Source organism: Canis lupus, chromosome X, assembly GCF_048164855.1.
Source record: "Canis lupus baileyi chromosome X, mCanLup2.hap1, whole genome shotgun sequence".
NCBI lineage: Eukaryota > Metazoa > Chordata > Mammalia > Carnivora > Canidae > Canis > Canis lupus.
In genome coordinates, this window is record NC_132876.1 from 31,465,875 (window position 1) to 31,599,861 (window position 133,987).

The following is a 133,987-nucleotide window of genomic DNA, read 5'->3' on the forward strand; positions in this document are numbered from 1 at the left end:
TTAAAAATTGAGTCTGAAAAAAAAATAAATAAAAAAATAAATAAAAATTGAGTCTGTAGCACAAAGTGGACAGTTACAGGCAACACCCTCAGGTACTTGATGTCCTGGAAAGCAGAGCTTTGGAGCTGAAGGCAAGCCTGGGTTGACTGAGGAAAGGGCATCTCTTTTATGGTGTAGAGCTGAACTATTGGCAGAGTAAGGAAAGTGGGGAGGAAAGAGTCAGGTATAGGCTCAGTCTTTGGGATTGAGAAGACACCTGCAAAATGCTTTCCCTAAGCTTGCTTGGAGTCAAGTAACTCTAACTTAAGAAGGCGAGCCCTGCCTCACATTTTTTCACAGTCCCTCAAAATGCTTATTTCAGCTTCCACCTGCCCTGCTGAGATCTGCAGGCTATCACATTGATTGTTTTAAGGGTGTTGAATCACTCTTGCATCCCAGGGATAAATCCCACTTGGTCATGGTGAATAATCCTCTTAATGTACTGTTGAATCCTATTGGCTAGTATCTTGGTGAGAATTTTTGCATCCATGTTCATCAGGGATAGTGGTCTATAATTCTTTTTTTTTAAGATTTTATTTATTTATTCATGAGAGATGCACAGAGAGTGGCAGAGACATTGGCAGAGGGAGAAGCAGGCTCCATGCAGGGAGCCTGATGTGGGACTCGATCCCAGGACTCCAGGATCACACCCTGAGCTGAAGGCAGATGCTTAACGGCTGAGCCACCCAGGCGTCAGTGGTCTATAATTCTTTTTGGTGGGATCTTTGTCTGGTTTTGGAATCAAGGTAATGCTGGCCTCATAAAACGAGTTTGGAAGTATTCCCTCCCTTTCTACCCTTCGAAACAGCTTTAGTAAAATAGGTATTATTTCTTCTTTAAACGTTTGATAGAATTCCCCTGGGAAGCCATCTGGCCCTGGACTTTTGTCTTGGGAGGTTTTTGATAACTGCTTCAATTTCTTCACTGGTTATTGGCCTATTCAGGTTTTCTATTTCTTCTTGTTCCAGTTCTGGTAATTTGTGGGTTTTCCAGAAATGCATCCATTTCTTCTAGATTGCCTAATTTGTTGGCATATAGTTGCTCATAATACGTTTTTAAAATCATTTGTATTTCCTTGGTATTGGTTGTGATCTCTTTCATTTGTGATTTTATTGAGTCTTTTTTCTTTTTAATAAGACTGGCTAGGGGTTTATCTATCTTATTAATTCTTTCAAAGAACCAGCTCCTGGTTTTGTTGACCTGTTCTACAGTTCTTCTGGTCTCTATCTCATTGAGTTCTGCTCTAATCTTTATTATCTCTCTTCTGCTGCTTGGTTTAGGCTTTATTTGCTGTTCTTTCTCCAATTCCTTTAGATGAGAGGTTAGCTTGTGTATTTGAGTTTTTTTTCCCTATTTTTTGAGGGATGTTTGTATTGCGATGTATTTCCCTCTTAGGACTGCTTTGCTGTATCCCAAAGATTCTGAACCCTTGTATCTTCATTCTCATTAGTTTCCTCAAGAAGTTATACATAAAGCTACCCTATGACCCAGCAATTGCACTACTGGGTATTTACCCCAAAGATATTGATGTAGTGAAACGCCGGGACACCTACACCCCAATGTTCATAGCAGCAATGTCCACAATAGCCAAACTGTGGAAGGAACCACGATGTCCTTCGACAGATGAATGGATAAAGAAGATGTGGTCTATAGATACAATGGAATATTACTCAGCCATTAGAAATGATGAATACCCACCATTTGCTTTGACATGGATGAAACTAGAGGGTATTATGCTGAGTGAAGTAAGTCAATCAGAGAAGGACAATCATCATATGGTTTCACTCATACGTGGAATATAAAAAATAGTGAAAGGGATTATAAGGGGAACTGAGTGGGAAAAATTAGAGAGGGAGACAAACCAGAGTTTCCTAACTCTGGGAAACAAACAAAGGGTTGTAGAAGGGGAGGTGGGCGGGGGGTTAGGGTAACTGGGTGATGGGCACTGAGGAGGGCACTTGATGGGATGAGCACTGGGTGTTATACTATATGTTGGCAAATTGAATTTAAATTTTAAAAATGTAAAATAAAATGAAATAAAATAAAATCTTAAAAAAAAGAACTGGCATGATCCAGGCATATGCCCTGGGGGTCTACCTTTCTTGAAGAAAAAGGTACCATGGCAGCCCAGGTGCTAACAGCCACATTTGACATCAACAAAATAGTTTAAAAGGTCAGTGTTGCCCAAAAAGCAGGACGGGTAAAAGGAAGGAAGGAAGAGCACGGTTCTTTAGTGTTAATGCAATGGGCCCTCAGTGGCAACTGTGAGTATGGCCATGAAGAGGCCAGTAGATTATCATTATTACCATAATTTGTTGACTACTATACATTTTCATCTGAAAGAAGACAGTTTTGGAAAGTGGGGAGCACACCATGAAGCTAGACAGACTCGGGGTTGGATCCTGGCTCTCCCCCATCTCTGCCAGCTTGGGCAAGCCAGTGCCCTCATCTGTGACATGAAACACTCCAAATGACTATCAATATTTAACTACATAGGAAGTGGTGGGTCAGCTTTTTTGGGGCCTGAAGCTCATACCATTTGGGTTAAGTAAGTTTTTTTTTAAAGTGGAAAATTAGGTATAATCCTGAATATCTATTTAGAATGTTACAATAAATGACAAGAAACTACAAGTTTTAAAAACTGACAAAAAACCACAAACATTACAAAATATTTAAAAAACGTTCTTTTTCGTTATATTATCTGGTACAACTCCTTGCTACCTTTTCTTTTCCTTTAAATATTTTATTTTAATTCAATTTGCTAACATATAACACTCAGTGCTCATCCCATCAAGTGCCCTCCTTAGTGCCTGTCACCCAGTTACCCTATCCCCCCCACTCTCCTCCCCTTCTGCAACCATTTGTTTCCCAGAGTTAGGAGTTTCTCATGGTTTGTCTCCCTCTCTAACTTTTCCCCAGTTTCCCTCCTGCTACCTTTTCTATATTTTTTTGCCTGAATCTTTTGATCACCTCTTTGTCTGAAACCACTTTTGTACTATAATGTCTACAGAGAGAACAGGGAAACAATTTAGTTTTTCCCAAGAGTTTAGAAAGTTTTCTTTCGGTTTCCCAACCCATCACTGATTGATGTCACATAGATATTCTTGATTATTGTCAAATTTGGGAAATCTCTATCAAATCTCAAATATCAAATCTCTATCATTTCTTGTATATATAAGCTCTAAGATTCTAGGCTATGTCAAGTTTTTTTATGTAATGACTAATCATAAATAAGCTCTAGAATTACTGCTTTAAAAGTGTTCCCACAAGTCATTTCTACACTGCTACAGCCACCAATAACTTAACTACATGCAGAAGTGATAGCAAACCACATAAATATATCCTGCTAACCCCAATTCCATGCATCTGAAACTCAACTTCTCTTTGGTTGGATCCCCAAAACAATAGCTTCAGCAAAAACAGACCTTTCCATAGAAAGCAAACAAAGGCAGAAAATATTGAAGGAGCTAAAGTATTTTCTCGGTTGGATGAAGATAGAAAAACACTCATTTTTTTAATACATCTTGTGTTTTCACAAGTAGATTTAAAGTTAATAAAGGTATTCCCCTCCCATATACGTTTTAAGTAGTCTAGAGTTGTGAATTCCATTGACAGAATTTGGAAAACCACACCCCAGAAGAATGAAGCCTCAGATGAAACCTGCTGGAGCTAATCTAAGGCAGGAAAGCCTTCCCCACCACTGAATTCTAAACCTGTTCTGTGGCAAAAAGACTTTCTAAAGGAGGACAGCAAAGACAGAAATCCTAAAGGAAAAGATGGGACAGATTTAACCATACTAAACTTAAAAATATCTATGAGGTTAAAGCAAACAAAACCAAACAAAAAAAAACCTGGGGTGGGGTAGTATTTGCTACTCATATTATGAAGGATTGATAGCCCCAATACAGAAATCAATTAAAAATGTCAAAGCAATAGGAATCCAACAAGGAGAACTGGCAAAGAACATGAACAGGCCATTAACAGAGAAAGAAATACAAAAAGGCAAAAATTGAAACAACTGGCAAGGAGTTAGGAAAACCAAGCCCTCTTACCCTGCTGTTGGGAACATAAATTAGTTCACCATTATACAGGGCTATTTGACAATATAAAAATAACACTAGCATTTATAAGGACCTTGCTCTTTGCTAAGTACTCTGTGGAGGGCTTTGTACTGATTAACCTATTCAATTCTCTCAGTTTTACTGATATTCAATGTGCATCATTTGTAATAATGAAAAACTCAAGACCCTCAGATACCCAACAGTAGGGCTTGATTAAATGGATCATGGAACCTCTATACAATAGGATTGAAATGATCTATATTTACTACATGCAAAGCTCCCTAAAATATAATTAATTTAAAAAAAAAAAAGCTACAGAAGAGAATATATGATATACCATTTCCATCGTATAAGAACTGTATGAATACTTGTCTACCTATGTATACATATATAGAATAATCTTGAGGATATATACCAAAAGGATAACAACAGTTGTTTCCAGGTGGTGAAATTTCAGATGATATTGATTTTCTGTCTTATTGTTTTCCATTAATGCCTTCTGAATCTTTGCTATCACTATTCCTGGACAGCAGGAATAAGGTCAGCTTGATGGGCAGAGACCCCATGCTATCACAAAGAGCTCCATGCTTACAAGAGCTCATGTTTGTTTAATACTCTATTGTCACTATTTTGAAATTCTGAATAATTCATGAATAAGGGACCCCACATTTTCATTTTGCACTGGATCCTGCAGATTCTGTAGCTGGTCCTGTCAGGAGTACACTTTGCCTCTTCAGCTGTCATCCTGAAATGTGTTGTTCTGCAACCACCACCACTGTGAGAACTTGCTGTTTTCATTTTCCTTCCTTCATGCAAAAAGGAAAACTTCTGGGCAAGGAGGCTTTTGACTCATTTTTTCCACTGTCAGGAGGCTGATCAACCCTCTCCCTGGAAGAGGAAGGAAAGCTTCTAAGGACCAACTATTTTTCTTCCCGATTAGATTTTAGCTTTATACTCTCTCCCAGCCCCCAAATGGATGGATCACGAGTATCCCTTCCAGTATCTGCCTATACCTTACAAAATGCCAATCCTTGGGCAGCCCGGGTGGCTCAGCGGTTTAGGCCTGCCTTCGGCCCAGGGCATGATCCTGGAGACCCGGGATTGAGTCCCACGTCCGGCTCCCCGCATGGAGCCTGCTTCTCCCTCTGTCTGTGTCTCTGCCTCGCTCTCTCTGTGTCTCTCATGAATAAATAAATAAAATCTTTAAACAAAATTTTTTTTAAAAAGCCAATCCTGGCAGGGGAGAAACCTGTTCTGCTGAGTAACACAACCAATCCCAGCAACTACTCCAGCATCAAACACATATGCGTACATTACCTATGTTAAAGTCTTCAGGTATTCAGTAATGAGCCCGTGACCATAGCCATGAGATCTCCTTATAGTTTATTCCCATCAACTAAGCTTTTCATTGTCAGAAAGTTTCGTATAATCTTCTATTTGGAGATTTCACTGTGTATTCCTCCCTTTGGATATTTTGTAAAGATTTTTTTAAAAACTAGCCACTCCCCCCTTCCTAAGAAATCATGCTTTTGAAATGTTAAAATATCTTTAACCTCCTTTATCTCTACCTTTATTTCCTATTTCTTTTTTTTTAAAGATTTATTTATTCATGAGACACACGGTGGGGGGCGGGGGCAGAGACACAGGCAGAGGGAGAAGCAGGCTCCCTGCAGGAGCCCGATGCAGGACCCAATTCCGGATCCTAGGATCACGACCCAAGCCGAAGGCAGCTGCCCAACCTCTGAGTCACCCAGGTGTCCCTTGTTTCCTACTTCTAAAGCAGTATCTACTCAGAGGAAAGAGGGTCACAGTCCTATAACGACTCAATTCCCTTAAAAACAGTGATTGTGACATCTTATCAAAAGTCATGAGGTCAGGGCACCTAGGTGGCTCAGTTGGTTAAGGGTCTGCCTTTGGCTCAGGTCATGATCTCCTAGGTTGGAGCCCCACATTGGGCTTCCTGCTCAGTAGGGAGTCTGCTTCTCTCTCTCTCTCTCTCTCTCTCTCTCTCTCTCCATTTGCCCCTCATCACTGCTCGTTTTCTCTCAAAATCTTTTTTAAAAAGTTTCATGAGATCAATTTATATAACAACCACCAAATATTTTATCTGCATACTATTTAATCATTACTTCAAATAAATCCAGTTAACTACATAAGCATAGAAATCACATCTCTAAGGAATTCTTTTGGTCCAAATATCTTCTACTATTCTTTCTTACATGACAGTCAAAATTCCAGTTCTTGAGTTATCTCTGTTGTCCCATACTTATCATATAAACAAAAAACATCCAATTTTAGATATTTTCAAATACACGTAAAAGTATAGAGAACAATGCAATTAAGATCCAGGTATCTATTACTCAGCTTCAGCAATTACATTCTGCCAATCTCAATCATCACTTTTTAATTTTGTTTCTTGATTTAGAGGAAATTTTAGTGGGTTCTCACTAGGAATACAGCCAAATTCATAGTCTCACTTGAAATAAAGCTGTCACCTCAGTAGCAGTTATCTAGTTAGAATCTAATCTAAAAGCATCCACATTCCCAGATTCCCCATCTCTAACCAACCTGTTCCTCGATTCCCACCCCTGAGTTGCAACCAGCATTTGTCCCAGCTAACTGATCTAATCCTTTCTCAACTACAGGAACATAAGACAGGGAGACTTTGAGAATACATTTGTTCATCATGCTGCACAAGAGGCAAAACTGCCTTCTGACCAGTGTATCTGAGGGCAATTCCATTTCACTTCCTTATCTTCTGGAGAGATGAACAAATAACAGCATTAGAACAAAATTTATTTTTCAGATCTTTTGCTCAAAGATCTGTTTAGGGGCGCCTGGGTAGCTCAGTTGGTTGAGCTTTCTGACTCTTGGTTTCAGCTCAGGTCATGATTTCATGGATCCTGAGATTGAATGCCCCTCCCCCTGCTTGGGCTCTATGCTCAGCAGGGTGTCTGCTTAAAGGTTCTCTCCCTTTGCCCCTCCCCCCACTCATGCACACATGTGTGCATGCACTCTCTCTCTCTCAAAGAAATAATTAAAAAAAAAAGATCTGAGGGCACCTGGGTGGTTCAGTGGTTGAGCATCTGCCTTTGGCTGAGGTTGTGATCTCGGGATCCTGGGACTGAGTCCCACATCAGGCTCCCCACAGGCAGCCTGCTTCTCCCTCTGCCTCTCATGAATAAATAAGAGACAGAGAGAGAGAGAGAGAGAGAGAGAGAGAGAGAGAAAGAGGCAGAGACAGAGGCAGAGGGAGAAGCAGGCTCCATGCAGGGAGCTTAATGTGGGACTCAATCCCGGGACTGCAGGATCACGCCCTGGGCTGAAGGCAGATGCTCAACCGCTGAGTCACTGGGCATCCCAAATAAAATCTTTTTAAAAAATCTTTTTAAAAATTTTAAAAAACATCTGTTTAAAAGCATGCCATGTCTATGCATGAGAAAGTGGGTATTAGGCAAAGAAGACAAGAAGAGCAAAGCTTAGAGGGAATAAGATGGAGAATTAAGTTTTGGGTCATGCATGGGAAAGGAAGCAATAGTTCTGGGCTGCTTCTGACACTTGATCTCCTTTAATCTTCCCAACAACTTCAGGTATAATTGAATTCCCATTTTCCATATGAGGAAACTGAGGAAACTCAAACCTCAAAAGTCCTGTGGCTCAAGGCACCCAGTCTGTGAATGCTGAGGGAGGAATTCAATCTTATCTGACTCCAAAGCTGTGCTCCCAACTTAAGTGCTAGGGTTAGGAGCACTGAGCACTAACACAGGACATTTGTCCAGGTTCCCAAGACAATCCCTTTTGAGGCCTCAGCCTGCAAACAAATGCCACTTTGTAATGAGACTTTCTCTCTTTCTCACCAGATGGTCCCCTCAATTCATTGAAGCCTGTGGGCCTTAAATATAAAATAGGCAGATGCATCTTGATTATGATACGGCAGTTTGGTTTTAGTTGCAAGTATTATGCTTAAAATGTAAGAATGTGACTGACTTATAGCATTTTCTTTTTAAAGGATGAGTTGTTTGTGCTTGACCAGCCCAGCCCCTGGATGCCTGGCTTCTCCCCATAACAGACAGAACTACACCCAGGCAGGCCACCAAAAGCAAGAGTTCTGTAGCTATCTTCCTAGGACCAGCCTGCGCTATGCGATGTTCACCCAATCCGTACTGTGGTTGGCCCTTTGTGACCCAAAGAAGGCAGTTCATGCTCTTCCTCCCTTGGCCAGACTAGGCAAGTTGTGTTTCCTCAAGAAGTCCCCAGCTTGCTGCAATATTAACTACCCAGCTCCTTCTTCGCCATCTGCATTTACCTGACCCTGCCTGGTGGGGGGGTGTCAATCAGTATCTTTTCTTCCCCACTGAGTTAGGGGGAAAAAAGAGGTAGCTTTGAAACCTGTTTCTCTCTTACTCACACTTCATATGCCTGTTTTGTCTGTATGTAAAGGCCCACTCACCTATAGCTAGGAAAAACCCTGCTCTTATATCTAACTTTGGAACTGAGAAATCAGTCTTTATTCAGACACACATGCTTCCTCCACAAAGCATGGCAGCTGGGGTGGAGCGGAGGCAGCAGTGAGGTGGCAGGATCCAAGAGGGACAGGGAGGAAGCAACGCTGAAAGAAGAGAGAGGAGCAGTCCCCTCGGGGAAGGGAGATGTTAACATAGGGTGAAGCTGGCAGCAGTAAAGAAGATGAATTCACGATTGAGGAAAAAGGGAGGAGGGACTAAGTACCAAGCACTATGCTAGATGCTTTAAATATGCCAAGGGAGGAGGGACTGGAAATGAGAAATTTATTAATGCTATGACACTAATTCAGACAAGAAGTAACGAAGTACTTAGTAGAATGGTAGCAATTCTACTAAGAATTGAAAAGAATAAGCAAGATTCACTGTGAAGGGAGTTTCAGCCTAACTTACCAATTGATTAGGTACAAAGGTCAGGGAGAAGGAAACCAAGAGAACTTTGGGTTTTCATAAGTGACTGGGAAGATTGGGAACATTAATAGGAAAATGATTGTCAGGAGATGGACATAGGCAAGGTTGACCAATTTGGTTTTGAACCTATCTAATCTTTTAAAAAAAATTAAGATTTTATTTATTTATTTGTGAGAGAGAGAAGAGGGGCAAAGGGGAAGGGAATAATACAAATTTTCAAACATAGAGAAAAATTGAGGAAATAGGATATTGAAGTCCTATGTACATATCAATTACCTAGCTCAACAATCATCAGTTCATGGCCAATCTTGTTTCATCAATACCCTTACCTATTCCTCCTTTCCCCAACTGGATTATTTTGAAGTAAATCCCAGATACATAACACCATCCATAAACACTTCACTAAACATTTTTAAAAGATACTCAACATAGCCACATACAATTATCCTACCTAAAAAAAATTAATCATCAAATACTTCATGTGATCAGTAAGTATTCAAATTTCCTCAATGCTCTATTTATAGTTGATTGGTTGAAATTAGGATCCCCAAAAAAAGAAATTAGGATCTAGGTAAACAGACCCATTGACTGTAAGATTCTGTGTAAAACTGCCGTGTAGACATTCAAGCAGGCAACTGACATTTTGGACCCAAAACTCAATGAAGAGGTAGGGGCCAGGAATACAAATTAGAAATCATCTTCCCGGAGAGAATGATGAAGCTCTTTGAATAAATGAAGCTACTAAGTAGATATCATGGAAGGAGATTATAGCAATAAAAATGGCCCAAGGATAGAACTTTGGAGAACAAGTACCTTCGGGAAGAGAAGAAAGAGCCCTCTGGGATGGGGATGAGAGTAGTTTGAGAAAGAAGTAAGAAATTGAAAAAGAAAACAAGATAGTGATGTCACTGGAGCCAAGAAATGAAAGCATTTACACAGAGGAAGGACCACACAATTTTGCTCACTTAATGTTTTCCATCAAAAGAGTCTTGGGCTAAGACTCAGTCCCTGCTCTCTTGTGTGATTTCAGATATAAAAAACGGGTAAGGGATCCCTGGGTGGCGCAGCGGTTTGGCGCCTGCCTTTGGCCCAGGGCGCGATCCTGGAGACCCGGGATCGAGTCCCACGTCGGGCTCCTGGTGCATGGAGCCTGCTTCTCCCTCTGCCTGTGTCTCTGCCTCTCTCTCTCTCTGTATCTGTCATAAATAAATAAAATATTAAAAAAAAAAATAAAATAAAATAAAAAAAAAAAATAAATAAAAAACGGGTAAGACCAGTCCTTCCAATTAAAAGGCTGTATAAGGATCAAATGAGGATGGATGCATGTGAAGAAGGCCTTTGTTAACTGCAAAGTATTAGACAATTATGAGAGGCTATTCACTCAATAAATCTTGACTGTTTTTATTAATGTGCAAATATAACTTAACTGTTGAATGGAGGATTTAAAGTTTCTACTATCAAAAAAATGCTGAATTTTAAAGGCCATAATTCTTTAAGAGTCTCATTTTAGATAACCCTCATAAGCATCTACTGTGTGCTGGGTACTGTTCTAAACCCTCCACATACCTTAACTCATTTGATCCCCTCAAAATCTTATGAGACGGTATGCCTGGGTGGCTCAGCAGTTGAGCGTCTGCCTTCAGCCCAGAGTGTGATCCCGGAGTCCGGGGATTGAGTCCCACATCGGGCTCCCTGCATGGAGCCTGCTCCTCCCTCTGCCTGTGTCTCTGCCTCTCTCTCTCTGCGTCTTTCAGAAATAAATAAAATCTTTAAAACAAATCTTATGAGACAGGTACTATTATGAACCTTGTTTTACAGATGAGGAAGCTGAAGCTGATTGGAGTGAACTAACTTGCCCCAGGTCACACAGCTAGGAAACAGTTGAGCCAAAACTCAAGCCTAATCTTTCCTATGCCTGAACCTGACCTCTTAATCATAACACCAAAGTTCCTCTTAAAAATACGTCTTGAGGAGTTTCTAGCCCTATGGATTTTGGACTTGCCCAGACAGATCCCACAACTGAGTAAGCCAATTCATTGAAATAAATCACTATATATCTATATCAATCTATACATGTATATGCATATACACACATATATATGAGCATATATGCAAATAATATAAACATAAAAATCACCATTTATGTATGTGTGTGTATATACATATATATAGAGAGAGACAGAGAGAGACAGAGAGAAATATAGTAAAACAAAAATTTAAGGTCTTGAGGGGGTGCCTGGCTGGCTCTGTTCGTTAAGCGTCCAATTCTTGATTTCAGCTCAGGTCATGATTTCAAGGTCCTGAGATTGAGCCCTGTGTCTGGCTCTATGCTCAGCAGGAGTCAGCTTGGGATTCTCTCCCTCTCCCTCTGCCCCTTCCCCCACTCACACCTCTCCATCCCTCTCTCTCTGTAAAATAAATAAATAAATGAAATATTTTTAAAAATTATGCCTTGAGGGGCACCTGGTTGACTCAGTCCATGGAACATGCAACTCTTGATCTCAGAGTCCTGAGTTCAAGCCACACATTGGGCTTAGAGCTTAAAAAAAATTAAAAACTGGAAAAATATGCCTTGGAAAGTTAGAAGATCACCATATTATAACCCTAATGAATTACAGATCTAGGTACTAGGCATCAATACAGCTATCATCATAGAGACAACCGTTATACAGCTCCTGAAGGAAGCACACACCACGATCTATGAGGTTAATTTTGCCCCCCACTACACCCCAAACTGAATCCTAATCAAACAAAGCTTTTAGATTAGGGTTATAGTTGCCAGATTAAATTCAGGAAGCCCAATTAAAATTGCATTTCAGATAAACAACAAATAATTTTCTTAGAGTAAGTATATCCTATGCAATATTTCATATGTCTCATGCATTATATTTGGGATATACTTTTACTAAAAAGTATTCATTGTTCATCTGAAATTCTGTTTTAACTGGGTACTTTGTATTTTTATTTGCTAAATCTGGCAATCCTACTTTAGATCTAACTATCCATTTACAAGAAACACAAAGGACTGAGAAACATACTAATTTGAATACTCACTAGATGTTTGATATTAAGAAATTATCAATTTTTTAGTTGTCTAGTTGTATTGTAGATTTATTTTTAAAGAAGCTCTGATATTTTATAGATACGCATTAAAATGTTTGTGGATGAAATTATGATGTCCTGAAGGTCCTTCACAATAATTTGGAAGGGAGGGAAGTGGAAGGGGTATAGATGTAGCAAGACTGGCTTTGAACTCATGATGTTGAAGCTTCCTTAAAAGTACATGTGATTTTGGGAGATCCCTGGGTGGCTCAGCGGTTTAGCGCCTGCCTTCAGACCAGGGCATGATCCTGGAGTCCCGGGATCGAGTCCCACATCGGGCTCCCTGCATGAAGCCTACTTCTCCCTATGCCTGTGTCTCTGCCTCTCTCTCTGTGCGTGTCTCTTGTGAATAAATAAATAAAATCTTTTTCAAAAAAGTACATGTGATTTTATTATACTCTTCTATTTCTGTGTATGTTTAAAATTTCCCATAATAAAAAAGTTTTTAAAAGAAACAATATCTAGCACAGTAACTGACATACTGTAAATACTTAATATGTATCTGCTGGCAGGCAAATTTTTTTTTTAAGAAAGCTCTCAGATGGCCATCAAATGGAAAAACATTTTGGAAATGAGATTACAAGCATGAATATTCCTGAAAACACAAATGAGATTCATTTAGGGACCAAACAATACTCAAATGGAAACAATAATGGATTTGCCATTATTGGCAAATAATGGGAAATTTGTTTATTTAAGATGGGGAATTTGTTTATTTAAGATGAACAGTTGTGAAAGTCTGAGCAGAAGAGGTACATACATTACAGGTACTTAATTTGGGTAAACATAGAAGACAATTTTTACCCTCCAAAAAGATGTTATGCAGAAAACAATCCACCTTACATTTTCTTCAATATTTACTATTCCAGTGAACTGTTGTGGAAAGCCGTATTAATTTCCCAAAGGCCTTTAGACAGATTTTGAAAATCTGAGTGCTCACATGCAAGTAAATTGCCAATTACTAGAAATTTATGACTTCTCATGCTGAATAATGCATGCACCTGACAGGAGGTCTTTATCAAAAACACAGTATTCTCAGTTTTAAATGCAGTCTTGCCTTAAGCGCTGGGTACCTGAGGACAACCAAACTCAGAAGCAACCTCCTGCACAAGGTGCAGGCTAGTGTGTTTAACGAAGTGTTTAGTGTAGGAAAGTGAAATAAGCTGTTTATTTTATGCTTAATATTTCACCATAAGGATATGCTATAATTAATTCAACCATTCTCTTATTGATGGATGCTTCCCACCTTTGCCATTATAGGTAACAATGCATTTACTCTTCTACATTTACCCTTACATTCCGGTGCTTTAATTTCTGGGCGAGAGATTTTAAGAAGTGGGTTGGCTGGGCCAAGAGAATAAATCTTAATTTTAATAGATACTAATTGCATGTATTTTTAAATTAGGGCTACAATGTAGAATGGTGTAGGGGATTTTTTTTGGAGATTTTTTATTTATTCATTTGAGAGAGACAGAGAGAATGAGTGAGCATGGTGGGAAAGGTCAGAGGGAGAGGGAGAAGCAGACCCCTGGTTAGCAGGTTGCCCGATGAGGGGCTCAATCCCAGGACTCCAGTGTCGTGACCTCAGCTGAAGGCAGATACTTAAACAACTGAGCCACACAGGTGCCCCTGGAATGGTGTTTTAAAAATGCAATCAGTTGGTTAAGGGTCAGACTCTTGGTTACCACTCAGGTTGTGATCTCAGGGTCCTGCTTAAAATTCTCTTCTCCCTCTGCCCCTCCTCGTGGTGTGCTTGCTTGCACTCTCTCTCAAATAAATAAATCTTTATTTAAAAAAAAATTAAAATTGTAATTACCTAAGTAGAAGTCAATCATCTTACTAACTTCACTTCAAATGCTGGGAATTCCTGGGTGGCTCAGTGGTTTAGCGCGGCCTTCAGCCCAGGGCCTGATCCTGGAGACCTGGGATGGAGTTCCACTTCAGGATCCTTGTGTGGAGCCTGCTTCTCCCTCTGCCTGTGTCCCTGCCTCTGTGTGTGTGTGTGTCTTTCATGAATGAATGAATGAATGAATGAATAAATAAATAAATAAATAAATCTTTTTTAAAAACTCAAATGCTAAGTATATTTCAGTTCTGATTTAAGTAGAGAACTGAGTTCTTGGACAACCTCCCATTAACAGTGCCTTTGGTGTTAAAAATCCCATGACTTACTCTGTTTCAGAGCATCCTGTATCAGTACTTCCAGTTTGATATACCATCCTGTACTAGGAAGTGGCATTTTGAATTGTCACCTTGTCAATCTCTGAATTCTGAATTCCATTTCAATCTGTCCTTTCTTAGTTTTTTTGCAAGCAGAGTGGTTCTCTGCACTCCTTTAAAAATGTATTTTTTTAAGATTTATTTATTTATTTACTTTTAGAGAGAGATGGAGAGAGGGAGTGCAAGCAGGGGGAGGGGCAAAGGGAGAGGGAGAGAGTCTGCAGCAAACTCCCCAGTGAGCGGGGAGCCCAAGGAGGGACTCAATCTCACGACCCTGAGATCATGACCTGAGCTGAAACCAAGAGTCCAGCGTTCAACCAACTGAGCCACCCAGGCACCTCCAAAAAGATATTTTTATTAGTAACTTTTCCTCTTTTACTTTTTGTCCCTCTAATCTTGAAGATCCCTTTATTTGCTGTTCTTCAAAAGTAACCAATACTTGTTATAACCAGTAAAACAATGCAAGGATGTATAAAGACAAAGCTAATCATTTCCACCTCAACCTCCTAATGTAATCAATATTAATAGCCTGCTGAGTCTTCCACAACCCTCCCTGCTCATACAAACAGATCACATATATAAAATTCTGTTTACACCAAAGTATAATCTTACTGTCCACATTATTCTGCAACTTGTTTCACCCCACTTTATACATACATATATACATACACATATATACTTATATATGTGACAATGACAATATATAGTATTTAACAAAATATAGTGGAGATACTCTACAGTCTTAAGTTCCTTTCCAGTTCTAAAAATTTTTTTTTGTATTCTTTCAGAGAACATACTACCATTATAATTATTTGTAATGAATTGTTCAATGTCTTTCTTCCCTTCTAGACTGAGAACTCCATGAAGGCAGGGGCCAATTTTGTCCACCCCTGTATCACCAGAATTTAGGATAGTGCTGCCAGGACAGTAATTGCCTAAAGCCTATTTGTTCATTGTTTCAGTGCTTCCTGAAACCTTCAGTCTACCTGAACTGAGTCACTGTCAATACTCAAACATTTATCTTTCCGGATTCAGGCCTGAGAGAGTCACCACTCAATGGTATTTGGATGGAACCAGTTGGCAGTACATTTTAAATATTTGGCTAAATTTGTGTTTAGCCAAAACCCCTCACTACCACAAAAAATAAGTTTTAAACGATCACACGTTTAACAGGGAGTTCTGCACTTGTAATTAGGAAACCTGGATTCTAGTCCCACTTCCAACATTAATTACTGTGTGGCCTTTAGGAAAGTCCTTTCCTTTCCGGTCCTGGGCTCCTCATCTGTAGCTCTAACATTCATTAATTCCACAAATATGTTCTGTCTACTGCGCGCTGGCACTAGGCTAGGTGCTAGTGATACAGGGATGAATAATAACTGCCACGTTTAATGAATGCTTACTCTGTGCTTGGTCTTTTACTAACGGAATCCTATGCACTCTCTCATTTAATCTCCCATGAGTTAGCACAACCGTGTTATTTTCTGTACTTTACAAAGGAGGGAACTGAGGCATAGCGAGGTGAAGTAACTTTCCCAGCATACCAAAGGACGCGGTGAAGACAGGGTTGGATTCCAGTCAGTGGGGCTTCAGATGCCATTCCAATAACCACAGAAAATCCTTGCCCTCATACCTCGAGGAATATTTCTGGGACTTGCATTTTGATCCCAGCCCAGGAATACTGGGTGGCGCACCCTTCCCGTCGACATGAGGGTGCAGCGACGCAGGAGGCACGTTAGAGAAAACAGAGAAACGTGTCACTAGCGCTGCAAGGAGCAAGGCTCTACCTCGATCTCGCGGTTTCCACGCAAAGAAGGTGAAGAGGTGGGAGGTGTCAGCGGGTCGTACGCACGCACGCTTCTGCGGCGTCCCATTGGGTACAGGCTGGCGTGCGGGTCACGCAGGCAAGCCGGGCTTCTCTGAACTCCGCAGGAGGCGGGGAATAAGGAAGCGCGCCGTGCGTGCGGGCCCTTCCGACGTCAGCACGAGCCGGTGGCTCCGCCCCGCTGCTCGCGCCGTCGCAGCGTTCACTTCCCGGCCCTCCCCGCCTCTAGTGAAACCAACGAGAGGACACCGCCTGCATCTAGAGCAGCCCGACCGAGAGCGCAGCCGGGTGGCGCGGGAACGTGAGAGGAAAGCCGTGCGCGGCTGCGCTTTCCCACCCCTGAGCGGTTCTAGACGCGGGTGAGTGCCGGGGTGTGGGCCCGCACCCTGAGCGGACCTCTCTTGGGGGGAAGGCTTGGGCTCTGGCTCAGTCCCAGCATGCTCCACGCGGGGTACCCGGGCAGGTGCAGTAGGAGCAGTAGTTAGCGGAGGGGGGGGGGAGAGGGAGAGTCGCCTGCGTGGAGGCGTTGCCTTGGCCCCTCAGTGGGGTTTTGAGGTGACCACGGCCTCCCTCGCATTTTTGTTCTCCATTTCGTCCTCCTCCCTTTACCATACTCCACCCAGCCACCTTCACCTTCTTTTTTTTTTTTTTTTTTTTTTTCCACCTTCACCTTCTAAAAAGATGCCATCTCAGAAGCCACTCTGGTAGTTTTTGCCTCATTTGTGCCCGTATGCAGTTTAAGTTTCCCTCTCCTCTGCACCAAACATCCTATCATGTGCATCTCCAGTGTTATTTTTTTTTTTTTGCCCCCGCGATGGGAAAGAATCTACTCCTTAGAATAACTTATGTATATGATCCCATTGGGAAAAGTTCTGACATGCATATGCTATTCTCAAGCCAAGAGACTCGTGTGAATTAAAATATACGGGCCAGAAATAATGAAGATTGTTGTACTATGAAATGTCAAAATCCTATGGAAATTACTTTTAGAATGCATCTGATAATTGTGATATTGGGCAGAACTTGTCTTCTGTCATTTCCTTCTTAGAGCTATTTATTGACCAAGTTCTGTGAGTGACACAGGAAAAGCATCCTGCCTCTTTGCCTGCCCTATCCAGGAATTCCTCTGCCAAACTATTCCACATCTTGGCCTTCTAGTAAAAGTCAAAGTCCATTTCCTCTAGAAGAAAACCAGCGAGTGGTTTCCCTACAGCAGGATGCTGTGATGGATGCAAAATGTCAATTATAGTTAAACCCCACATTTTTTTTCATTTGTAGGAAAACAAGTTGACTCTGTAACTCATCTGTTAAATTTTCAACACTATGAGTAGAAGCACTCTTCAGATCATTATTCTGTAATAGAAAAACCATTACACTATTATCAGGAGATATGATTTCTGGCTCAGTTCTACCACTGACTGTGTGACTTTGGGTCAGTTACTTAACCTCTGTGGACCCTCTCTTTCCCTATCTGTAAAATGAGATAAATGATATTAGGTAGCTTTTAAGACTTCTTTCAACTTTAAGACACAAATGGAGAAGTCTAAGTAGCTCAGTAGAACATCCTTGTAGAGATAGGAGACTGGTAAAATCTCAACAGTTGTATTTAATGTTGACTTTTCTTTTAATTTTTTTTTAATTTCAAATTGAAATAGAAGTGTAGACTTTTTCCCTTTTTACTTCCCCAAAGAATAAGAAAATGCCTTTGGAAGAAATAAAAATGTTTATTAATGGTTCCCTGGATGTGCTTGTATTGAGTCCGTTCTCATCCAAATAATTTAACTGTTTTCATTATGGGCTTTTATTACATCAGTTAGTTGGGATACTGTATCACAAACCATTTAGTCTTAGGAACAAAAGAGTACATATTAACATGTATCAATCTCAACAAATTTGCTATAGATGTACTCAAACATCTAAGGACAGCAGCCATCAGTTAAAGCACTAGGTTGTGAACAGAAATGCCAGCACAGATACCATTGGTGATTTGCTAATGGTAGGTGATTTTATCTGTTCAATAAGATTTTGATGTAAAGTCCATTTAGATCTATACAAGTATTTAAATAATATAATGCAAACTTGTGAAATGAAATTCCTTTAAAGAGAATAATGCACTGACCACCTCTGTAACGTTGGTTTCTAGGGTTAATTTAGTACTTAGTTTATTAAATCCCCATAGATGAAGCACAAAAATGGCCTCCCAGAAAATTCTAGTGCATAGAGGTGTTGTTGTAAAATTCCAGTTTATAGAGAACAGTGATCAGATAACATTGGAAGCTAAAGATTCTTAGTCCTCTTGGTACTCTATGCAACTAACTTGATTTCAAACTTGGGAACTTTTTTTTAATGTTAAGAGCAAAATGTAAGTATATAAGGTATACCAAATCAGATCGTTAGACTAATCCTTTTCTATTAAGTATCCTAAGGATCTTTTTCTTCTTTATAGGAAAAATGCTTTCTGAAAGCAGTTCATTTTTGAAGGGTGTGATGCTCGGAAGCATTTTCTGTGCCTTGATCACTATGCTAGGACACGTAAGGATTGGTCATGGAAATAGAATGTACCACCATGAGCATCATCACCTACAAGCGCCAAATAAAGAAGATATCTTGAAAATTTCAGAGGATGAACGCATGGAGCTCAGTAAGAGCTTTCGGGTGTACTGTATCATCCTTGTAAAACCCAAAGATGTGAGTCTTTGGGCTGCAGTGAAGGAGACTTGGACCAAACACTGTGACAAAGCAGAATTCTTCAGTTCTGAAAATGTTAAAGTATTTGAGTCGATTGACATGGAAACAAATGACATGTGGCTAATGATGAGAAAAGCTTACAAATATGCTTTTGATAAATATAGAGACCAATACAACTGGTTCTTCCTTGCACGACCCACTACATTTGCTATTATTGAAAACTTAAAGTATTTTTTGTTAAAAAAGGATCCATCACAACCTTTCTATCTAGGCCACACTATAAAATCTGGAGACTTTGAATATGTGAGTGTAGATGGAGGCATTGTCTTAAGTATAGAATCAATGAAAAGACTTAACAGCCTCCTCAGTATACCTGAAAAGTGTCCTGAACAGGGAGGGATGATTTGGAAGATATCTGAAGATAAGCAGCTAGCAGTCTGCCTGAAATATGCTGGAGTGTTTGCAGAAAATGCAGAAGATTCTGAAGGAAAAGATGTATTTAATACCAAATCCGTTGGGCTTTTTATTAAAGAGGCAATGACTAATCACCCCAACCTGGTGGTAGAAGGATGCTGTTCAGATATGGCTGTTACTTTTAATGGACTGACTCCTAATCAGATGCATGTGATGATGTATGGGGTATACCGTCTTAGGGCATTTGGGCATATTTTCCACGATGCATTGGTTTTCTTACCTCCAAATGGTTCTGACAATGACTGAGAAGTGAAAGAAGAGCATATACGATCACCATATAGGACAGGTATTGTGACTATTTGTAGTAACAACTACATTTTAGTTTGGTGGCACTGGTTTAGTTGCACATTAATGTTTAATGGTACATTTTTAAATAGGGCAGGGTTTTTTTTTCCTTAAAACGCGTGAAAATTTCAAACATGTTGCGAAGAAATGTTTTAAGAATGATAATTTTGCAAATAAAAGATATATTTATAAATATATTTATGTGATAAATTCTAAATTATGAATCTTGGCACATATTTTTGCTGATCGGTTAAGAAAATTAACATGTCTTTTTAGCTTTCTAAGATATGCAAATAAAATCTCTTGTTGTGAATTTGTGAGTAAAGTAAAACTTTCAGCTCTGTGTTTCCATTACTTATAATACTGGTATATGTTCTGAGCCTCTGCAAAGTGCCCATGGATTTGCTTTCTCAAAATACACAACCAAGTAACAAAAGAAATGTTCCCAACTAATGTTAAAGTGAAAGTTGAATTCTTTCCCGGGGAGAAAAAGTGAAAATTACCTATAAAGGTTAATAACTTTCCCGGGAGCTAAAATAATGGCATTCCTCAGCATATACAAGTTCAGCGTAACTCTACTTCTCTATGCAGTGGTCACTATGAAGAATCTATATCAGTTGAGATTTCTTTACTCCTGCTGGGCAAATGAGTTCTCTGGAACTCTCCTTTCAACTTGTTTTGATAGTCTGGCAGTTTCACTTACCTGAGTAGAGTCTGCCCTGGTTTTTGTATACCTGTTCAAATTTTGAGACTTTTCCCATGCTCATAGTTGTATCATATCCGGTGGTTTGGGGTATGGAGGCCTTAACCTCACCATTCACCTTGAATTACCATACCATTTGCCTAATTTCAGTGGCTACCCAGAAGCTTTATCCAGGGGTGAATATAATAGCTCATGTGCTTATAATCGTGTGAAATAATTGGAGCTGATTTGCTCTATAACTGGGGCTGCACATGCTATATTAAAGCAGATCCATAAGTGCCCCCATAGGGTGTGAGACCATGACATTTCAGAGATCAGTATTTCCTGTAATTGGCCTCATGATGTTAATGGTCTCCCACAGATTTTGCAAACCAGAAAGGGGATTTCCTCAAGAGGGCCTCAGGCTTCAAATTATTGACCATCAATGCATAAAGCACTTTTTAGAAATTTACCTGATTTTCATTATTGGGGCTTTTGCTTAAAATGAAGCATTGTTAATTTTAAAAAATAATAAAACCTCTTTATCAAGCACCCTAACATGTGGTCTCATATGCAACTAATACAGATCAAGTCATGTTCAGTGTAAGTACAGTGATAAAAAGTATCTCCCTGAGTATGACACCCAATTTGTGTCACCTTGCCCCAACAACATATTTTAAAGAATTATGCAGTTATCACTTTCAATTATATTAGTGTATCAAGATATAATTTAATAAATATATCGGAGAATGCATTCCATTGTTTGATTTCCTGGGGGGTCCTAAGGTACAATGGCTTTTTAAACCAAATCGATGCTCTTCAGGGATGCCTGGCTGACTCAGTTGGTAGAGCATGTGACTCCTGATCTTGGAGTTGTTTGAGCCCTACACTGGGTGTAAAGACTACTTTTTTTAAGGGGCACCTGGGTGGCTCAGTCAGTTAAGCATCTGACTTCAGCTCCGGTCACGATCTCATAATCCTGGGATGGAGCCCAGTGTTGTGACCCCACTCAGTGGGGAGTCTGCTTGTTCCTCTCCCTCTACCCCTCCCCACCACTTGTGCTCTCTCTCAAAAAAATAAAATCTTAAATTGTTTAATAAACCAGATTGATTCTCAATTGTATTTTTATATACAAGTATTCCTTTATAAAATGCTACTTATCTTAATATGCTGTTTCTTTGAACTTATTTGTACCCAGTCTTATAGATAAAATATGATTCAGTGATACAGAAAATGGTACTACTGAGGTCATGATTACAGATTTGGTCACTGTGTATTCAATAGTCAAAAACTATAATCCTAACCTCATCTGTTATTGGGTAAAGAATTGCAAAGAGTAGAGGTCTAATGGAAATTGATCATGGTTGTGAATATATTTTAAATATGGCTAGGGGCTACCATAGTGGACAACACAGATCTAACCAGTTCCAGAAGTGTGAGACCCACTGGGTGAGATGTGAAAGAGAAAATTTAGGGGCGTCTGGGTGGCTCAATTAAGCAGCTGCCTTTGGCTCAGATCATGGTCCCAGGGTCTGAGGAACCCCACATCAGGCTCCCTGCTCAGTTGCGAGTCTGATTCTCCCTCTCCCTCCCCCAGCTTGTTCTCTCTCTAGCTCACTCTAATAAATAAAATCTTTAGGGATCCCTGGGTGGCGCAGCGGTTTGGAGCCTGCCTTTGGCCCAGGGCGCGATCCTGGAGATCCGGGATCGAATCCCACGTCAGGCTCCCGGTGCATGGAGCCTGCTTCTCCCTCTGCCTGTGTCTCTGCCTCTCTCTCTCTCACTGTGTGCCTATCATGAATAAATAAAAAATTAAAAAAAAAATAATAAATAAATAAATAAAATCTTTAAGAAAAATTCAGCAATGTTTGCCAACCTTCTTCCACAAAGGAGTCCCCCAAAGTTTCATTAAAAAATAATCACTCAATAATTCTATTATCATCAAGGATAAAATATTTAAAAGATAATGGGAAAATTACTTGTTTGGAAGTATGAAATGATGGTATTTATCTGGGGTCTCTACCATAATTTTTTTAAAAAAAGAAAAATCCACCTTTGGGGTGCCTAGCTGGCTCAGTCAGGAGCATGCAACTCTTGATCTTGGGGTCATGAGTTTGACCCCACATTGGGTGTGGAGATTACTTAAAACTTTAAAAAGATAAATCCAACTTTATTCGTGTGGTATCTGTATACTATAATATTCCTTGTATAAATAATTGAGTATCTGTGAGCTCAACACTAGGCCTGGTATTCTGGGGAAAGCAAAAAGAGCCCGAACACATATAATTCATATAGGGAGTCAACCACTTCATGTAAGCTCTGCATGAGCAATCAAACAAGCTATAGTTTATATTAGAATATGGTATTCCTTTTGCCTCACAAGTCCTCAACTGGATAAATACCATATATTTTAACCCACAGAATTCTCATTTCTTTGGTAGTTTTCACGGATTCCATACAAGAACGTCCGTCCACATTTGCTTACACTATTGCTTCAGCAATTTGGCAAAAGCCTTAACAGGAAGAGCAGGAGTGATGGAACAAGGTTGTCCTTAATGGGGTGGGCTTGCATTTATTTTTTTTTTTAAGATTTTGTTTATTCATGAGAGACAGAGAGAGGCGGAGACACAGGCAGAGGGAGAAGCAGACTCCCTGCCTGATACAGGACTCAATCCCAGGACTCCAGAACCACGATCTGAGCCAAAGGCAGATGCTTAACCACTGAGCCACCCAGATGCCTTGAGCTTGCATTTTTTTTTTTGCATTTTTTTAAATGAATGCTTTGATCTAGTGAGTGACTGAGAAGAGACATCCACGTAGGTAGAGTGTTGAATAAACGGGGATGTTCTAATAGAACACTAGTCCTATGTGATTTGAGGGGAAAGGGGAAAAACTGGTCCTCACTTGATGGAAGGGTGAATACTGGCAATATTCTTTTCCATATTTACCACTCTTAAGGCACTCACCACTAGAGGGAAGCTTCAAGGAACACTGCCCATTCTCCACTCCAGTGCCATCCAATAGAAATAGGTGAGCCACATGTGTTTGAAATTTTCTAGTAGCCATAGTAAAAAAGTAAAGACACAGGTGTAATTACTTTTAGTATTTTATTTTACCCAGTATATCCAAAGTATTGTCATTTCAACATGTAATCAGCAGGGAAAAAATTGTGATAGTTTACGTTATTTTTTTTTATTATTAAATCTTTGAAATCCAGTATGTATTTTAGAGTTACAGCACAGGTCTAACCAATTCCAGAAGTGTAAGACCCCCACCCCCCTACCCCAAGGCTAACATGTGAAATAGGAGAAAACTTGGAAGTTTCTTCTAAAAGTCCTATATATTGTTCTGGTTGTCTTGAATACTATGTAAATTGCAACCTGACTTTTAGCAGGCCCCAGGCCATCTCCTTGCACGAGTTTAATCACTGGACCTTCCTTCTGAAAATTAAATCACTGGATCTGGAGCAATACATAGATTAGACCCCTCAGCTTTTTTCCTTAGATTATAACTGAACCAAACTGCTCCTGTCATTAGTTTTAATATTCACTAATCCTTTCACCCATTTATGTTTTGGATATATTGATAGTCACAAAGCAGCTGCTAGCCCTGCCCTTGCACATTATACCCTATAATCTCCCCCACTTAAGTAACCCTCCCCCTTGTATCCTTTTCTAAAAAGATCCAGCAAGGGCTTCTACATGGCATAATCTTTAAATGGTCACAAATCACCTGGCTTGAAGGTGACTAATAGAAAAAGTTCAGACCTCAGGACTGAGTCCAACTTCAAAAGCTTCTCTGCATAGACCCCACTGATGAAGAGGAAAACAGGAAAACATTCCCTCAGAAGCACAAATAAGACACTGTACAAGCAGCCCATTCTTAACACATTCAAATCCTACTCGTATTTTCCCACTGTGGAACAGAGGCTTGGCCAACTTATACTCCTCTCCAATAACTCATAAATAAAGATGGTGATATGACTGGGCTGAGGTTATTTTATGAAATATGAGGGGAGACTTTCTGCAAAACAGGGTTTGCAACCAGGCAGACCTACATTCAAATCCCAATTCTGCCATTTATTAGTTATGTGTCTTCAGGAAACTTCTATAATCCCTCAGGTGCCTTATTTCCTCATTTGTAAAATGAGAATTAAAATCTACCTCACAGAATCATACTAAAGATTAAGCAAGATATTTGAAATAGAGCTTGTGCATATAGTAGGCGCTCAGGGAATGTTATTTCCCTTTCCCTCTTAGCCGTGTGAACAAGTTTAACATTTTACACAGCTAAATATGTATCAATCCTTTTTAATAAATACCTAGATGGTAAAATATTAAAATGTTGATATGAATAACAGCTGGTATTGAATATTCAAATTCATAAGGGACCTCCTTAAATTTTAGGATAACATCTGTACATTTAATCTGTGCCATGCAATAAAACAGTTCTTCCTCAAACCGCTTTTTTATAAAGTATTTTTTAAGAGAAATTCAGATGTTGCTTTTAAGAAGATTAACTTAGAACAAGTTCCCCTTTCATAGCAAATTAGACATCATTAGAGCCCAAACTGCCCAAATTGGTATGGTTTCTATCTCCTCACTTTAATCAAGATGTTTCTCTTTATATAGACAAAAACTACCGCTTAAGAGAGACTCCTGCATCCTCAGTAAATGTATCTGGGCATTTGGTAGTTCAGAGAGAATTGAGTTTGACAACACCCAGGAGCTCATGAGGCCATGTGCCTTCTCTCAGACTTCCGCATTTGGGAGCAAGAAAGGGGAATTATTTTGGAGACTTCTCTCAAAATATTTTACAAAATATAAAATTTGTACCTTGTAAGTCACAATATAAAACAAGTGTGCAAGTCTTTACTAGATTTTGGCCCCTACTATTTTTAAAACAGAATAAAGCATTGCCAGTGAAAAATATTTTCTAGTCCTGTACTTTTTGAAAGCATTTAGGAGACATATTAACTTGATGGGTTAGTGACAGCTGTTGTCCCACTAAATGAAACTGTCTGTACTCTATATTCATATACATTTCAGGTTGAACTTTCTGAAATCTAAAATGCTTACATAAGCAAACTTTAGAAATATCTTAGGCAAAAGCATCCTTTTAATCTTGGATAAATCAACTCTAAGTAACCTTCCAGAACCTACAAGGCAAAAAGGACTCTCCTTCCATCCTACTCATCCTGCCCAATCTGGTCCAGATGTTTAAGTGAACAGTGAATTTTAGCTTTACAAAATTAATTCATCTGCATTAGACCTGATGAAACCAGAATCCAGACCAAGAAGTGCATACAAAATCTTTCAGGTCATGAGAAACTAAAAATTATTGTTAAGACATCAGTATGCAGAAACAGACATCTCAAGCCCTGCTAAGAAGTAAGCAAAACTAGAAGAAAGTGTAGGGCTCCTTTTAAAAGTTATCTCAAATTTAAGATTATTCATGGGCAGTATCAATCCAACATGCAGTTTCATCACAAAATCATCTCATTGGTTTGCAAGTTTCCAAGCCTCAGGGTTTCATCATGCACCAGCATAGAAGGACAACCCCAGCATTTGGTGACAAAGACAGAGAGTGTCCACTTTTGAAATAGAAAGTGGGAAGAATAAAAACAGACTGCCGACCTCAAAAGTCTCCCCACTATGGCTTTCCCTGAAGTAAAAAGGGAACTGAATTTGATTTGTTTTCAAGGCATATGTTTGGAGAAATGGCACTTCCTCCAAGCAAGTGCTTACATGATTTACTACTTATTAAAACAGTCTTTTGCTCACATGCTTGTGAAAATCAATAGAAATTACTTATTTTGCCACAGAAGATTAAATGAAAGTTATCATTCATAATCATGCCCTGTGATAAAAATTAAAATTAGAAAGAAAGAAAACTCCTCTTTGCAACTTTTAAATTTAGAGTTATTTCCCCCTATGGTAGAGTTCTGGGAACACTTAAAATAAACCTGAAGAGAGTGAATGATTAGTCCCCTCTATTCACATATTGGCTAAAATTAAAGTACTTTAAAATTGAGGAATGGAACAAAAGCAATAAAAAATATCATGTGGAAATTATAATCTGTTTTACTTTAAAATGGGATTTTAAAATATGTAAAATAACCCATTTAATTAGAGTTGAACAATAGTGAGGCATATCATTCTCTGTAACAATTAGTTTCAATTAGAAATTATTTCACTAATTGATCTTTTATTTCTCAAAGTGTTCAAGGATAAAATTTGGTATCCTTTCAGTTTTCACTCCCAGAGGCAAATATTAATAGTACTAAGTAGTTTGGATGAACAGGATATTACTAGGAGAATTTCAGTGAATCATCTCCAGTCTATTTTCCCATACATAAATTATATCCTCCAAAAGGCCATCCTTTTAAGCAAACCAACCAATCCACCAACCAACCTGCTTGCCTAATAATCTCAACACAGATTAAAAACTGGTTCTCAATCACATTCATTCACTCCTGTTCTGATGGAATTGTAGTCCAAGTACTTAATTAGTTTTAATATAATATTAAACAAATTAGTGTTATAGTTCATTGTATGTAGTCATTCTTTTACCTGCTATAAAAAGTATAATAAAGTATAATACAAAATATAAAAACATAATACAAAGTATACATTCACATGCATCAGTCTCCATGTTGACAGGCATGATTTCTTTAGGAACTATTGCTGAGAGACTAGGATATTAAGAACAATTATATATAATATAATTTTTACTACCGTAACACAAGTAATAACATTCTAAACATAAGTGTTCTGAAGGGCTTTCCAAATATATGTTAATGGCCTAATTCCTACAGACTATAACTTGAATAAGTTTCTGATTGCTTGAGACCTCAGAAGTGATGGTTATATTGACATATGATGCATACATTTTCATTTTTTCCTTTTGTTATAAGTCAGTTCTAGTGGATACTCCTAGAAATTGGAACATTTTGAGTTTCCTGAAGAGCCTTGAGAGATATGTTCTCAAAATTAAGGAACCTAGATAAACAAAGTTAAAATATTTACCACATTTCGTTTGGGCATACATTCATTTCATGTTCCCATTAACATATAACTGCTACATGATTAATATTCTCATGAACAACAACAAAATACTTATTGTAAGGAAATACCTGTGCAAATTGAGTCTTTTGCCATTCTTATATCTTCTGAAGTACTATGCTTAGAAATACTGTATCCTTAGTAGCTGATTTGTATACGAAGAGGAACTTGACCGGAAATAATCATTATTTGACAAATGCAATATGACCTTCTGTTTGGGGACTATCAAATCCCTCAAACTGGAAACGTTCATGACTACCCCTGGGATAAATCCAGCTGCCTGTTTTGGGTCCAGAACATTAAAAAAAAAAAGAAAAAGAAAAGAAAAGGAAAAATGCAGCTGCCAAAAGAACACCACCAAACCACTATAATAGTCTGCTAGAAGAGGGCTGATCAGGCCTTTATATTACAGCACAATGGGACAACCATCTGAGTTGGAATGCTGAATCATTGCAACTCCAAGACATCTGGATGTTTTTAACCTTCTCACATTGCATACGATCTAAGGAATTTTTTTATATTTAGCTCATGTGTAATCTGCAAATGTTGGTGACTGAAATTGTGGAAAAGCATTAGCAACTTCCCAGTGGCTTTATAAATTGGTATTGGGCTGTCACCATTACCCAGATTTTTTTAAATGTAAATTTACTCACTAGCCTGAAAGCTCCTTAAGGGCAAGGGCCACTTGTGTATTGTTTATCTTTGTGCCACATCACCTAGAGCCTAGCAGGTATATAATAAATGTTCATTGAGCTGAACTGACCTTGGCTAAGTAAGTATGTGTCAGATACACAGAAATGGCTAGATTGTAGGCTAGCTTGACATAAAATTAATTTTGAAACTAAAAATGAACTGAAGACACATTGCCTGAGAGAAAACAGACTCTCCCTGTATTCCTACTCTCTGGAATGTGGGTAGACTAGGTTTCCTTTAAGCATTAAGACCTCAAGAGGCTGATATGCTAGTTTAACCTCTTTGTTTTGTTTTTGTTTTGTTTTGTTTTTGATTTTTTTAACCTCTTTGAATTGGCTTTCCTGCATGACCTAATGTTTAGAAACTGACCAGGCTCCCAGTGTAGAGTGATACCTCTGATTAACACCATGACCTGAGGCCTCAGACCCAGGGGAAGGAGAAAACATACATATTTAGTCCACATCACCAAGGCAACAGAGTCACTGTACCTCAGCATAGTAGGAAAAACAAGCACAGATGATGATGTTAAATATTTTTAAAGTGTTCCCTACACCCACTGTTAACAGTGGTTAGAGACATAAGGATAAATTATTTCAGAAACCAGGCAATTAAAGGTTTTAACTTCTCTAATATGTGTGTGCTTTGTTTCTCATTACTAACACTCCACAAGCAATCTTGGTCAATTAACATTAACCTAGTACCAAAAATAGAGGCTCAAAGTTTGGTTTTGACATCGATGACTCAGATATTCTCTTTTTAAGAATATACGGTGCTACAGGCCTCAAATAGGGTACCTCATCCCTCAAATGGAGAGACATCTGAATTTGAAACCAGTAAGTCATCATAAAATGAGACTGTTGAAGAAACCTACCCTGAAAGATGATTTATAAATGGATTACTGATGAGACTATTTATACTTTATCAGGAATAAATAGTAAAAAGAACAATATACTAAGTTGTAGAACATAATTGTCATGACAAAGGAAAATATTCTACATAGAACTTAAAAAAGGATATGGGAGTAAAATATCAGGGTACCTCCACAATCTAGGAAAGAAAGACTGTGGCAGACATAAGCATTCTAATTAATGATGAAGTAGGAAAAATTCTCTTAGCCTTACACCAGCCCAGATGATATACTCCCTCAAATTTCAACCTTCCTTTACTCTTATCCATGTTCACCAAGGAACTCCCTGTTCACTAATTGTGTACCCTAAGCAGACTTATCACTATAACACATTTACATTCTAATGTGGGCCTCTCCAAGTCTTAAAAGTTCATTAGTGGAAAAGTTTCTCAGACTGAGAGCCAGACCCCGGATCTACAACCTTCACCTATATCTTTGGGGACCAGCTACAACAGCCAGCCAAATGGTCTCTCTCTTTTTACTATCCACCCTCACCTTTCTCATCAACTTCTAACTGTAATACGGATCACCACAATCTTGTAAATGTCTGTATCCATCTGAAAAATAAAATCACATATCATATATTTGTAAACAACCAAATTAAATGGCTGAGACACTAAAACAGTAAGGTCATTAAGAACAAATACCTATTGTCGCTATATAAATTCCCATTTAATTATCATTTAATCTCCAAAACAGCTTATTGTTCTTACTGATACAGGTCCATACCATTCATATGCCATTTATGATAGGAGATACACGTTCTTTGGGGAATACAGTTCTGGGCATCTGTGTAGTATGAGTTTACCCAGCTTCAGGACAGGGCATTAAATAAATTCAACCTGAATCTCATCAAGCCTATATGTTTACGGGTTGTACAGAAGGCATAAAAATAAGTTAAATTACTTTATGATACAATCGACAAAATCCAGGATGTGGGAGAAAACGCGAAGACAAAACAACCAGATAGCTTCAATCATTAATTTAAAGGGGAAAAGACAAAGGAAGAACTTCTAGCTTAAGAGAAACAAATAACCACCAAATGCAATATATGGACCTGGTCTGGTACCTATTTCAAGCAAACCAATGGTTAAAAAAACAAAAGAGGCAATCAAGTTCACTTGTCACATATCTGAACCAGATATTTGATCATATTAAGAAAGTTAAATTGTTTAGGTGTGATAATGATATTTTAGGTGTGATTATAGTTTTTTTAAAACCACTTATATTTTAAAGATACATATTAAAATATGGATAAAATGATATACCTGGGACTTGCTTCAAAATAATTGGGGAATAAGGTGAGAAGGAGTAAAGGAGATACAGATGAAGTAAGATTTACCATGAATGGAAGATGGGTGATGGATCCAGAAAAGGTCCATTATACTATCCCCCACATACTTTCGGATATGTTTGGAATTTTCCATAATGAAAAATTTAAAAACAACAACAAACAAAACAAAAAACACACGCAAATAGAAGGGGCATTTCTAGGGATAATGGGAGAAAATTCCCAGGATAGCTTCCAGCTCCAGAAATAGACTCTCTGGGGCTCAGCCATATACTATCAAGTTCATTTACCAAGTCCTACCCTTCATTTTACATCATTAGCCTAAGAAAAGACATCAAGTTGTCTGAGTTTGATTACTTACCAGATACCTCTTAATGTCCAAGTTTGCTACCCAATTTTAACTTGACTTTAAGAAAAATTAAAATAATTTTTGAAGCTAACAGAATTTTAGCATCTGTTGAATTTATTCAGCATAACCAGAGGTATTGTCTTCATGCTGTCACCCACAGACACAAACACAGATACAGCACAATATCCGTATTTAGCCAAGTGCATTCCTTCCGAGGCTCATTTATATGTCTTCATATGCCACAGCCCATCATTTAAATAATGGATATTTTCAATGCCAATTCCTTTGTTGACTTTCTCACTGTAGAAGGAAAAAAGCATATAAACATATTGTTATGAATTTTTATAGGCTTACTTATGGTAAATATAATTCAAAGTGCATTGCTATTTTGCAATTATTGAGCCACATGTAGGGAATTTATTTATATTACATTAACATTATTGACTACATTAAACTACATTACTCTGCTGCAGTTCCTGTCTTCAAATGATTCTAGTGATCTAACTAGTGAGTCTATAGAAACAAAGTCATGATGTCACCATACCAGGAAAACACCAAAGTGTTACATTTAGCAATGAAACAAAATTAATAGGAGTAATTTGGTCATCAAATGAGTTCCAAAATTTTTCAGTATATTGACTATATTTTGGTAATATGTCTTTAAAATTTCCTTAATATTCTATACCACCAGGTAATAATAGAAAATAAGCACTGTGTGGTACTGAACTATGTCACTGTTTTAAAAACTAATAACAGGGCACCTGGGTGGCTCAGATGGTTAAGTGGCCAACTCTTGATTTTGACTCAGGTCATGATCTCAAGGTCCTGGGATTGAGCCCCACATCAGGCTCCGTGCTCAGTGGGAAGTCTGATCAAGGATTCTCCCTCTCTCTCTCTGCCCCTCCCCTTGTTCTTCCTCTCTCTCTAAAAACAAACAAATAAACAAATAAGCCTTTTAACAATTAAAACATAGGGCGCCTGGGTGGCTGTTTGGTTAAGTGTCTGCCTTCAGCTCAAGTCATGATCTCAGGGTCCTGGGATCTAACACCACATCAGGCTCCCTGCTTAGTGGGTAGCCTGCTTCTCCCTCTCCCTCTGCCTGACCTACCCCCGCTCATGCTCTTTCTCATTCTCCATCTCAATAAATAAATAAGATCTTTTAAAAAATTAAAAAATAAAACAGGCAAGCATCTTTCCTCCCACCCAATTTAAATCATACTAAATAAAAAGTTCCTAAAATACCACATACATACATATAAAACAGCTGTGTTGGCACACGGTTCTTTTCAGAATGCTTAAGAAAGAATGCAATCCCAGAGACTTAGGAAGCCATGGCTTCCTAAGTCCTAGGAAAAATCAGAAATGATGCTTCTGTGCTTAAATATTTGTAAGATGTGGTGTGAATGAAAGCAAATTTCACCTGTAATTCTGCGTTGGTGACCCAGATCGCAAAAGCTAAGGGGGCCTAACATGAGACTTACATATCTTCTGCAGACATCTTCATGACTCCAACACACAGAGCATGCTGTTTTCCTTCTGCCATAATTGCCTGAAAACACACAGCTAAGAAAACTATATATCAAAATGCCTTGGAGAGGGGATGTCAAACAATGATCACATTACTAGTTAAGACACTTTGAACCCTCTTGTATCCTTACCCAGACCATCAACACTCCTTGAGGACAGGGACCTAGCAGAGTCTGTAGGTACACTGTAAATATTCAATAAATGCCTAATGAATGAATCTAATAATAATTCCTGGTTTTTAAGTTAAATGGTAATACTATAACCCAAAGCCAACAAAAACAAAATAAGTCATGCAAAAAGGAGAAAAAAATTCTTGCATGTCTAACTTAAAAACTGAAATAAACAAATATGAATTGTTCTACTGTTTCAATCACTGAATGGTGGTTTTATGTAATAGAAACATTAAAACAATAATTATATCTCCACTCTGTCTTTAAGAACCCCAAGTAAGTTTTAACCTTTCTAGAATGACCAAAATGTTCTTGGTTATCATTTGAAGCGTTCAGAATGTGAAACATTGCAGTACATTTACAAAGTAAAAGTTCAAGAGTACATGGGATCTCTCTCAACTAGTTTTGCAACTGTAACTATAACTATCTCAAAACAAAAATTATTCAAGAAGCAAAGGTTGAGGTGCTGGGAAAATTTTTCCATTTAAGGGAAACTCCAGGACTATCAACCTACAACACTTAGAAAAATCATAAACATAAAAAAAATGGGACGCCTGGGTGGCTCAATGATTGAGCATCTGCCTTTGGCTCAAGTTGTGATCCCGGGGTTCTGGGATTGAGTCCCACATCAGGCTCCCCGCGGGGAGCCTGCTTCTTTCTCTATCTTTGCCTCTCTGTCTCTCATGAATAAATAAATAAAAATCTTTAAAAAAAAATAAACATTAAAAAAAACCTGCCCTCACAGAATACTGTCCTCCATTTTCTCCACATCACTTTCAATTCATATTCATTCGATGTTCTAAAAATATTTGAACACCTATTATACGACCAGTATCTATGTCTGTTCCTAAGATATAAACATATACTTTATACTACCCCTTAAACATAACTGCCACAAGAGGATACTATTCTTTCGAGTACAAGAAACATTTTAAAACCCACTCCAATGGCCTTTGCACTCCAGTGATTTCCCCATTCCTACCGAGTATCTTCTCAACCTGAAGCAAATGGCCACTTTATCTACGACAAAAGAGAAGATACCCTCCTGTCCAGATAGTTGACAAAAACCTTTTTAATCTAGAATATAGCTGCCCACCACTGTAGAAATGAAAATAACCCACAATTATTTAGCTACATCATGAGTTTTAAGGGCTATCTGAAACTTAAACATTTCTTTTTTTTTAAAAGATTTTATTTCTGGGATCCCTGGGTGGCTCGGCAGTTTGGCGCCTGCCTTTGGCCCAGAGCATGATCCTGGAGTCCCGGGATCGAGTCCCGCATCAGGCTCCCGGCATGGAGCCTGCTTCTCCCTCCTCCTGTGTCTCTGCCTCTCTCTCTCTCTCTCTATGTCTATCATAAATAAATAAATCTTTAAAAAAATTTTTTTAAACTTTTTTTTTTTTTTAAGATTTTATTTATTTATTCATGATAGTTACACAGAGAGAGACAGAGAGGCAGAGACACAGGCAGAGGGAGAAGCAGGCTCCTCTCAGGGAGCCCAACGTGGGACTCAATCCCGGGACATGAATCACACCCTGAGCCAAAGGCAGACGTTCAACTGCTGAGCCACCCAGGCATCCCTTAAACTTAAACATTTCTCTTTGAGAAAATATGTTCTGAGGCCCAAACAGCCAACTTAAAAATGAACTTTTTTTTTTTTTTTTTTTTTTTTTTTTTTTTTTAATTTTTATTTATTTATGATAGTCACACAGAGAGAGAGAGAGAGGCAGAGACATAGGCAGAAGGAGAAGCAGGCTCCATGCACCGGGAGCCCGACGTGGGATTCGATCCCGGGTCTCCAGGATCGCGCCCTGGGCCAAAGGCAGGCGCCAAACCGCTGCGCCACCCAGGGATCCCTAAAAATGAACTTTAAAATAAAAGTTGAAGGACGCCTGGGTAGCTCAGCAGGTGGGCATCTGCCTTTGGCTCAGGTCAGGATCCTGGGGCCCTGGGATCAAGTCCTGATTCAGGCTCCCTACAGGGAGCCTGCTTCTCCCTCTGCCTATTATTTCTGCCTCTTTCTCTCTGTGTCTCTCATGAATCAATAAAATCTTTTTTAAAAGTTCAAAAAATAAATAAAAATTTAAAAATCAAATAAAAGTTGGGAATTATCCTTATTTCCCTCTACCCACTTCTTAACTCTACCTAGTACCAAAGCTCTTTTCCTTTTTGAGTGCTTTTACTCCAGTGTATATGGGTAAGCCAAAGGTAAAAGTAGCAAGCTGATGTCCAAAAAAGTGATCCAATCATATCATATATATCCTCTCCATTAATAATCAAGTTTTATACTGTGTCCTGAGTCAGATCACACTAGGCCGTAACTGGGCTGAAATGCAGCCAGAACTCTTTAGTTGTTCCTATTTAGCTTCTAAGATGGGACACAATTTAGTCTCAAGAAATGATGTTATTTCCCACACCTTGAAATGTAACCAGAAAGGTATGAGACAACAGTAACAGTAACCTCCAAAAAAAGTACATCTAGTCTTCTCTTGGACAATAGATCTTTCAGTAATGACAGAAATACTTTGAATATATTTTTCAGCAGTTATAGCCTTGGGAAGGATACAACAATTGTATCTACTGCAGCAGGGTAAAGTTTAGCTCCAGGAGAAGTTAAGCCTGGACACATGATATTTGCTCCACTGAGTACAAATTTGATGGCTCCTTTATCAACTTGCTGGTGTGGCAGGATAAAAGGATCTAGAAGAAAAGAAATACATGACATAAATTAATGAGACTAATGACTCCACAGAAAAAGGCAAAGGACATGAACAAATATTTCTCCAAACTACACTATTCTGACAGATGCAAAAGAAAACTGAAACACCATCCTTCACTTATCAAATTGGTAAATATTTTTTAACAAAAGTAATTCCCACTGCTAGCAAGAGTATAGGAAAACTGGCATTCTTATACACTGCTAGAAGGCTTAAAATTGGGTACAACCTCCTTTTAGGACTACATCACAACATGTATCAACAGCCTTGAAAAGGTTCAAATTCTTTGACCCAGTATTTCTATTTCTACAGCTTCATCCTAAGAAAAAAATTAAAGATATATAATATATTTAGGTAGAAATATGTTCATTGCAGCGCTACTATTTATAACAGAAATAAATTGGAATCAACCTAAATGTCCAACAATAAAGAGGTAAATGACTTAAAGTATATCTATAATATGACTTAAGGTATATCTATAATATATATATATAAAAGAGCCATATTTTTGGAGACTACATAATACTCTTATAAATGTTCATAATATAAAGTTAAGAGAAATAAACAATAAAAAAACTACCAAAGAGATCAGTGGGTGCTAGGGGTTGAGGGGAAAGGGAGGAGGGAGAGGAAGGGACAAATAGGTGGAACAGATGTTTAGGGCAGTGAAATTATTTTGATACTATGATAGTACATAGTGATATTATAACAGTGGATACGTGACTTGCATTTGGCAAAACCCACAGAATGTACAATGCAAAGAATGAACCCTAATGTAAACTGAACTTTGGTTAATAATACTGTATGAATATTGGTTCATCAATCATAACAAATGCATCAATGTAAGGTGTTAATAACAAGAGAAGGCAGTAGGAAGTACATGGGAACTCTACACTGTTCCATTTTCCTGTAAACCTACAACTGTCCTAAAAAAATAAAGTCTACTAATTAAAAACCATTTAACAGAGAGCCCAATTTAAAAAAGAAAAATGGGGATGCCTGGGTGGCTCAGTAGTTGAGTGCCTACTTCTGGCTCAGGTCGTGATCCCAGGGTCCTGGGATGGAGTCCCACATTGGGCTCACCACAGGGAGCCTGCTTCTCCCTCTGCCTATGTCTCTGTCTCTCATGAATAAATAAAAACTTTACCAAAAAATTTTAAAAAATAAAAAAACAAAAATATATGCATTTATATACACACACACACACTACAGGAAATAATTGGATAGAAATACATTAATATACTATCCATGGTTATCTCCAGGTCATAGAAATACAAGTGATTTTATTTCTGTATTTTCCAACTCTCTAGAATGAACATGAATTCCTTCCATAACCTCAAAAATGTGTGTGTGTGTGTGTGTGTGTGTGTGTGTGTGTACTAATAGTTCATAATCTAAGAATTAAAGGATCACTGAAGGATTCAAAACAATGACTGGGGTGGAAACTTTTTAGACCTCTCAGGGCTTTCTAGGAATAATAATAATTGGTAAAATTTATTCACTTTAATGTCTTACTACTAGCTCTCCCACTAGTCAGAGAATAATTTAGTCTTCTTCCTACCAAGATTACAAATTAATTTAAACATGGCTCCAAATTAAACATCTTATTGAAAACAAAGGAACCTGAATGAATGCATTCATACATAATTTGTTTTCTAGTTCTCCATCCTCATTAATAAGTGTCTTTTAATAATAATAATGATGATGATCCTCATCATGATGATAATGATATATACTAATAGTGGACATTTATTGAACAATTACTACATCATTACAATGGCTATCATATATTGAGCCATTACTGTGTTCCAAGCAGCACGTTAGATGCATTATATGCACAGTCTCATTTAATCCTCACAACTCTGGGAGATATAATATACAATATACCCCTTTTCTTAAAGATTTTATTTATTTATTTATTTGAGAGAGAGCACACATGTGTGTACACAGGGGAGGGGAGAAGGAGACAGAGGATTTTAAGCAGATTCCACCACAGAGACTCCTATAGGGACAATATATCCATTTTTTTTAAGATTTTACTTATTTATTCATGAGAGACACACACACAGAGAGAGAGGCGCAGAGACACAGGCAGAGGGAGAAGCAGGCTCCATGCAGGGAGCTCGACGTGGGACTCGATCCCAGGACTCCAGGATCATGCCCTGGGCTGAAGGTGGCGCTAAACCGCTGAGCCACCCGGGCTGTCCAATATATCCATTTTTAAAGACAAGAAAATCAAGCTTAAACAAGCTAAGTGACTTGACAAAAGTGACACGCACTGGGAATCAAACTCAGGTGTCCCTAACTCCAAATATGCTTTTACCACCATATTACCCTGCTTCCTACATATCAATAACTTCACAATGTTCTAAAAGGTTGGTTCCGAGCAAATTATTATTAAATAGGAACATCGGGATCCCTGGGTGGCGCAGCGGTTTAGCGCCTGCCTTTGGCCCAGGGCGCGATCCTGGAGACCCGGGATCGAATCCCACATCGGGCTCCCGGTGCATGGAGCCTGCTTCTCCCTCTGCCTTTGTCTCTGGCGCTCTCTCTCTCTCTGTCTCTCAGTCTTTCATGAATAAATAAATAAATAAAATCTTAAAAAAAAAATAGGAACATCTTTCTCTTCCAACTTATTATGCAAAGGCTTAACATACAGGAAAACCATAGAATAGTTCAATGAACACTTGGACAACATCCACTTAGATCGAACAACTATTAACCCTTTGCTCTACCTCCTTTATCTCTATTTATACACACACAGTTTTTGTCTTTCATCATTTGAAATTTCAGACATAATGCTTCACCATAAGTACATCACCTAAAAATAAAGTCATTCTCCTACATAACCACAGTACTGTCACCATACCTAAAAATTAACAATAGTTCCACAATATCCTCTTATAGCCAAAGCATATTCAAATTTCCCCCCAAGGGTCTAAGAAAGTGTTTTATATCTTTTGAGGCAGAGGAGGAGGGCTTGAATTTTGTTTTTCTTTCTTTTTTTTAAAGATTGTATTTATTTATTCATGAGAGACACACACAGAGATAGAGAGGCAGAGACACAGGCAGAGGGAGAAGCAGCCCCCATGCAGGGAGCCCGATATGGGACTCCAGGATCATGCCCCAGGCCAAAGGCCACGCTAAACCACTGAGCCACCCGGGCTGCCCTTGAATTTTGTTTTTGAAACCAGTATCCAATCTAGTTTCATGCAATACATTCAAGTATTTTGTCTTTGTCCTGTTTTAGTTGAGCAGGAATTCATGTCATCAAAATGTCCTACTATCACCAAATATTTTCATTACTGCTCCAGACCTCTGGCTCCACTGGGTAACTCAAAATTGACCTCTTCTTACCAAAAACCAAACTCATTAATTAAGTCACCACTACTACCTACAGAGCCCACCAGTCACTCCCTTTCTGCCCCTTAGCTAGAATGTCAGAAATATACTGGTTTGAGAAGCAGAAACTTTTTTTTTTTGAGAAGCAGAAATTTTAACTTCACAGTTGAAAACCTCTTGTGCATGAGGATTATATCTCCTTTGGACTTTCTTTTGTAATGTACTCAATATAACAACACACAAATGTAGGTATGTAAGAAACATTATTTTGTTTTATAACACCTGACCTTGGCATTCAACTAACAATAACTGGGACTCCCACAATTAGCCGATGCTTTCCCTTATACAGTGTTATCTCTATGAGGCAAATCCAGATATAAATTTAAAAGGAAGTTCTTACAGCACTTATCACAGTTTGTGAATATATATTCATCTAATTATCTAATTGTCTATTCTTCCAACTAGACTGTTAGCTTCATAGGGACAGGAACAATGTCTGCCTTTGTTTCTCATCATATTCTCAGTACCTAGCTCAGTGCCTGACACATAGTAAGTTCAACAAATATTTGCTGAATGAATGAATGAATGAATGAATGTTCTTTCTTAGCCTTTCTGGAATGCATAATGAGAGAATTTGCGATCTTCAGATTTACCACAAGATGGGGATTCATTTTAGTTTTATATTCCATATCACCTAGTATTAGTAAGTTAACTACCAGAAATCACTTTAAAAACTCTTTTTATATCTTTCCACATCCCCAAATAAATATTTTCCAACAAGACTTACATTTGTGAAGTAACCTTAGGGTTGGATAAAAAGGCCCTTCTCTTTGTCTAAAAAATAGTAATTCTCCATTTACTGTAAGGATTTCTATATGTTCATGGCTGTAAGACAAATGTCATAAAGTAGCAAGTTAGATATTTTCTTTCAAAAATGAATATGCCAAACATCCTTTAAATAACAAAAAATATGAAACATACATATACAAAGATACAGTAACCTCTTTTTAATTTAAATATCCAGGCAAAAAAATCGTTTAAATTGTTTCACCTATCATACCTGTCTAGTAGAGAAAAAAAATGTCAATTTTATTTCACATTTTATTATTTTAATTTCATTGTTAGATAATTCAATAAAACAAATATCTACAGAAAAATATGAAATAAAGTCTGAATAAAAACACTTAACTCTTTGATAAAACAATCAGCACACAAAGCCATATTTTTCAGGAACACAGAGAAACATTTGAAAATACAAATATTGATGTTTTAGAGTTATTCTATTTATCTACTCCTATAATTAATCTACCAATGGTTAATGTGAAAATAATTCCATTTATTATGAGTGCAATCTAATCATACAATATTCAGCTACTCTGAGCTTTACACAGAGAAAAATAAAGACTTACCATCGCACTATTTTGACAGGATCTTTCTTAGGCATGATTTGATTAAGCCATGGTTCAATACCTGGAAATTGTTCTATCAATTGGTTCTTAATACCTTTTATAACTGAGGTTTTCAACTGGATGCAGTTGGACACATTTTCTTTTTCATCAAATCTGTCAAATGATTTTTGCAAGAAAAAAAGGCATTTCTTAGCAGACGTAACAAAATAGCTAAAGGTATTGTTTTAATTAGTCATCTATTCCCAAGTAAGTATTTGGATGTCTAAAATAACTATGAAATAAATTCTTTTAAAATACCATTTCCCTTTAAATTCTATCCAGCACAAAATCAGTGTGTTAATACAGTATTAAAACTGCCATGTATACACAATGGGGGGAGGGCAAGGGGAGGATATGAAGTATATTTCACATTATAATCTGCAAATAGCTACACAAATAGCTTTCCTGGAAAACCCTACTCAATTCTACCCAGAAGAAACAGATTCCCACCTATAACAAAACCCATGTGAAAAAACAAAAGTAAAACAGAACAAAAAACCCTCAGGCGCTGAGACACAAAAACACCAACCCAAATATAACACAGAAAATTGGCCCTTCTAGGCTATGTAATCTGCTGAGATTTTTTTTAAAGTGATGGTGACAATGTTTTCTAAGATCCCTATTTATTTTTGTTCAAAATGTCATGCGCAAAACCCACCTTCCTTTGCCCATGTTCCCCCTTTGCTTTTTGCGTCTACCAAGTCTGGAAGGTAAACCCACCAGGTAGGTTCTCAAAGAATTTTTGTCTTCCTTACACTGAATAGCCTACGGGGCAATCACGCTATTTTCAAGACAAGGTTAATCTGGCAGCTAGGCAATAGGCAGGACAGGCCGCTTGCTTCCTGTCACCCAGACTCCTTCACTCTCATGACCCAGGAAGTCAAGCCTTCCCTTATTCAGTTCATAACTAATAAACATATGGCAGTGAGTGCAGGGCTCTCCTCTCAGCTAAAGAGGATATACCCTTAAATCACAGTGCAAGGATGTGATTGGTAGAACCCTAGGAACAGGGATAGGATTGGGAGAAGGGGCAAAAAAGAAAGAGAAATAAGGAAAAAGAAAATGAGGGTGGGAGGATCAAAACCCGATTGAAGATTAGGGATAGAAAGGTTACAGTGTCGCAAGCTGCGAGTGAGAGCACAGTACTACAGAAAACCTTAGGGAGACAGGATGGTAGGGGCGGGGGAGAGAGAAAGCGGATCTTTGCTCTCGCCCTCTGCCCCACCCCCACCCCCACCCCCTTTGTGAGCAGCCGATGGAGGCCACAGCATGTCCTTACTTCTTGAACATGATCCAAAGTGAAGGGGGCGACGATAGGGAAAGGCTCGGAATGGGGAAAAATTGAATTAGTAAGGGGCCAGCAGATCTCTAACACGAGGAAGGCCGGCACTGACAGTCGGAGCTGTGTCGTTATCCGGAAAGGAAGCCACCCAGCCGCACTTTACGGTTCTCGGTGAAATTTGACTACTTCCGCTCCTCTGAACACGTCGGCGCTTTTGTCGGCCCTTTTCGGGCTACCGAGTCCCCTCCAGAGAGGAGAGCTGGCAGGGCGGGACTAGAGAAGGAAGAAGAGATAGAACAATCATTCTAGTTGCAGGAAGAGAAGAATGAAGGGGGTGGGGTAGTCGATCATATGGCAGTTGCGTCAGTTACGGGTTCCTCAAAGGGTCAAGATTATTCCGTGTTTGGTTGCTATCTGCTTATTGACTTAAGCAGTCTTTCGGTAGGAACGATTTTTGTGTCCTGAGACAACCAAATGGATCGGTGCTTACCGACCACTGTGAACCCAGGCAAGCCTCATAGCATCTTATTAATGTATTCGTGGGCTTGCCAGGTTTAGCAAGCAAAAATACAGGACATCCAGTTAACTTTGAATTTCAGATAAGCAATGAATTTTTTTAGTGTGCCTACACCTCGTGTATTTGGGTATATATACAATATACAAGTATTTGGGACATACTTGTATTTTTTTAAATTTCCATGTTCTCTGAATGTAATTGGACATCCGGTATTTTAATCTGGTAACCACATTCACCGGTCACAGTGAGGTGCCCCCATAGAATTATCAGCTAGGTTGCTGTCCCCTGCCTCACCACCATACCTATAAATTGGGCTGTAACTCAAGGGAAGTAATTTCCCTGACAATAGAACAGCCTCTAGGCAAGCAACACAAGATTAATCTGATTGAAGAGATAACAGTTAAAGAAACACCTTTTACTAGTATAATTTTAAAAAGAGTGAATCCAAATTTTGATCAGCAAGGAAACCGTAGAAAAACTCAAAACCTAACTAAACAGGCACCACCCAGACATTGGAGGGGATGAACACTCGCCTATAAAACACACCAGTCTCTCCAAGGAGCAAATAGTCTATATTGTTACAATCGTAACAAATGCTGTTATGCATTTGAATTGTACAACTAACTCACCTTACCTTGATTCTATGGTAGGAACAATCTTCTGATTATAATTTGGCCTCCCGTGAAGATCTCCCTGACAAGAATTCACCATTTTCAATTCAAATCCTCATGAACAATTGTTTGTCTCTGTAAATTAATAAATTATCATTCTGATTTATACATCAGTCTCTTGTAAATGTCCTTAGCGTGAATCTACATTCCCAGCATCAATCAACTCTGATGTTTAGAATACTGAGTTTATGAACATGCAAAACTGAAGCCCAGACCCCAAGCTGTGGTTGGTGCTACATTGTTAGGCTTCTTGCCAAACAGCTTTCCTCACCTGGGAGCCTGCCATGTAACAATAAATGCATTACAACAGTAAAAAAAACTGTTATTAAGTAGTTTGAGATGAGTGGAAAAAAGATCCCATTGAATCTATACATGATAACAACATAGCAGTAACTATATATTCCACTAGTAAATAAAATTTAACTTGATAGACCCCAAAGTTAATACTTAGATGGAATTTCTACTTTCTTGAGCTACTTGAGAAACCTACTAATTTTAGACTTATTAAAAAGTCGAATATTTACAGTGCTAGAAAAAATAGTTGACTTTTAATTCTATAAAATCATGCATACTCTGTCCAAATTATGACAAATCTCACATGCATGGGAATTGATATATAGCAACATGTACATACATATTTTAGTCTACTTTCATACATTCTGATAATCACAGAAACTGAATCTGAATTGTGACAAATGCCAAATTAGGTCATTAGTATTAATGAGGTATTTAGTTCTGCATGTGTCCATGAATACCTTCATTCATACCCAACCTACACAGATACATAAGCAGGGCCCAACTGCTTATGTGTCACTGCAATGTGTTTCTGGTTTTGTGTTGTAAATGGTATCATCATAAGGTGGATTTTGTTTTTCCAAGATTATAATTGGGGGTTTGCTCCTGACAAAGGACTCATCTTCAAACAAATTATTGATATAACAAAAAATATGTCATAAAAGAAGAACTACCTCAAACTAAACCCCTTCAAAAATTAAAAATCATGAAAAAAATTAAAATAATGGGGCACCTGGGTGGCATGGTTGCTTAAGTGCCTGACTCTTGGTTTTGGCTCAGGTCATGAACTTGGGGTGGTGGGATTGAGCCTCGCCTTGGGCTCTGCATTCAGCACGGAGTCTGCTTGAAGATTCCTTCTCCCTCTGCCCCTCCCGCTTGTGCGTTCTCTGTCTCTCTAAAATAAATAAATAAATAAATAAATAAATAAATAAATAAATAAATAAATAAATAAATAAATCTTTTTAAAAAAGTAAAATAATGAACTTCATTTATTCATGCAATAAGTAGTTATGAAGGCCCTTTATGTTTTGAACATATATGCTCTCTGTGCTGTCATTTGAGCATAAGTGTTCTGTGCAACTTATATGGTTCTTTAATGTACATGCAACATAGCACACAGAAAACCCAAGTCTATCATACATTTTTATAAAATAAATAACCTAGCTATAGTACACATTAAGTGTTTAGCAAATGTATTTGCCTTCTTAAACTTTGGAAAGGATTTTTCAGGGTCATCTTGACACAAGGCTCTAAAATGCTGCCCAGGGAAACGTGCAGTAAGACTACTTTTTCCTTTTCATAAGCTTCCTTGAGCAACAAGCATGGCACCAAAACCCTTGAGCACCCAGTAAAGAGACGTTTCTTTAGGAGCTGGGCCACAGCTTTGAACACTGGAGGAACTGCTTTCACTGCGAGAAAGAATTGGGCCACTGCCAGACCCCCGCTGGGGCTCACATCTCTCAGAATCTACAGCCTGTGACGTCTTCCATTAAGTTCACTTCTCCCACAAACTGCCTCTCAGCCTTACACCTTAGAGCTCTCTGCAGCCTGGCTTTATAACCCCTACAAGGGCACAGCTTACTTAAGAATCACACCACTACCCCTACCACAAATCACTCTGCAGAGCACAGGTGAGAAAATGCACTGGGCCCACTGATGTCTGAATCCTTCAATACTGAGCAATATAAAGAACACCAACAAAACAGCAGCTCCTGCCTCCAGTGCCAAATACAGGTAAATCTGGAGAGAGCTAACAGCCTTCTATGTAGGAGAAGACTGTTAGGACTAACCGTCCTGCCAAAGTTGTGATAAGTCAAACTCACATGCTCATTCACCTCCTTGTTTTCCTCTGTCACTAGACAACATGTAAGCACCCAATCCAACTTATTTACTATGTAATCTTGGACAAGTGACTGGAACTCTGTGCTTGTCTTCTCATCTATAGGATAAAGGCTCTATTTTATGAGGTTGCTATGAGGATTAAATGAGATAATTCATACGAAGCATTGTTATTTTTTTTAAGTAAGTTCTACCCCCAGTGTGTTTCTTGAACTCACGACCTTGAGACTAAGAGTTGCATGCTCTACTGACTGAGCCAGCCAGGCACCCCTATTTTTTGTTACTATTAATTACTATATTGTTACTGCTTTCCCCATGTTTCCCTGTTTCTTCTCCCCCCACCTGACCTTTCACTTGTACCTTAACTTCCAGGTGTTTCTGCTGTGGCTTCTAGAACACCATTCCGTGATTAACAAACTCTCCTACCATCCTCCAGCTCATCCCTGAATATTCATGGATTTTCCATGAGGATAGAACTTCCCTTGCAGCTCTTTCAAGTGAAAGTGACTTATATCAATACATGCATGTACCGAAGAGTCTGGAGGTAAGACAGGCATCCTTTTCCATCCATATTACAACCTCCGGATAATTCTTCCTTTACCCTCAGGTGAAAAACCCTGATTCTTCCTCTAAGTTTCATACTATTTGGTTACACTTTGATACCTTTATTCATTCACTGAAGATCCTGGCATCGGTTCACAGTCTCTCCTCTCCACCTTAGAGTCATTCAACACTGCAAGAGAAAAAGCACATAGTTGAATAAATTGGTACCACACTGAATTTGTAGTTGCCAACCACAAGTGGACTAGCAGTATTCCTGGGGAATCCTTTCCTGCTTTCAGCCCACTCTCTTATTCTCTCCAATGATTATTTCAAAGTTTCTCCATTCTCAAAACTCTGATTCCTCAGTAGCCCCTGCAATCTTACCAAATAACTCATCCCTTAAAGAAAGAAGTATTGAGGTGCCTGGGTGGCTCAGTTGGTTAAGTGTCGTAATTTTGACTCAGGTCATCATCTCAGTGGTCATGAGATTGAGCCCCGCATCAGGCTTCAAACTCAGCATGGAGTCTGCTTGAGATTCTCTCTCTCTCTCTCTCTCTCAAAAAAAAAAAAAAAGAAATTAAAAAAGAAGACAGAGTCTGCACATGGAAAACCAATTTCCTACTACCTACAACTACCAAACTAGGAGTATGTTCACAGCCATCCTTCTACTGTTAAAACGAGAGATATCCCTGGTCCAATCCAGGCTAATTCCTCTGTCTGTGTTCCAGATCTCATTTAAATATGGGTCCTCAATAACCTTACTCAATCTATTATTACCTCTTTCCTATATATTCAACCTCTTTCTCTCTACTGGCTCCTTCCTCTCAGCTTTTTCAAATAAAATACATTATGCCCACATCTTATAATATTCAAATGACACAGAAGTACAATGACAATAATAATAGCGCTACTGAATACTTACCCTGTGCCTGGCAGTGTAGCAAGTGCTTTCACATATCAACTAATTTAATTCCCAGAGTGACTTTATGAAGTAAATGCTACTATTATTTCCATTTTACAAATGAAGAAACTGAGGAAAAAGGACGTTAAGTAACGTGTCCAAGATCAGCAATCTATGAAGTACCAGAATCTGAATTTGAACCCAGGTAGTCACAACTCTGCTCTCTAAATCACAACACTTAAAGTCCTCCTCTCCCCTGTGCTTCCCTGCCCCACTCCACGTCACCGTCCTCAGCTTTTCCTTTGTTTCCCTTCCTTCCCCATAGGTAATAACTAGTGATAGTTTTGCGTGTATCCTTCCAGAAAGTCTTTGGTATATTTACATATATATTGTACATACATGCTTCTTAAAAACATAGGTAGGATCATACTATGCATGTTATTTTGCTTTTTTCACTTTATGGGTGAAATATATCTTGGAGGTTTTATCATGTGTGGAAACAATGCTTTATGGGGGTGGAGTGGGGACTGGACAGGCCTCCAGGCAATAAATAACACTCACAATGGCGCGGAGCTGGGCCATATGCCCTGGTCTCAGGCTCTGGGAACTCTTCAGTATGGCTGGGAGTTCAGGGGGGTCAGGGGTTAGCCAAGACAGGGGCAGCAGCAGTGGGCACGGACTCAGTCTTGCCCTCGGCCAGGCGCCAGCAGGCCAGGGAAGGGGACAGGTGGCGGCGCAGTTGGTCTGGGGCCAGGGCAGAGGAGGGGCTCGCGTCCCAGGGCCTGGGTCTGGGCTCCGGCCGGAAGTCGCCCGCCTCAGCAGCCCCGCGGCTGGGGGCCTACCGAATGCGAATGCCCGAGCCACCCTCTCGGGCTCCCGCTGGCCTGAGTCGCGGCTCTCGCTTCAGGAAAGCCTCTCCCCCGTTCTCACCCGTGAGGGCGCCGGTCTCCAGGCACGTGGGCTCCGTCTCCGGCAGCGGGAGGCTCCAGGGAAGCCGCCTACCGCCCGCGGCCACGCCCTTCCGGTTGCCACGGAGGCCGCCCACGACGACGCAGGCCAGGGAGACTAGCGGCTCGGGCTGGGGACGCCGCACCCCCGCAGGGCCCCTCGCCAGTACCTCGGCGTCGACGACCACGAGCGCCGGCCCGCTGCGTCCCCAGCGCGGACCGTCACGCGCTGCCCGCCCACGCTGACCAGCCGACCTCCAGTGCGCTTGGAGTCCTGCTTGAACTTCCCAATGAACCGCTGCAGGAGACGGGATCTGCTGGTTCCCGCTCTGCCGATCACCAGGGATTTGAAGACGAGGTCACCAGGCTCGACGACGTCGTGGCTGCGTGGGGCCTGCTCCTCTCCCAGTTTTTCTCTGTCAGATCATAGATGAGAGACAATTAGATAAATACAGTTCATTGCTTTCGATGGCTGTAGAACATTCCATAGTATGTACCGTAATTGATTTAAGTATTCTCCTTCTGATGGTCACTTACGAGAGGATTGAAGGATAGGATGGAGCCATAGAACTCCAGTGCTCCTCAGACCTTCCACTGGCCTCTCATCAGGGATCAGGGCCCTGTGCTCTGACACTTATCTTAACCTCAAAGTCCTCAACTGCATCAACAGGAGGTCACTGGGGACCCCATACACATCCCTGCCCCTGGCAGAAGCCAAGAACAAACTCACACTGGGGCTAAAACCTTCTGGAGGTTTTTACCCACTGTCAACAGTAGTCAAAAGAGGCCCAGGGTGGGGCAAATTTCAAGCCTCCCCAAACTTCCTCACTTCTATCTACAAGAGTCAAGTGGAAGCACCAATCACGCAGTGCTCCCTACAACCTCACCATCACTATCTACCTTGAGTCCACCAGGGATTGCTTTCATTATAACATCTATCTCCATTTATGTTAGTCCCATAAGAAGCCCCAGACTCCCTAGCCATCCCTCATCTCAGCCATTCTCATCTTTATGGCTCTGTACACCCCCCATTCTGTCCCCATCGCCCAGCCTGCTGTCTTCCCTTCTCAGTAAATAGCAATTCCACCCACTTATCTTCTTGAGTCAAAAATCATCTAAGTTGTCTCTCTGACATCCTGTATCTAGTCCATCAGCAAATACTATCACCTTTACTTTCAAAATATATCCAAAATCTGGGGAGCCTGGCTGGCTCAAGCAGTAGAATATGTACCACTTGATCTCAGGGTTGCGAGTTCAAGGTCCATGTTGCACCTAGAGCTTATACATTTATTTATATATATAAATATACATTTATCTAAAATATGATCACTTCTCACATACCTCCACCACTGTGACCTAGTCAAATTTGCTATCATCTCTCACCCTGGCTCCCAAATTAGCCTTTAAAATTGCCTCTGGCTTCCATTCCTGTGTCTGCCCCCACCTTACAGTCTACTTTTTACACAACAAATAGAGTGAACCTTTTTTATTTTTTTAGAGTGAACCTTTTAGAACATAAGTCATAATATAGGGGCACCTTTGTGGCTCAGTCAGTTAAGCCTCTGATGTTTGGTTTTAGCTCAGGTCTTTTTTTTTAATTTTTTAAAATATTATTTATTTAAGAATTTTTATTTATTTATTTATTTATTTATTTATTTATTTATTTATGAGAAACAGAGACAGAGAGAGAGGCAGAGACACAGGCAGAGGGAGAAGCAGGCTCCATTTAGGGACCCCGACGCAGGACTCGATCCCGGGTCTCAAGGATCACACCCTGGGCTGAAGGCGGCGCTAAACCACTGAGCCACCTGGCTGCCCTTCTCTCGAAATTTAATTTTTTAAGATTCATCCATGTATATTTGCATGCTGCTATGGTTCATTTATTTTTATTGTATAATATTTCATTGTGCATATGAATAACACTTCAGGGCCTTTGCCCTTTGTTCCATCTAGAATGTGCTTCTCTCAGATATCCCCATGACTCCCTCCCTCACTTTATCCATGCCATTACTCAAATGCCATCTTATCCTAATACTATCTAAAATGTGCCCCATTTTATTCTATCTGTTCTAGCCTTCTTTGCCCATAGACTTATCACTACTATGTTGAACACTCTTACTTTGTCCAGATCCACTCTATGCCTTTCCACTCTGCTCTGAGCCCTGCAACAATAGGCTTCCTTGCCCTCTGGCTTCCCCTTTGGGTTTTTCCTATAAGAGATACCCTCAAGACATAGAAGGGTGGGAGAGACTGAAGTTGTGGTATTTATTTCCCAGCTCCCTCCCTCCTGTGATTTTGTCAACAGCTGCCACACTCCTATCCAGTGAGTCTCTGCTATTACTATGTTTCTCTCCAGGTTCCGGTTAAATTCTCCCTCCTCTTGCCTCTTAATGCCAAGGTGTGGTAATGTCTCCTCATCCCTCTCCCATCTTGGCTGCTTAATCATTCCTTGTTATTTCCCTTAACTGCATTCACAATTTTGTAAATGATCTTTCATTAAACTCATCAATTCTTTTTTTTAATTCTTTTTTTTTAATTAGGTTCCATACTTGCATGGAGCCCAACATGAGGATAGAACTCACAATGCTGAAGATCAAGACCTGAGCTGAGATCAAAGAGTCAGACACTTAACTGACAAAGTCACCTAGGCACCCCTAAACTCAACAATTCTTGTGTTTGAATGTACCATCTATTTTTTGACAGTATCCTGACTGACAGGACTGCCTTACATTAATATTATTTATCCATATTTGTTTTGTTGACGGTCTGTTCTCCCACTAAAATGTAAGCTCCAAGAGGGTAGGGACTTTGTCTAAATCTCTGCTGTATTCCCAAAGTCTAGAATAGTGCTGAACTCATGATAAGCATTCAAGAACTATTTGTTAAATGAATTATTAACACATACAGTAATATATTTAAAGTGCTTAGACACAAAATATTGCTGGCACATACCTCTTTCAAAACAATGATATTTCTTTAAGCTACAAGATTGAAGTTTAAGTGGATTTTTAATTTAATAGCTATTACCAAATTTCCTCCATTCTCCAATAGAAGGAACCTGGGCTCCCCGAAGAAATGGCTGGCTCTAGGATCAGAGCAGGGAAAATATAAGATGAACCTGGGGTGTCACAAATTTTTCAAATTGTCAAAAACTAAACAAGCATACAGACAAAAAATAACCCACAATGGCAGATATGTCAAAGGGATACAGGAGCTAGCTGAGAGTTCCCAATAGCCAAAGTTGGATCAATATGAGCAATAAAATAAAATAGCATTGGATTATAATCCCAAGTATAAAATAGGTATTGATTCATTCACACTGATACAAAAATGTGAATAAATAAACAAAAGGAGAGTAAACAAATCTGTACAGAATTCCAAATAATTTATGTAGGTACTCTCTCAAGCCACAGAATATAATTCTCCACTCATTAAGGGTAGGATGCACATTATGACTTCCTTAAGAAGACCAGAATTTGGAAAGAGAAAAAGAGTAGTACTGAAGAGAAGGAAACTGATACACAATACCTCAGACAGGCAATCAGGCTTCACATCATCAATGGTAAGTCATGCTGATAGCGCGACCTCTGATGAGATGTGATAAGAGTGACACTTTACTTTTGTAGTTTTCCTCCCAGAAATCCATAACCTGTCTACCTATGGGAGATGCATCAGACAAACTCAAATTGAAAGAGAATCCACAAAAAAAAAGAAAGAAAGAGAATCTACAAAATATCTGACCAGACTCCTTAGAATTGTCAACAACAATCGAAACAAGGAGGGTCTAAGAAATGGTCACAGCCAAGAGGAGCTTAAGGAGATATGATAACTAGAGTGCCTAGATTTTGGCTCAGATCATGATCTCAGGGTCATGGTTTCCAGCCCTGAATCAGCTCTGCGTTTAGTGGGGAGTCTGCTCGAGGATTCTCCCTCTCCCTCTGCCCCTTCTTTTCCTGCTCACATGCATGCACCCTCTCTAAAAGAAATAAATACATTTTAAAAATAAAATAAAGTGAAGCCTCCATACTCAGCCACTTTAAAGCAACACATACAACTCACTCATACAGAGCCTTCCTATTCAAGGGACAGGCCAGTCAGGGGGACACAAGAAACTCAGGCAAGCTATATATGTTTGCTAATGATTTGTCCCTTTTTCACTACTATATATGGACAACAAAAGATTACCAAAAATATTTGGAGAAAATCTACAATGTAAAAGAGAAGAACCAAAATGAACAAAGAGTACAGTTGCCCCTAAGTGGTGAAGGGGGAGGGGGAGGGAAATAATATACGGAACAACAACCAAAAAAGAAATAATAAATGGAACAAAACTCCAATTTTTAGATTCTCATTTTGAGGTATATTCAGAATGCATTGAAGGCAGATTCAGAACCTCTATGAATTACTCAGGTAGGTATTAGAGCAAAATGAAAAATGAATCCCCCAAAGAGGAACACTGTGGAATATAAGAAATAGTATTAAGCAAAGAAATAGTAAAAGTTTTAGTTGTCCAAATGCTAGCATAAAAGGAGCACCATCTGAATCAGAGGAAAATATAATTTAGAGCCAAGAACATTGAAAGAGACAAAGGGACATTTCATACTGATATAAAGTACACACAGGGTGCCTGGCTGGTTCAGTCAGTGGAGCATATGACTCTTGATCTCAGGGTTGTGAGTTTGAGCCCCACATTTGGTGTAGAGATTACAAAAAATAAAATAAAATAAAATAAAATATTAAAAAAAGAAGGTAGACTCCATCAAGAACATGTAACAATCATGGACATTAATGCATATGACAAATGAATTAAAGATATACAAAACAAAATGTATTAGAAATATGAGTAGAGGGGATCCCCGGGTGGCTCAGCAGTTTAGCGCCGCCTTCGGCCCAGGGCGTGATCCTGGAGTCCCGGGATCGAGTCCTGTATCAGGCTCCCTGCATGGAGCCTGCTTCTCCCTTTGCCTGTGTCTCTGCCTCTCTCTCTCTGTTTCTCATGAATAAATAAATAAAATCTTAAAAAAAAAAATAAACATGAGCAGAGGAGCACCTGGGTGGCTCTGTCAGTTAAGTGTGTGCCTTCAGCTCAGGTCATGATCCCAGAGTCCTGGGATGGAGCCCCCATATCCAGCTCCCTGCTCAGCAGGCAGTCTGTTTCTCCCTCTCATGTTCCCCCTGCTTGTTCTCTCTCTCTCTCTCTCTGTCAAATAAATAAATAAAATATATTAAAAAAGAAATAAGAGGAGAATAAAAATTTACAAATAACCAATCATGGCGGGGGGGATAGTCACCACTCTTGCTCCCCCTTTCCTCCCTATCCTCCTTCTGTCCTTATCCCTTTCCTATCTTTCCCCCTACTTTCCTCTAAAAAGATATATTTAGCACCTAATATGTGTCAGGTATTGTGTTACATACTGTGAGCACAGTAGCTAGCAAAACAACCTCGGTGCCTGCCGGTGAAATTTACAGTCTACTCAGAGACAAACATTATTCAAATACTAATTCAAATACATGTAAAATCACAACTGTGATGAGTGCTCTGTAGAAAAGGTATGAGAGGTCAGGGCAAGCTTCCTTGCGCAAGTGAAACCTCCCCAGAGACCTGTAAAGTACATGGAAGTTAACTGGATGAGGAGGGAGAAAAGACATTCCAAGCAGAGGGAAAGGATGTGCAAAGGCCCTATGGCAGGAGGACGTTTATTGCATGTGAGGGACAAAAGAGAGCTGGTGCAGCTGTAACTCAGCAGGTGGAGAGTTTTATAAAATGACATTGATGAGATAGATATCATTGGCCAGGCTGTGCAGGGCCCTAGAGGCTATGGTGGTGATTTGTGTCTTTATCCTAAGCACAGTAGGGATTATCGGAAAGATTAAAAGTGGAAAAGACTATTCCATCTGTAAAAGGTATTAGATGAGGGGCAAACATCAAAGCAGGGAGCTCAATTAGAAGATCACAACTATATGTGTCGTGAGAAAAAAAGGTACCTTAGTGGTGTGGAGAGTGGTAGACATCGAGAGAGAACGGAGCTTTAAGAGATGCTTAGTAGGCAAAATTGATAGGGCTTCAGGACGGGTTGTGCATGAAAATAAGAGAGAGAGGGAACGTGGCAAGGATGACTCCCTGGTTTCTGGCTTTTGCAAATGGATGAATGATGGTGCCATTCACTGAGATAGGAACACTACAAGAGGACCATATTATTGTTCTTGGTTTTTAGAGGGAAGAGGAAGAGTTTGGTTTTGAATATGTTGAATTTGAGGCGCTTCTGAGACATTCAAGAGGAGATGTACAGTAGACACGTGGATAAAAATGTTTGGAGCTCAGAGAAAAGCTGGAGATATAAATTTATTAGATATATGAACAGCTGCTAATCGAAGTCCCTGATTTGGATGAGATTTTATTTTTATTTAAAAAAATTATTTAATTAGGGGATCCCTGGGTGGCTCAGTGGTTTGGCACCTGCCTTTGGCCCAGGGTGCGATCCTGGAGTCCTGGGATCGAGTCCCGCATTGGGCTCCCGGTGTGGAGCCTGCTTCTCCCTCCTCCTGTGTCTCTGCCTCTATCTCTCTCTATATATATGTCTATCAAAAATAAATAAATAAATACATAAATACATAAATAAATAAATCTTTAAAATTTTTTTAATTAACTTATTTGACAGAGAGAGAGGGAAGTGGCAGAGGGAGAGGAGGAAACAGACTCACAGCTGAGTAGGGAGCCTGATTGGGGCTCAGTCTCAGGACTCTGGGATTATTATCTGAGCCCAAGGCAGATGTTGAACTGACTGAGCCACCCAGATGCCCCTTAATTAATTTTTTAGAGGAGGGGTAGTGGAAGAGGGAGAGAAAGAGAATCTTAAGCAGGCTCCACACCCAGTGCAGAGCCTGACACAGGGCTTGATCCCACAACCCTGAGATCATGACCTGAGCCAAAAGCAAGAGTCAGATGCCCAACTGACTGAGATTTTAAAGTTTTTATTTTTAAATTTTAACTTATTTATTTGAGAGAGAGAGAGAGTGAGTGAGTGAGAGAGGAGGAGCAGTGGAAGAGGGAGAAGCAGGCTCGTCAGTGAGCAGGAAGCCCATGTGGGGCTTAATCTCAGGACACCAGGATCATGAACTGAGCTAAAGACAGACGTTTAACCAAATGAGCCACCCAGGGGCCCTTAGAGTTTAAAGTTTTTAAATTTAGAGATTTTAAATATCACCCTGGATGAGATTTTTAAAGTGAGAAGGGCTAAACTGAGTTGAATGTTAGCATTTAGTGGTTGGAAAGGAGGATAAGGAGGAACCAAAGAGGTATGAAAAAAGCTGGGAGAGTGATGTGCCAGATAAATCAAGGAAAGGGAATTTCAAAAAGAAGGAGTGGCAGTGTGGAGGTTCCTCAAAAAATTAAAAATAGAACTACCATATGATGCAGTCAATTCCATTTCTGGGTATTTACCCAAAGAAAAACAAAAACACCAATTTGAAGAGATATGTGCACTCCATGTTCATTGCAGCATTATTATTCTTTTAAGATTTTATTATCTCGGGATCCCTGGGTGGCACAGCGGTTTGGCGCCTGCCTTTGGCCCAGGGCGCAATCCTGGAGACCCGGGATCGAATCCCACATCGGGCTCCCTGCATGGAGCCCGCTTCTCCCTCTGCCTGTGTCTCTGCCTCTCTCTCTCTCTCTCTCTGTGACTATCATGAATAAATAAATAACATCTTTAAAAAACAAAGATTATCTCTACACTCAAGTTGGGGCTCAAACCCACAACCCCAAGATCAAGAGTCACATGCTCCACTGACTGAGCCAGTCAGGAGCACCCATTGTGGCATTATTTACAACAGCCAAAATATGGAAACGACCTAAGTGTCCACTGATAGATAAATAGATAAAGATGTGATACACACACACACACCACACACACACACAGGGAAAATAAATAAATAAATAAATAAATAAATAAATAAATAAATAAATTTTAAAAAACAAACGAACAGGGCAGCCCTGGTGGCACAGCGGTTTATGGCACCGCCTGCGGCCCGGGGTGTGATCCTGGAGACCCGGGATCAGGTCCCACGTCGGGCTCCCTGCATGGAGCCTGCTTCTCCCTCTGCCTGTGTCTCTGCCTCTTTCTCTCTCTGTGTCTCTATGAATAAGTAAATAAAATCTTAAAAAATAATAATAATAATATAAAAAAACGAACATAGAATATATTCTTTGCAAATACCCATCGAACATTTTAAAAAAATGAATCATGTATTAGTCTGCAAAAATGTAGAAATCATACAAGTAGCATTCTCCGGTCACAATGCAATAATATTGGAAATTAACGACAGAAAAAGAGCCAAGAAAATAAACACACATAATTTTTTCTGATCAAAGTCCCTTAAATAACAGCTTTCTTGAGATATAATTTATATACTATAAAATTCACCCTTTTAAAGAATATAATTCGAAAGTTTTGGTATATTCATGGAATTGGGCAACCACTGCCACATTCTTATTTTAGAATATTTTCAGCACCCCAAAAAGAAATCCTGTACTCATTAGCTGTCATATCCTATTCTTCGCTTTTCTCAACCCCTAGCAACCACTAATCCACTCTCTATACATTTGCCTATTCTGGACGTTTCATATAAATGTAACTACACAATATGTAGTCTTTTGTGACTGGCTTCTTTAACTGAACCTAATATTTTCTTTTCTTTTCTTTTTAAAAAACATTTTATTTATTTATTGGACAGAAAGAGAGAGCGTACAAGTAAGGGGGAGCAGTAGGCAGAGGGAAAAAGAGAAGCAGGCTCCCCACTGAGCAGGGAGCATGATGCGGGACTCAATCCCAGGACCCCGGGATCATGACCTGAGCCAAAGGCAGAAGCTTCACCAACTGAGCTACCCAGGCACCCCAAGCCTAATATTTTCAAGGTTAATCCACATTGTAGCATCTGTAGCATCTAGCATCCATGTTGTAGTACCAGTACTTCATTCTTTTTTATGGCTGAATAATATTCCATTGTATGGATATGCTGTAATTGTTTATTTATTCACCAGTTGAAGGGTATTTAGGTTATTTCTACTTTTTAGCTACTATGAATAATGCTGCCATGAACATTTGCATACAAGTTTTTGTGTGGACATATGTTTTTATTTCTCTTGGGTGTATACCTAAGAGAGAAATTGCTGAATCTTATGGCAATTCTATGTTTAACATTATGCAGAACTGCCAAACTGTTTTCCAAAAAGGTTGAACTAGTTTATTTTCCCATAGCAATGTATGAGGCTTCCAGTGTCTCTTCATCCTCACCAACACATATTGTTTTAATTATAGCCATCCTGATAAGGCATTTTTAAGACATTTAATAAACTCTTATAGAATAGTTTATTTTTTAAAAAGATTTTATTGGGGATCCCTGGGTGGCTCAGTGGTTAAGCACCTGCCTTCAGCCCAGGGCGCGATCCTGGAGTCGTGGGATTGAGTCCCACATCGGGCTCCCTGCATGGAGCCTGCTTCTCCCTCTGCCTGTGTCTCTGCCTCTCTCTCTCTCTCTGTGTCTCTCATGAATAAATAAATAAAAACTTTTTAAAAATAAATAAAAATAAAAAAGATTTTATTTATTTGACAAGAAAGATTTTATTTATTTGACTTGTGCACGTACAAGCAGGGGGAGCAGCAGGCAGAGGGAGAAACAGGCTTCTCAATGAGTAGGACCCTAGGATCATGACCTGAGCTGAAGGCAGACACTGTTAAGCAGCTGAGCCACTCAGGCACCCCCAGAATAGTTTTAGATTTAGAAGAGGACACAAGAATATTACAGAGTTCCTATAAACCAGCCACTCAGTTTTTCCCAGTGTTAACATTAATCCGTACATTTATCACAAAGTAACAAAGCAATATTGATACATTATTATTCAGATTTCCTTAGTTTTTACCTAGTGTTCTTTTTTCTGTTTCAGTATCCCATCCAGGGCACCACATTATTTTTAGGTAGAGGGAGAGAGAGAGAGATTGAGAGAGAGAGAGAGAAAGTCTGAAGCAGGCTCCATGGGCCTGGATCTCATGACCCTGAGATCATGACCTCAGGCAAAATCAAGAATTGGACAGTTAAACTGACTGAGCCACACAGGCACCCCTGGAGGCTTCTCTTTAAAGTGGGTTGGTATAGAGGTGATAGAAAGGCTGTTCCCCTGAATTCCTGCAAATTGCCAAAACAATTTTACTTCGGCAGCACAGGACTTAAGTGTGTTATTTCTCTCCTGGCCAGAGGTGCTTCTCTTTTTTTATTTTTCCCTATATTTTGTGGAAGTCTAGATTATACATACTAAGGTCTGCTCTTTTTTTTCCTTTCTAGAATCCTACACTCACACAAGACAACTTTGAGAAGCAAAGAGCTCACTTTAGTGTGAACGTTTTGGCTTTAACTTTGGAATGAGTCGAGGGATGGAGGGGCACCGCTGCTCACTGCTCGCACAGAGGCTAAGCTGATCCTTCTTTTCTGAATGCAATTCTTTAATTGCCCTGAGGGACCCCCCTTCCCACCGCTTTTTGTATTCATTCTGAGATTTGATTTTCTCTGGATTTGCTCCATCAATTTTCTCTTGGATGTTTTAGACGGGGCTCCTCCTCTTCTCTTATCAATATGATTAGATCTGATTTCTATCCTCAAGAGATTCTTCACAATTTCTGAACTGCTGATGGTACACTTTCCTTAAATTATGCCACTCTTGGTCCTTTTAAAAGATTTGGGGAGGAGAAGATAGGGACAGAGTTACCAGTGCTTCGGCTCTCATCTTGATCTAATCTGACCAAAGTAATTTTCTTATGTCAATTTGCCTAAGGCAAAGAAGAGTGGCTAGGACTCACTCTGAGAGGCAAGTGGAAAGGGCCTCTTGCAGCCCTGGCTTCTAATTTGGCAGGACTTCTAATTAAGGCCCATTAGAAACCTAGTATCTGCATATCAGTGCCTCTCAGAGAGCCAAGCTGGCTGCTAGCAGTCAGAACCCTCAGAGTAGAAAAATTGCACTCACACACACACACACAAAAGGTGCCCCTCAGGGTAAAAAAAAAGCTTGCCTTTCTCTGCTAATAGGGGCATTCCTGTATGAGGGCTCAAGGCTGGCAGACTGCAGGCTCCTCTCACCCTCCTCCTGCATACACCTTCAAATGTGCACCCTTGTGCAGGACATATCCCGCAGAACCATTTACAGCAAATGGTAGCCTTGGTTAATGCCAACTACAACGCCCAGAGACAAAGCCTCCACCCTCTTGGGCTTCTCCCAATTCCACACATGTACAGGGCTAAGAGGTCAAGTTCAAACTCGGAAAGACTTTGCTCAAGTAGGCTTCCTATGACAGAAACCTTTACTGCTCACTACCCTCTGCCTCAAGAGACAGGCCTCTGACTTCCCTAAGCCCCCAAAGCTGACATTGTAGAGTAGCCAGAGATCATATCTCCAACAATTGGGGAACTATGGTTGTAAAGTCTAGGCCCTCTTCATTGGAGAGAGAGCTGCCACCCTCAGCATCAAGAGGAGAGGTCTTTAATGCAAATGTCACCAACAGACCTTAAAGACCATCAACTGCCACTAGGCCTCTCCAGGAGTTGTCCTCAGAAACTAGGGACAAGACCTCTATTGACCATCCCAGAGTGCCCCCTCCCTCTCCTGCCCTCCACAACCTACCCATTTCCCTAACTTGGGCCATCAACATATCTACCAGAAGTAATTCTCTTGGCAACCCTGCAGGAGGTATATAGATATAGATATAGATATAGATATAGATATACCATATAGATATCCATATGTGCATATATGCCCTTCTGCCTCTCTAATACCATATCCCAGAAATTATCTATATTAACAGTTTGTTGCATTGCCTTCTCAACCTGATAGTATGCTTATGCAAGTATATAAGACAAATATATCTATATTTTAAAACAAAAATGAAGTGGAATTAGTTAATACACATTGGGCTATAACTTGTTTTATTTTCCACTTAATGCATCAAAGATACCTTTCATTTTTTAAAATTTATTTATTTATGATAGTCACACACACACAGAGTGAAAGAGGCAGAGACACAGGCAGAGGGAGAAGCAGGCTCCATGCATCGGGAGCCCGATGTGGGATTCGATCCCGGGTCTCCAGGATCGCGCCCTGGGCCAAAGGCAGGCGCTAAACCGCTGCACCACCCAGGGATCCCCAAAGATACCCTTCAGATGGATACATATAGCTCCATCATTTTCTTTTTTGTGGCTTCATAGTATTTCATTGCACAGATATACCATGATTTTTTTTAAGCAGCCAAAGGCTTTAAAAAAAATTATTTATTTAAGTTGGGGAGGGGTAGAGGGAGAGAGTCTTTTTTTTTTTAATTTATTTTTTATTGGTGTTCAATTTACTAACATACAGAATAACCCCCAGTGCCCGTCACCCATTCACTCCCACCCCCCGCCCTCCTCCCCTTCCACCACCCCTAGTTCGTTTCCCAGAGTTAGCAGTCTTTACGTTCTGTCTCCCTTTCTGATATTTCCCACACATTTCTTCCCCCTTCCCTTATATTCCCTTTCACTATTATTTATATTCCCCAAATGAATGAGAACATATAATGTTTGTCCTTCTCTGACTGACTTACTTCACTCAGCATAATACCCTCCAGTACACCATGATTTGTTTAGCTTTCCCATCCAGGTACTAAACAGGCTCAACTTTGCTTAGCTTCTAAGATCAGGTGAGTTTGGGCATGTTCAGTGTGCTATGGCCACAGACTATTTAGCTCTCTTAGCTTCCCCCATCCTTTCCTCTTCATCTTCTCAACAGAGTCATAGCATTTTTTGGATAAACTATTATGTCAGTATCACTATGATTATGTAAAAATGATTCACTGCTGAGCCAGGTAGTATATTATGCTTACATTTCCTTTCTTCTTCTTCTTTTTTTTTAAAATTTTATTTATTTATTCCTGAGAGACACACAGAGAGAGAGAGAGACACAGGCAGAGGGAGAAGCAGGCTCCATGCAGGGAACCGGACGCGGGACTCAATCCCGGGTCTCCAGGATCACGCCCTGTGCTGAAGGCGGCGCTAAACCGCGGAGCCACCTGGGCTGCCGTCGTCGTCGTCGTCGTCGTCGTCGTCGTCCTCCTCCTCCTCCTCCTCCTCCTCCTCCTCCTCCTCCCCCTCCTTCTCCTCCTCCTCCTTCTTCTTCTTCCTTTCTTCTTCCTTTCTTTCTTCTTTCTTCTTCTTCTAGTTTTTAAGTTTTTATTTAAATTCTAATGAGCTATATTTCCTTTCTTTTTTGAGATTTTATTTATTTATTCATGAGAGACACGGAGAAAGAGGCAGAGACACAGGCAGAGGGAGAAGCAGGCTCCATGTAGGAGGTCCTATGTGGGACTTGATCCCAGGACTCCGGGATCACATCATAAGCTGAAGGCCGACTTTCAACCGTTGAGCCTCCGAGGCATTCCACTACGTTTCCTTCCTTAAGCAACTTTCTCTCCCTGGATTTAATAATTATCTCTCCTTTTCATTTGCTTAATTTTCGATGGTGTTCCATAGAGTTGTACAGTGCATGGCCTGTGAAGTTATGTATGGCAGCCCTGTTTTTTTTTTTAAAGATTTTATTTATTCATGAGAGACAGAGAAAGAGAGAGAGAGGCAGAGACATAGGCAGAGGTAGAAGCAGGCTCCCTGAAATAAACCTGGTGCAGGACTCAATCCCAGACCCCAAGATCACACTCTGAGCCAAAGGCAGACACTTTACCACTGAGCCACCCGGGCGTCCCTATTCCCCTTATTTTCAATGGAGCACACTCCACTATCTTTATTTGTCTTCAAATCTATAATCTCTCTGGTTCATTTTCATTTACTTGTTTTTTAGTCTACTTTAAAAACTTTTTTACTAATAAGTAACATACAGAAATGCACAAATGATAAGCATATAGTTCAATGAACTTTCACAAGCAGAACCGGCCATATCATAAGCATCTGGATCACTCTCTGGTTCATTTTTTACAAATAATAAACCTTTTTGCTGGGGTAACATATGTGAGGAACTTAGAACAGTCCATAGTATATTGTGAGTGCTTTTGCTAGTTCTAGCTAGCATTATTCAGTTACCTGTCAACCTGCTTTCCATTCTCACAAGTTAAGCTTTCATGTAACATTTATCTCTTAGTTTCATGGAAGATGGAGTCTACATTCTGTTTTTATTTTCCTTATTGTTTACAGGTGATTTCTGTACTTCACTCCTTACAAAATTTTTATTTTTTATATAGTCTTGTCTGTCAATGGATAGCGAAAAGGTACCAGATAAAAACCAGCAGCTATTCCTTATAAAAATTCTGAGTACAGGGGCACCTGAATGGCTCAATCAGTTAAGCATCTGCCTTTGGCTCAGGTTGTATTCCTGGGGTCCTGGGATTGAGCCCTGCATCGGCAGGGAACCTGCTTCTTCCTCTCCCTCTGCCCTTCTTCCCTGTTCAGGTCAGGCTCTCTGTCTCTCTCAAATAAAATCTTTAAAAAGTTCTAAGTACAAAAGAATAGAAGACAACTTTCTAAATATAGGAAAGAGTTTCAAAAGCCATGTACCAGCATCATGATCAAGTTCTATCAATTTCAGGAATAAGGTACAGATGTCCTCTATAGTTTTTTGAAGGTTCTAAAATGTAATAAACCAAGAAAATGAAATAAGTTGTATAAATCTAAAAGGAAAAAAGGAAAAAAAAGGATAATTATTTACAGATGATATGATGATATGCATTGAGAATCCAAGAAATGGGGCAGCCCAGGTGGCTCAGCGGTTTAGCGCCGCCTTCAGCCCAGGGTGTGATCCTGGAGACCCGGGATTGAGTCCCACGTTGGGCTCTCTGCATGGAGCCTGCTTCTCCCTCTGCCTCCCTCTCTCTCTCTCTCTCTGTGTGTCTCTCATGAATAAATAAAATCTTAAAAAAAAAAAAGAATCCAAGAAATGCAATTTAAACACTATTAAAACTGAGAAGGCTATATAGTGGACATCTGCTGTTTTGATTTGCCCAGCATTCTTTCTTCCCTGCTTCTAGTAGTAGCACTCCTTTTCATTTGGAGAGCTGTTTCTCTTTCACTGTCCTTTCAATATAGTACTGGTGGGACAGGTAATGATAGTAACTTGCCCCATTGCACCCTCCACAGACCTAGCTCTGCACCTAACCCAGGATGGGCTAATCATAATATCAAACTCTGCTGGACACAATGGCAGCTCCAAAGGGTAGGCATGTGTCCTAGGCCAGAGATATAAGACCTTCCTTGGAATAATACAAATCAGAGGTAAAGAGGTAGCTTTTTCCTTTCTTTGGACATTAAACTGTAAGGATGTGACCCCAAAGCAGTTGGTAACCATGTCTCTATCATGTGAAGGAGTCTTAGAGAATGAGGCAATACAGAAAAGAGAGGTGGAGAGATGAATGAGTTTTATGTTTTTGCTTTTGGTTCCAATCAGGCCCCTGTTAGGCGAGTGGGGTTTCCCATGAAAGGATTGGTCAGATCTGCTGTCAATCAATCATCCTTGAAAACCGTTAAAAGCACCAGAACTCAAGCTTCAGTGGGCAGCACTTTCTTAGGAAAAAGCCCGCGAATTGCTAGCATGCCTAACGGTCTTCGGTGGTCAGTTGTTGTCCGCATTCCTAGCCGTTGGTTTTCTGATGTTAACAGAACGCTGGTAACCACAACAAATCCTGTTGGTCTTGGGGCAGTGCGTTAAAAGCTCCTTAGAGATTATGGAAAGAGGAGGGTATCCTTTAGGAGTTTACTGGCTGTGTGCCTGACTTGGAGCCAAGAGACTTTAAGCCAAGGCTCATCTCTGGCCACTTTAAATTATTTTGTGGTATACTTCTTTTCGTTATTCTCAGACGTTTAAAAGAGATATGTTGCTATAGAAGTTATAGCTTTTATTCACTGGTGATATGGGTAAGTTAGGCAAAAGCATGTCAGAGCCATAGTTACCTGCAGAGAAAATTCTCAGCCAGGTGGTGACCACGGCGTGGAAGAGGGATCCCAACAACCATGGCTCTGTAGTCTGATGAAGAGGCCAATATAGAAGATAGAGACCTGGTTTGGATCATAGTGAGATTGGACTTTGAGACCCTCTGAAATAGCTGGAGGACCCCTTGACCAGGGTCTGTTTGTTGGCCTGGAATCCCCCCCGGGTGGGTGTGAGAGTGGGGTGGGGGGGCACGAGCCATAGTAATTTAAAAGGGCATGGCAGATTTCCAATTTTAGATGTTAGTCTGAACAATTGTGCTTTTTCTCCCAAGTTAGCATTAAATGAAAGAAGAAAACTAAATATTAGACCCGAAACCATAAGGGATAACCGGGAAGGGTGTGATGAGCCAGCCAAAATTGTGAGTATTTTCTTGAAGATATGAAATAGGATGCAATTGATTGAGACCAGAGTCAATGGATCCAGAAAACTAGAGATATGGGAGAGAACTGCTGTTAACCTGAATTCTCTATTTTCTAATGTAGTCCTCCAAAGATGGACCATGTCACAGCCCTCTGAATCAGGGAATGGAAGAGATGATGCAGCCATCTCAGAAGATAATGGTGAGTAAATAAACTAGTAAAAGTCAAATGAGGTGAGGTATCTAACTCTTGATCTCATCTCAGGTCTTGATCTCACAGTTATGAGTTCAAGCCCCACATTAGGCTCCACACTGTTTTGGAGCCTACTTAAAAAAATAGTAACAATAGGGGCAGTCTGGGTGGCTCAGCGGTTTAGCGCAGCCTTCAGCCCAGGGCATGATCCTGGAGACCCCGATCGAGTCCACGTCAGATTCCCTGCATGGAGCCTGCTTCTCCCTCTGCCTGTGTCTCTGTCTCTGTGTCTCTCATGAATAAATAAATAAAATCTTTAAAGAAAAAAATAATAACAATAAAAATTAAAAACTATTATACAATTTTAATACATACAGAAGAATATGTGTGACATATAATTTATAGAGCATAGTAAGAAAACAAACACCCATGAATCCATCACCAAACTAAGAACTAGAACATTTAACAATGCTTTTGAATCTACCTAAGTTCTCCCCTTTGCTTCCCCCAGAGCAATCCCCTACCCTGGATTTTGTTTTGTTTTTTTCCCTTCTATATTTTCTATCCATTGTTTTCCTTAATTTTGAGCTTTACAAAAAAAAATTGTCAATTGCATATATTCTGTAATTATTGCCTTTTTCGTGTAACATTAATTTTGTGATTTATGCATATAGCTGTAATTAATTTTTCACTGTCGTGTAGTATTTCTTTGTGCAAATATACTCCCATTTAGTCATTCTATTAAAGAATATTCTCGGGGATCCCTGGGTGGCGCAGCGGTTTGGCGCCTGCCTTTGGCCCAGGGCGTGATCCTGGAGACCCGGGATCAAATCCCACATCGGGCTCCCGGTGCATGGAGCCTGCTTCTCCCTCTGCCTATGTCTCTGCCTCTCTCTCTCTCTCTCTCTCTCTCTCTGTCTCTGTGACTATCATAAATAAATAAAAATTAAAAAAAAATTTTAAAGAATATTCTCTTGTCATGTTTTGAGGTCCATATCAAAGTTGATACAGACTAGGAACAGAAAATCTGTAGCATGTTTTGAATCACTTCCTCCCTTAGGCCACCACTAAACAGTCTCCATATATCTATTATTAGTACTTAGTATATTCAAGGGCAAAGATCAGAAATTTATTTTTTCTGTAAACGATTACATAGGAAATATTTTAGGCTCTTGCTGGCCATATGGCCTGTCCCAACTATTGAACTCTGTTGTTTTAGCACAGAAGCAGCCACAAAAAATATGTAGATGAATGAGTATGGCAGTATTCCAATAAAACTTTCTTATTTTTAAAAGATTTATTTATTTCAGTGAGAGAGTGCACACGTGCAGCGGGGAGGGGCAAAGGGAGAGGGAAACTCAAGCAGACTGCACTGAGCATGGAGCCCAACATGAGGCCTTATATCACTACCCTGAGATCAAACCCGAACTGAAACCAAGAGTCAGACGCTGAACAACTGCACCACCCAGGCACTCCCCCACCCCAATAAAACTTTATTTATAAAAATAGGCAGCTGGCTGGGTTCATTCAACTGACTGCCCTTTCCCAAACTCTGCTTTAGTTTATCTGGTTCCTGTAGCATTGTCCAGTATTGTGGTCACATGTGCACAAGTATTATCTCACTTCTTTCTCATTACCTTATTTCCCATGCTTATCTCTCCTCATGCCCACCCCTCCACCCCCCCCCCCCCCCAGTTCCTGAACTAGTGGCTCAAAGTAAGAATTATCAGTAGCTACCACTCCAACAGCAAGTAGGGGTAAGTCAGGCCTGGTGCTAAGAGGCCTAGGAATTACTGTACCAGATTTTAGACAGAGATGCTGCCTTGATTTCCCTCAATACTCTAGGGGTTTTGGTTAGGACAAACTATTCCCTGAGAACGAGTTTCCTTGAAGATAGTAAGTATGTCTTAGTCTTTCTCACCTTCAGGATTTAAACCTGCGCCCTGTTTTCCTTCTTTGGGCCCCTTGCCCCCTCCCACTCTTCTTGCCTGGCTAATTCCCACTTACCCTCACAGATTTAAATTGAATTACTTTCTCTGGAAGCTATTATTTTCTCTGGAAGCTTTTTGTAACTCCCCACCTCCACCTTTTCTCTACTCCACCCCACCTTCCTAGGCTGTGCAGGTGTCTCTCTGTGTTCCTACAGCAGCTTTTATCACTCTGTCCTCTAATTGTCTGCCTCACCCACTAGGCCAATTGGGAACTGTTTGAGGGCAAGGGTTGTCTTTGTATACTCAGGGACTGGATCATAAGAGGTCCTCAGGCAAGGCTTGTTTAGTGTTTGTCAGGATTTGGCTAGGAGAGGGAGCTGGTTTCTACCTCTGGTGAAGATCAGCCGTTGATTGAGGGTCCAGCCAAAGAATGGACTAATTGTGATTCTCTAAAACCAAATTGTTGTCTCCTTGAATGTGCATTGCTTGCTGCCGCGTCCTGCCTGAACTGAATCCAAGCTTGGTCTCCTATTAGGCACTATGATTTGGCTCATCACAATAAAGGAGTAGTTTTTTTATTTCTTTTTTTTTTCCCTCTTGGTGAGTGGGGCTCTGAAAGTCTTTTCCTAACTTATCTATTACTTGAGACAATTTTGTGGCATGTCTTCTGCTTAAACTGGAAATTATGAGAAATACCATATTTGAGTTTAGAGAAAAAGTGGGTTTGGTTTATGTCTGTGGGCTTCATGTTTTTGGCAAGTCATTTTAACCTCCTTCCCTGAGCCTGTTTCTCATCTGTAAAATGGGGATGGCACCTGACCTATCTCATAGTGTGGTTATGAGGATAAAATAAGATTGTATGTGAAAGTGTTTTGAAAAACTATAAAATCAACCACAAATGGAATTTTGTATTAGTTCTGTATTCCCTTATGACATCTAGCACCATGCCTTGCCCAGAGTAGTTGCTCAATACATTTTTGTTGAGTGACCAAATGAATTGGCAAGAAAAATAATGCTATTGGTGGGAATAAAGGACATTTAATGGAATCAGGAAAAACAGATCACTTGACAATAGAAACATCCATATGGTGACTAATTCAGAGTTGGGCATTTATGTATAGCCCCAAATCTACATTCCTGATGTCTGGTCTTTGTTTTGCTTATAAAAATATTTAAATTTCTCTGAATAAGCTTTTGGCTGCTGAGATAAACTTAGCCAGATCTTAAATATGCAGCCATCACAAAGTAGGATTGGCCCCAGGCAATACTGTGAAGTCAGCAAGAGGTACTCTCAGAACTCTTTCCTCCCTTGATGTAACTTTACCCCCCTACCACACCCCCCATTGCAATGCCTAGTCCTAGTTCTGTTTACCTCCAGGCACTTAGGACTTTTGTATTATCCTTTGTTCCCAAGAAGCATTCACCTTAAAGGGTCAGGAACTGAGTCTCTCTGGCTAATTTGCATTTGAAAAAAGGATTCCTAGAGAAGGAGACTATTTTTATCAAAAGGAATGAATAAATAATTGTGAAATTTCAGGCTTTAAAGAGTACAAGGGCTTATCAGCCTCATTCAAATCTTGATGGTACTTAGTTCACCTACAGCTGTGGTCTCAATCTTGAAGGTAAGTAGATTCACCCTGAGAGCTTCTTAGAAATAATGGTAATGGAGTCACTACTCACAGAGATTCCAATTCAGTTGGACTAGTTTGAAACCTGGGCAAAGGTGTTTTTTTTTTTTCTTCTAAGTCCCCAGGTAATTCTGTTGTTTATTTGGAGTTGGGAGCCACTGATTTAAACCTAAAACGGCCTTGCTTTTGAGAAAAAGAAAAGCTGAATGCCATTGGAAGATCAAATCTTAAAGCAGGGTGGGAGGGACAGTGAGAGTCATTGATAAAGTGAAGGGAAGGTTAAAAATAGGTCCAGCAACTCCACAATAAGCAAGTGCTTGGCAGCACCAAAGAAAGAAATCTGTGGCTGATCCATTCCCTCAAACTAAACCCCAAGGGAAAATGGCCTGGCCCTAACTCTTAGTCCTTAAATCTGCTTTCCAGATGGTTCACAGGTATGACTGTAGGTGAAACCTCTGAGCTAAGGGGTTAAATCCTCAAATGTTTGATGTACCCAAGTCAGTAAGCCTTCAGTTAATGAGATAATTTTATGTAGAGGATAAATGATTTTATGTAAAATATGAGATCTGTGTTATTTATTTACATTGTACTGAGCACCAGGTTTAGCATTTGTTGTCAAGTTTCTTGCCTTAAACTCTAAGGTGGGCAGAGGGTGAATTCACATTGTATAGTTGGATCATCTTTGCATAAGTTTGATCTCAGTCATCCCTAGCAGCCCCTTGCTGTTGATAGCATCACAGAGCTCTTACTATGATGTAATGTTGGCTACTTCACCACAGCTTGGCTTGCCTTCTCCGTGTTTCCCTGCTTCAAAGATGGTCCTTCAAAAAGGCAGATAGGGAACATGGACTACCTTTTACCCACCAATTGTGTTTTCTAGACACATTCCTAAACAATGCTTGCCGCAGAAACATTTTTCGTATTCTTCTGAACAAGCAGTATCTCCTATATGGAAGGAAAATCCCACCAGTGGATGACAAGTCTTCTGTGAGCCTGAGTATCTGTCCACAGACAAGCCCCTGCTCTGAAATGTCTGAAGATGACTCAAAACCAAGCACCTTGGAGAATCCCCGTGATCAAAAAAGGGAAAAAGGTCATATTCTTTTTTAGAGACATAACTGCTGAAATAGGGGAATGGACATTAGAAAAACTAGTCCTGTCTTTGTGTTTCTTCCTTTATGCGTATATTTACCTGTATAAGTAGCTACAGATTTATTTGCTTGATTAAAAGAATACCAATAATAACTATACTTCATCTGGCAGCACTGTAAAGTTTAATTAATGTTTCTAAGGTATGAGTTGAACTCACAAGATGAAAGACTCTATATATGGAATATATATGTGTTAAGTGCCCAATCTGGTTTAGTCTGATAATGGCCATAATTGTATGGTGTCCTACACTGCATGTCTTGACTATTGTGGTTCCAGTGAGTTCAACCTTGAGAAATGTATTTTAATGTTGAAAATGTGTTTAACGTTGGTTGGCAAATGTTTGGATGTATATAATGTATATGGTTATGTCTTAATTAGCTCATTTATTTGATTCTTGATGTAAAAGAAAGATATTTTACAAAGAAACATGGAAGGTTTTTCTTCTTTTTAAATTGGTCCAAGAAGACACAAAGTTCTGGCCCTCACACATCATATAGTAGTATCTAAGTTGGTTTGTGCCACAAAATCTAAATGTTAAATAAAAAGATCATTATTGGGTCACCTCGGTGGTTCAGTGGTTGACCATCTGGCTTTGGCTCAGGTCATAATCTTGGAGTCCTGGGATCAGGTCCCACATCAGGCTCTGGGGGAGGGGGCTGCTTCTCCCTCTGCCTGTGTCTCTGCCTCTCTCTCTGTCTCTCACGAATAAGTAAATAAGATATTAAAAAAATAAAAATATCATTATTAAAATTACATATCAATATTAAGATGTACTAAATATATGAGGACTGACCTGGCACAAAATAAAATAAGATTGTTACGATATCAAAAGGAAGATTACTATTAGTCACCAAGATAAAAAAGAAAAATATTTTTCCACAAAACTCATTTAAGGATATTTCATGGAAAACTTAAATAGTAAGTTAGACTACTAGGTCATTCAAAGTGAACTATGCTCAAGAGCCAAGGATTATGCTTTTAGAGCTAACACGTAACTTGGAAGAGTGAAGGGCTTAGATAATCATGTCAGATTGGGAGCTATTATTATTAGAATGTAGTTGAATATTAACAAGACTCAGCTATGCTTTATGTTAGTCTAAATGTTTATCTTTGAATTGCAAAAGTAGTTTTCTGCCTTTATGTCCATTCCCTTTCAGTTGTACTAATATTTATAATTTTTAAAATAGCTAGCACTTTTTTTTTTTTTTTTTTTTTTTTTTATTTATGATAGTCACAGAGAGAGAGAGAGAGAGAGAGAGAGAGAGGCAGAGACACAGGCAGAGGGAGAAGCAGGCTCCATGCACTGGGAGCCCGACGTGGGATTCGATCCCGGGTCTCCAGGATCGCGCCCTGGGCCAAAGGCAGGCGCCAAACCGCTGCGCCACCCAGGGATCCCCTAGCTAGCACTTTCATATAACCTTTAAGAAATACAATTACATGAATTAGAACAAGCCCCATTTTTTCAGTCTTGAAAAATCTTTGGTTAGAATGCAAATCCTTCTAGAAAAGGTATCAATTCGAGCCATTATCACCTGGCCCATCCACATACCCTTCTAAGGAATAGAACTACACAAAGTAGACAAACCTTGTTCATTAAATCTGGAAAATTAGTCAGTTAATCCTCTTCTGTAAAGACACAGCATTATTTTATTCTCATTCAAATGACGATATTCAATTCAGTATTTACTCTGCATTTACAGTTACTCAGCGTCCTGTGAAGTATGAGACATATAAAGGAAAGTTTACTGCTTCAGCATACCTTCCTTGGCTTTAAGAGTTTACAGTTTTAGGCAGCAGGAACAAAATGTGACTTTCAAAACGGAGAGGAGTCCATCTTCCCCACTTTTCAGCCTCTCTTACAGTTCTCTGTGGCCCTGGGGCCTAAGTTCCATTAGAGCCTTAGCCAATTGTAATCAAATAGCATATTCACTTTTATTTTTCTTGTATAAAACTATGTGTTAGCCACAGCTGGAGTCTGGGTCCTCTGCACAGAGACTCTGGTGTGGGTCTTTACAAGATGGTCAGTGAATTCCTCATAGGGAGACTTGGTGAACACAGTCTCTTTCCAGAGATCAGGGGTGAGATAGGTGTAGGTCTTGGAGATCGTATCAAGAGTAGCCTTGGCAAAGTTCCCCAGGCTGGCAGTGCAATCCCTGGCGGAAGTGTAGCAGTCGTCAATACCAGCCATCATCAGTAGCTTCTTGGGCACAGGGGCTGAGACCATGCCAGTGCCTCTGGGGGCAGGGATGAGACACACCAGCACAGAACCACAGTGACCAGTCACCTTGCATGGGACAGTGTTGGGCTTGCCGATCTTGTTCCCCCAGTAGCCTTGCCGCAGGGGGACAATGGAAAGCTTGGCCAGGATGATGGCCTCACGGATGGCAGTGGCTACCTCCTTAGAGCACTTGACGCCCAGACCGAAGTGTCCGTTGTAATCTCCGATGGCAACAAATGCCGTGAACCTGGTCCGCTGGCCAGCACAGGTCTGCTTTTGCACGGGCATGATTTTCAAAACCTCATCCTTGAGGGATGCCCCCCAAAGACGTCAATGATCTCAGATTCCTTGATGGGCAGAGAAAAGAGAGGGATCTCCTCCAGGGACTTGATCTTCATGTCCTTGACTAGGCGGCCCAGCTCGGTGACGGGGATCCACTCCTAGTCCTCCGACTTGCCTCCGCGAGCTCCGCGACCTCGGCCCGGCCCGACCGTGGCCACGGCCCGGATGCCGCTGGCGAAGCCTCCGCGGAAGCCGCCACGGCCTCCCATTCTGGGCCTTCTGGGCCTCCTGGGCCTCCCGGGCCTCCGCGGCACCGGCGTCATCCGCCATTTGGTGTTCTCCCGGAGAAGAAGGTGGATTTGCTCAAGGTGGATTTGCTATTTAACCGAAGACTTTTGAAGATCTAAAATTTTAAAAATAAATACATAAACAAAAAGTGGGCTTGTATAAGCAGCTACAAAATGGATCTATTCTTAGAGTTCTGATTTGTCTCTCTCAAACTATTCAATACAAACTGCTTTTACACTACCCATCATCTTGTTACTCCCCTGCTTTTTTTTTCTCCCCTGCTTTTAAAAGCCCAGCTTGCTCCCTCCTCTCCTTGCTGTCTACCCTAGGCTGCAAGGTAGACCAGACCTTTGGCTTTGTGCACCAGAGGAGGGAAGGAGAAATTCTCCTTCTACCCTTCAATGTCTTCCTGCTGGATTAAGAATTAAAGACAGATTAATAGGAGAAAAAAACCCAAAGTTTTATTATGTAGGCACAGAGGCCCAATTATGAAATTGAGACCTCAAGAAATGAACAAGACAGGCAGTTTTTATACATTTTAGACAATGAAACAAATTTGTGAGGCATTGACAGGATAAAGAAAACAAGTGTTTGGGAGTTTTAACTAGGGAATTCGAAGCAGGATTTAAGTTGAGGTAGATTAGAAAAATGTTTCTGCATCTTTCTTGGCTTTAAAGTCTCTATCTCGGGATCCCTGGGTGGCGCAGCGGTTTGGCGCCTGCCTTTGGCCCAGGGCGCGATCCTGGAGACCCGGGATCGAATCCCACATCAGGCTCCCGGTGCATGGAGCCTGCTTCTCCCTCTGCCTATGTCTCTGCCTCTCTCTCTTTCTCTCTCTGTGACTATCATAAATAAATAAAAATTAAAAAAAAATAAAGTATCTATCTCTGGTAATAAGGATGTCTTTTTACATCTTAGTACAGGGAGGATATTTTTCTTATAGGAGATTTGTTTCCTGCTTTCAGAGGGACAGCAGTGGGTCTGCATGTCCTTTCACCAGTTGCTTCCCAAGTAGCTTCAATTCAAAATAATCAGTATGCCATTGTATTACATTTTGGGCAACCTGCCTTTGGCGCCCTACCCAGACACTTTTGAGCCTCATTTTATTTCTTTTATTTTTTTTTTTATTTTTTTTTTTTTTTAATTTTTTTTTTTTTATTTATTTATGATAGTCACACAGAGAGAGAGAGAGAGGCAGAGACACAGGCAGAGGGAGAAGCAGGCTCCATGCACCGGGAGCCCGACGTGGGATTCGATCCTGGGTCTCCAGGATTGCGCCCTGGGCCAAAGGCAGGCGCTAAACCGCTGCGCCACCCAGGGATCCCAATTTCTTTTAAAAAAATATTTATTTATTCATGAGAGCCACAGAGAGGCAGAGACATAGGCAGAGGAAGAAGCAGGCTCCATGCACAGACCGATGTGGAACTCGATCCCAGGACTGCAGGATCATGCCCTGAGCTGAAGGCCCATGCTCAACTGCTGAGCCACCCAGGCCTTCCAGAATCTCATTTTCCTTACTTCCAACCAGACATCTTACTAACTTCACTGCACTTTCCATAGTTCCATAAACAGGCCAGGACCTTTCACAACTGCCTGCTAAGCCCATTTCCACTATCCAGAATGCCTTTCACTTTTTCCCCTCTTGTCGTTTTGGCAGTGCCCACTTTGGGACCCAGCATAAACAATTCCTCTGTGAAACTATTCCAAAATTCGTCCTAATCCCTTGGTTCACCTGTTTCCAGAGCACTTTATACATTTGTTATAGAACTGTTATGGAAATTCATTTTGAAAATGTCTTTGTCGGGGAATCCCTGGGTGGCTCAGCGGTTTGGCGCCTGCCTTTGGCCCGGGGCGTGATCCTGGAGTCCCGGGATTGGGTCCCGTGTAGGGCTCCCTGCATGGAGCCTGCTTCTCCCTCTGCCTGTGTCTCTGCCTCTCTCTCTCTATGTCTATCATGAATAAATAAATAAATAAATCTTAAAAAAAAAGAAAATGTCTTCCTCTACTGGTTTCTCAATGGCAGGGCCCTGGTATAGTGTGTGGCATAAAGTCTTTCAGTACATACTTACTGAATGTTTCTGCAGTTAGAACGATAAACAGGTTGGCAGATCTTGTTTTATTTGACATTGTGCTGCCCCCCATGTCCTCAGGTTAAATAAAAACTCCTAGCAGGAAATGTACAAGGTTTATTGTTACTAACTTAACCAAATTTAGAGGTTTGTTCTTACAAGTAATCCATTTTGAAATTTGGGCTTGTGGAATACATTGTTAGAAACCATTGATTTTTGTGAACATCATTCTCCTCAAATGTGTTCTTCAAAACAGTGTATGAGCTGAGATTTGGTAAAAGTAGCTATGTTTAGTCTGTAAATTACTGGATTGACAACGGAGGAGATCAGGGTTGGGCTTGGTCCTGGGAACTGTGTTGTGTGTGTGTGTGTGGGGGGGGGGGGTGTGTTAGTTACCTTCCTGTTTCTTGGGCCTTATAATGCACCCTCAACTCTGGCCAGCCATCTTAGAAAAATGCTCCTGTTAGGAAGGTCAAAAGATTTGTAGCTACATTACTCAGAAAGGTACCAAAATTCAGGTCCTTTTCATATTGGGTTAGGGGCGTCCTTGACATAAGATAAACAATGCATAGGTCAATCGAAGCAAAAACTCATTTTCTCTCTAAGATCTTTTTCTTTTCCTTTCCTATTTTAACATCATGACATTCCTGCTTGGCAGCAGGCATAATGCTATGATTATGTTTTCCTCCATTTCGGGTTACTCCCCTTGCCTTGCAACCCCTCCTTATTCCTTTATCTCTTTCAAAGTTTCCATTCTCCGCTCCCTAACTTTTTATTCCCTCCCTTCTTCTCTTCCTCCTCCTCCTTTTTCCCAGCTAGCTCACCCCGCCCCTCACCGTCACCACCTTCCCTCCCCTTCAGGCTCCTTCCCGCTGCTTCTCCCGCCACCTTCCCCCCACCCCGCCCGCCTCGCGTTCAGAAAGCTCCAATCAGCAACTCGGGAGGTGTCTCAAAAGCCCGCCCCCTCCTCCCTTTCCACTTCTCTTCCCCCCCTTTCTCCCTCCCCCATCCCCCCCCACTCAAGTCCTGCGGACCTGGGGGCTTCGGGACCTGGGCGCTATGAAAAGTGTCTGCCCAGTCACTTCCGGTAAGGGCGCTGCAGCGCGAAGCTCCCCGCGGGACCGTTAAGGAGGGGGTGGCAGTTACTGGCGGGCCAGGGAAGAAGAGTGCTGCCAGGGAGAGGGAGCGGGAGGGGGGGCAGCGAGAGCGAGAGAAGGAGCACGACCGTCTGGGGCGCCTTAGCCGCCGCTTTCCCGCCGCCTCCCTCCCAGCCAGCTCCCCCGCCCCCCGGGCGCCTGCAGTGCTTCTCTCCACCCCCCACTCCCGGGGACAGACGCCGCCCCTCCCTCGCCGCCGCGTGACCGGAAGTGGCGCCATCTTTAGCCTCTTGTGCTATTGACAATAACAAGCCCTGGTTCTCTCCCCCTCCCCCTTCCCCCTCCCCCCAACCACGGCATCTCCCCTCCCAGAGAGAGGGAGAAAAGGAGGAGGAGCTGCAGCCTCACAGACTCACTGAGTCGCTCCTGCAGAAAGGGGGGAGAGAGACCGAAAAGCAGGGGAGGGGGACGGCACGGCCGTTTACCTGTCTGCCTCCTCATTCGCTCTCCCCCCTCGTTCTGCTCACTCCTGGTGTCAGCCTATCCGCCTTCCCAAACCCTCCCATTCCCCCGGTGTAGCCCCCCCTTCACTTTCCTTCTCGTCCTCTGTGTTTCTCCTCTCTTTCTTCCCTTCCCCCCTCTAGCATTGCCACCTTCTCTCCTACACGCACGCAGGCATATAAACGTAGGTTTTTGATGCTCCTCTGCCTGTTGACCCCGCTATTTTCATGTTTCCAACAGGTTTTTCTTCCCCCAATCCCTCAGCTGCTGCTGCTGCTCAGGAGGTCAGATCTGCCACTGATGGTAATACCAGCACCACTCCGCCCACCTCTGCCAAGAAGAGAAAGTTAAACAGCAGCAGCAGTAGCAGCAGTAACAGTAGTAACGAGAGAGAAGACTTTGATTCCACCTCTTCCTCCTCATCCACTCCTCCTTTACAACCCAGGGATTCGGCATCCCCTTCAACCTCGTCCTTCTGCCTGGGGGTTTCAGTGGCTACTTCCAGCCACGTACCGATACAGAAGAAGCTGCGTTTTGAAGACACCCTGGAGTTTGTAGGGTTTGATGCGAAGATGGCTGAGGAATCCTCCTCCTCTTCCTCCTCATCTTCACCAACTGCTGCAACATCTCAGCAGCAGCAACTTAAAAATAAGAGTATATTAATCTCTTCTGTGGCTTCGGTGCATCACGCAAACGGCCTAGCCAAATCTTCTACCACCACTTCTAGCTTTGCTAACAGCAAGCCTGGGTCTGCTAAGAAGTTAGTGATCAAGAACTTTAAAGGTAACCAAGGCCAAAATCCATAATCACTGACTAAGGATTTGACACTTGAGCGGTCACGTGCTCTATTTATGTTAATATATTAAACAGTATAGAGGTGGCCTAATGTTTTATGCATAATCAATGAGGTGGAGGGAGGTCCTTTTTTGGGTGGAGGGTTCATTTTCCGGGGGTGGTTAGTATTCTTGTGCTGAAGCATACACCGGCGTGTTTCTGTGCAGTATTTGATGTCTGGCTCAGTTTAATCTGTTACTCAGTGTAACATTGCCAGTCGGTATGATTGATCTGGATTATACAGGTGAGAAATTTGTATTCTAAGGAGGTTTATTTGTTTCAGGTGCATAGTGAGCTTTGGCACTGCTGGGATTTTTATTTTTATGCTTCAGTAGGCCACATTCTCTAGTCCCTAGAAATGCAGGTAGCATTGGTGATCTTTTCATGCTCAAAGATGATTTATAGTTAGATTTATAATGTTGGATACTATATTCTTGAAACTCCTTGTGGAAGCAGTTTTGGAGAAAAATATTTATGATCTCTGCATATCTTTCCAAAGATAGGGTTTGGAAGTGAAAAATACTGTATACACAAAAGTAGTAACTCTGTGTACCACTAGTCTAAAGATAGGAACAATTACTACATCTATTTTTTTTTTCACTAAAATGGGCTTTAAAGTACTGACCTGCAGCTTTTAGGAAAATTTGTTCATTTCATGTTTGAGATATGTGATTAAGAGTATTATGAGTGCATTGATGCATGTAAAATCAACAATTTTTAAAAACATAATTGAAATGAATTACTTTTTTTCTGTTGACTGTATTTGTTTTTCTGACTTAAGTTTTTCGACATCCTTAACTGGCAGGTAATAGATGCTAAGATGTTTATTAAATACAAAAGTAAATGAATGAACTGAAGTAGTATTTACCAGATAAGTGTCTTGTGGCTAAATATCAGTATTGAGAAAATTAGATTCTCAGTGCTTGTGTTTTCAACATTAGTGTGGAAATCAGAAATATGCTCTATTTTGTCTAGAGCAGAGGGTTATAGTGTTTATTTTTAACCTTTTTTTCCTATCACTCCTCTCCCATCCCCAGGTTCTTAAGAGTGTTGTAATCTTTCTGATTTAATAGTAGACCTTTCTGAAGTAAATGTGAATTGTAATTGACTAATATGTTCACTGTTCCAAAGTATATCAATTTAACAGTCAAGGATTTTTAAAGAGAGGAGTTATGATCCTAATTTAATTTGCATACTGGTTTCTGAGATTTTGTTTGGGTTTTTTCTTTCCCTCTTAAACTAAAAACATATCCTTAAGGCATTAGGATATTTTAATTTAAAAAATACTCATTGCTGGTCAATGAAGTTTAAAGCCTGGCTTAAGGTAGTCCTGTCCATTCTGAAAATGCTACAGAGGTTCTGGAGTCATTTGGATGTTTTAATTTTTTTAAATTTTACTCTGCTCATGGATGTAGTTTAAATTAAAATCTGAGTTAAGATGTTTCTCTTCATTTGTAGATGGTGCATAAATGTGGGGGTCAAACAGAGTTGGGTTAGAATCTCAGTTTTGCCACTGATTAGCTTTAATGACCTTGGGCAAGCCTTACTAAATGAGTCTTCTAGCCTCAGTAGTTTTCTCCGTTGTAAGATAGAGATAAATAATACCTTCCTTAGAGCATTGTTAGGGAGATTAAGATGTTTGTAAGGTACTGTGTGCACAGTGGATATTCAGTATTTTAAATCTTAGGTGCAAAATTCATGTTGACTGACTTAGGATTTACATGTGATGGAATAAGATCGGGACTGTTTTTATCTGTGATTTTTGAATTTTGATTTTTTAAAGCAATACAGTCAATTGAAAAAAAAACCTCTCACCTTTAATTTTAATAGGTGAGTCAAAATGACTTAAACAGTATTCTGGCATTTCAAATTTTATTCTTTATGCTAAGGCTAAAAAGCAGTAATTACTTTAATAATTAGATGTTGTGATTATAAAAATCACAATTTACCCTTGAAAAGCAATAATACTATTACTGTACTTTAGTGGAGCCTTCCATTACTATATCCTACATATTCTGATATCAACCTTGTACATATCACCTAGATAAGCCTAAATTACCAGAGAACTACACAGATGAAACATGGCAGAAGCTGAAAGAAGCAGTGGAAGCTATCCAGAATAGTACTTCAATTAAGTACAATTTAGAAGAACTCTACCAGGTATGTATTAATGTGGATAACCAGATTTGGCAAGCATAAATTGAAGTAGTATGTAAAATATGGATTTTACTTTGAAATGACTCCTTATGTAGACTTTTGGTTTCCTTCTAATGAAAATGTCTTGATTTATGTACTCTGCTTTATAATCAGACCACATATTCTGACATACTCTAACATTCTGACATAAACTATGAGTATAGTCATACTGGTATATATTGGGTTTACCTTGGACCCTTCTGACTGGGATTTATAGTGAGGAATACCTTGGTATTATCAAGGGTTTACCTATAATGGAATCATACAGCCTGGATCCCAAAGGTGTGATTTCTGATGACAAGTCATTCTGTTATGGTACTTATCCCTAAGTGGTGTTACTCACCTATAGGAAAGGCCTCAAGAAATGTAGATATTCTCTATATGCTTTATCCTCCCTCATTGATATTAGTAGCCTTTTGCCATTTCTTTTTCCTTTAAAAAAATACTTTATTCATGAGAGATACACAGAGAGAGGCAGAGGGAGAAACAGGCTCCTCTCAGGGAGCCCAGTGTGGGACTCCTGGGTTGGGGATCATGCCCTGAGCCAAAGGCAGACACTCAATTGCTGAGCCACCCAGGCGTCCTTGCCATTTCTTCTTCTTGTTCTTCATGTTTGTTTTATTTTCTGGGCTACAAGATTGTCTTTAGCCAAAAAATCAGCAGATTATAGTACAGTGACTTGATCTGAGGTTCAGGTTTGTTTCTTTTGCTTTATAAATGGGTTTATACTTGAAGTATTCAGTTTAAATATACCATTAAGGGCAATTACTGATTTAGACTTCTTACTACCATGATTTTGCTCTACTGTATTTTTTAAAAGATTTTATTTATTTATTAGAGTGCACATGCACAAGCTGAGGGGGCGCAGGGAGAGAGAGAAGTAGACTCTCCGCTGAGTGGGAGCATGACATGGGAGCTCAATCCCAGGACCCTGAGATCTTGACCTGAACCGAAGGCAGTCACTTAACCAACTGAGCCATCCGGGGGCCCCTGCCCTACCGTACCGTATTTTTGACGCAACCACTTCAAGAAGTTACTTTGCATTATAGTGTAAGCAGTTTCATGTAGAAAAATACTTCAGAATCCAATAGCTTGTGTATTTTTTAGAGAGCAAGTGCGTGCGCTAATGAGCAGTGGGGGGGAGCAGAGGGAGAGAGAATCTCAAGCGGTCTCTGCGCTGAGCATGGAGCCTGACTCTGGGTCCTGAGATTTCAGAACCCCAAGATCATGACCTGAGCCAAAAACTCAGGATATTTAACCAACTGTGCCACCGAGGTGCCCTGCTTGTTCTTTTCATATTGATAAGTACCTTGTAAGAAATTAAGTGGTTTGATTTATCAGAATTTGTAATTTTTATCTATTCATTTTAGTTGCAGAGATATTACGGTAATGGTTAAACCCTGTATTAGGAATCTGAAGACAGGGATCCCTGGGTGGCGCAGCGGTTTGGCGCCTGCCTTTGGCCCAGGGTGCGATCCTGGAGACCCGGGATCAAATCCCACATCGGGCTCCTGGTGCATGGAGCCTGCTTCTCCCTCTGCCTGTGTCTCTGCCTCTCTCTCTCTCTCTCTGTGACTATTATAAAGAAATAAAAATTAAAAAAAAAACTGTAAGGAATCTGAAGACAGATTTGGGATCTTGTTTTGGTGGCTATTACCCTTGTGATCTTGAGCAAGAAACTAGACCTCCTTCAACTTCAGTTTCTTCCTTTGTAAAATAGGGGAAAGAATACTTGTCCTATCTACCTCAAAAACACTTTGAAATGCTATATTCTAGAAATATAAGATGATGTAGTAAAGCTCTTGCATAAGTCACAGTGTGGTTTTTTTTACTTGTAATAAGTCAATTACGATCACCAGGTTCTATTGCTGTGAAAATCTCAAGGAGTCAGTGCATGGAAAACACTCAGAACATGCCCAACACATAGTAATAATGTTACACAATATAATCATTATAACACTGTGTTAAGTAGTACAAAGCTATTAAGGATAAGCCCACCTTATTTGACTATGTTGGTATGTTACATATGAGGCTTCTGAGTTGTACAGTAATAAAAGTAGAATTATGGAATTAGAATTGGAAAGACCTTAAGAAATTGTGTAGTCCAGTAGCTTTTTTTCATATAGTGCAGGTGGCCCTCTACAAATCAGGTTTATCTTTTATATCTTTTCAGTATTATAGAAACCCTTTGTCAAGTAGAGTAGTAGTTATTATTCCTCTATTGATGAGGAAATCGAGTCTCAGGGATGTTAAATAACGTGCCCAGACTCAAACTGAGATGGCCAATTTTCAAGTCCAGTGCACATTCACTACTGTGTTGCTTCAATAATACACCACAGCACTTCAAGTGCCTCTATAGTGTAGTGTATGTAAGAGACAAATAAATAGTTTTACTTTAAGGAAAAAAACTGTCACCAAATAAATTTTTTCATATGTGTGTGTGTATGTATGTATATGGTGATTATTTGGATACATTTTATATTTATAGCATATTGGCTGTGATTGTTAATGAACCCTATTTACTTTACCTTGAATATTTTTATAGACTTTTGGGGTTCAAAAATATTTTCCTGATAAATTGATTCTGTTAAATTTCCTTTGTTTCAAGAGCTCATAGCTTGCATTTTTGTGTTTTTCATTTTATCTAATTCAGAGTTACCACCTGCTATTGTTCAGTTGTATTTCTTTAGCCTAAAAACAGTGTTATAACTGTTTACTCTCTATATTTTTTACAGTACTTTACTATTTTTGCTGAAGTAAATTCAAAAGTATTTGTTTCTAGCTCTTTTGTTGTTTTTCACCCTAATTTTATAAATGCTCCCTTTGGATTATTCTCAGAGAGTTTATTTTGAGAATTTCAAGTTCAAAAAAGGATAAAAAGATAAAGGGAGTAAAATTGTTTTGTACCATCTGGATTTCAGGTACTTGTTTAATTTTGACTGAAATGTAAATTAAAAGTACTCTTCCTTTTTTTAATGTTTTATTTTTTTAAAAGATTTTATTTGCACAGAGAGAGCATGTGTACAAGCAAGGAGAGCAGCAGGCAGAGTGAGAAGGGAGAAGCAGGCTCCCTGCTCAGCAGGGAACCCAATGTTGGGGCTCCATCCCTGGACCCTGAGATCACCTGGGATCATGACCTGAGCCGAAGACAGACACTTAACTGAGCCACTCAGGCACCCCTAAAAAGTACTCCTAAAGAGAGTGTAAGGGGAGAAATGGCAAAAAAAAAAAAAAGTATTCTCATAAAATTGAGACGATAGAAGTATGTAGTATACCAAGCAAAAGTTCACCAAATCCCTCACTCCCCCATTGTAGCCTCTATCTCTGAAGTAAATGCTTATTTCACATGTGTCTGTGCAGAACTTTTGTCCGTGCATGTAAAACCATTAAGTTTTAAATCTAAAGCATGGAAGTCCCTAGTGTGGATTGCATGTACTGCCTCCCTAAAATTTTAATTTCTAGAAGAGAACATGTAGTTTTGAGTGCATTTGCAAGAAACAGATGTCTTTTAAAAGTGATTTAAATGAGGGATCCCTGGGTGGCGCAGTGGTTTGGCGCCTGCCTTTGGCCCAGGGCGTGATCCTGGAGACCCAGTACCGAATCCCGTGTCGGGCTCCCGGTGCATGGAGCCTGCTTCTCCCTCTGCCTATGTCTCTGCCTCTCTCTCTCTCTGTGACTATCATAAATAAAGATAAATAAATAAATAAATAAATAAATAAATAATAAAAAAGTGATTTAAATGAGAATTGTACTTGAGCTTAAAAATTATCTTCCTGGACAACCTTGAAATCCTACAAGTGTGAGGCAGTGGTTAATGTTGTTTTGGTTTTGGGAGATTTTTTTTTGCTTGTTTTTGATTTTCTACAGATAGTATGGTTAAGTGCACTGATCTTTGAGTTCATCAGCTTGCTTAGATTAGAGATCTGCCACTCATAATAACTTTGGGCAAGTTACTTATCTAAGCTTTGTTTTCCCCATTTGTAAAATGGGAAGACTAATGTTACCTATATGGCAGGGCTGTTTAGCTGTAAAATACTGCAAAAAATTACTTATTACAATGTCTGCTATTTATTGGTGTCACCAGTGATGTTGATGATAATAAGAGTCTTTTAAAAAGATACTTTTATTTTAAGATTATACTTTATTATACAGCTCTAAAGCCACACGTTTTAAAATTCTAAATCCACATTGGGCCAGAACAGCCGGCTGATAAATAGATTACATTCCAAATATGTGTCAGTAGACACCATTAGCCAAATTGAAAAAAATAATAGAAAAAGAGAGGCACTCTCTAGGAACAGTGTCCTTTACATCTCAAGAATATGTCTTGTTTTTTACATGTGGTATCTTATAGTAGTTGGAATTTTTGGTATTTTAAGTAAAGGGATTATTTTCCTCATGTTCTCAGCCTTTGTATAAGTAGCTGTGGAGTGTTTTTATTTTTATTTATTTTTATTTATTTTTAAAGATTTTATTTATTCATGAGAGACACACACAGAGAGAGAGGCAGAGACACAGCAGAGGGAGAAGCAGGCTCCATGCAGGGAGCCCAATGTGGGACTCAATCCGTGACTCACGCCCTGGGCCAAAGGCAGGCACTCAACCGCTGAGCCACCCAGGCGTCCCTGTGGAGTGTTTTATTTTTTTTATTTTTTTATTTTTTTAAATTTTTATTTATTTATGATAGTCACACAGAGAGAGAGAGAGAGAGGGGCAGAGACATAGGCCGAGGGAGAAGCAGGCTCCATGCACCGGGAGCCCGACATGGGATTCGATCCCGGGTCTCCAGGATCGTGCCCTGGGCCAAAGGCAGGCGCCAAACCGCTGCGCCACCCAGGGATCCCTGTGGAGTGTTTTAAAATCAGCTACATTTTTTTTGGAACTGCCTGGTTGTTTATATATGAAAGTATAACATTTATTCTTTTTTTAAAAAAAGATTTTATTTATTTATTCATGAGAGACACCGAGGCAGAGATACAGGCAGAGGGAGAAGCAGGCTCCCCGCAAGGAGCCTGATGCAGGACTCGATCCCGGATCCCAGGATCACACCCTGAGCCGAAGGCAGACACTCAACCACTGAGCCACTCAGGCGTCCCAACGTTTATTCTTTTTTTTTTCCCAACATTTATTCTTAATAAACATGTCTAGCTGTTTTCTTTGAAGACAAGCCTAATCCATACTTCAATTCTGCTGGAAATAATTTTATTTATTATTAATAATGGGAACTCTGGTTAGCTTTTTGTGAAGTAAATCTTAAATAATGAACTTTCCTAGTAACGCTTCATTTATCAAGTAGATGACTGTAAGACTGAAAGCAAATAGTGTGTCCTTCTCAGTATAGGTTATTACCCATTGTAAAATCTGGTGGTTTAAGCAGTCAGAAGTTATAGAAGAGCAGTTAGATTCTTAGCAGAGATGACCAGCTTTTGTATTCTATATTGATGAGTAATTAATTGTATTCTATGTAAAGTTATTTAATTGTTGTCACTCTTGATGTTTTTAAGTTTAATCTGTCACATATATTGCTTCTTTCTTTATTGAGTTAGTACACAATATTATCTCTGCAATTTAAAAAGTATGCAACTACAAATTCTTAATCCTTGGTAATTTTAGTCTAAATATTTAAACCTTTTTTCCTAGATGTAAAAAGAAAAATTAGGTTTCATGTCTGGCTTCCTTTCTGCAAGTTCTTAGTTTTTGGTATATTTCAAGTATCTTATTTCAGCCACTTTTACTAAGTGTAAAAAGGTAATTTAGATTTTATTGCTGTATCAGTTTTTGAAAACTGTGCTTTCCTTTTTCTTTAAACATAGGGTTTGAAAAATAAGACCCAACCCATTAGGCCAATGACCAGAGTTCAGCACCCTAATGGGAGTTTAATACCTTTCTGGGTGTCTGTTGTTAAATCAGAAAGTTTCTAGATTTCCTCCTATACTATGTTTAATTATGTTTGCAGTCATTATATTTTTTTATTCTTATTTTAATCCTCTTCATTTTTTATTCTAGGCTTATTGCTCACCCTTATTTCCGTTCCCTTGTTCCAGATGAAATCTTTTGTGCCTTTGCTGTTTCTTAAATCCATTATTCCCCAAAGCATCAGATTTCAGGAACTATAGTTTTATATTTCATTTGCTACACGTTTACATTTCTTTGGAGTGAGTGGTTTTGTTTGTATCGGACAAACATGCTTTTTTTCTCTTTTTTCGGACAAACATATTTTTTGATGTGACATGTGTGGATTTTGGAGGGTAGGGGCTGGGATTTAGAGGAATAAAGGTTAGAATCTTGCTAGAATGTTTCTATTTTATATCTGACTGCCTTCAAAAATGATTTAAGGCAGCATATTTACCAGTAATGATTGGGAGCTTGAGTAAAAAGAGTTTTATTTAAGAGACTTATAAAACTATGTAGAGTATGATACAAATAGTTGCATGTGAAGTGAAATATAAAATAATTAATAAAAAAAATAAAATAATTAATACTTAATGCATTTCTGGTAGTGCATTTCAAAGAGATGGAATAAAATAGAGCTTATCCTGGGGGCACCTGGGTGGCTCAGTGGTTGAGCATTTGCCTTAGGCTCAGGGTGTGATCCCGGGGTCTTGGGATATAGTCCCACATCGAGCTCCCCACGGAGAGCCTGCTTCTCCCTCTGCCTATGTCTCTGCCTCTTTCTCTGTGTCTTTCATGAATAAATAAATAAATTCTTTAAAAAAATAGAGCTTATTCCAAACTTTAAGTAGTGATTTAACACTTCCCTATTTATGTTTCTATCCCAGCACCTATACAGAGTACTTATTTAGTAAACAGTCCTTGTTGAATCAGTTACTGCTTCCTATGTGCAAAGCTGGACAGATGCCATGGGCATATAGAGATCACTTAGGCCTTGCCCCTAAGGTGCTTAGATTCTAGTTAGGTTCATGAAATTAGTAGTTTGTGACCAACATTTTTTAAGACATAAAATAGAAAATAATTGGAGAATATCACATATAGTAATAAGTATAGTTTCTTGAAGATTCTGTTTCAATTACATAAATCTATGTATAATAGCTTGTGACATGAAGTGCATTTTTTACTGTGGCTTGTCAAAAAACTTTGGAAACCCCTGTTTTAGGCACATATGACTGCTCCAAACAAACCTTGCTTTAAAAAGTAAGGAAAGCAGAGTGTTTAGATCAAGGTGTGTGTGGAAGATTATAAATAGACATCAGACTAAAATGGTAAGATTGAGCCTTGAATGCCATGCTGAAAGGTGGGGAAGGTAGAAAGGGTTTATTGGATGAGGTGAATATATACTTAATATATTCATCCTATTAGAAGCCCAAAAAGTATTACAGAACATGTAGTGAAAGTTTTACTTCCCCTCTACCCTCCTTTGCATTCAGCTAGTTCCTCTATCCACAAACATTATTAGTTTGGGGAGTATCTTTTCCAGCAGTGTTTTATTTATTTAATTAATTTTTAAAAGAGGTGGAGTTCTGTGTAAGGCAGGAGGGAGACCCTGGACTTTTTTTTTGAGACCCTGGACTTTTTAATAAGATTTTATTTATTCATGAGAGAGGCAGAGACATAGGGAAAGGGAGAAGCAGACTCCCCACACGAAGCCTAATGGGGGACTTGATCCCAGGACCACGACCTGAGCCAAAGTCGGACGCTCATCCACTGAGCCACCCAGGTGTCTGGGCCAGCCAGGTACCACCAGGTCTGCTGTTTCCTGGTGAGGTGCAGTCCTTTGTATTTTTTAATACCTATTATGGGATTTCTCCATAACAGTACTTAAGGAGCTTGATGAAAGGTTGTCAAGGAAGGGAAATTACTAGATCTGGTTTATGTATGTTAAGACTCATAAAGGCTAACTAGAGAAACAGAGCGTTCTGTTTCAATTTGACTTTCAAGACTCCCTTTCCTGCTTTTCTTGCTTAAATTACTCTCCAGCTAAACATGGGAGAGATTGTATGCATATAAAGCCCAGCTTACTTCTCTATTTCTCATTATTCCCACTAGCTCTTCATCCATTTTCCTCTAGTCTTTGGGATTTCACATTTTTGCCTCTGTTCAGGAAGCCTTTCCTGACTTGCTCCTGTCCTAAAGAGCCTGGCTTAGGGCCTTTGCCCCTATGCTTATTGTCATCATAGCATCTAATGCAGTGTTTTGTAATTCTATGTTTTCTGGCCAGTTTTCTGCTTACACTATAAGCCCCTTCTATGTACATTGCTAGTTTTAAGTATGTTTTTTTTCGAATATTTGCCATATTGCCTGATTCAAAGCCCCCAAAGCATTAAAAGAGTATGTGGATACATGAGCACATGGACTCTTTTTCTCATTAAAGAGAATTGGGGGATGGGATATGCACAAATATAGAATTTTTTTAAAAAGGATATATAGTATTGACTGATAAATCAGTGTGTTATGATTGGTGGATAGTGCCCGGTTGAAACAGTTAAGGAAAGCTTATTGGAAGAGGTGGGACCTACCTGAGTAGTAAGGGAATATGGTATTTTGTGCTAGAAGATAAATAAAGAGAAACACAGCAGAATGGAATGGGAGATACAGGACTTGGAGAAGTACTGGAAGTGGGAAATGTGGATAAGATAAAGTACAAAGACAGAATCTAAGCAGGGAAATGAGAAGTGTTGAGAAAATGAGTCATTCAAGAGGAACATGAGATACAATGAAAAGAATACTAAAGAAGGAAGGGGGAGAGTCCATAGAGATCCAATGTGAACAGAAGGGCTCATGAAACAAGCATAAATACATCCTTTAGGTATTTGTGGCCTAACCCAAGGCCCCATGGAAAGTGGCCAAGGGAGACTCAGCTTTCTTATTCCTCTTAGCTATTGGATCTAATTGGCCTGCTGTTTCCTGGTGAGGTGCAGTGACTTTCCTGCAAGGATATAAGTGGTTTTCTTTGAGCTTTCTTTTCATTTGCTAATTTATTTACTGGACCTGCCTGCTGGGAATGTGACTTCCAAGTACATATTTATAAAATTCCACTCCAACCTACAGAACTTGGATGCTCCCTTAGAGTCAATTTTAATGGATTTTCTGCCTTTTCTTGTGGTGAAGAAGGAATCCTGGTGTTATACTTAAGTCATTACTAGTTGGAATTGTAGATTATATCAGAGTTCATCCAAAGAGTTTTACCATGCCTGTTGTTTTAAAATTGAAAGTCTTTGATATACATAACTGGAAACTCATTGAAATCTGAAGTCTTTCCTTTCAGGATCTGAGTATAAAAGAAGACCAATTCAACTATTAGAATGAAGTAAAAATAGTTATTTCTGTTTTAATTGATGTTTGCTTAATTGTGCAAATTTTAAAACCTCTATTTAAATATTCATAAACTGAAATATTGGAGAAAAATAAGAAAAATACTTGGTGTCTGCATCATACTCCTTATATAATACTGCTAGCAATAATCCATTGTTCTATTCAGGAAAACCAAAGAAAGTATAAATAAATTCTAATTCAATGGTGAATCCATCTGATAAACAATTGTGAAACTGTTTTTTAAACTCAAAGTGAGATTCTAAACTTATAAAAATAGTTAACATTTTCAAGAACAAGACAACATTTACATGTAGTCGTTGTTGTAAATTGGATGTCTCCACAGGGTAGAACTTGGCTTGATTCCCTCCATCCTTAACCTGAACAGCCATTATATTAGTGGGGTGGGTTTTTTTTTTTTGTGCATCTATTATGAAAAAGTTCACTTGCATTCATATTTTGTTATTTTAGTTTGTGTTTTAAATGGATAAATAACCCTTTTTAATAAAAGTATTAAAATAAGAATTTGATGTAAATAATCAGTGACTATTTTCTCTTTAAGCAAGTATATGTTTAATCTTGCAGGCTGTAGAAAATCTCTGTTCTTACAAGATTTCTGCAAACTTGTACAAACAGCTGAGACAGATTTGTGAAGATCACATCAAAGCACAAATTCATCAGTTCAGAGAATATCCTTTTAAAAACTCAAAATACTGTATTTTTATCTGTTGCCTCCTTCCCTATCCCTCACCATTTAACCCAACTTGAAATGGAATGCCTGTGTTTTGTAGATTTGTTATATTGTTCCTTACCTTTCTGGAGAAAGAAGAAAGGAGTTTTTGACTTTTCAACCTTAATTAGGTTCCATATCTACATTGTGGTATTAGTGAATATAACATATCCTTATGTCTTTACTCTTTTTGTCCTAACAAATTTCCATTTAGGGAAAAATCATCTTCTAAGGGAAATCATAAACAGCATAATGCTCATTTAATGTGTAAGACTTGTTCTAAAAAGTATTTAGTCGAACCTAAAATTTTTTACAGTTTAAGAAAGAGCATTTTGTTTTATAGCTAAGTGCTGTTTAGTTTAATTAGTGTGTAATACTCCATATTTAAGACAAATAAGCTCTTACATTGCTTGTATTACTTGTATTAAGCACTTAAAAATATCCTTGACATACTTCATGGATTCATTGGATAGTGTTCTTTTTCTAAAGAAGATTGATAAATGCTGGCAAAATCATTGCAGACAAATGGTAAGCTGGAAAAAGTATTGCATTTATTTATTGTAGTTAAATAAGTTTCTTCAAATACGTGGATATTAGTTTTAAAAGCTTTGCAGTGTGGGGGAATTGCCTTGATGTCTGCTCTTGTTCTGAATTGAAAACTAATTGTGGTTAAGTTTTCTATTTTTAAACTGTGAGTTACAGGGAAACCACCATTTTAGAATGACTTGTACCTTAGGATCATTTTTATTTTTGTCACACTTAACCAACAAGTACCTCGTTTAGAAAAAAAGGTACATTTTTGTGTGTTGGTTTTGATGGATGTCCCGCCCACCTACTTGATTGCCCTGTGAAGGTGCCTGATGGTCCTGCATTTTAGTTTATTCAGAATTCAGCCTTATCCTTTCTCCCTAATCTGCTATTAATTTTATATCTTATGTTCCGCAAAGTAAAAATCTTAAAATCCTTCTATCCAAAGCCATACATGTACTTCACCCTGAATGAGCACTGCTACTGAGGAAGAATTGTATGTGTGTCCCCTTAATTCCCTGTTTTTATTTTCAGTTACTTTTCAAGTTGCAGAGAAGTCACAGAACCATTTTAAGTATCCCTTTTCTAAAAACGACAGCAAGGATTAAGAAAATAGAATAGTTTAATAAAAATGGTATGGGCACATTCTCAGGCAGATTTCTTTATCGGTATGTAGTAGTCTAGTATATTTAAAAGCGAATCCTGTGATTTTATTCTTATTTTATCAGGAGCAAATATATCAGCTTAACAAAATGTAAAAATTGATTTCTTTTTCATTGACAGATCATGATCAGGAGCATTTTTTTATTTCTGGATAGAACTTACGTTCTTCAGAATTCAATGCTACCCTCCATTTGGTAAGGATGCCAAAAAATAATTATGAAAAGATTTGTTACAAATCATAGTCAAATCTTAATTACAGGGATCCCTGGGTGGCGCAGGGGTTTAGCGCCTGCCTTTGGCCAAGGGCGTGATCCTGGAGACCCGGGATCGAATCCCACGTCGGGCTCCCGGTGCATGGAGCCTGCTTCTCCCTCTGCCTGTGTCTCTGCCTCTCTCTCTCTCTCTCTCTGTATGACTATCATAAATGAATAAAAAAATTAAAAAAAAATCTTAATTACACTAATGGAAAGAGAGTAAGTGATACTGTGAATATTCTCCTAAAAACTCAAATTTGGCTTCTAGACTTGTATATATAACAAATTTACCTTCTTAATTATGTTTTGCCTATTCTAATATTGGAGATAACTAACATTCCCTGAGCACGTAATAACTTAATGAAGAAGTTTTTTTGTTAGCCAAGGGGGTTAAAGTCTATTCTGGATTGTCTATGAGTGTGCATTATTTTTTTGCTTATCAAGAGTTTGCTATTATCTGTTAACATGGCTGTGGAAAATTCCACATATACGCAAAAATAGAATAGTATAATGAGCTCTTTCCCCACCTTATGCCTAGCATCTACCTACAGTAATTATCAGAGAGTTTACTGATTTTTGAGTACTGAAGCCAGATGACAAATGACCAATTAAGCCTTCGTTACCAGAACAGTGAAAACCATTTTATATCTTTGAACTAATTTTGTCTCTTCATTTGACCAAGGAAGAAATTCACCAAAGGAAATAATACAAGAAAACTTAGTTATGGAGGAAGACAGGACTTTAGCTTCAGTTCTCATTAAAGACTAAATGAGTTTCCTGTATGCTTTAATTATAATAATATTATATAAAATTAAATGTGTGGATTTTATCTTTTTACAATTGCTGCTTCAAATCTGGAGCCCTAATTAACATGTGGTGAGAAGTTAAGCAGGCCTCTTTAGAAGTGGTATTGTTGTCAATTAATTTTAATTATACATATTTTTGTTTTAGGGACATGGGACTGGAGTTATTTAGGGCTCATATTATAAGTGATCAGAAAGTCCAGAATAAGACAATTGATGGCATTCTTCTCTTGATTGAGAGGGAGAGAAATGGTGAAGCAATTGATAGAAGTTTACTCCGAAGCCTTTTAAGCATGCTCTCTGATTTGCAAGTAAGTTTAACTTCACTTACAAGCTGATTACTATTCCTAGTTTATGTTTAAAAACCAAATTCATAGTGTAGTTCATGTGGAGGATTTAATATTTATTGAGTAAATGAACTTTTTAATTTTGATCCCTCCTCCCAGATTTATCAGGATTCTTTTGAACAACGATTTTTGGAAGAAACCAACCGGCTCTACGCAGCTGAAGGCCAAAAATTAATGCAGGAAAGAGAGGTATTGAAAAATCATGATTAATAAATCCATTGTGTCTCACAATAGACCTTACTTTATAAAACATAAGCTTCCCTTTGCACTTAACTTCCCAACATTGTGATACTTTTCTCTCACTTAGGTATTCCTTTCTTTTCTCTCTTAAAGGCCAGAATTCTGGATCATAAGCTCCCTATAATTTTACATATCATTCAACCTTGTCACAGTTGACAGGGCTGCTCCCGGGATCTTTTGGACTTGACATTTTCTGAAAGATTCATGGGGAGGAAAACAATAATATAAAAAACTATCTTTGTAGGTTCCTGAATATCTTCATCATGTTAACAAACGTCTAGAAGAAGAAGCAGACAGACTTATTACTTACTTAGATCAGACCACCCAGTAAGTATTATATGCTCAGCCTAATATACTTTAACCATTGTTGTTGAATCACTTAAGGCACTTTCAGCATCCTCAAACCTGTTAGTACCTATTTGCAGGTGTGAGTTGAGATTTTTTAACAATTGTTTTCTTAATGTGAACTTCATTTTCCTTAGATTTAATCAAGGATTGTATGTGTTTAGGATGTAATTTGAAAATAGCATTAGAGGGGCACCTAGCCGGTTTAGTTGGTAGAGGATGTGACTCTTGATCTCAGGGTTATGAGTTCAAGCTCCATACTGGGTGTAGAGCTTGCTTTTTTTTAAAATGAAAAAAAAAATAGTACTAGAAGCTGATGTGATCTTTGAAATCTTAAGGCTGATTAAAATTCAGTAGATGTTTGGAGGAGAAACTGTTTCTGTGCTTTCCTAAATATTATCAACCAAGGAGTTTCTATAAGTAGCATAGATAACTACCTTCCTAATTAAAGCAGAGAAACTTTGAAAAAGCCAGCCACAGCAAGACCATAGAAATACTTAGTGATGTAAATCAAATTCTGAAATAATGCACTTTTCCTTCTTATGGTGTAAGTAGAGTAACTCTGAGCACCAATACATGTAAACATAGGATAGGAATATTGGAATTAACTTGAAACAAGCTATTTGAGGGGTGCTTGGGTGGCTCAGTTGGTTAGGCATCCAACTCTTGATTTTGGCTCAGGTTATGCAAGATTTTAGAGTTGTGAGATGGAACCCCAAGTTGGGCTCAGGCACTGGGTATGGAGCCTGCTTGGGATTCTTTCTTCCCTCTGACTCCTCCATCTTTTTAGTTTTTTTTTAAGATTTAATTATCCATTTTATAGAGAGAGAACTGAGGGGAGAGGGAGAGAGCAAATTGCAAGCAGATTCCCTGCTGAATGTGGAGCCTGATGCAGGGTTTGATCCTATTAGCCCAAGATCATGACCTGAGCTGAAATCAAGAGTCAGATACCTAACCAACTGAGCCACCCAGGTGCCCTGTTGCTCTCTGTAAAAAAAAAGAAAAAGAGCAGCAGAAGCAAACTATTTGATTCCCCCCCCTTAAAGGCTTTAAATTTTCAGTAGAGTTTAGGCACCTGGATGGCTCAGTCGGCTAAGCATCTGCCTTTGGCTCAGGTTATGAGCCCAGGGTCCTGGGATTGAGTCCCACATCCGGGCTTCTTGCTCATCAGGGAGCCTGCTTTTCCCTCTCCCTCTGCCTGCTGCTCCCCCTGCTTGTGCTCTCTCTGTTAAAAAAATAAATAAAATCTTAAAAAGTTTTTTCAACAAAATCAAATGTCAGTAATTCTAAACTTTTTTTCCTTGTAGGAAGTCATTAATTGCTACTGTAGAAAAACAACTTCTAGGTGAACACTTAACAGCAATTCTTCAGAAAGGTAATTGACCAATTTATAAATAAAGAGATCACTTTTAAAATTGTAGCTGCAAACAAGTGAAAAAAATAATTCTTAAGGATTGCCCTTTTAAGAAGCTTGATACTAAATAAAATAAAAATAAATAAAATAAAAATTAAAAAAAGCTTGATACTTTGTGGCTGCTTTTCTGAGAATGGACCCAACCCTTTTTCCCTATTCATCATGGTAAACTTTGAGGAGATACTCATTGACTTGACTTAAAGATACAGTAACTGAGAATGAGAGGAGTCCACTAACACCAGTAAAAAAAACAAAAAATAAAAACAACAAAACAGTGGGAATGTGGGAATTGTTGACTTAATATGTAAGACTACGATAGAAAAAAGAATTTTTCTTTACACTAAAGTGTATTCATTCATAGCATATAAAACCAAGCACTTTCCCCTAATCCCAAGTGATCTAACGGGTAAGCCCTGAATTTTACTTTGACAGTGCCAGAAATAGACAAAAGTTTTACCTTTTCCAACCATTTTTTCTTTTGTATAAAATGGATATATTAGAACTTTAACACAGTTACACTATTATTTCATTTTGAAAATCAAATACTTGAGACTTTTATTCAAACTTGGCCTATTAATGCATGGTTTATGAAATACCATAGACCATATCCAATACTCTGAAATACGGTTATGTATACTAATTAGTGTCAAATGTAATATGGCTACTTGCATATATGAGTGAGTTATTTGTAATGTGTATTTAAGTAAATCAGTTTTTATAAATTGGTTTATATATCTCATCTGCCATGCTAAATGGCACAAACCATTACACAGTTGTTTTTGTATTTATATAAGCTTAAAGCTCCCTATATTTACTTTTCATTTGGAAAGGTGATTTATCTATTTGGATTTAATAGAAAACAAATCTTTATATTAAATTTTATAGACTAGTAATAGTTTATACCGGTATCACAATAATAATTTAACTTAATTTTCATTAAAATGTCTGATGTTTTTGTTCACGATTTTTAATGCCTCAATGTTTGAAAATTCAGGTTTAAATAACCTCCTTGATGAAAACCGAATTCAAGATTTATCTCTCCTGTATCAGCTCTTCAGTAGAGTTCGAGGTGGAGTTCAGGTTCTCTTGCAACAGTGGATTGAGTATATTAAGGTATTGACAATTAACCTGTGGGGTTTTTTTCTTGTGTCTTATAAATCTATACACTCAGTACATATCAGCAAGCATTTCTTACATGTTAGATTCAGGTTTTTTTAAGTAATGAGAGTTTTGAGGGCAGTCAAACTAAGAATGATAGCTATGTAACAGATCAGCAATAAAAGTTATTTTATTGAGGTGATTTCTATGTGTGTGGGGGGCTTTTTTTGGGTCCCAAATCTCCTTCCTTTCTTCAGTTTTACACTGAAGCCAGATGGCCATTTAAAAAGAAAAATTCAGGGATCCCTGGATGGCTCAGCGGTTTAGTGCCTGCCTTCGGTCCAGGGTGTGATCCTGGAGTCCCGGGATTGAGTCCCACATCAGGCTTCCTGCATGGAACCTGCTTCTCCCTCTCCCTGCATCTCTGCCTCTCTCTCTTTCTGTCTCTCATGAACAAATAAATGAAATATTTAAAAAAAATAAAAGAAAATTTCAAACCTGACTTCTTTAGAAGTAGGGACAAAAGCCTAGAGACTCATAATATTATGATACTGTATACCTAGTGAGTCATTCCTTATTTTGTGATTATAGATGAATGATTATCAGTCTGGATGTTTTATCACTTTATTTTTCTTTTCATGATTTCAAAAACAGCTTTGTTTTATTATTTTGAGATTTAAAAATATGTGTACCTACTTAAAATAAGATTTGGGAATTGTTTTCATCAGAGTTAATTCAGTTCTACTCAAAAGTGGTCGTTTTTGTTTTTTAGGCATTTGGCAGCACTATTGTAATTAATCCTGAAAAAGATAAGACCATGGTTCAAGAATTGCTGGATTTTAAAGATAAAGTTGACCATATAATTGATATTTGTTTTCTGAAAAATGAAAAATTTATTAATGCCATGAAAGAAGCATTCGAAACATTCATTAACAAAAGACCAAACAAACCTGCTGAACTTATAGGTATTTTTCCAGTCTTTTTTTTCCATCTATTTAATGTTCTTTTATTCATAAAATTTCAGTCAGTTTGAAATTTTGACAAGGTTGTAGTTTAACACCTCATATATTTGGGGTTGCTTATTAGGTGGTAGTTTCTAAGAACCTAGATATAAGGAATAAGTCCTTCGAGGTAAAGAACATCTCAAGTTTATATGTCAAACATAATGTTCTTTCTTTGTAAGATAATACATTGAACCCTATTTACTTTTATTTATACTAAGCTTGATACCTGTTTTTTAAGCCTATAGCAACTTAGAGATGGGGCAGGATGCTACGTCCAGAGGCCCACACTTAGTGCTACAATACAAGAAAGGGTAGCAAGAAATTACAGTTGCTACTGAGAAAGGAAAACTGTCCAGGACAAAAATAAGCCTAATAATCTGGGCCCATTTAGTGTAAGGTTCTGACATATGGCAGTGTTTCTTAGATTTCCCCACCAAACTACCCTTTAATGTCAGAAGGAGAGGTATCCTGTGGTGAAGTTTTAGGGTCTTCTGCCAAAAGGATGAATTTCATTGGTCTACTACTTATCCTTAAATTTTTTTGGCAGATTTTGCCTTTTACTCTGTGATGTATCTGGTTTGTTTTAATAAGTAGTTTTTTAAGATTGGAGAACATAAGTGTAAAATGGACACTCCAGAATACATGCCAGGTCTTTCAGTGGCTTTTTTGAGGTGTAATTGACAATACAGTATTATATTAGTTTCAGATGTGCAACATAGTGATTCAATATTTGTATACATTGTGAAATGGTCCCCGCAGTAAGCCTAGTTACCATCTGTTCCCTTACAGTTATTATGGTATTTATGGACTATATTCCCTGTGCTGTACTTTACATCCCCATGATTTACTTATTTTATAACTGACTTTGTACTTCTTTATCCCCTTCACCCATTTTGGCACCGCCTAACCCCCCTTCCCTTGGCAACCACCAATCAGTTCTCTATATTTGAGTCTGAATTTTGTTTTGTTTTGTTTTTTAGGTTCCACATATAAGTGAAATCACACAGTATTTGTCCTATTTCTCTGCATTTTACCTAGTGTAAAAACACTTAGGATCTATGTTAACACAGATGGCAAGATTTCATTCTTTATGGCTGAGTAGTATTCCACTACACCCACACCCACGTACACCTTTCCTTATTCATCCACTGATGGACACTTAGATTGTTTCCCTATCTTAGATATTATAAATAATACTGCAATGAACATAGGGGGCATATGTTTTTGAATTAGTGTTTGCATTATCTTTGTAGTGTAATTGTTGAATCATGTGGTAGCTCTATTACTTTTTTGAGGAACCTCCATAATGTTTTCCATGGTGGCTGCACCAATTTGCATTCCCACCAGCAGTGCACAAGAGTTCGCTTTTCTCCACATTCTCACCAACACATTTTTTCTTTTCAATACTAGCGATTCTGACAGATGTGAAGTGATATCCCATTATGATTTTGATTTCCATTTCCCTGTTGATTAGTGATATTGAGCATCTTTTCATGTGCTCGTTGGCCATCTGTATGTCTTTGGAAAAATGTCTATTCAGATCGTCTGCCAATTTTTTAATTGGATTTTTTGTTACTGAGTTGTAGGAGTTCTTTATCTATTTTAGGTATTAACCCCTTATTGCATGTATGATTTGCAAATAACTTCATTCTGTCTTTTCCCAAAAAAAGGTTGCCTTTTCATTTTGATGGTTTCCTTTTCTGTGCAGAAGCTTTTTAGTTTGATGTCCTGTTTGTTTATTTTTGCTTTTGTTGCTCTTGGATTTGGAGTTAGATTCAGAAAAAAAAAAATTGCTAAGACCTATGTCCAGGAGCCTACACCCTATGTTTTCTTCTAGGAGTTTTATAGTTTCAGGTCTTCATACATCCATTCAAGTCTCTAATCCATTTTGAGCTAATTTTTCTGTATGATATAATATCATGGTCCAGTTTTATTCTTTTGCATGTGGTTGTCCAGTTTTTCCAATACCATTTATTGAAGAGACCCTTTTTCCCAGTGTATATTCTTGCCTCTTTTGGCATAGATTAATTAACCACATAAGCATGAGTTTATTTCTGTGCTCTCTATTCTGTTCTATTGATAGATATGTATGTTTTTATGTTAATACTATACTCTTTTGATTACTATAGGGTTTTTTTTTAATATGGAATGCTTCATAAATTTGCATGTCATCCTTGCAAGGGGCCACGCTAATCTCTGTATCCTTCCAATTTTAGTACATGTGCTGCTGAAGTGAGCACTGATTACTGTAGTTTTGTAGTATAGTTTGAAATCAGGGAGCATGATACCTCTGGTTTTTTTGTCTTTCTCAAGATTAGCTATTCGGGATCTTTTGTGGTTCCATACGTATTTTTAAATTACTTGTCCTAGTTTTGTGAAAAACGCCATTGGAATTTTGATAGGGATTACATTGAATCTGTAGATTACTTTGGGTAGTATGGACATTTTAACAATAGCAATTCTTCCGATCCATGAGCACAATATATTTTTCCATTTTTTTTTGTATCACCTTCAGTTTTTTTCATCAGTATCTTATAGTTTTCCATGTACAGGTCTTTCACCTCCTTGGTTAAATTTATTTTTAGGGGGTCCCTGGGTAGCTCAGTCAGCTAAGCAGCTGCCTTTGGCTCAGGTCATGATCTCATGGGTCCTAGGATACAGCCCCACATCTGGCTCCCCGCTCAGCGGGGAGTCTGCTTCTATCTCTCCTCTGCCCCTCCTCCCGCTTGTGCTCTGTCTCTCAAATACATAGATAAAATCTTTTCTAAAAATTTATTTTTAGGTATTTTATTTATTTTTTTAAGATTTGTTTATTTGAGAGTGAGAGGTGGGAACGGGGAGAAAGAGAGAGAGAGTCTCAAATACACTCACTCTTCGCTGAGTGCAGAGTCCAACACAGAACTTGATCTTATGACCCTGAGATCATGACCTGAGCCAAAACCAAGAGTTGGGACACTTAACCAACTGTGCCATCCAGGTGCCCTGGTATTTTATTCTTTTTGATGCAGACATAAATGGGATTCTTTTTGGTTCTCTGATAGTTCGTTATTAGTGTATAATGTATTTTGTATTCTGCAACTTTACTGAATTCATTTATTCTAATAGTTCTTCCATGGAGTCTTTAGGGTTTCTATAGTCTTTAGTCTATAGCGTCATGTCATGTACAAACAGTGACAGTTTTACTTCTTCCTTTCTACTTTGTATGCCTTTTATTTCTTTTCTTATGTAATTGATGTGACTAGACTTCCAGTAATGATGTTGAATAAGATTGGGGATAGTTGGGACGCCTGGATGGCTCAGGGCATGATCCCGCCGTCCTGGGATCGAGTCCCACAGTGGGCTTCCTGCATGGAGCCTGCTTGTCCCTCTGCCTGTCTCCGCCTCTCTCTCTGTGTCTCTCATGAATAAATAAAATCTTAAAAAAAAAAAGATTGGGGATAGTGGGTATCCTTGTCTTGTTCCTGATCTTAGAGGAAAAGCTTTTAGCTTTTCATTGTTGAGTATATTAGTTGTGGGTATGTCATTTATAGCCTTTATTTTGTTGAAGTATGTTTCTGCTATACCCACTTTGTTGAAAGTTTTTGTCTTAAGTGGATGTTGAATCTTGTCAAATGGTTTTTCTACATCTGTTGATGATCATATGATTTTTATCTTTATTTTGTTAATGTGGTGTATCATGTTGATTGGTGGATGCTGAATCATCCTTTTATCCCCAGAATAAATCCCACTTGATCATGGTGTATGATCCTTTTAATGTATTGTTGAATTCAGTTACCACATCCAAACTCCCCAGTGTATGCTAGCAGGCTGTATGGAAACTGCAGTGATGGTGTCCTCCAGCACCTTAATCTCTAGGGAACATATTAGCTATATCCTGCCCCTCCAGCTGATAATGCCCCCAGATCAGCAAGTGTATCTTTCACATATAGCCTAGGTGCTTTTCAAACTGCTGTTTTTTCACTGCGTCTTAGAGTGAGCCAGGCCGCAAGAGCCTCAAGAGTGGAATCTTCATTTCCTACAGCACTTTGGGATCCCCGGAAATCAGTTCTGTTGGTTATTTAAGTCAGATGTTCTAGGGGCTCATCTGTGGTGCAGATCACTGGGGCCAGGGTGCCTAAAGTAAGGCACTAACCCCTTATTCGTTGAAGAGAAGCACCTGTCTGGTGAAATCTTTCCCTTTTGTGTGTTGCTATATCTGTGTCGTCTCTGCCTCTCTTACCCATCCTAATGTGATCCTTTTATCTTTCGTTGTGAAGAAAAGATCATCTAGTTTTAAGATGTTTTTCAAAGGGAAATGTTCCATGTAGCTGTAGCTGGGGTGTGTTTATGGGAGAAGGTGAGTTCAGGCTCTTCCTATGCTGTCATCTTGGACCTCCCTCCCATCTTCAGTGGCTTTGATGACTCTAGCATGGTTCTGTATACACTGCCTCCCCCAGGATACCTATACCACATTTTAATAAGCATCAGGATAGTGGAAGTAGAAAGTACATTAGACTGAGAGCCAGAAGACTTGGGTTTGAGTTCAGGCTCTGGTATTTATTAGTTCTGTGACATTGAATAAGTCACTTGATATCCTTGACTTTGGAGACTTTTAAAAATGCATGGATATCTCTGAAGCATTGCAAAACTCAGTATATACTTCTATTTTGGTATATATAGTGCCTAGTACCTTATGGATACTCATGATCACTAAATATGATCACTAAACAATGAACTTTCCCCCCCCCCCACTTTAGCTAAGTATGTAGATTCAAAGCTTCGCGCAGGCAACAAGGAAGCTACAGATGAAGAACTTGAAAAAATGTTGGATAAAATTATGATCATATTTAGATTTATCTATGGTAAGTATTTTTGTTTTAAAATTCTTCTTTTAAAACAGCACTCAGCAGAGAAACTATCAAGTATAATTAACCTGGAAGGAGTATATTTGGGAGTTAGAGTTAGATATTTAAAACTGTATTATATTTGTTGCATTTAATTCATTAGGGTACTTAAGGAATATTACTTAATTGCCTTCTGCTTTGACTTTTCCACTTATTAAGAGCCTTTATTTTTGCTACTTGTTTTAATTTCTGTTGATGCTAAACTCATCAGCTGACTAAAATTTTTTAAAGACAAGGTAATGGCAGTCTTAATTTTTTACAGCAAAGAACTTTTGAAATGTCCAGCATATCTACTCCTAATGTCTGTTGCATTTAACAAACTTGGGTAAAATGTATAAATTTAAATAACTTGGAGTAAAGGTGTGATTTATTAAGCACTTCACAGCAATTTTGTCAGAACTTTTTATTAGAATCTTATACGTTGTATTTTATTATTTAACATAGGTAAAGATGTTTTTGAGGCCTTCTATAAGAAAGATTTAGCCAAGCGCCTGTTAGTGGGGAAGAGTGCATCTGTAGATGCTGAAAAATCAATGCTGTCCAAACTTAAACATGGTATGATTGTCATTTTTTCTATCCTTCTTTGATTTCTGAGGGAAAATATTAGCTTAAGTTTTACTACTTAATTGCCTCTTTCATTAATTGTTGTTCATATGATGAAAATGTAAATTGAGTAAGCTCATGAGGTTTCCAACCTATTGTACATAACCAGAGCTTTTGCAGTTTTTTAAAAAATAAAGCATTGTTCTTGGTTTTATTACTTGTATAAATATTTTTCATTTATCTTATGCCTAAATAGTAGATAAGGTTACTACAGGATTAAAGAGTATGACTCTGAATTAGTGGGGCATACACTTTGGGGTAAGGATTTTTTCATTCTTATGAATAGTTACAGATCATATCTTACACTGAAGCAAGTTTTACATTTCATGTTTTCAATTTTCAATTCTCTGTTTTCACCATTTTAAAATATTATAAATGTATAAACATCTTTAATAGAATGTGGAGCTGCTTTCACCAGCAAACTTGAAGGAATGTTTAAAGACATGGAACTTTCTAAAGACATCATGATTCAGTTCAAACAGGTAAAAGTGAGTTAAACTCTTACTTAATTTCTCAAACTTAAGGGATCCCTGGGTGGCACAGCGGTTTGGCGCCTGCCTTTGGCCCGGGGCACGATCCTGGAGACCCGGGATCGAATCCCATGTCGGGCTCCCGGTGCATGGAGCCTGCTTCTCCCTCTGCCTGTGTCTCTGCCTCTCTCTCTCTCTCTGTGACTATCATAAATAAATAAAAATTAAAAAAAAATTTCTCAAACTTAAGTATATTTAGTTATTTTCTTACTATGATTCGCACTGAAGAGGATAAGTAGAAACTTACATTTGTTGTAAATACATCATAGCAGCTTAGATGATACTCATTAGAGGAAAAAAAATCAAAGAAATATAAGTATATTTGACCTATTTCAAAATTCATGCCCAGTATGCATACCTAAGGTAACAAAAAAAAATGTATTGACTGAAGTCAGGACAAGAAAAACTGTAGCTAGATAGTGAGAACAGGGCTTTCTCTAGTATCTAATCACTGTTGGTGATTTGTATATTCAAAGCTGGCAGTGGGGAGGGAGGAGAGGCGGTAGAATGATTGTATAAGGTCTTTGAGGACATTGAGAGTAAGAAGCTAGATCCATAGTTTAGCAGATATCGGTAGAAGGTGATTTTGAAATATTTAAGAGCATAGGTAATAGTGATAGCAAATTAGATTTTCCTCTCAGGGTTTTAGTAATGACTTCTTTACCACTATATTGCCATGGTAGGAACTGAGAGTGAGAAAAGATCAGTAGAGTCATGGTCCTATAGTAGTGACAGAATAGAGTTTATCTGCTTTGCCCTTTCCCCCTCTTCTTCCTTCCCCACTTCGGGTAACCCCCTGCAAACAGGCAGTGGAGCAAGTTAAAAATTGGAGACTTGGGCTCGCTGGTGGGGTGAGGAATGGGGGTTGCTACAAGGTGTTCCAAGCCACATAGGGGTCCCCAAAGATGGGGACTGCAGGTGGTAGGGGGAAAAGAATGGAGATGAGATTCTACTTAAAACAGCCCAGCCATAAGTGAGAAATGATCTAAGTCAATAATGCCTCTAACAAGGTCACGTGATCCTTGTATGCCATTGTAATAAAATGTTAATTAGTACATTTAATACAGGCTTCATTTATAGTCTTTTTGTAACAGTTGCCTTTTATTTTGAAGATGGTCAGTGTTTGCATGTAATTTTATAATGGGAAACTTCTTGAATGGGTTGTTGTTATGACATGAAATGTATGCACTTTTATTTTTAAAATTTTAAGTGTGTGTGTTGATCTTATTATAGTATATGCAGAACCAGAATGTACCTGGGAATATTGAATTAACTGTGAATATCCTGACAATGGGTTATTGGCCAACATATGTGCCTATGGAAGTCCATTTACCACCAGAGGTAAGAGTTGCTATTCAGGACTTGAGTTATAAGCATAGAAATATATAAAGCTTCTAATTTGTTTGTCTTTGAAAAATACTTTCTAAAAGTTTGCATCAGTAAGCACACCAACACCAAATTCTCTTTTAATATTTTGCTCTTTTTTTTATATTACTCTTGTACTCATATCATTAGAGCATAGCTAATGATGTCAAGTTTCTGGATTCAGGGCCAATTTCCCTGACTCTTCTTTTAGTTCTCCAGATTTTACCCATCATTCTGCCCAGCTCTCAGAAATTTTTACTCATATCACTTGGAGGTTGGATTTCTGAGTGAATGGACTTGAGTAAATCCATCCTAACTTTTGGGGAAATGTCTTTAAACTCAGGACTGAAGCTTAGAAAGGAGGTTAAGGCTAGAGATAGATATTGAAAATCCTTGGTGGAGATGATCATGGAAGCCAAGGGGTAGAGTCTCACTCATTAAGAGGAAGAATATGGAAATAGGAAGAAAAGGCCTGAGACAGAACTTTGGAAAAGGTTCACATTTGGCGGATGGTAGGAAGAGGAACTTGTGAAGGAAACCAACGAAGAAGCAATAGTGAAATAAAGAAACCAGTATGGTTTAGAGGCACAAAAGCCACTGGAGGTGAATGTTTCAAAAGAGAGGATGTTTAAATATTGTAGAGAGATCAAAGAGTATCAAAACTGATAAATGCCATTAGATTTGGTAGTTGGGAGATCATTACATCAAAGTAATCATTGGAGCTACTGGATATAAAAAACTGATATTAAAAACTTTCAGACATTATTATACATGAAGTAAATATAAAGAATGGTGAAAGTGATTCTGGGCACAGAGCTTAAATAAAGCTGTATTTTTTAATTTACTATAGATGGTAAAACTTCAGGAGATTTTCAAGACATTTTACCTAGGCAAACATAGTGGCAGGAAACTTCAGTGGCAGTCAACCCTAGGACACTGTGTGCTAAAGGCAGAATTTAAAGAGGTAAGTAGATGTTCCTCAAACTTAGTTTTCATCTTCATCTTTGATGTGGAGGTCATCCTTTCTTCCCTTTACAATTTTTTTTTATTTGAGTGTAGTTGACCTACAATGTTACGTTAGTTTCACGTGTGCAACATAGTGATTCAACTTCGCTATACATTATGGTATCTCACCAAGAGGTCATTTCTCTTAACTTGAAGGTTTAAGTTGTTTATAATACATGGCAGAGTCACTGCTTATCACAGCTTTGTGTGTATTTTAAGAATGTGGTCCTTCATGATTGAATTGGCCCTGCTGCAAAACCAAAAACCAATAATCCTTTTTCTGCCACCATTTCCCCACCTGTGGACGCAGAATTCCTGTTGCCATTTCTTGACAGGAAACTTCTTGTTGCTGGGAGCTAGAGAATAGAGTGGGCGTAAAGGAGAACAGTTCCCATATCTAATTTCAAAAATCCCTACAGCTTTTGTGACTAATTTGAATCTAACAAGTTGAAAATGCATTTGAAATAGTGATTTCTTGCTGCTTATGAAAAATAATCTATAATGACACATAAGCTGAGTTATTAATTTTCATTACTTTGTTCTGTTTTAATTATAAGGCTTAAAAAAAAGACCTGTAGAAAGGTCACCCAGTCCTTCTTCCTATTTTAGGTAGGATCACACCTAAACCCTACACCAAACATACTTGCTTTTCTGGATAATGTTAATCCGTGTTCCTGAATCCACTAATTGAAAAATGTTTTTCCTGTTAAAGATTAATTATTTGACTAATTTTCATGTATTTTTAAAAAATGATGGCTAAATACTGCTGTTTTTCCAACAGGGCAAAAAAGAACTCCAGGTCTCTCTTTTTCAAACCCTGGTGCTGCTAATGTTTAATGAGGGAGAGGAGTTCAGTTTAGAAGAGATCAAACAGGCTACCGGAATAGGTTTGTGTTTGAATCAATTAGCAAGCATTATTCAATGTCTGCTATGTGCATTCCACTAGGTTAAGAGCTTTGGGGGATACAGAGGAATAATCCCTCTCCTCAGCACTCATAATCATGGGAGAAGGGGGAAATGACATTTGTAATAAGTTCACAGCCTATAAGTACCAATCTGTGGGTGCTGTGAGTGTATTAGGAGTTCAGTGAAGCAAGAGATGTCTGTGGGCTGGCATAATTGGGAAATCCTTCATGAAGGAGGTGATATTTGAGGTGAGTCTTCAAGTTTCAGTTAGGGAGATGGCATAAGCTGCCAGGGGAGATAGTGTGAGAAAAGGCTTGGTGCTTAGGAATGAGCACGGTGTGGGCAGGAGTCATAAAGTATTTAACTGCAGTATTAAATAGTGAGATACAAAGCTAGATAGGTAAGATGAATAGAGCCTGATCATGGAGAGTCTTACAAATCTAGCAAATGAAACCTACATTGTAGGGTCTCAAGTGTGAGACATAATGGAAGTGGCTTATTTGGACAACTTTCCTGGAATCAGTAGACGATAGGGCAGTTTGGAGGATGAAGAGATGCCAGTCCAGCAGCTAATGGGGTAATTCAGTCATAAAATGATAAGGGGCTTACTTTAGAATGAGGCCAATGAGAATGGAGAAGAGGCATCTCTAAGGAAGCAACTACTAGGCACATGAAGGATGAAGGGAAAGGAACAGTTAAAAGATGATTCCAGGGTTTCTCACCGGAGTAGACTGGTAGTTTCAGGGCTAACCATTGGAAAGAGGACACAGTCTTATGGGGGAGATTCTGAATTAAACTCTGGACATATTGGAGTTGATGAAACAACCAGGTGGAGAGGTGTCTTTTAAATGTGGGATTAGAAGGAAATGAGATGTCATTTCTGATTATTAGGTAGTTATCCACAAGGAATAACTGAAGCCTTTAGAGGACCACAGGGGGGAAAAAAACATTGAATAGGACAAAGAGGAAGTCGTTGATGATCCTGGGGGAAAAAAGAAACTTTTAATAGGGTGATGGGGTAGGAGTAGATTGAGGTGAATGTAGTGATTTGTGTTGATGAACTGGTTGGTAACAACTAATCCACTATTTCTTCTTCAGAGGATGGAGAATTAAGGAGAACACTGCAGTCACTGGCCTGTGGCAAAGCTAGAGTTCTGGCAAAAAATCCAAAGGGCAAAGATATTGAAGATGGTGACAAGTTCATTTGTAATGATGATTTTAAACACAAACTTTTCAGGATAAAAATCAATCAAATCCAGATGAAAGAAACGGTATCTCTTTTGCATTCTTCTTGTTCTGATGTACTGGATTTGTATGTGTTCATATTAAAAATTTATAAAGAAGATTTTATGCCCGTACTACTACCACTAACATTTTCTGTACCTGTATCTAGTTCAGTATATTTTGGTGCTTGATCTTGAAATTTTGGGGGGAAAGGGGAGTACACATAGTTGGGCCTGAGACTCAAGATAGTTTTATATCCTGCTTTTTTTGCTTGACATTAAATCTTTAGAATTTTCCATGCCATTAAATATCTTCATAAAATGGCAGATGGCCACAGTGTTCTTTTACATGGCTTTTATAATTTATTTAACCAATGCCTGTTGGGTGATTAAATTAATTTCTTAGTATTTTAAAAACTGCAAGAAACATCTTTGTACCTAAATCTTAATCTCTCTGAGACTTCCTTTATAATAAGTTCATGAAAGTACTTCTTTGGGGTTAAAGAATATGAGCATTTTAAGAGTCTTAAAAATGATTTCGTATTGTGTTCCAGAAAGACTGGACCAATTTACACTCCATCTAGCAGTAAGAATGCCTGTCTTAATGGTGCCCTTGCCAGCACTAAAGATTATATTTTCTTTTTTAAATCTTTGCCAACTTGCTGAGTGAAAACTCTGAATGATTTAGTTAGTATCTCTGATTAACAGTGAAGTTTTTGTTTGTTTTTTGCCATTTGAATTTGTAAGAGACTTTTATTACAGAAAAACAACTGCAGCATTTCCTGAAACCATTTGGTTGATTCCAAAGGTTTCATGCAGTACATGAGGAAAAGTGTTAATATGGGATAGAGGTCAGTATCTCAAACAAGTTCCTGTCTTACTCACATCAAAGGTGTGATATTCCCTTAGAAGATTACTGTGTTCTTGTAGAACATTTATGCTGTATCAGAAAGAAATTGACTGCAAAAAGCCCAAACTATGCTTTTAATGTAAGTGCTAAAGATGAACATTTTTGCTTTAGCATTAAAATTGGGAAACTATCTCCTAAAACACCTAAATTTCTGTTAGTCTTGAAAAATATAATCACTAACACTGCATTTCTGATTTATGTATTAATAAAATAAGAATTAAGTTTTAAAAAGTTTGACTTTAGTTAGCTAGTACCATACTTTAAGTGAGAGATAGAGTCCATCTTTGCAGATAAGCTAATGTCTTGCAGAAATCTGGTCAGTAACCCTTGTGACACATTTAGAAGATTTTGAAGACAAAGTAAAAGAAAATGGTAAATTTTCCATCAGCCTTATCTACTTCTAGAAAGGCACCTTTAAGTGGTATTTTTCTATTAACTAATATTGACATTACTTCATTGTACAGGACAATATAATTAGGACAGAAAGGAGTTGTAGGTTTTTTTTCTGTCATCATCTGTGTTTATAAGGTTTCTTTAATTCAATATATTTAAATCGTTATAGTGTATCATGTCCCTAAAATGTAGTTTGGTTAAGCAACCAAGTTTTTTTTTTTTTTAATAATAAATTTATTTTTTTATTGGTGTTCAATTTGCCAACATACAGAATAACACCCAGTGCTCATCCCGTCAAGTGCGCCCCTCAGTGCCCGCCACCCAGTCACCCCCACCCCCCGCCCTCCTCCCCTTCTACCACCCTTAGTTCATTTCCCAGAGTTAGGAGTCTCTCATGTTCTGTCTCCCTTTCTGATATTTCCCACACATTTCTCCTGCCTTCCCCTCTATTCCCTTTCACTATTATTTATATTCCCCAAATGAATGAGGCCATATAATGTTTGTCCTTCTCCGATTGACTTATTTCACTCAGCATAATACCCTCCAGTTCCATCTATGTCGATGCAAATGGCCGGTATTTGTCATTTCTAATGGATGAGTAATATTCCATTGTATACATAAACTACATCTACTCTATCCATTCATCTTTCGATGGACACCGAGGCTCCTTCCACAGTTTGGCTTTTGTGGCCATTGCTGCTAGAAACATCGGGGTGCAGGTGTCCCAGCGTTTCATTTAAGCAACCAAGTTTCACTTCAGGTACAGTTTCTAAGTTTTAAAAACTTTTTTGTTAGGTTGAGGAACAAGCGAGCACTACAGAAAGAGTATTTCAAGACAGACAGTATCAAATTGATGCTGCAATTGTTCGAATTATGAAGATGAGAAAGACACTTAGCCACAATCTCCTTGTTTCAGAAGTGTACAACCAGCTGAAATTTCCAGTAAAGGTAGGTACTTTTGTATTTTTGAATTGAGCTTGTTATATATAAAAGAACACATTAGATTTTCAGACATGAATTTTAAAAACATAAAGCCTTAAGACCATTAGGAGGGATAAAATTTTTCATTTCTCATGCTCATGTATATGATCCTCCCCTACCCCAAAAAACCCTTCGTTTAGTATATGTGGGTAGCTGTGACAAAGGGGAAAACTCTAAGGGCTCTTATACCTGAAAGTTAGCTGTTAAATGAGTGTGAAATTTTCAGGTTCATTCACAGTATTTCCTTTGAGCTTTGTTATTTTTGTTATTTTTTTCTTTTTGAAATACCTTGGTATTTTGACAGATTTGGTTATTTTAAGTTAAATCTTCTGTTTAGTTAGCTTATGTAAGTGTCCATTAAAAACTTTATACAGATAATTAGCCATCAGGCATCTTCTGGAAAAAGTTTAGCAATTGTTCTGACGACTGAAATTGGTCATTAAATGGACATGCTCCAGTGTAAATGTCCAATAATAAAGTGGCTTAGGTAATGTGTTTTACTGGCCTGTTTTCTAGGGTGTTTTTTAGAAGATTCCCAACCCCTTGTGATGATAAACACTCTGTAGAGTTTGGAATAGACCCTTGGCTCTTGAGGTTCTCAGGAGCTTTGGGCTTAGGTTAAATCGCTTCACCTTGTTTTGTAAAATGGGGATGATAATAGTACTTGCATTACCTCATAGGTTTATTGTGAGGTTTAATGAGATAATGATCTATGTATAAAACTTAGCACGGGGCCTGGCATAATAAGTGTTCATTAGCTGTTAATGCTAATAAGGCAGGCTTTCTCTCTTCTCCAAACCTAATACTTCCTTCTCATTACCACAGTCTTACCTTGATGCTCTCTACCTTACAACTATTTGACCTCCAGCCAAAGAGATTACTGATGCTAAGGCAGTTAGAGGATCACTATAATAAATATTGGTTTTTGGCTGCCCTATCAAACTGCTTTCGCTCTTTACCCTTCTCAAATCAAGTGGCCATTTTACACTATCTGAAAAACTATTAGCAAGATATATTTTCTTTTATAGGCTAAATACAAAAGACTGAAATTTTGTCATCCAAGAGCTAAGAATGCAATCATGAGAACAAGTTACAGGCTTTCTCAATTTTTCAACCACAAGTAGGATTCAAAAATCCAAATTGTTTATAGTAGGTAACAGGTAAATCTTACATGAAACCTGAAATACAGAGATCTGAATTATGGGCTACTACACTTATCAGACCATTTGCTGTAGTATTCTTGTAATTGGTGTTTTCTGTAATATATTTTTTATCTTAATTTATAAGAATGCAACTGACTTTGAGAACTAGCTTTTGCCCAATTTAGGGTCTACTTATCCTCTCAAACTCTCTTGGCAAAACTAAATAGCATTCTGTTTTCCTGAACTATAATATGTTCCACATGTGAAGTTATGCTAAGTTAGTCTTTTGTATTTTTGCAGAGAATAGCTGATTCTCAAAAGACCTCTCTAAGATAGAAAAGTAATAAGATGTGACAGTATATGTATAGTATAAAAACATTTCTTAATCTGGTTTTATTTTCATTATACCTTTTCTTTTTAAAAAATAAGGAGATTAAATTCATTCAATCAGTATGCAAAAACTTCTTTTTTTAATGGGGTATTGGTACATGGGCTTGAGCCAGTGATTATAAGGTTTGCACTGAAAATTTGCCTTCTCTTACAGCCTGCTGATCTTAAGAAGAGAATAGAATCCTTAATTGATCGGGATTACATGGAAAGAGATAAAGAAAATCCAAACCAATACAATTATATTGCATAAAACCTTGGCCTCCGAGTATTTGGTATCATATGCAAGTAGCCAGTGGATAAACTAACCTGTTGATCCTATATTATTTGACTTCTTTTATACTACCAATGACCAAATGAAGTGTAATGGAAATAGTTGAGTCGACTTTTTCAGTGGTTAACATGCCCATATAAAGAGTTAATACTTAACCTTTAAGAAGAATGTTGTTGAACTCTTTGCATGTTATTTAGTATGATGTGCAGAAAATTCTTAAGAAAGTACCTGGTCTTCATGATTCCTCTTTGGAACTGGGGAAGAGGTCCTATGGCTATTAAAAAAGGAGGGGGGGTTCTTATACACCATTAATTATGAAGCAAAAGGTTTATTTGCTTAAAATGTCATTTAAAGATACTTAAACTGCATGCAAACTTTATTTACTGTACAGAGTTCTGGATGTATTTATCAAATAGAAAAACCACCCTGGACTTGGTTGTTCACCTGTTTTGTGATTTCCCTTGAAAAGAAAAATAAGTTGTCATAGCTATTGATATTTTACTAAGTAATGTTCTGTTACACTGAAAGGGATGTTTTAAAAAAACTTATTTGGAAACAAGTTTTCAAGTAGAGGGACAGTTGCATATGTAATCTCTTGTATATACACATCCTTAGATGTTCTATTTATGACCATAGGATGTGTGTATATGGCTTAGCCCTGAGTGTACTGTTCTGATTAACAGGTACTTATAAAAATAGCTGAAATAGAAAATTGCTGATCAACCGTACTAGAAGAACATGGTAGGAGAGAAAAATCCAACTCTTCATATTAAAAATGAATACAATATGAACATTGCAAAAGAGACCAAAACCCACGTGTTTTGTAAATTTTTACAAGGCAAAAGTTCATCAACTAGTTTTCAACTTCCTTTAGACTTTAATGTTGTTTGGACAGTTTTGTCTTTAACTTGGACCAATTGCTAGATTGTTACAGGCTTCCTAGGATTTAGCATTCCTCTTTTTTCTACCAAAGTTTTGGGAAGCACCCCAACTCTGCATTTTGCTAAATAAACCTTTCATCCTTCTGACTTCCTAAAGACCTAGATATAAAGGTTCTCCTTTATTTTCCCACATACCCTCTAGTTGGGAAATTCAAAATCCGTATTATGCCGATCTTATTCCTTTCAAAGTCTCTTGAAGAGTTCTCATAGCCACTGGACATCTACTTTTCAGGGGAATGTCCTAGGATTGTTCATACGTAGAAAATAGCAAAAGTATTGTTACTCTAATTGGTAATGTGAGTTAAAAAAAGGCTTCTCTTTATCTTTAGCATCAGTGGGGGGGGGGGTTGTTTGTTTCTGTGGTTTTGGTGGTTGGGTTTTTTGTTTTGTTTTGTTTTTGTTTTTGTTTTTGTTTTGCTTCCTGGTTTGTTTTTCCTTGAAAGGTAATCGATCTTGGAGGAGAAGCAGAAAATTTTGTCCGGGTTTTTAAAAATCAGAATTGCTTTGATGCTTTTGGCAACAGTATATTTCCTTGACTATTTGGAGCCATTAGGAAGAATATCTAGGTCTTAACCGTCAACTGAGGAGACTTTTGGCTCCTTTGTCTACCATTGATTGTTTTCTTGAATTCTCAAGACCTTTAACCAGCTATTATTAAAAAAAGCTGCCTGTTTTCTCTCTCTGATTGCATTAACTTGCACACTGTTAACAATATGTGGTATTTAGAATGCCTTCCTAATTCTTTTTGAGCAGCCATTGCCTATATTTTCTGAGCTTCTCCCTGGTTTCCTTGCATGAGCTCATCTGACAAGGAAATGCAGCTATTTTGTTTGTCCTCTCTCCATACTGGACCATTTATGTCAGTGTTCTAATTCATCCTGATGGTCTCTGAGATACACAGACTATTCCACAAGACTCAATAGTTACTCTTAAGAAATTTTTAGATAGAATTGGTCCCTGTTAGGAGGAGACTCTCGGTGTCACTTTTGTTATCTTGAAAGCTGGTCCCTTCCCTGAGGCTCTTAATTTTTTGAAAACTTGATGCTGTTTCAACTGAAAAATTGGCAAGAATACTAAAAAAAACAAGTTGAGGGGAGCTGTTTAAGAAATTGAAAAGTAATTGCAAACAACATTGGATAATTGTGACTTTCAGTTGTTCTGTATCAGTTAAATTTTTGTGCTCTTTTCCCTGTGTACGTGGTGGTTCTATTTTTCTCCAATAAAACTTTTATTTAAAAAAAGTTTCTGGAGAAGATCTTTAAAATTTCAAATATTTTGAGAAAGTTATGAAACCACAGAACTTTAAGTCTTCCTTATGATTTAATGAATTCACATCTGTCAATTTTGGTGGTTTGGTGATAATGCTATAGGAATGTGTGGGAGGGTTTTGGTATAGGGTGAATAGAATTCCCAGGAATTCTCAAGGTGAGTATTCTCAAATGTCATATTTTAGAAAAATCAAGTACAGGTATAAACACTGATTCAAATGCTCAAAAGTCAAGTAGTTTCATAAAGTCGATGTGAAACTAGATTTACATTGAGGGAAGAATAAAAGATTAAATGCTTTTGTTTTAGTAATGGCAGTTGATCTTCCTTTTCTATTAATATGAGTTCTGGGCCATATATACTCTCACTGTAAGGTGTACAGTCAAGGACCTTAAGAAGCCAGAAATCAAGTTTTTTTGAACCCAGTTCCTGAGTCTGTGGAACAGTCTTATTAACATGATGTCTAGCCATACTCTTGAAAATTCTTACCTTGTACTTGTGTGTACAGTTCAGGAAATCAGTTTATTCTGTTTAGGCATCTGGGTCTCAAGATTTTTAGAAGCTTCTTTTTTAATCTTAGTATCCATAAATCTTTTTTTACATTAGCTATTTTTTTGTTTTAATGACCATTCTGTTTAATGCTGTGAACGACAGGAAGTGTTATAAACATGTTCTGTTCTGTCATCTACATAAAATTGCCAAAACATATTGTTCATTAAAAAGAAAAGAGCAGTACTAATGGGAATTTGCATAATTATGCTTTATATGGTATCCTTGCTAATGCCATCAATATTAAGTTTCCTACAAAAATTTGTTTACATTTTTAAAAATTCCATTAGCCAACATATAGTACATCATTAATTTCAGATGTAGTTTTCAACAATTCATCAGTTGTGTATATCACCCAGTACTGTTCACATCACCCGTTTACCATCCCCTCACCCACCTCCCCTTCAGCAACCCTCAGTTTGTTTCCCAGAGTTAAGAATCTCTCATGGTTTGTCACCCTCTCTGGTTTTTTGCGCATTCAGTTTTCCCTCCCTTCCCTTATAGTCCTCTGCACTATTTCTTATATTCTTAATTTCTTGAGCAACCTCCATACTGTTCTCCAGAGTGGCTGTACCAGCTTGCGTTCCCACCAGCAATGTAAGAGTGTTCCCCTTTCTCCACATCCTCACCAACATTTGTTTCCTATCTTGTTAATTTTAGCCATTCTAACTGGAATAAAGTGGTATCTCATTGTGGTTTTTTGAATAATGCTTTACATTTGAATAATGAAGAGATTTGTTCAAATACAAAATTTTGTTCAATTATTTTCCTTAGTATTATATAGGTATTTCTTTTTTTGAATAGACCCATAGTATACTTTTATATTTAACAATCCCTAGGGATGCCTGCCTGCTCAGTAGAGCGTGCAACTTTTGAATTTAAAAAAAAAATGCAAAAAAAAAATGCTACAAAAAAATCCTCCAATCCCTAGAATTTGTGTTTAGCGTAGTAAAAAGAAATCAAATTTTTCTTTTGTAGAACCTTTTATTTTAGATTTTACTTATTTGAGAGAGAGGAGCCAGAGGGAGGGGCAGAGGGAGAGAGAGAAGCAGGGTCCTGTAGGGAACCCCTTGTTGGGGCTCGATCTCAGGACCCTGGGATCCCGACCTGAGCCAAAGGCAGACACTTAACCAAGTGAGCCACCAAGGTGCCCCATGTAAAACCTTTTTTTATTTGATGTAGAATATAAGAATATGCTGCAGAGACACATTAAGATTTTATGGTTCTGCAGCTATAAAAACACCTTCCTCATAACCTCTATCTTTTTCTTTGAGCAAGAGAGAGCATGAGTGTGGGGAGGATGCAGAGGGAGAGGGAGTGAGAGAATCTTAAGCAGGCTCCATGCCCAGGGTGGAACCAACACAGCACTCTCTCACAAACCTGAGATCATGGCCTGGGTCAAAATCAAGAGTCTTAATGCTTAACCAACTGAGTCATTCAGGTGCCCCATAACCTCTAACTGTAATAAAATCTTTTAAAACCTTTTCTTTTTAAAAAGATTTTACTTACGTGTGCAAGAGACAGTTTGAGCAGAGGGAAGGGGCAGGGGGGAGAAGGAGAAGCAGACTCCCCGCTGAAAAAGGAGCCTGATGAGGGACTCAGTCCCAGGACTCCGAGATCATGACCTGAGAAGAAGGCAGACACTTAACTGACTGAGCCATCCAGGCACCTCAAAACCTTTAATTAAAAAATTTTATAAAGCACAAAATTTTCCATTTTAACGTTTTAAAGTGTATAGTTCAGTGACTTTTGGTATGTTTGCTCTTTTGTGCAACTATCACCATTCTCTAGTTTAGAACCTTTTTATCATCCCAAAAGGAAATCCTGCACTTGTTAAGTAGTCAATCCCCATTCCTTCTTCATCCAGCCTCTGGAAAGAACTAATCTGCTTTCTATTTCTATGGATTTGCATAGCCTAGGTCTTTCATATCCATGCATACAATATGTGACCTGTTGTGTCTTTTTTTCATTTAACATGCTTTCAAGCTTCACCCATGATACAGCATGTGTCAATACTTCAATACATTTTATGGTTGAGTAATAGTGTATGTATATACCGCATTTTGTACATTTGGGTTGTTTTCTTGGCAATAGTGGCATAGCAACACTATGAAGATTTGTGGACAAATACCTGTTCACGTCCCTGTTTATAAATCATCTGGGTATATATTTAGGAGTGGAATGGCTGGGTTATATGGCAATTCTTTAAAAAGTAATCTATGGGGACGCCTGGGTGGCTCAGTGGTTGAGCATCTGCCTTCAGCTCAGGGCATGATCCCAGAGTTCCAGGATCGAATTTCACATTGGGCTCCTGCATGGAGCCTGCTTTTCCCTCTGCCTGTGTCTCTGCCTCTCTGTGGCTCTCATGAATAAATAAATAAAATCTTAAAAAAAAAGTAATCTATGCCCAATGCAGGACTCAAACTTACAACCCCAAGATCAAATCTCATGCTCTACCAACCGAGCCACCTAGGCACCCTTTCTTTGGGCCATTTTTATTTTATTTTTATTTTACTTTATTTTATTAAGATTTTATTTATTTATTCATGAGAGACAGAGAGAGCGAGAGGCAGAGACACAGGCAGAGGGAGAAGCAGGCTCCATGCGGGAGCCCCACGTGAGACTCGATCATGGGTCTCCAGGATCCCGCCCTGGGCTGCAGGCAGTGCTAAACCTCTGTGCCACCGGGGCTGCCCTGGGCCATTTTTAAAATGGTTTGTCAGGCCGCCTGGTGGCCCAGCGGTTGAGCATCTGCCTTTGGCTCAGGGCATGATCCCGGTCCAGGGATTGAGAATCCCGCATCAGGCTCCCTGTGAGGGGCCTCCTTCTCCCTCTGTGTCTCTGCCTCTCTCTGTGTGTCTCTCATGAATAAATAAATAAAATCTTTTTAAAAGTGTTTTGTCTTCCTGTTGAGTTGCAGGAGTTTTTTATATACTAAGGATACTAAACCCTTATCAGATATAATGGTTTGCTAATATTTCCTCCTATTCTATGGGTTATCTTTTTACTTGCTTAATAGTGTCTTTTAAAAAAATTTTATTTAAAATCTGCAGAAGGCAGGCGCTCAACCGCTGAGCCAGCCAGGCGTCCCTTGTTCTGATGTTGTCATGGCTGAAAAACCATTACCAATCCAAGCTCATAATAATTTACCTCTTTGTCTTCTTGTAAGAGTTTTATACTTTTACCTTTAATCTCATTTGAGTTCATCATTGTATGTGACATCAAGTAAGGGTCCAACTTCATTCTTTTGCATTTGGTTGTCCAGTTATCCCAGCACCATTTGTTGAGACTATTCTTTCCCCCATTGAAGCACATGTCACCCTTTTTCTTTTAAGATTTTCTTCATTGTTTCATGAGAGACCCACAGAGAGAGAGGCAGAGACACGGGCCAAGGGAGAAGCAGGCTTCCTGCCATGAGCCTGATATAGAACCTGATACCTGATCTCAGGATCACACCCTAGGCCAAAGGCAGACGCCCAACCACAGAGCCACCCAGGCATCCCTTGTGTCATCCTTTTTGAAAATGAATTGAGCATAGCTCTGTGGGTTTATTTCTGGACTCTTCCATTGATCCATATATGGGTCATTATACCATACTACACTATTTTGATTACTGTAGCATTTTAATAGTGGAAATCGGGAAGTGTCTTATACTTCTTTTTTTGAGATTTAGTTATTCAGGTCTCTTGCTATGGCATGTGAATTTTAGGATCAACTTTTCCATTTCTAAAAAAAAAAAAAAAAAGGCCGTTGGGATTTTGATAGGGGTTCCATTAAATGTATAGGTCTCTTTGGAGTGTTGCCAATTTAATAGTATTAAATCTTAATGTCTTTACATTTTTTTTTAGAGTGAGCATGTGAGTGGAAGTGAGGGGAAAGGGGGAGAGAGAGAATTTTTTTAAAGATTTTATTCATGAGAGACACAGGCAGAGACACAGACAGACGGAGAAGCAGTCTCCTGCAGGGAACCCAATGTGGGACTCGATTCCAGGACCCCAGGATCATGCCCTGAGCTGAAGTCAGACACTCAACCACTGAGCCACCCAGGCATCCTGAGAGAGAGAATCTCAAACAGGCTCTGCACCCAGCACAGAGCCCAATGCAGGGCTTGATTTCACAACCCTGAGATCATGACCTGAGCTGAAATCAAGAGTCAGATGTTTGATTGAGCCACCCAGGCACCCCAGTGTCTTTACATTTTTAAACCACTTGTTTTAGGTCTTTAAGAAAAGAACAAAATACATAGGAACACATTTAACCAGGGTGATATAAAAGACTTGTACAGTGAAAAGTACAAAATATTACTGAAAGAAAAATTTTTTTAAGATCATGCATTTTAGAGAGTGAGAAAGCACTCACATATATGAGTGGCGGGGGGGGGGGGAAGCGGAGGGAGAGAATCTTCAAGCAGACTCCCCACTGAGCACAGAACCACATGCAGGGTTTGATCCCATGACCTATGAGATCATGACCTGAGCCAAAACCAAGAGTTGGACTCCCAACCAACTGAGCCACCCGGTTTAAATGTGTTCCTATGTATTTTGTTCTTTCTGATGCTGTTGTAAATTGAATTGTTTTCTTAATTTACTTTTCAGATTATTCACTGCTAGCAAATACAATTTTTTTGAAGATCTTATTTGAGAGAGAGAGTGAGCAAGAGAGAAGTGTCAGGAGGAGGGGCAGAAGGAGAGGGAGAAGCGGATTCCCTGCTGAGCAGGGAGCCTGACATGAGACTGGATTCTGAAACTTTGGGATCATGACCTGAGCTGAAGCGACTGAGCTACCCAGGTGCCCCTAGCATATACAGTTTTTAAAGAGATTTTATTTTTAAGTACTCTCTTGTGATCACTTAAGCAGCACATATATTAAGTACTCCCTATACCCAATATGGAACCGAACCTGCAATCCCGAGATCAAGAGTCACATGCTCTACTGACTGAGCCAGCCAGCTGCCCCATATACAATTTTTGTGTGTTGATCTTATACCCTGCAACTTTGCTGAATTTGTTTACTAGCTCTAATATATTTTTTGGATTTTTAAGGATTTTCTATATATAGCATCTTTGTTACCTACAAATAGAGATAGTTTTACTTTTCTCTTTCCAATTTGGATGTGTTTTATTTCCTTTTCTTGCCTGATTTCTCTGTCAGGAGCTTCCAATATAACGTCCAATAGAAGTGGCTAAAGCAGGCATCCTTGTCTTGTTCCTCATCTTAGGAGGAAAGCTTTCAGTCTTTCACCATTGAGAATGAATTAGTGGTGGGGGTTTCACAAATACCCTTTTTCATGTTGAGGAAGTTTCCTTCTATTCACAGTTTTTTGTCTATCATTAAAGAATGTTGAATTTTGTCAAATGCTTTTTCTACAACAATTCAGACAGTTGTGGCTTTTTTTTTCTTTTCTATCAAATTGGTACATTATATTTATTGATTTTCTTTTTTTAATGTTTGTTAATTTCAAAGAGAGAGTGAGAGCAAGCGTGAGCAGGTGGAAGGGCAGAGGGAGAATCAGACTCCCTGCTGAGCAGGGAGCCCTATGTGGGGCTTGATCCCAGGGCCCTGTGATCATGACCTGAGCCAAAGGCAGAGGCTTAACGAACTGAGCCACCCAGGCACCCCATTTATTTGTTTTCATATGTTGAACCACCCTTGCATTCCTGAAATAAATCTTACTTGATCATGGTGTGTAATCCTTTTAATATGTTGCTCAATTTGGTTTGCTAGTATTATGAGGATTTTTGTGTTATATATTCATAAGGGATATTGACTCGTCTATAGTAGTCTTAGGTCTTTGGCTTTTCTCTCAATAGAAGGAGTTACAAAGTGTTTCTTCCTCTTCTATTTTTGGAAGACTTTGAGAAGGATTGGTGTTAATTCTTAAATATTGAATAGAATTCACCAGTGGAGCCACTGGTCCTGAGCTTTTCTCTATGGGGAAATTTTTAATTATTCATTAAATCTCTTTGCTTATAGATCTGTTCAGGTTTTCTGTTTCTTCTTGAGTCAGTTTTAGGATTTTGTTTCTGGGAATTTGTTGATTTCATCTTGGTTATCCAATTCATTGGTGTACAGTTGTTCATAGTGGTTTTTTTCATCCGTTTCATTTCTTTAAGGCTGATCCTAATGTCCAATCTTCATCTCTGATTTTAGTAATTTGAGTTTACTCTCTTTTTCTTAGTCTAGCTAAAGGCTTGTCAATTTTGTTGTTCTTTTTAAAGAACCAACTTTTTGACTTTGTTGCTTTTCTCTTTTGTTTTTCTGTTCTCCAGTTATTTCTACTCTAATCTTTATTATTTACTTCCTTCTGATAGCTCTGAGTTTAGTTTGCTCTTTTTATAGTTCCTTAAGGTATAAAAGTTAGCTAATTGATTTGAAATTCTTTTAGTGTAGTGCATTTACAGTTATACATTCCACTTTTGGATGTGGAATGCACAAATGCACTTTTACTGTAGTGCATTTACAGTTATACATTCCACTGTTGGCATATTTTTGCTGCATCTCGTTGAGTTTTAGTACAGTATTTTTATTCATCTCAGCACTTTCTAATTTCCATTGTGGTTTCCTTTTTTGATATATTTGTAATTTAAGAGTGTGTTGTGTTATTTTTACATATTGTTAACTGTTCACTTTTCTGTTATTGATTTCTAGTTTTTTTCATTGTGGTCAGAGAAGACCCTGTGTATGATTAAGTCTTTTTTTAATTTATTGAGACTTGTTTTGTGGCCTAATATAGGATTTTTCCAGGAGAATGAATATTCCATTTGGACTTAAGAATGTGCATTGTAGGGATGCCGGGGTGGCTCAGTGGTTGAGTGCCTGCCTTTGGCTCAGGGTGTGATGCCGGCATCCCGGGATTGAGTCCTGCATCAAGCCCCCCTCAGTGAGCTTGCTTCTCCCTCTGCCTATGTCTCTGCCTCTCTTTCTGTGTCTCTCTTGAATAAAGAAAGTCTTTTAAAAAATTCTCAGAAATGTGCATTGTGTTCAAGTCCTGTTCCCTTATTGACCTTCTGTCTTGTTCCACCAGAGTGGAAGACAGATTAATGGTTAGCATGGGTTGGTGTGGGAATAGGGGCTTGACCCACAAGGGGATAGTAAGAAGGTATCTCAAGAGGCAGTGGAACTGTTTTGTATATTAATTGTGGAGTTACACTTTGTATTTGTTAAAACTTGGAAGTGTACACCAAAGTGAATTTTACTGCGTGTAAATTACAAGCTTAGTAGAAAAACAGGTGGCTCAAAAGTGAGCAAAGAATGAAGAGGCAATTCACAGAACAGGAAACCCCAATGGCCAACGAATTTATAATATCAATCTAATAGTGGGGATACAAAATAAAACAGGTACAATTTCACATGCATCAGATTGGCAAAGATGGAAAAGTCTCAGTACTAAACGACATTTGTGATCAGCAATGTAAACTCGGTGGTGGTGATATAAATTGGCACAACTACTTTAAAAAGCCATATGGTGATGTTCTGTAAAGTCAAAGGTGCTCACATTTTATGACTGAACAATTCTAATCCTAGATATATATTCTAGAGGAATTCTCACATTGTGGACAAAGGACTATACAAGAATATTTATTTCTATATCATCTGTATCATCTGTAATTAGTAAAAAAAATTGGGACATTGTGTTCAGCAGCACAATAAACTGATAAATTGTGATACATTTTAAAGTATATAACAGTTAAATTTCAAATTTATATATAAATGTATAAAATTTATAATAAATGTTACATAACATTTGAATGAATTAGTACTACATCAACACATAAATCTCTAAAACAATGGTGAAAAATGCAAGGTGGAGTACACATCCAGTATGACACCACTTACATAAGTTTTATTTTTTTAACTTTTATTTTTTAAGTAATCTCTCCACCCAGTGTGGGGCTCAAACTCACAACCCTGAGTTCAAGAGTGGCATGCTCTTCTGACTGAGCCAGCCAGGTGCCCCCATTTATGTAAATTTTAAATAACTTACGAAAAGTAAATAATTAAAATTCCTTCTTTATTTTTTTAAAAGATTTTATTTTTTCATGGAAGACACAGAGAGAGAGAGAGAGAGAGGCAGAGACACAGGCAGAAGGAGAAGCAGGCTCCCTGCAAGGAGCCTGACGTGGGACTCGATCCTGGGTCTCCAGGATCACATCCTTGGCTGAATGTGGCCCTAAACCTCTGAGCCACCCAGGCTGCCCAAAATTCCTTCTTTAAAATTTAAAAGTATAAATAATACATTTTAATGTTGAAGGACACATGTACACAAACATTTGAACTAGTAAAATTTTTAAATTGCTTTAGAATGATAAACACCACATCCAGGATAGTGCTAATCTCTTGGGAGAGGATGAAAGAGAATAAGGTAAGGGGGGTACACAGAACTTGAATTCTATCTGTAGTGTTTTATGAAAATGTACAAACCCTATGTTCAAGCGGTTCCACATTGGAGAATCATGCTTCATGCGCATGAGAAGACTTATACATAAATATTCATAGTTTCCAGCCAAGTTTGTTAACTAGGTTCTTTGAATATTCTGTATTGTTATTAATTTTTTTGTCTTCAGTTTTAACCCATCAAAAATTGAGAAAGGAGCATTACAATATCCCACCTTTTATCCTGCTCTAGTGACCCTCTCAATCCCAATGAATGCATTTTAAATTCTGTTTTGTCTTATATTAATGTAAGCACTCTGACTTTTGGCTAGCATTTGCTTGGTATATTTCTTCATTGCTTAACTGTCAGCCTTTCTGTGTTCTTATATTTTAGGGATGTCTCTCCATTTTAGGTGGATTTTCCCTTTTTGCCCCTTTTTTGACAATCTCTTGACTTTTAACTGGCAAATTACATCCACTTGCATCTCTGTGGTCACATTTATTTGTATTTGTTTCTAACATCTTACTGGTTGCTCTCTATCTGTGCTAATTTCCTTTGCTTTATCTCCTTTCTCAGCTTAAAAAAATTGAATTTTGTTTATTTTCTTATTCCATTTTCCATCATGACTTAATTTGGAAATTACATATTCTGTTTCTGTTCTTTTATTGATTACCCTTGATATGTTAGCATATATGCTTAACAAAGTCTCAAGTTAATATCAATTATTCCAAAATAATATGGATGTTAGAACACTTTAGATACTGATCACCTCTTTCTCGGCTTATGTGGTATTATCCAGTATTTTGGTTTTGTCCTCTTTTTTAAAATAAACACCACAAATTAAAAGTCTGCTCAGACACCACTTTTTCAACAAGGCTTGCCATAGCCACTGTGTTTAAAATATCCATTTACCTACCAACCCTACAACAGACATTCCTGATTCCTCACTTACCCTGCTCTTTTTTTCCTTTTTCACGTGTCACTTGTTACCTTCTAGTACAGTACGCAGTTTACCTGTTTAATGGTATGTTGTCTGTTTACTCCACTAGAGTAGAGTTTAAGCTCCAAGTTTAGTATATGTGCTGCTGAAGCGAGCACTAGTTAAGTTTAAGACTTTTGTTTGTTCCTTGATTTTTTAAAAAAGATTTTATTTATTCATGAGAGAGACAGAGACACAGGCAGAGGGAGGAGCAGGCTCCATGCAGGGGGCTGGATGCAGGACTCCTCCGGGGACTCCAGGATCACACCCTGAGCCAAAGGCAGACGCCTAACCGCTGAGCCAGCCAGGTATCCTTGTTTGTTCCTTGATTATCTCAAACACTTAGAGCAGTGTCTAGCTGTAATAGTTGCATTTGTTTCCTGTGGCTGCTGTAACAAATCACCAGAAATCTAGTGACTTAAATTCACAGAAATTAATTCCCTCAGAGTTATAGGGACCAGAGGTTGGCAGCTTCACTGGGCTGAAATCAAAGTGTTGGCAAGGCGACACGCCCCCTAGAGGCTCTAGGGGAAAGTCAGTTTCCTTGGCTTTTCCAATATCTAGAGTTGCATTCCTTGCATTCCTTGGCTCTTGTCCCCCTTCCTCCATCTTCAAAGCTAGCAGCATAGCATCTTCTCTGACTGTGCTTCTATTATATGGCTTTCTTCTCTACTTTGTAATAACCCTCTGCATCTGTCCTATAGGGACACTTGTGATGGCATTTTGGAACCACTCAGGTAATTCAAAATAATCTCATTTCAAAATCTTTAATCATACAGGCAAAAATCCTTTTTCCAAATAAGGTGACATTTTATAGGTTCTAGGGATTAGGATCTGATATCTTGGGTAGACATTATTCAGTCTACTACAGTAGGTGATAAATACTTGCTGAATAAATGAACAAATTATTTTATACAATGTATAGTTTACGTATTTTCCAATTTTTTTCTTTATCATTCCTTTTGGCATCTCAGAGTTATTCATTCTTTTCCTTCTGAAGTACATCTTTCACAAATTTGTTTGATGTAGGTTGTATGTAAGTTTGTTTTTCTTCAACTAGGATGTTTTTGCCTTGAAATATTTTTCTAGGGATGCCTGAGTGGCTCAGTAGTTGAGTATCTGCCTTCGGCTCAGGGCATGATCCCCCACCAGGGATTGAGTGAGTCCTGCATCGGGCTCCTCACAGGGAGCCTGTTTCTTGCTCTGCCTATGTCTCTGCCTCTCTCACTGTGTCTCTTATGAATAATAACATTTCTTTTAAAGAAATATTTTTCTAGGGCAGCCCCGGTGGCGCAGCGGTTTAGCGCCGCCTGCAGCCCGGGGTGTGATCCTGGGGACCCTGGATCGAGTCCCACGTCAGGCTCCCTGCATGGAGCCTGCTTCTCCCTCTGCCTGTGCCTCTGCCCCTCTCTCTCTGTGTGTCTCTATGAATAAATAAATAAATAAAATCTTTAAAAAAAAAGAAATATTTTTCTAGCCACACATTTCTTGGTTACCTGTTTGGTGTTTTTTTTTTCCTCAACTCTTGGAAGATATCGCACTGTCTTCCAGCTTCTATTACACTAAAGAATTTACTCTTAGCCTCATTTTTATTCGTTTACAGATTATTTGACTCATCTGAGGCGTGAGGACTCCTGTAGTTCTGTTTTTATTTTTTTTTAAGATTTTATTTATTTATGAGAGACACAGAGAGAGAGAGAGGCAGAGACACAGGCAGAGGGAGAAGCAGGCTCCATGCAGGGAGCCCGACGTGGGACTCGATCCAGGTCTCCAGGATCAGGCCCTGGGCTGAAGGCAGCAGTAAACCGCTGAGCCACCTGGGCTTTCCTGTTTTTAAATTTTTGAAGAACCTCCATACTGTTTTCTTTATTGGCTGCACAAATTTACATTCCCACCAACAATGCCTGTGGATTTCCTTTTCTCCATGCCATCACCAACACTTGTTATCACTTGTCTTTTTGATGGTAGTGTTTCTCATAAATATGCAGTGATATCTCATTGTAGTTTTGATTTGCATTTCCCCCCCTGCTGATTGGTGATGTTGAGCACCTTTTCATGTGCCTGTTGGCCATCTGTATGTCTTTGGAAAAATGCCTATTCAATTCCTCTGTTCATTTTTTAATTGCATTGTTTAGTTTTGGGTTTAGCTAATTGAGTTGTATGAGGTTTTTTAAAAAAGATTTTATTTATTTGAGAGAGTAAGTGAGGAGGAGAGAGGGAGGAGGGGCAGGGTCAGAGGGAGAAGCAGACTCCCCACTGAGCAGGGAGCCTGACTTGGACTTGAACCCAGGACTCCAGGACCATGACCTGAGCTGAAGGCAGACAGTAACTGCCTGAGCCACGTAGGTGCCCCAAGTTGTATGAATTTTTACATATTTTGGATTTATTTATTGACCTCTTATTAGATGTATGATTTGCAAATATTTTCTCCCACTCTATACATTGCCTTTTCATTTTGTTGATGGTTTCCTTTGCTGTGCAGAGCTTTTTAGTTTGATATAGTCCCACTTATCTTTTATTTTCTTGCTTTTGCATATCTTCCCTGTCTCTACTTAATTTTTTAAACATATGGAATACAGTTATAACTGTTTTAATATTCTTCTCTGCTAATTCTAACATTTCTGCTTTGTTTTTGATAAACTTACTATTCTCATTATGGGTCGTATTTCCTTGCCTCTTTTATGATATTAATTGGATACCAGGCACTGTCAGTTTCATTATGTTGGGTCTTGGATCTTTTTGTATTTCTATACATCTTCTTGAGCGTCTGTCTTACTATTATTCTGCAATACTCAGGCAAGACCTATCTGTATTCTACGTAATACCCTGTAAGTCATGAGATTTTCCATTCTGGCTGGTGGGAATCAGGCACTATTTCTGGCCTTATGTGTGCACTAGGCATTGTGTTCTCTAATTCTTTCAGAAGGTTCTTTTCCTGTCTCAGTAGTTTTCTCATGTGAATGCACTTGTACTCTGCTGAATACTTGAGGGGCACCATCTGTAGATCTTTGGAGTTCTCTCTCTGTACAGTTGTGTCCTGTCTGGTATTCTTTCTTTCTTTTTTTTTTTAAAGAGATTTTATTTATTTATTCATGAGAGACACACAGAGAGAGAGGCAGAGACACAGGCAGAGGGAGAAGCAGGCTCCATGTAGGGAGCCCGACGTGGGACTCGATCCCGGGTCTCCAGGATCACGCCCTGGACTGAAGGCGGCACTAAACCGCTGAGCCACCTGGGCTGCCCTGGTATTCTTTCTTATGTGCTCTAGCTGCCTTGGCGTCTCTACATGCTCAGCCATGTCTCCTTAATTCAGGGAGGCTGCCAGGCTGTCTTCATTCCCCTTCCCTGGTAAATAGGAACAGCTTCACAGACTGGTACCAATGCAATGTAGCACGGGACCCCAAGCTCAAAAGGGCCCATGTTTGTATTTAGTACTCTGTGGTCACCATCTTGAAATTCCTAATAATTTTATCTTTGAATTTGTGTTTTGTAAGTCCCATGGGACTGCAGAGCATGCACTAAAGGCTTGGGACCAGGGTTCACACATGGCCTTTTTTGCCTCTGTCTCACTGCTTCTCTAGGATAGGTTCCGTCACCTTCTGGCACCTCAGCCTCCCCCTCTATTCCCTTACCCGGCAACTAATGCCAGCCTCTTGTCTCCAGTGGGGACTTGGGCATGGGCACAGGGAAGGTCAGAATTAGATGTCTGTCCTTGTGGAATATCAGGGTGGGGCCTGGTGGTAACCATCCCCGTCCAGTGGCTGGCAGCCCCGCCGTACATTCAGCAGAAGATTCAGCAGGGATGAACCTCTTGCCTACTTTTATCCAGGTACCTAATCATCCTGGCCCAGAGTTTTCAATACCCCTTGGGGCTGCTCATCCACACTGCTTTGGGGTGTCAGATTTGTGGGAAGTGCAGATTCCTTGCTCATCTTCCTAGGAGCATTGCTATGACAGCTGGCGTGAGGGAGAAGCCAGCAGCTGGTGTGCCGAATGCATGTGTGTGCATGCCTTGTCACAGGGCACAGCTTCTGGGCACCTCTGAGAGTCTGCACTTGCTCTGAAAGAGTTTCATGCCTGAAGGAATGAAACATTAAGTAGCACGTAAAAATCACCATGACAGCCTAAGAGACTGGAAGAAAGGAAAACTTTTTTCCTGCCTTTTGAATAAGGGCCCCTACTTTTTAAAAAAGATCTTATTTATTTATTCATGAGAGACACAGAGAGAGAGAGGCAGAGACATAGGCAGAGGGAGAAGCAGGGAGCCTGATGCAGGCTTGATGCGGGAGGGAGATGCAGGGAGCCTGATGCAGGACTTGATCCCAGGACCCCAGGTGCCCTGGGGCCCCTACTTTTTAATTTTGTGCTGAGCCCCATGAATTTTGTTGTAGACTGGGTTGGAGGGCTCACCTTGCTTTTTAACCATTTTCCAGGGATCACTTTTCCTACATTGCCTGATGTGTCTTGAAAACTACTGTTTCATGAATTGTTTTTTGAAGATTTTATTTATTCATGAGAGACAGAGAGTGAGAGGCAGAGACACAGGCAGAGGGAGAAGCAGCCTCCCTGCAGGGAGCCCGATGTAGGACTCAATCCCAGGACCCCGGGATCACAACCTGAGCCCAAGGCAGATGCTCAACCACTGAACCACCCAGGCATCCCTGTTTCATCAATTTTCTAATTTTTTTTATTTATTTATGATAGTCACACAGAGAGAGAGAGAGAGAGAGAGAGAGAAAGAGAGGCAGAGACATAGGCAGAGGGAGAAGCAGGCTCCATGCACCAGGAGCCCGACGTGGGATTCGATCCCGGGTCTCCAGGATCGCGCCTTGGGCCAAAGGCAGGCGCCAAACCGCTGCGCCACCCAGGTGTTTCATCAATTTTCTATGGCTTTTTTTTTTCGGTTGTTTAATGCAAAGGGTAAATCCATTCTTAGTTACTTACTTCCTCTTAGCTGGAGGCAGAAGTCCTCTACATTTTCATACATTTATCTTTGTGTACTTGGCATCTGTATTATGCGACTGCATTAGAAAGAGTTTAATATTAGATTAATGGCAAGCTAAATTCAATAGTAATATTTGGAATCCACAGAGATAGACACATGCACATCAGAAAGTGGATCCAATCTTATTAAAATTCAAAACCTATAACTCCCAGGGAAATTATTTCAGGAAATTTGATCAGAATGTGTCCTCAGGTGTTTTTTTTTTTAATATTTTATTTATTTGATAAAGAGCACAAGCTGGGAGAACAGCAGTGAGAGGAAGAAACAGACTCCCCACTGAGCAGGGAGCCCAATGCGGGGCTGCATCCCAGGACCCCAGGATCATGACCTGATCAGAAGGCAGATGCTTAACCTACTGGACAACCCAGGTGCTTTATGTCCTCAGGTTTTAATATCTGTCCTAAGCACCCTGGACCCTTCCAGCCAGCCTTGGGTTAATCCTCAAATGGGTCATTCTGTTCAACCTCTCTAAAGACTCATGGGATAAGATGCAATTAGTCATACAAGACCAATTTGTCCAAACCAATTGTTCAAAGGCCTAATCCAGAATATAGTGTTTTGAAAGGACACATAAAACCTATCATGCCCACACAGTCTGGCCAGGATTGGATTTGAAGAGTAAAAGTCAGCAACAGGCAATTTCCACTGAGCAGATTAGGAATGTTGCCAAACAAATTGAATTTAGATAAAAGGAAAGAAAAAAAAAGGAATGTCGCCAAAAGGTCAGGCAGTGGGAAATGCCTAGCAGCTGGGGAACAAAATCTGAGGGCTAGAGCCACTGCTGCTGTTTCTCTTCCTCATCCCACCAACAGAGCAAGCCCTCTCTCACCTCTCCCCAAGCATATTCTCCTTGGTCATCAAGAAAGTCCAACCCAGGTGGCTCAGCGGTTTAGCGCTGCCTTCGGCCCAGGGCGTGATCCTGGAGACCTGGGATGGAGTCCCGCGTCGGGCTCCCTGCATGGAGCCTGCTTCTCCTTCTGTCTGTGTCTCTGCCTCTCTCTCTCTCTCCTCTCTATGTATTCTCATGAATAAATAAGTAAAATTTTTTTAAGAAAAAGTCCAACCCTTGTAAAGGTTCTAACCATTAGCCTTTAACCAGAGAAGTAAAAGTATGGTGATCTGAGTTTACTTCTATAGCACTACCTAGTGGTGGAACCTTAAGCATTTCTGGGCTTCACTGTTTTCATTCAAATTGGGAAATGATATTCTTACCTTCATTTACATGATTGTTGTAAGGATGAACTTAGATTATAGGGGAAGCAGGCTGGTGTAGTGTAAAGAGCATGCTGGATCCAACAAAATGATGCTTCCAATTCCAAAATAAACACTTCATAGTTGTATGACTTTGGGGAAGTTACTTAATCTTTCAGAGTCCTAGTTTCCTAATCTAAGAGATAATATCTGTCTCATAGAGACATTGTGAGGATTAAATGAGATGATGTCAAGAAATTTGCTAACCTAGGGGCACCTGGGTGGCTCAGTCAGTTAAGTGTCTGCCTTTGGCTCAGGTCATGATCCCAGGGTCCTGGGATGGAGCCCCAAATCAGGCTCCCTGCTCTGCAGGGAGTCTGCTTCTCCCTCTCCCTCTGCTCCTCCCTCTGCTCATGCTCTCTCTATCAAATAAATAAATGAATATAATCTTTTTAAAAAAGTGCCTGACCCCTAATAAGCACTCAAAAAATGATAAAATATTACAAAATCTAGATAATACTTTATAAAATCATATACAAATGGAGCAAGGGGATACACAATGGGAGGGATTTGCTGCCCCCCCTTTTAAAAAAGATTTATTTTTTTAAGTTTATTTATTTATTTATTTATTTATTTATTTATTTATTCATGAGAAACAGAGAGAGAGGCAGAGACACAGGCAGAGGGAGAAGCAGGCTCCTTGCAGGGAGCCTGATGTGGGACTCGATCCCCAGACTGAAGATCACACCCTGAGCCAAAGGCAGACGCTCAACCACTGAGCCACCCAGGCGTCCCAGATCTTATTTATTTATTCATGAGAGACAGAGAGAGAGAGAGAGAGAGGCAGAGACACAGGCAGAGGGAGAAGCAGGCTCCACGCAGGGAGCCTGATGTGGGACTCGATCCTGGGTCTGCAGGATCAGGCCCTGGACCGAAGGCGGCGCTAAACCGCTGAGCCACCTGGGCTGCCCTACTGCCCACCCGCACCCCCCCCCCCCGCGCCCCTTTTAAAGAGAATGCTACCCTTCTTTATAAAGATTGGTTATCCTGGCTTTTTGCTATAACATCTTTAAATTCAAGATTTCACAATAATAGTTTTCAGAGAAGCTTAGGACAGTAGTGTGTAATAAAAGGGTTGAAAAAAGACTTTTGGAAGGTAGGCGAAGACCTCTAGCTCTACCCATATTCCAAAATAAGGTGCTCTAGGAATTAGCCTAGGACACTTATTTCCTCAGTCGAGATAGATGCTTCTTCTTGATTTTGGGGGAGGTCTTCATGAGCACAGCATACTTCACATGTTGCATGATCTCATATTTGCCCATCAAATGTTCACTACTTGGGGTATCTGGGGGACTCAGTCAGTTGATTGTCCAATTTGATCTTGGCTCAGCTCTTGATGTCAGAGTCATGGGTTCAAACCCAATGTTGGACTCGTGGAGCCTGCTTTAAAAAAAAAGAATGTTCACTACTCTTTATGTACATTATTGTGCAACACTGGTAATTTTCATATTCTAATTTCAATTTCATTTCTCTTGTAACCCTACATGACTTCTTATTGGAACTTTCAACACTCCCACTGCTTTCGTATGTATCAGATATATGTTAATAATGTTCATTAAACTGCTCAAACCTAAGCAAAATCACAGCAAACATGCCTGATGAACACCAATGCCAGAGGCCAAAATGATGGTCAATAACCAACTGCCAGTGGCAGGCAGAGTTGGTGACATTTTCTCTCCATACAGCTTTGTGACTCTCAGAAATGTCTCAAGTAGAGAAGTTTCTGTGGATATAGAACTTACTAAATGCTGGGAATGCAGTGGGAAGCAAAACATACCTAGTCTGCTTTTCTCAAAATCTCAGTCTGGCAGAGGGGACAGATCAGGAGATGGGCAATTGTCATACAGTGTGGTAAAGTGAGAAGGAGCTATAGAAGCACAGAGGAAGGTCACCTAATCCAGACTTGGAGGGCAGAGATTTCTGGAGGAAGTGATGTCTAAGCTGAGACCAAAAGGATAAGTAAGGTTCAGTCAGGTAAAGATGAAGGGAAGAGGTGTCCTACGTAGGGAATGTGGCCTGTTCAGGGAACTGAAGTACGTCTGTCTTGATGGATACAAATTGCGTTGAGGAAGGCTGGAGAGGTAAGTGAGATCCAGGCCACACAGGGCCCTTCCTGTAAGCCATGGGGAGGGAGGGAGTAGTTGGGTGCTCTGGAGGGAGACACTTGGGAGACTCAGCTGTCTTTTCTACTCAGTAGTGGAAACTTGGACAAGTTATTTGAGATTTTAAGCCTCAGTTTCCTCATGTGTAAGGTGAGGATAATACCCAAATAATATCTACCTCATAGACTTGTTTAAGTGTTAATAAGATAATGCACATAAGATACTTAATATATAGTATGTGCTCAATAAATATTAGCAGCTATTTCTTCTTAAAAAGATTTTAGTTGAGAGAGGAGAGGGGGAGGGCAAAGGGAGAGGGAGAAGCAGACTCCCCACTGAGCCCCCAATTTGGGGCTCAACCCCAGGACTCTGGGATCATGCATGACCTAAGCTGAAGGCAGACAGCCAAACGACTGAGCCACCCAAAAGCTCCACTAGCAATTGTTTCTGTATTATTCCTTCTGATATTAAGTTCACGTATTTTGGCTGGTGAAGACTTGGTGTCATAGATTTGTTCAGGATATATGTAAGTATTGCATATGCATATACCGATATACACACATTTTTTCGCATTACATTTTTTACCTTGGTTTTATTATGAAACAAGTTTTATACATTGATATAGTACTATTTGGATTCCTTTTCTTTTCTAATTAGTCTCCCATGGCTTTAATATCTTAAACATCATCATGCCTTCACAGTGATAGTATCTTCTGTCCTCCTGTGTTCTTGCTGCCTTTCGGCCTTCTGGCTCTGTGCATCTAAATTGATATCCTTAGGAAAGTGCGCCCTCTGGTTTTCATCTTGTGTCAGTTCAAAAGACAATGTTCCATTAACTGTGGTCTGAGGTCCCTGCCTGCTGCCTGTGAGCAGAAGCCCTTAGTCCTAGAGAGCAGGGAGGCTGTTAAAACTGTAGATTTTACGATAGGAAACCTCTGGCTATTATAAAATGTTCTTGTCCTTGTCTTCTCAAAGGTATCATACAGATACTAATTAATATATAGCTAACGTTAATATATCCATGGCACAAAGATTATAACATACAAAATGCCTTTCCTAGAAGAAAAGTCCAAGGAATTTAGAGACCTAGGATTAAGGCCTATGAACCGTCTATTACTATGTGGCCTTGGAAAGTTCCCCTCAATTGGGCCTTCCATTTTTTCCTAAAGATGTTATTTGTTTAATTGAGAGAACGAGAACGAGAGAGCATGGGGGGAGGGGCGAGGAAGAGGGAGAAGCGGACTCCTTGCTGAGCAGGGAGCCCAATTGGGGCTCAGTCCTGGGACTCCGGGATCATGACCTGAGCCAAAGATAGATGCTTAACTGACAGCTACGCAGATGCCCCTCAGGCCTTCCATTTTTAAAATGAAAAAGACTAGATCCATGTTTCACGAAATACGTTTTGTAGAATACTCTGTTAATTTTGAGGGATCACACACAAACAAGAGAGGAGAGACTACAAATAAAATGGGAAAATGAGGGTTAACCAAAAAGTGTTTCTTAACTGCAAGCCTTCTCAGATTTTACAGTGCTAACCCAATATTATGAATGTGCAAGAACATGGCTATAGCTTCCCAAAGGCAGTTGACTGCAGAACTTTTGCTGGCAGAGCATTCTGCAGTGCCAATGTTGTAAAGAAAACACTTTTGAAAATGCTGGTCTACACTATGATTTAATTGGGTGAACCTTCCTGATCACTGGATTCCTTTGCTGGATAGAGACAAGGTCAGGCAACCAATCTGCTAATGTTAGGACACCAAGTCAGCAATAAAGATAACTGGATAGCAATCAAGAACATAGTCTCTTAATAATAGTAACAAAAACAATAATAATAATAGTTCATGTTTATTGAGTGCTCTATATGCCAGACACTGTGCTAAGTATTATGTGTATTACCTCATTTCATCCTTACAATAGCCCAAATGTGTTTCTATTATTATCATGCTTATTAAAAATTTTTTTTTCTTTATTTATTTATGATAGTCACACAGAGAGAGAGAGAGAGAGAGAGGCAGAGACACAGGCAGAGGGAGAAGCAGGCTCCATGCACCGGGAGCCCGACGTGGGATTCGATCCCGGGTCTCCAGGATCGCGCCCTGGGCCAAAGGCAGGCGCCAAACCGCCGCGCCACCCAGGGATCCCGCTTATTAAAAATTTTTAAAGTGAATTTATTATTATTTTTTTGAGAGACACAGAGAGCGAGCTAGGGGGAGGGATGGAAGGAGAGGGGCAAAGAATCTTAAACATTGTGGAGCCTGACTCGGGGTTCCATCTTATGACCCTTAGATCATGACCTGAGCTGAAATCTGAGATGCTCAACTGACTGAGCCACCTGAATGCCCCTAAAAAAAATTTTTTTTAAGATTTTATTTTCAAGTAATCTCTACATCTAACCCCGAGTTTGAGTCTTATGCTCTACTGATTGAGTCAGCTAGGTGACACCATTATCATCCCCATTTTTTTTTTTATCATCCCCATTTTAAAGATGAGACTACTTGAGTTTGGGAAAGATTAAATAACTTACTTAAGGTCACAAAGCTACTAAATCCCTGCAAAGCTGGGATCCAAGCCCTGGCTGGCTGCTGCCAAGGCTAATATGCCAAGTATGCTAACTGAAACACTATTGAGAGTGAAGGGGACTATAAAAATAACTACATAATTTTGAGATATTTATTTTTTCACCAAAATTAATTTTAGTGGTGTGCGAAAACCAATCAAAAGTGAACTCCTTTGCTAAAAAAATGAAAATAAAATCTATCCGTATATACTAAAGCAAGATATAAATGATTTGTATTGATTTTTATTATTTCTTATTTATTTTTTGATTTATATTGATTATCTGAATATTTTTAAATAGCATGAGTAATAATTTTTAGTACATATTCAAATGATCTGATCAACTTCTTATTCTTGCCTTTTATAATGCATCACTGGTATTTTTGTGAAGTATGTATTTTTTCAATATTTTATTACTTAAAAATTTTTAAAATAAAATTGCAGTAATTTTCAAACTTGTATTTTATGGCTAAGATGTTTGAAATTGTTCACACCTTCAATTAGCTTATATCTGTAAAGCATGATTTTTAATTTTTAATTTTTTAATTTTTTAAAGATTTTATTTATTTATTCATGACAGACACAGAGAGAGAGGCAGAGACACAGGCAGAAGGAGAAGCAGGCTCCATGCAGAGAGCCCAACGTGGGACTTGATCCCGAGATCCCAGGATCACGCCCTGGGCTGAAGGCAGATGCTTAACCTCTGAGCCACCCAGGGATCCTAATTGAACTATTATTAATTTAATTTGCATTTGAAGCAGCCAGACATTGTTGTAAAGTTGGTATCGCGGAATCATTTTTTTTTCCATTGAACCATTTGTTTGTCAAATTCAGCCAACACTTTAACAGCTACTGGTTCATTTTTCATACATGCAAGGAAATTTAGAATAAAAAATAAAATGAATTTAGAAAAACAACCATTTGATCTACATGAGAAGTTATACTTTACAGCATTATATGTAAATCTTCTGTATCTGCATGTGTGATCCTTCAGCACATTATTAAAATAACTACCAACTTTTTTAAAATTTTAATTTAATTTAATTTTAAAGATTTAATTTATTTATTCATGAGAGACACACAGAGAGAGAGAGAGAGGCAGAGACACAGGCAGAGGGAGAAGCAGGCTCCCCGCAAGGAGCCTGATGCAGGGCTCTATCCCAATCCCCCCCCACCCTGGGATCACATCCTGAGCCAAAGGCAGATGCTCAATCACTGAGCCACCCAGGCATCCCTTTTTTATTTTAAATTCCAGTATAGTTAACATACAGTGTTATGTTAATTTCAGGTGCACAATGTAGTAATTCAACAATTCTATACAGGGTTACCTAGTGCTCATCAAGATGAGTGTACTCTTAATCCTCAATACCTAATTCTTCCATTCCCCCACCAACCTTTCCTCTGGTAACCATGAGTTTACTTTCTAGAATTAATAGTCTGTGTGTCTCTCTCTCTATATATTTTTTTCCTTTGCTCATTTTTTTTTGTTTCTTAAATTCCACAATGAGTGAAATCATATGGTATTTGTCTTTCTCTGTCCAACTGACTTACTTTGCTTAGCATTGTACTCTCTAGCTCCATCCATGTCATTGCAAGGGGCAAGATTTCATTCTTTTTAATGGCTGAATAATATTCCATTGTGAACTAACCGACTTCTGAGGTAGATCCTGATATTTTGTCAGCAGATAGATGTCTTCTGGTTTTTGTGTGATCAGTTATATCACTGTGGCCCCCATGGGCGGTAGAGGTCAGTAGACATTTTATGTGAGTTACATGTAAATCATTAAGTTCAGTACCTAAATTTTCATAAACACATATGTTCATTTATTTGTGTTCATTAGTGCCAAGAGGATTTACTGCAAAATAGAAAAAGCATTATCAGTAAAATAAATAGTTGTAGATTTATACCATGTTTAAATTACACAACCATTGTTGCAAGAATGTTCAGACTGCTCTCTATATGCTATATGGCAGGGCTGCTTAGCCTCTATTCCCTATGCATATCTCATGTACAATTGACCTGTAATTTCCCACATCTCCCATTGACTCTGCTACCTGGTGAGCCAATAGCTTGTGCGAGGGACATCTGGGATTCACAGGCCAAGGAACA

General features: G+C 39.1%; 3 protein-coding genes, 1 non-coding gene and 1 pseudogene across 11 annotated transcripts; 2 read left to right on the top strand and 3 right to left on the bottom strand.

The window, feature by feature from the left end:
• The first annotated feature begins 16,338 nt into the window (after positions 1-16,338).
• On the top strand, positions 16,339-21,405 carry C1GALT1C1 (C1GALT1 specific chaperone 1). Its single transcript, XM_072816686.1, has 2 exons — positions 16,339-16,534; positions 18,622-21,405. Exon 2 carries the CDS (start codon positions 18,627-18,629, stop codon positions 19,581-19,583), a length of 957 nt encoding a protein of 318 aa, XP_072672787.1. The 5' UTR covers positions 16,339-16,534; positions 18,622-18,626; the 3' UTR covers positions 19,584-21,405.
• Positions 21,406-30,704: 9,299 nt separating this feature from the next.
• Positions 30,705-46,841, bottom strand: MCTS1 (MCTS1 re-initiation and release factor). 3 transcript variants are annotated; one of them, XM_072817389.1, is made up of 10 exons: positions 46,790-46,841; positions 45,079-45,148; positions 43,310-43,471; positions 42,246-42,357; positions 41,092-41,367; positions 39,774-39,926; positions 39,152-39,249; positions 34,872-35,005; positions 32,090-32,157; positions 30,705-30,908 (listed from the first exon to the last, which is right to left on the bottom strand). In XM_072817389.1, exons 5-10 carry the CDS (start codon positions 41,100-41,102, stop codon positions 30,827-30,829), a joined length of 546 nt encoding a protein of 181 aa, XP_072673490.1. In that variant the 5' UTR covers positions 41,103-41,367; positions 42,246-42,357; positions 43,310-43,471; positions 45,079-45,148; positions 46,790-46,841; the 3' UTR covers positions 30,705-30,826. The 3 variants fall into 3 exon arrangements, with proteins under 3 accessions (XP_072673490.1, XP_072673489.1, XP_072673488.1); XM_072817388.1 differs by lacking the exons at positions 42,246-42,357; positions 43,310-43,471; positions 45,079-45,148; positions 46,790-46,841 and having other exon boundaries at positions 41,092-41,459; XM_072817387.1 differs by lacking the exons at positions 41,092-41,367; positions 42,246-42,357; positions 43,310-43,471; positions 45,079-45,148; positions 46,790-46,841 and adding an exon at positions 40,471-40,651.
• A 15,695-nt stretch (positions 46,842-62,536) lies between these two features.
• CUL4B (cullin 4B) lies at positions 62,537-113,030 on the top strand. Of its 6 annotated transcripts, XM_072816905.1 has the most exons (24): positions 62,537-62,945; positions 63,088-63,170; positions 63,295-63,372; positions 67,803-68,015; positions 74,770-75,312; positions 77,408-77,523; positions 87,412-87,515; positions 88,015-88,084; positions 88,868-88,941; positions 89,953-90,115; positions 90,251-90,340; positions 90,636-90,718; positions 92,044-92,111; positions 93,145-93,263; positions 94,021-94,213; positions 98,989-99,093; positions 99,580-99,690; positions 100,135-100,226; positions 101,502-101,609; positions 102,484-102,597; positions 103,420-103,525; positions 104,643-104,815; positions 106,866-107,018; positions 108,738-113,030. In XM_072816905.1, the coding sequence occupies exons 3-24, from the start codon at positions 63,312-63,314 to the stop codon at positions 108,831-108,833; spliced, it is 2,955 nt and encodes a 984-aa protein (XP_072673006.1). In that variant the 5' UTR covers positions 62,537-62,945; positions 63,088-63,170; positions 63,295-63,311; the 3' UTR covers positions 108,834-113,030. The 6 variants fall into 6 exon arrangements, with proteins under 6 accessions (XP_072673006.1, XP_072673005.1, XP_072673007.1 ...); XM_072816904.1 differs by lacking the exons at positions 62,537-62,945; positions 63,088-63,170 and having other exon boundaries at positions 63,219-63,372; positions 100,135-100,220; XM_072816906.1 differs by lacking the exons at positions 62,537-62,945; positions 63,088-63,170; positions 63,295-63,372; positions 67,803-68,015 and adding an exon at positions 73,878-74,018.
• Positions 69,699-70,904, bottom strand: LOC140628064 (small ribosomal subunit protein uS5 pseudogene; annotated as a pseudogene).
• Positions 96,390-96,492, bottom strand: LOC140628897 (U6 spliceosomal RNA). The gene has a single exon (XR_012026824.1). It is a non-coding gene; the product is annotated as a U6 spliceosomal RNA (small nuclear RNA).
• Positions 113,031-133,987: the final 20,957 nt, after the last annotated feature.

Coding starts and splice junctions, on each gene's coding strand:
- C1GALT1C1 (XM_072816686.1), top strand. CDS start 18,627: ATGCTTTCTGAAAGCAGTTCATTTTTGAAGGGTGTGATGCTCGGAAGC.
- MCTS1 (XM_072817387.1), bottom strand. Junction 39,250..39,773: donor CCTGTCAAAATAGTGCGATG/GTAAGTCTTTAT, acceptor TTTGTCTTACAG/CCATGAACATATAGAAATCC. Junction 32,158..34,871: donor CTGCAGTAGATACAATTGTT/GTATCCTTCCCA, acceptor GTGTGTTTTCAG/GCAATTATGGCAGAAGGAAA.
- CUL4B (XM_072816905.1), top strand. CDS start 63,312: ATGTCACAGCCCTCTGAATCAGGGAATGGAAGAGATGATGCAGCCATC. Junction 75,313..77,407: donor AGTGATCAAGAACTTTAAAG/GTAACCAAGGCC, acceptor CATATCACCTAG/ATAAGCCTAAATTACCAGAG. Junction 103,526..104,642: donor CAAACAGGCTACCGGAATAG/GTTTGTGTTTGA, acceptor TTTCTTCTTCAG/AGGATGGAGAATTAAGGAGA.